This window comes from Tamandua tetradactyla, chromosome 7 (assembly GCF_023851605.1).
Source record: "Tamandua tetradactyla isolate mTamTet1 chromosome 7, mTamTet1.pri, whole genome shotgun sequence".
NCBI classification, from domain to species: domain Eukaryota; kingdom Metazoa; phylum Chordata; class Mammalia; order Pilosa; family Myrmecophagidae; genus Tamandua; species Tamandua tetradactyla.
In genome coordinates this window covers 144,419,100-144,563,278 of record NC_135333.1, presented here as the reverse complement: position 1 = coordinate 144,563,278, position 144,179 = coordinate 144,419,100, and the positions used below count along the sequence as shown (strand labels likewise).

Here is a 144,179-nt window from a genome sequence, read left to right as displayed (position 1 = left end):
TTAAGTTAATTATGGATGGCATTTATTTAACATTTAGGCAATTTGAAAGGATTTATTGAGTATTAGCAGCTTTAGTAGCAATGGTTTTTGTAAGCCCCTAGAGCTATCACTCAAGGTAAATAAAGGTCCCTTGATTGGAAAAGGGCACCAAAAGAGCCTTTGAAAAGCAGTTCAGGTTGACTTTGTAATATATCCTTGGGAACTTGCTCAGTTTCAAGGTGAATCTCTCGAGACAGGAAGCACAAATAACAGTACTAAAAACACATGGGGTTGCAGCTAAATCCTTATGTAGACTGGCTGAAATAGTAATGGGAGTTAATTATAAATCCCAAAGATAAAGCAAGCAAAAGTTAGAATTATGACTTGAAATTCTCTAGTTTTTGCTATTAGTCCTTTATAGAAAGTGAAATGGTCAAAGTTATAAATGTCTTTTCTCTGAACATTACCTAGCAAGTTGTCTTGCACGTACTGAAAAGCTCTGAGATAATTGATGTATTAATTCTGGAAAGTCTATTGCTATTAAATTAATTGCATGTTACCTGCCTAACTTCTGACATTTGTCTACCTGTAACAAAGAACATTTTGAGACACTGGTACATGGTCACACCACACAAAGAACTATGGTATGAAGAAGATAATTGCCACACATGGAATAAGGGCAAATGGGCAAATTATAAGATCCAACTTTCATTCCCCCTTTGTTTACAGGTTTATTTTTAAAAGCATTAACCTTAGCATCAATGTTAGGTTTTGTTGCCCAAGCAAAGGAAACTGGGGAGCTTGGTGGAAAAGTAGAGTGGATTAAGGACGGTGCTTGGAAACATAAGTAGGAAATTCTTGCCTCCAGCTAGTCCCACTCGGTTTTTCCTTCTCAGCAGAGCATACATCAGCCCATACGCCCTATTTCACTTTGAAGCGAAATTCTGATCATTTTGTTTTGCAAAGAATACATTTCTTATTCCCTAAGGGAATAAGTCTATGTCTGAAATACTATAGTGGATTCTTTTTTCTCCCTCTGTATGGCTAGAAGAGCAAGACATTTTATCAGCAGATAATTCAGCTCTAGTGGTTGATTTGATTCAATTAGTGATGGGGCTAACTTCAATTTCCACATTCCAGAAGGAGGGGTTGCCCTTTTCACACTGAGACAACAGATCATGATCCTGCCTAATTCCATCACTTCTTTGTAATTAAAGTGAGGGCCCAGAAACTGATCCTTGGGTAAGAAGTCAGTGCCATGATCCACAAATAAATTTGTCAAACAGACCTCTTGCCAGCAGAGAGCTTGTAAGCCATGAAATATTTAGCAGGTGTAGATGTGCCAAGCACTAAGGTAGGATGTGTTTCTTTAATAAGTAGGTGACTAATTCACTGGACTCAGTGTCTAATGTCTACCAAAACCTTTCCCATGTATTTTGGGACATTTGAGAGCATTACTAGACTAAACTATTAGCAGAACAGAGATTCATGGAGCCTTCTTTCCTTCATTCACACACTAACTCATTCTTGTAGTTGTATATGGAACCGATGAGCCTTTCCAGCATTACCAGATATTGTTGCTTGGACAGCAACTCAAGGTGGGAAGGGATACCATGCCACGGTGGCAGGTAGGCGAGAGTCAGAAAGTTAGGATGTACAGTCCCCATCAGCAACCAGAATATTTAGAGAGACAACCAAACTCTTTTGATAAAGTAGAGAACAACTCAAGGCTGTATATGTGCATATGCAAATATACATACTGAGGAAAAGCAGGAAGCAAGTCTAAAGGGCCTAAGAGCTAAAGCAACCCTGTCCAGAACAGGTAACTAATATTTTAAAAAACAGTTTAAGGACACTAGCTTCCCATTCTCTGGGTGTGAAGGAGTACCCAGGACTCTGATAGGTCTTCATGCCAGGAAATCTAATCAAAAGGGCCAGTCTCCCTAGGAGATCAGACATTTTAGGGTACAAGAATAAGACAATGTAATCACAATCACCTGGAAAGAACTGCAACCAGAGTTACCTTTTTTCTCCAAATGAAATCTTGCAAATAGGATGTATTACTTTCCTAGCTCCCTTCCCTTAAGGAAAACAATTTTGTATAATATTCACTGCCATGTTTTGTTATAATTTTCTGAGACATGTCACTTGTGATTTGTATAAACATAAAAATAAAGGCTAGTGGAAGACTCTTTGCTGAACCCTTCGTTCTATGAGGACACTCAGCTCTTGACCTCTTTTCTTTAAATAGTATGAGATATTTCTAATCTAATGAGCTTCTACTTGACTTAAAACCTTAGTCCTTTTTATTTTGAAAGTACTTTTCTGATGTAATCCACCTTGAAAAAATTTTGAAATCTTATGAAATTTGGTCTGAACTCTTTATATATTTTTGAAGCAAAGAATTGCTCACTTTAAATGCTGCTGTAAACATTACTGTCCACTGTTCCAGTTCTCCTGTTGTGTACCTCACACTAGGTCAAGTTCACATCACAGGGAGCCCAGTAATGGGAAGAGGACAGGAGGGGAAGCTAGTGGCTCCGGAGGGGTTGCACGGAGGAGTATCAGCTTCATAGGCTCTGACTGTTGTGGTATGTACTTTAGCAATTTTACATCCAAAAGAAATCCGAAAGAATCTGCAGATGAAGCTTGTGTCATTTGTTCTTCCGTTCTAAAAAAAAAGCTTTCTCTTGAATATAATGTGAAGCCAGCAAGTCTGACCCATCAGCCACAGGACATGTGCTAGCAGTTTGTTTTTCTGACAGTGGCAACAACTGTGCTGACGGGGCTCTCTTACCAGCTCCTTCTTGTGACCAGTAGGGTGAGTTTCTGAGCTGGCTGTCAAGGGGGAAGTAATAGTTTGGCTCTAGAACAGAGAAAAGTTGGGCACTCTGAAGCCTGACCCAGACCTCATTAGCACTGTGCTCCTGTCCTTTGAAATAACTAAGCAGTCATTTCAATTTTAATTTGATCCTAATCCTGGGAGGATGCCAACTTGATTACTCAAGACTGAAAAATACAGAATAAGGAATGTTTTGAAATCTGCTATTTTCTTAAACCTATCAGGCCCATTCTTGTCCACCCTCAAAACTCAGACCTGAGATTTTCCCCTTGCTTTCTATCTTTACTCCTGATTATAAAAGGATATATAGCTGTTCTGCCATATAATAGAAAGGTCATATGACTCCAAAGTCAGAAGACAGCTTGAATTTCAGTTTTGCCATATATTGGCTGTGTAATTCTAGGCAGACCTAAATTTCCGGGAGCCCTATCAACTCATTTATAAAGGTGGAATATGAAGTAGTGCATGGAGAAGAGACAATTTGCTTTTGAAACAGAGGAAATGAGTTTAAATCCTAGTTCTTTACCCGGTGAGAGCCTAAGAGCTGTTAGTAACAAGTGTACTTCACTTGGTGATAATGAGAATTCACTTCATATGGTGGTAGTGAGGATTAAGCACTATCTCTACTTTGTGAATTCATAGGGGTTAAATGGAGTAGATGAGTGAAAGTTCCCAGGAATATACATAGTGTATAGCAGGGGCTATAAGACTATTAATTACCTTGTTCATTCTCCCAGTAGTTTCGTAGAGGTAAAAAACGGGTTCATTTTTCAGAAGTTGAGGACCTCCTGCTCATATTAGCAATACGTTTTTTGAACTGGAGCAGACAAGCAGGTCAGGACATGTTTAAGGACATGTTTACCTGTTGTGCTCAATGAAAGAGAATTCTATATGGTGACTGTGAAATTTGGAAACATGGAACACTGCAGGTGATAAGCTCATGGATATTACATTTTAATCCATGATATGTTCACTGTGTTATCTTTCCTTCACAGTGTATATATTTCAATATGCTGTGCACAATTGCAGTGAGCGTGGTATGTGATACAGCTTTTCATGCAGTAAACATGGTACATGATACCTGAATAGGTATCCAAACTTCACCAATCTGACCTAGTGGGGCGATGTACCATCCTGATAGAATTACTCTGGATGCCTTCCCCTAGTCCATCAACTTTAGGCATTATTTAGTCACCTAAATATGGTGAAAGTTTGCCTATGTTTCCAGACTCCAGCCACTCTGTAGTGATGTTTCAGCATTTGAATAAGATAAAAGGCCTCCTGAGAGGCGTTTGCTCTGCTTTGCATCTTGCAGAAGGAATGAGATCCTGGTACCAGCCTACTTTCCTGGAGACTTGAGGGAACAGGGTCCACTCATGACATATTTCAGATGCAGCTGCTGAATAGATACCCCTTTTAAACATTCTCCCCAGGGCACCCAATTCACATACCATTAATAACAAATTACTGAGATTTCCTACAATGAATTAATGAAAGATCTTATAAATTCGCTTCAATTTTTAGAGTCTGCATTGTTGACGAATGTTCAGAGAAGACACAAAGAAAGGGCAGCCAGTGAAGCAGAAGGACCATGTAATGTTCTGAACTTCAAGAAAGAGGGAACGATCAACTATACCAAACATTTATCATGGGTCAAGCAAAATGAAGGTTGAGAAAAGAGTGGGGGTTTGGCTTCAAGGCCATCAAAGCTTGTGATAAAAGAGTTCTTAAAGCCTTGGGGCCAAAACATTTATTGGAAGAGGTTTAAGAGAGAATGCATTCAGCAATTGCAGACACTTTTTTTGGGGAATTTCACCATTCTTTGATTTATGCTATACTTAGTGTAAGATAGTTTGCTGAAATCATTACGACCGTTGGTATTCTATTTGTGAAATAGATTTAGTGTTATCTCTGATCTCTATGTTCTAATTATTACATTACAAAGAGCATATAAAACTCAGGCCTGCGTATGGAAAGCAAGGGCCTAAATGGCTTCCAAGTTGCCTCCCAACTGAATAATTCTGGAGAATTGTATTTCCATGGGTTTACTGCAAGTCTGTCTACTTTAATTTATTTTATGCTTGTGAATGTAAGGCATAGTTTTTCAATAATTATTTGGGTATATATTACAAGGATCCAAAGGAACAAACCAAGGGGCCAAGTGACTTGAACACAGTCCCAGCTAGAAGAGAAGATTTACCCAGAACAGCTACTTCTGGTTGCCACTAAATTCTACTCAACTGAGCCCCACTGTGTTAGGCCAGAGGGAGGTGGGTAATACTAGGGGCTTTAACAGCCTCACTTTCCACTTTAGAGAAATCTTTTAAGGTGTATCTATAGACATTTACCCAGGAGGTGACTCCACTTACATTATTTCCCTGCTAAGAAAATTCTTTCTTCAGTTCTCTGGAGAATGCTACTGAAGAAGCTATCATGCTATTGAAAATGAATAAATTTCCCCATCCATACTGTACCAGCTTAAGTATATTTCTTCAAACATTTCAATCTTTTTCCCCCACTGTATTTTTTTTTAGGTCAGCTTTTCTAAATCGAGCTCACAGTGTTCTGTTTTGTGTCATTGTAACCCTGACTGCTATGTGAAAATGAGTCCTGCCGCGTAGGAAGCCTGATGATAATTGACAGATAAATCTGTTTTCTGGAAACAGTACATTCCACGGCAACCCCAGCATATATGATTCTTAATCTCTTTGTTTAATCCTCAAACAGAAGACAGTCAAGTCAACCAGTTTATTATTTTTTCTAGCATTGCAAGAAGACCCCCATATATTTTCCAACTTTTATTATTATTTCATTAGCTGCTATTGTAAAGTTTAGTGCGCTTTGGGATGTGTCATCTCTTATTTCTTAAAGGGTCAACTATGCTAAGAGAGAGAAGGTCAACCTAAACAGTTCTCGGATTTCATTTCGGGAAATTCCAGGCCCCAGCTCAGCTTGTTCTATGCGTGTCCACCCATCAAGGCACAGTCTTATGTTGTTGCAGCTGTTGCTGAGTACAGAGCCCATTTATTCCCAATCAGCTGGAACTTCCTGTGAGTGTTACCCAGATGCTTTCCTATTGCTACCCAATTGAGATTCTTTTACAACATTTATCACAATAGCTCAAGCTTCCTAAGGCTTCGGAATACATAGCCCTTAAGTCTAAAGTCCATTGACTTTTCAAAACTGTGATACGTTTCCAGCAGCAAACTATCAGAAGATGTCAACTGCCGTACTTAGCTCAACTATCCACCATTTTGTAGGGCAGAATGGGGAAATGGAATGAGGAGTTAGAATGAACATGTCAAAAGTCTCTTCCATTGTATTTCTCACCCAACCGGCCAGCAGCAGAGACTGAGACAGTTTTGGACTAAAGGAGAACTCAGAGCCTTGATCTCAGCTCCCTTGTCTTAAGATAAGAATTTTAGTGCCTGCACAAGGTCATGTGGTTAATTACGCCATTATTCTCTTGCAATACTTTTACATTTGATCTTGGGAAAAAAAATTTCAAGGTGGTAAACAAAGAGTCCTTTTTAACAAAGAAATATTTATTGTTTTTCGTGTTTATCTTAGGGTCCTGGAACATTGGGTTTGATAGTGATAGTTTTAATATGGTATATTCATTCTGACCTTGTCAGAGTCTGTGTTTTGATAGAAGTATAGATTTATATCTATTTAATACTAGTGTAAAGGAATATGTGCTCTGCATCTATTTATAGTCCTTTTGTCTACAAGGACAGGAGGCAAATGTCTGAATTAGAAAAAAAAAATGAAAAGAACAAAGTAGAAAAGTGATCCGATCTCATTTCTACTACAAGAGACATTTAGATTCTGTTAATTCATGCCTGATACCAGCAGCAAGAATATGAAACGGTAACACATGAGTCTCTCTTTCTCATGAAAGCCGGGGCTGAGGGGGAATGATAATGTTCAACAACAAAGGAGAATGCAATTAAAAAAAATATGGACCTTACCTCTCACACTTTTTTCCTCCTTTGCCTGGAAAATGCCGAGCTAAGGTGAATTCTCTTGATTTTGAGTCCTGTGACTTAAAAAAAGTCCCCTCTCAGGACAATAATCATACCATTTTTGTTTTCAGAAATTTTTAGCATGTTGGATTGCTGGGAAGATTTGGTCCAAAATTCATCAGCTGTGTTTTTTCATTTGCTGGCTAAAACTAACTATAAAGTAGGGTACTTATACTTTGCTGACATTTTCCACCTGGCTCTTTACATCCTGTTAATCAATTTACTTGTCAGAGGTCAAGACTATGCACTCTGGAGTCAGATTACATGGGCTGGAATCCAGGCTCTACCTCCTGTTAGCTAGATAATTTTGGGCTAGTTATTCAAAGTATCTGAGCCTCATTTTTCTACTCTAAAATATTGAGATGGGCTGGCCACGGTGGCTTAGCAGGCAGAGTTCTCATCTGCCATGCTGGAGACCCGGGTTCAATTCCTGGTGCCTGCCCATACAAAAGAAAAAAAAATGTATATATAGGGATATAATAGGACCTCCTACACAGAGTTATTTGGAAAGTCAAATAAAATAATCCATGTAAAGTGATTACTCTCATTCCCTGGTGCAAATTAAGATTTCTATAAATAATTGCTATTATTATGTGTGAAGTTATGTATCCTTAACCTTGAGAGAGCTAGGGAGGATCAGATTACCTAGATTTTCCAAAAGTTGCACCTGAATGGGATTGTGGGCCTCAAGGCCAGCCAGCACAGGTGTTCAGAGATATTCTGTGGCCCTGTCAATCATGGAGTTGTTATTCTCTCCTGCTCTCTTGACTTTCAAAGGACTAAGAGGAAGGCCCATTGTTATCCACTGAAGGATATCCATTGGCCAGAGTGAATCTGACCATAGTCTCTTACAGAACAAAAAAAATCATTCTTTATTCATATTCCAGCTTCCCCTCCAGGAAGTAAAACAACGCAGTAGACAGCAATCTTTTGTCTAAGGTGAGTTCAGGCTGGATCAACAGATAAACAGAAAGGGCTATAGACAAGTTTTCTTTCTTCCTTTCCAGAATTTGTTTAAATGCGTAATAAAACTTTTGGTTGGAAGTCCCTATTTCCCAGGATTAATGTCCTTTGTGTAGGTTTGAAATTTGTTCATGCTCCTTCTCTGTGACTCCCCACCTCCAACCACCACAGTGACCATTCTTCTGATTTTTTTAAATTTTATATTAGTTTTCTAGAATGTCATATTAATTAATCATATAGTAGTACTTCTTTTGTATTTGGCATTCTTCAGACTGTTGGAAGAGGTAGTTACTTGCCAATGTATCAAGTTTTTTGTTGTATATTTGTATAATACATATTTCTTGTATGTATTTCTTTTCTTCTGATCTCAAATGTCACTCCTAGGTGAACTACTACCATTAAAATATGTGTAAGTAGGTACTCAAAATATATTCCCAATAGACAAAGTGCTGTACATTTTGGCTAGCTACAATTGATGTGTAACAGTATTATAATATTCAGGTAAATTATGAGTAAATAGACTTCCTTGAAAATGTCTAGGATTCTAATAGCATGGACATCAATCTATGTAGATTTTAGAGGGAATGGGGAGTGTCAACTCATCCAGCAAACCTGGGAAGTGGTTAGGAATATTCAGATGCACCCTAGCACCCTGCAACCAGTTGAGTTGTCATTTGCTTACCAAGGGTTGGTTGAGTTTGAGGTTGGTTTGAGTTTGTTTCCAAAACTATACATGCCAAGTATAATTTTATTTTAATCACATACTTAAAAATATATACAAATTGATAAAACATGAATATTTTTCATATTTCAAAAAAAAAAAGAGGCATATTGATTTAATGCCGACCACATTTAATGTTTTGGAAAGGGACAATAAAATTAGGTGGTAAAAAATCTGCTCAATTAGGAATCATAAGGTAACTGTTAAAAGAAAATCTCGAGCAGTGAAAATGCTGAGCCACGGTGGCTCAGCAGGCAGAGTTCTCTCACCTACCATGCTGGAGACAAGGGTTCGATTCCCGGTGCCTGCCCATGCAAAAAAGAAGTCTCTATGGGAAAAATCATAAAAATCTAGAATTCTGCATAATGATTGCTTTAATTTGTCTTTCTACTTTAAAGGCAAAAAACTAGAAATGGTTGGGTTGCTTCATGCATCAAAGAAAAAGTAACACTTCAATCAGAGGATTCATAATCAAATCAAAGACCATGGTCCTACATCAGGAAAATTGGTGAATCTATGCTCATCTATATATTTGCTATTGTTTACGCTTTTTATTGCAGAAAATTTTAAACCTCTATAAGATAAACAGGGTAATATAATGAAACTTCCTATACCCACCACCCAGCTTCAACAATTACCAACTTTCTGACTTTCCTGTGTTGTTACCTATACCTCCTTCCTCTTCCCCTAATTTGATCAATCCTGTTCATTTTCTACTTTTTTTTTTTTTAGGAAAAATTTATATACTTTGTGCACATTTTAGCTGTACAATTTGACAAATGACTATATCTGTGTATTCACACTTAGGGTAATTTAGACCATTTGCATCTCCCCAGAAAATTCATTCTTTCTCCCTTCCCAGTTAATTCTCCTCCATTCCCCAAAGGTAACCACTCTTGATTTTTTTCATTTTAGATTAGTTTTCCAGAACTTCATGTAAATGAAATCATATAGTATGTTTTGTTCAGCATGATGCCTGTGAGATTTACACAGTGGAATGCTGGAGCCAGCTCAAACCAGGTTGTAAGAGATAATTGTCTCATCTCTTCCTAACTCCCTGTTCAGTGACTTCAAGTTGGTAGTTTGAAATAGGCCATGTCTTTGGAAGATTTACACCATGGTGATTGCTAAATGCTACAAATCAGGATTTTCCTTACCCCAGAGATCCAGTTGCCAGCACACCACTGGATTCTTTCAGTGGTTAGGTGAATTAGTAGTTCAGTCATTTATGTCACTGAGTAGTATTCGTTATACAGATACACTACAAATTGTTTATCAGTGTATTGCATAGATACTCTGCAAATTGTATTACTGTACATTTGGGTTGTTTCCAGATTGGTCTGTTGTCAATATAGTGGCTCTGAATGTTCTTGCACAAGTCTTTCTGTGGACATAAGTTTCCATGTATTTTGCATAAATATCTTGGTGTGGAATTTATGTATTTTAACTGATAATTAAATGTTCAAGGTGTGTAAGCATGTCTACTTACATTATTTTCTTACTAATGAAATTTTGATTGACCAAACCACTGCCCAGTTGCAATCACATCAAGTAAGGCAACGACGTTCTCATATTATTGAAAAAATATTGAAAATGTACAACACGATGATTTATTACAAAACAATCATCTGTATAACCACCACCCAGGTCAAAAAATAGAATGCTTCAAAAGTCCCTTCATGCTTCTTTCCAGTTATCACGTCCCATAGCCCTCCCTTACAAAGACGACTGCCATCCTGACTTCACAGTATCATTTCATTGTTTTTCTTTAGAGTTTTGTTCTCCATGTGTGTACTTCTAAGCACTATAATTTAGTGATGACTCTTTTCCCAGTGAATCATGCATTCTTTTGGGTCTGATGTCTTCTGCTAAGAGTTATATTTGTAAGTTTTTTCATGTCGCATGTACATAATTTGTTCATTTTCATTGCTTTATACCTGTCTATTGTATGAATTTTCTCATTTTATTTGTTCCATTGTTCATAAAAATTTAGGAGTTCTCAGTTTTGGGAAACTATGAATGATGCTACCATGAATATTTTGGTGCATGTGTGCCTTTTACTGCATTCATGAGTGGACTTGTTGGGTCATCGGGTGTATGTTTGAGTTTGTCAGGGCTGCTGTTATGGAGTACTATAGGTTAATTGTGTTAAACAACAGGAATTTATTTTGAAGGCTAGAAGTCCACAGTCAAGGTGTCAGCAGATCATGCTTTCTCTGAAGTCTGCAGCATTCTGTCAGCGGCTTGGTGGCAAACCATAACTCATTCTGCACTTCCATTGGATGGCCATATTATTTCTCCCGTCTGTCTCCTATTGACTCTCCAAATTTCCTCACTCATAAGGACTCCAGTCATATTGGATTAAGGCCCACTCTAATTCAGTTTGACCTCACCTTACTAACAATACCATCAAAATCCTATTTACAAATGCGATCACACTTGCAGGACCAGGGTTTGGGGCTTAAACACGTCTTTGTGGGGTACATGAACCTATCCATTGCAATAGGTATATCTTTCTCTTTTGTAGATAACACCAAACTATCTTCTGAAGTGGTGCTTACTTATGCTTCAACTTGGAATGTGTTGAAAATGCTCATTGTGTCATATTCTCCCTTACTTTGCTCTTTCATTTTAGCCATCTAGTTGATGCTTAGCTATTGATCAACAAGTGAATTCCAGAAAGCAAATACTCTAGGTAGAGAAGCAGTAAAAACTGTGCAGTTCTCTATGCGCCTATTATAATTAGAGAAGCACATACAAACTAGAAGTTCCTACCATCAAACTCTGGATGAGTACCCTGGTATTTGGGGTATGGAGTTTTTCATGATCTATTGCTACATGAAAAATCACCCCAAAACTTAGGGATCTAGGTCAACAAACATTTTAATTTTTCTTATGCTTCTAAGGGTTGATTTGGCTCAGTTGAATGGTCCTTGTGCTGGTCTCACTATTATGATTTTGGTTTGGGGTTTTTCTCTTTTGTAGTTTTGCTTTACATAATTTTGTGGCTATGTTACTTGATGAATGAAAATTTTGAAATGTTATGACTTCCTGGCCAATTGCAACTTTGAAACTTCTATTGTTATGAAACAACCATTTTTTATCTTTTGTAATGCTTTTTGCTTTAAAATCTACTTAATGGAAAATTAATATAGCTAAATGATAAAGCATTGGTTAATGCTTTCAAACTCTATCATTTCTCATTCTCTTATTTTTTACCTTGCATGTAAAAAATTAGACATGTCTCTTGTAGATAGCATATTTTGGCTTTTGTTTTTTTAATCCAGTCTACCAATTCTTTTAATTGGAGCACTTTACATTTATACTTAATGCAATTACTGATATACTCAGCTTTAAGTGCACCATCTTATTATATTCTTTCTGTTTGTCCTGATGGTTTCATATTTCCTTTTTCCTCCATTTGGACTAATAAATTTAAATTTTATCATTTCCCTCTTCCATTAGCTTGGAACTTACAACTCTTTTAGTGTTTCCCTAGGGATTGCAACATACATCTTTGACTTGTCAAAGTCTAATGTTTATTGTTACTTTCAATCTCTTCCCAGACAATAATCTTGGAGCATTTTAATGCCATTTACCTCCCAAACTTAAATGCTATTTTTGTTGTGAATTTTAATTATTTTCATATAACACATATTCAAATAAATTTACCCTCCAAATTCATTATTTTATTTGCTATTTTTTCCCCTTTTACATCTTTAACCCTTCATTTGGTTTCATTTCCTTACATCTGAAGAAAACCCTTGGTCATTTCCTTTAGTATCAGTATACTGATGATACATTTTCTCAGTTTTTATTTATCCAAAGATATTTTACTTCACATTTATTAGAATTATAAATCAATATTTATTTTCTTTTGGCACTTTAAATTTATCATTATCTTCTGGTTTCCATTTGGTTTAACTGAGCGGTCAAAACTCAGTCTAATTATTGTTCCTTTTGAGGTAATCTTTCCACTTTCTCTGTTGTTTTCTAAATGATCTTTTTGTCCTTGACCATAAGCAGATGTGCCTAAGCATGGGTTTCTTTTTAATCTGACCTTTTTGAAGTTTGCAGGGATTCTTGCATTTGTGTGATAGATTACTCAGTTTTAGAATATTCTCAGACATTGTTCAAAGCTACTTCTGCCTTAATTCTTTCCTCTATTTTTCTGGAACTCCAATTTACATGTAGTTTAGACCTCATGACAGTCTCTGTACTTTTTATCCTCACTTCTGTATTTGTATATATTTTTTGTCTCTTTGTGCATCATTCAAGATTGCTGCTTCGGATTTATCTATCACTTTAATAGTTTTCTCTTTAGTTGTCGCTCAACTACTGTTAACCCCATCAAGTTTCTGTGTTTTTTTAAAATCTAATACGTCCTTGTTTTACAAATTCCAGCTCTGTTGAAATTATTCGTTGTGTCTTAATCATAATAAGCATAGTTATTTTAAGTCTGTGATTGATAACACCAACATTTGTAACCCCTTCATCTCTTTTGAGCACCACAGGCACAATCCCAGGTGTTTATTAGGTATTACCACTAGGTACTTTATATGCAAAGTATTTAAACTTATTATTCTAGGTCTTTTTTCCATTTAAAGGATAGTATTGTTTTTCTTATCTAAATTGCCCAACCCATGCTAATCTATTAAATGTAATTAGATTCAGTTTATTTTATAATTTTCTAAAGCCACGTTAAATGATCCTGACATCAAAGTGTTGAAAATTTTTGTAATCTTAGCTGAGATGGTATAAGAAATCCTTAAGGCATGCTTCTTATTAAGTTATTATTTGGGTTTTAACCATATACGAGGGCTTTGGATTAATATCTGTATTACACATGGTTGTTCTGTGTTCACAGAAGAAAAGATTTTAAAAGATGCATCAAATTGTTAACACTTGATTTTTCTCTAGGTGGTGGAAGTATATTTATCTTTGTTTCAAATTTCTAAAACTTAGTATATGTTAATTATTTAATATTTAAATAATAATAATAATACACTGTCTCCTGTAAAAGGAAAAATAAAGCATATATGTATAATGTAAAACTGAATGGTCCCTCATTCCCTTCCTTTTTTTTTTTTTTTTTTCCTTTCTCAGTCCTACGCTCTTGAGAATAATCGCTATTGTAAATTTGGGGTATCGTTCCAGATGTTTTTCTCTGCCCTAGCATATGTGTGTGTGTATGTATATATATGTGCATATATATCTTTCTGGGAGAATAAGCCCTCCACGCTCGAATTTACTTAAAGTGAAGATATATGCTTCCCTTTTACATTCAGAGATTAATTGAAGAGGTTATAAAACACTTTGCACAATTATTAAACTTGCAACTAAAAAGCGAAGAAAGAAAAAACTTTCTTTGGACCTGAGGACAGATAATTCTGCAATGAATTCCAAAGATAATGCATGATAGACTCTAGAGTCAATCTATTAATTGGATGCAGAGGAACATGGATTTTAAACTGCAGGAAGAAACCCATTATTAGATCAACTAATTTGTTTATCAAAATTACCATTAAAAATAGAAGAGAATATGTCAGAAAATTCCATATGTATTGGGATAATTGTGTGTCAAGCATTTGTTTGTTATGTTTATGCATGTGTATGTTTATATAATCAGGATATGAAATGTAATGTGCTGGCTGAAAATTAATTCTTGATCTTGGTATATGTGTGTCTGTAACCCACTGGAGTTCAATTTTTCCACTGGAAGATACAGAAGAAGTAATAGGGACCTGGAGCATAAATTAAGCTTACAGAAAATTGGTTTGAGGTTTGAAGAAAATGAAGACTGAAGCATACAGATCGTATGTGAATTACACTTCACTATATTTAGTTTAAAGAATATTGCTCTCAATAAAGGCTACAAAATGGCATCGTGAGGATGTTCCATGAGTATAGCTTCTCAGATTTCCTCTGGTTCTCTCAAGGAAGACAATCTTGGCCTTAGCTATTATCTTCAGCCTCTCGAAAGGTTATCTGGCTGGTGCAGGAAGTGCAATTGGGTCTTTCTGAGCTATTTGAACACCTGTCATGTCACTGAAAAGTACCAGGATAATTATTTAAATGCTTGAAAAAGAATGTTTTTGGTAAGAGCATCACTGAGATTTAACATTCACATTTTGCTTTCGATTTCTTTTTACACCACCAGTATAACATCGTTTCTTTGACCTCAAGTTATATAACAGTGACTAGGTGAAACAAAGGCACGTTCTGACCACATTATTTCAATCTGCCATGTCAGTTGTTCTAGGAGAATGACAAGTTCTGCCATGGCCTTTCTCAGAAGCTAAATCCTACTGTTCTAGTTTGCTAGCTGCCTGAATGCAATATACCAGAAATGGAATGGCTTTTAAAAAGGGGAATTGAATAAGTTGCTAGTTCACAGTTCTCAGGCCAAGGAAATGTCCAAATTAAAGCAAGTCTATACAAATATCCAAACCAAGGCACCATCAAGAAGTTACCTTTACTCAAAAAAGGCCGATGAATTTAGCATTTCTCTCTCAACTGGAAAGGGCATATGGTAAGCATGGCGGCATCTGCTAGCTTCCTCTCCAGGCCTCTTGCTTCATGAAGCTCCCCAGTGGCATTTTCCTTCTTCACCTCCAAACATCGCTGGCTGGTGGACTCTGTCATTCTGTCATTCTGTCATGGGTTCTACTGCTCTCCCCTCATTCTCAAAAGAAACTCTCTCCAAAATGTCTCCTCTTTTATTGGATTCCAGGAAACTAATCAAGACCCACCTAGAATGGGCGGAGACACATCTCCATCTAATCAAGTTTAATACCCACAATTGATTGAGTCATATCTTCATGGAGAGACCCTAAACAAGTTTCCAACCTATAGTAATGAATAAGGATTAGAAGAAACCATTGCTCCCACAAGATTGATTAGGATTAAAACATGGCTTTTCTAGGGTACATAAATCCTTTCAAACTGGCACACCCACCTTGGACTGTTTTGCTGAAGATGTACACCCTATTGTTCGTTATTCTAGACAGCATAGTTCAAACTTTGAAAGTGTATTGCTGAGGATATTGTGTCCTATGGATTTTCTGGAAGAAGAGATAAATAGATTCTAACACCCCTCTCACCATAAAGAATAAAGTTTCCTAAGGATGGTGAGGAATTATATTTATGGAAAATTAGGGAAATAACAGAATTTATACTGAATTCAAAATTTGACATAGACCCACATTCTCTCAGCCCTCTATTTTAAGATAACTGCTGAAATGTCATACCTTCTTGCACCAGATAAGGATCTTCTGAAAAGTATCTCTAATTACCCTGCCCTTCTCTGTCCTTTTCTCTTGCTCACGATTTCTCTTTGTTCCACTTCATTTTCTCCATCCAACATCTATACATGGACATAGGGTCTTGGTAAAGCAGGATTCACTGAGGTTAGCTTACAATGCTGACCACTTTTGCAAATTCAGGTATGTACAAACATGTATGGAGGACTGTCAAGTGGTTCAGCATTTGTAGTCAGCTAAGGGCGGTGTCTTCTGCAATGAGTGATGCTTAATCTAATCACTAGAAGGCTTTTAAGAAGGACTCATAAGAGACCATCACTATTCCTGCTTCAGCCAACCAACCTCTCCTGAGAGTTCATTGAGGAACTTCATTGGAGCTGCCAACTTGTGACCTGCCTTAGAAACCTTGGACTTTACATCCCCATGGTTATGAGATCCTTTTATAAATTTTATATTTACAGATACCTTCTGCTGATCCTGTTTCTCTAGAGAACCCTAGCTAATACATCCTAATAGACCAGAATTTTGGGAGTGTAAGTCTGGCCAAAAATCATATATATGTATCAGACATTAGGGGCTCCTGAAAGTTAAGCTCAGTACAATATCTATCACCCTGAGCATCCTCTCATAGGGTGTGTGTGACCCAAATACTTTTGTGAGGCCCCTGTCTATTAAAATAATTTGATTACTAATGTATTACAAAATTCCTGGGCTCATGTGAGGTGTAGTGATTTATGGATAAAGAGTTTAAAAAGTACTATTTGCATGTTGTTCAGTTACTACAAAGAATACTAAAGATTCTTTATAGTGTCCAGGCATTACCTCTTTCTGTTCAGATCCAGTATCTCACTTTTCACATTCTTTATTGTTGAGCATTCCATTCCTGATCAATTTCAATCTCCCATCGTGAGAGAACGGTAAAAATACTATTATTATTCTCAATGTCATGTCTCTCTAGAAATAGTTTATATGAAAATGATAGAGATCTTCTTGTCTCTTCAGTTGTCTAATACTACTTATATAATGTTATTTACACCAATACCATGGCAGTACATCATCATTTGTGCTGCTTATAAATTGTGGCAGCCAATGATTCTTTCAAAAGTTGATACTGTGCTTCATCATTGATGACCAAAAATACAGATCTCACCCAATACATTGAGGAAAATGTGAGCAATAATTTATTTTCTGATCATGTTAAATTTACCATTCAGGATTTTATAGCATAAACATGGAACAACGTATTTTTAAGTGATGTCTTCTCTTGACTTCTTTAGTCTATAATCACTGTACTACTAGAATGTGATCTCTTTCAATGTTGACTGTACCCATGTCTTCTACAAACCTCTACAAGTGGGGAGGATAGGCAAAGCATCTGAATATGGGGCAAGAAGAACAGTCCCATTTGAACAAAAAATATCTGTCCCTCTTCTGGCACATTCTATCTGGCGACTTAGGAGAGTGTGACATGAGTACATTGATTGTAGGCAACAGAGGACAGTGTCCAGAGGTGCCCTTTGGTGTTGAGGAGAAAATGTCTCAGAAGCATTTGGAGGAAATAGGTGGGGCCATTCTTGGAAGACCGCATAATGCATGGCATGGATTGTGGAGGGGTAGGTATCATCAGCATTGAGGCCAATGTTGGGGGCCACCTACTGCCACCTCCACCATCCTTTGGAATTGTGGACTAGAGGTAGCACCATGATTGGAACATGAACAGGCAACAGACAACATTTGGGCCCCAAAACAGCTCATCTTTTATCTGGTATGAATAAAAGTCACCAAAAATTAACATCCAAGCATCATTCTGGAGGCCCAATCTTATACAATCCTGTAAAAGAAATATTGTTCCAGCCAGCAGGAGCAATCCATTCGCTGGGGCTCTCTCATGGATATGGGGTCCAGCCAAAGGACCTGGAGTGAGTATGTAGGCCTGAGTGCCAGAAAAATTCCTCAAGTCATCTGGTTGACCCAATATTCATGTGTGTGTGTGTGTGTGTGTGTGCGTCAGAGACAAGGGTAGAGATGTTAGAGGGCACACTGAAAGAGAAAAATGGGGTGAAGGATTACATAAATCCTGTTTTGGGGTTGACTACTACACCTTACCAGTATTTCTGATCCTAGCCAGTCCCAAACACCAGAAGAGGACTTAGAAAATTTTAAGGAAGGCACTATAAAAGTTAGACCTCCCTGTGGTGCAGGACTTGGGAAAGTCCCCTCTTGCCTGAATGTAAGTTGTAAGGCTCTAACTCAGTCTTCATAAATTTCAAGCCTGGGTCCTAGGAGGGAACTTTGCAATTGATATCATGTCCAACAGTCTTAAAAAGGAACCTCTGGCTAAAGCACAGGGGCCATAGATAAACAATGATCCAAAACAAGGTGTGAAATCATGATGCAAAATTATCAAAAGCTATATTGAAAAACTAGCTTTGCGATATTGAATCCCTCACCATTTCAAGCTCATACCACAGCTGTCAAAATTTTCAGGTCAAAGGATGTATGAGTAGTTCCCTGAGCATGTGAGAGAGCTGGAGAAAGTAATATTAGGTCCTGTTCAAGAGGTCTCCTTTTGGGGTGTGGGGACCTCAATAGAAAGAAAATGGGCACAGAACACAATTGCTAAGGGACTGTGGAGGGAGTGGCTTATTGAAATATATACCCCAACTACACGTGGAAGATCCCCAGTGAGAGCAGAATGCTGAAGAAGCCCCAGAAAAGTGCAGACAAAAGAAAGAGTCAGCCCTGTACATTTGTCTAGTCAAAGATTCCTAACACTAAGACATCCAAACAGTTCAACCATATGGGAACTCTCTGGTTCCCCCTGCTCTATTCCTGTCTGCTCTAACTCTAGAGAGAACCATAGGAGCAAAGTGGAGGGGAGAGGTGCCCTACTTGAGGAGTAAAAAAAAGCCGACCACATCCCTTTTCCCTCAGCAAGTTCTCCCACCATACTTAAGCAATAGGAAGGAGAAAGACTCAACTTTAAACAATATTGAAGATTACATTATTATGAAGGGCAGGTTATGATCACAACTAAGGTGAGGCTGTGTTTATTTTTTAAGTGACCAGGGAATCATTTGTGGTGGTAAGCTGGTAGGTGTCTAACAGTTGGCTCTCCGGAAAGGTGGGAGAGCCTCTGCTTCATAGTGTTGGTCCGTCACTACTATTTTTTTTTTTTTTTACATGGGCAGGCACCGGGAATTGAACCCGGGTCCTCTGGCATGGCAGACAAGTGTTCTTGCCGCTGAGCCACTGTGGCCCGCCCCAGTCACTACTATTGCAAACCTCCAACAAGACATCACTGAACATGGAGTTGCAAAGAGGTACACACAATCCACTCTTGTGAGTCAGTATGAAGCAGCCAGCATACCACGGACTGTTAACCTAAGTCCTGTGTCCTGCCCACACTGTCACCAAGGCTCAGGGGAAGAACTAACCCCAAGAATAAATGTAAAAGCAGGAAGAACAAAACAAAATTGCCTTCTAATTTCTCACAAGCCATTGTCTTAAAAAGAAAGAGTTGTTAGTAACTTAAGATGTTTTGAACATGAAGGTTTAATAAGTGAGGGTGTATTTTTCTCTCCTGTATCTGACAGCACTTCTGGCCCTGTTGGAACACTGAGGTATGAGCTGAACCAGCATGGGTCTGACCTGGAGAAGTGGGGAGAACCTGATGCTCTAGAACTGTTAATGGCATTGGTTTGGCTAGTGCTCATTGATTCTCCCATTTTTCAGCACTATTACTTCGTTGTTGACATGAGGTAGAGGAAAGTGATAGACACTGAGTGGTATCTATGAGGCTAATATTAAACATATGTAAAATAAGCCCAGGGCACTTTTGGAATTTGTTCGTAGGATAAATGAGTTCATAGGAGTCATTTCTTAGATCTTCATTTGAAGAAATACTCTAGTTTTATAACTGCAGGTAAAATAAATACTAAGCTGATGATATTAGTGGTGATGCTGATAATGACAACGGTGACCCTGATGTGGACTGGGAAATTTGTTTTTCATTGTGTATTCTTTTATATTTAGACCTAAATTCCTACTTCAATAATCCACTTTGTTTTAGCATAGGGACAACTACCTGCACATTTTTATTCCTAGGCCTGATATATTCAATGAATGCCTGATAGCAATGCTGGTGATGATCAGACAAAAAATAGGAGAAGGGTAGGAATCTTTGCAGGTATGAAAAAATGGATGACTGTCCTTTTTAGAAGTTGGCATGATCAGATGTGAAATTTTTCCCTTGCACAGCTAATATAATTTTCATTATGAACTCCCTGCTACATACATTTCTAAAGTGTGAACCATCTTGAGCTTGTAATTATTAATACCTTTTTTCAAATTATAATTATATTCTTAATCCCTGCCCTTCTAACTGGCAATTTTCTGATAGATTGAATTTTCCTTCTTCCATATTTAATTAATTGTAACTTGAATACCATATAATAATAGAATCTTCAGAACAGTACTCTGCCAACTGCAAAGGTTAGCAAATGCTAATGAGCACTTCTAAATGACTGCTAACTCATTTCAAGACTTCTCAGGTCTCTGTATTTTCTTTTAATATTTCTCTATAAATTCCTTCCTAATATGTATTCCTCAAGATTATGCTAAAGATACTTGGAAATAAATGAACATACTTGATGACCTTCTATATGCCAAGCATGCTCAGAAAATCATCTTATTATATTCTTTTCAATAAGTCCTTTTTCTTTAGTAAAGAGAAACAAGCACAAAAACATAAGTTGATTTGGCCAAGGTCAATGGTGAACTGGAGTCAGGTCTTCTGTTTTCAAATCTTGTGCCCTTTCCTTTACAGAATTCAAAGGTTATTTAAAATGTTTCCTGTGAAAACAAAATAAATTAAAAAACTAATAGTAAATAACAATGGAAGGGCTATTCCCTTTGTGATCCCCTCATTCATTTCTCTTATTATTATTTTCTTATTTCACATTGTTTCATTGTTGAAACCACTTCTTGCCTTTATTCTTTTAATCAGGCATTAAATTAACATTTTTTTTCTTCTTTGCCTTTTCTAATGTGTCAGCTGATATATGGGAACAATGCAAGAAGCATTCATTTATCTAGATAAATGATCTGAAGTATTCACATTCATGAATTGTCATTTTTATCTCCACTGGATTCATACAACTTGAATTTAAGCATAATGAAATGACTACTTTAGAATGATTTCTGTGTAATGGCATAAACCATATCACCCACTTGGAGTACAAATATAATCAAGTTTCTTATTTTTCCTATTAATTGCTCAAGATGCCCCTCTGCTCTTCAGGCAGAAGCCCTATACCTTCTTATTAAGACTTCAATACACTCCTCTCCAAAATTCTCCAAGGGCTCTGGGATTTACTGAATTCTTAGGGGTTGGGTCTGTTTCCAAATGGGAAGTGGAGTGAAAACTGAAGTCTAATCTGGCCATTATCGTCATTGTATCAACCTCTCTCTCAGTGCTGTGGCTTTAAACTGTTCCCACAAATCAGATGGTCTTTTGTCCACTACTGTGAGTTAGCTGTCCTTACCTGCAGTTATCATGAACCCCAGCTGTCTACCTTTGGGGTCTGTGATTACAGTTCTTTGAGTACACTTTCTCACATTCATCTATTATTGCTTAAGTGTGCCTCATGTCAGAGAGACTGGATGGGGATGAGGTAGCAACCTTAGTCATCTGTTATGTTGAACTTGTCTTTTCTGCTGAGCTTTCTGGCAAGGAGCTACCTCGGTCACAGTCCAGACATTTCTTTCCTACCTCTGATGCCCTCAGTGAGCTTTCCTGCTTCTGGGATTGGTAGTAACACTTCTATGAATACTGTGGTGTAAAACCTTATATTATTGACAATAAGAATTATTTTTCTTGATTTTTATGAAAGGGCCTAACTATTTCACATTAGTTGTTAGAGTTTTAGGGAGAAATTTTTAAATTGTGTTTTTAATTTCTAGGTTCATTCTTAAAAGCAACAAAAGTGGACTTGCCTGGAATTGCAATCCATCCTCCAGAAAATGGGTATAATGTAAGGTCGTGAAAGTTGCCCCTAGCTTAGTGGTAATAGCTTGGTCATAGCTTTTTAACTTATTTAGGCTTCAAGACCCTTATTTGTAAAATGGAGAAATTAGATTAAAATAGCACAGCCCATCTTAGAGGGGGCTTTGGGCTCACAACCCCTTTTTACAGTAATATATCATCTCACTAACCTTGTTATATAATAAAATAATCATTTTATGTTGTATAATAAATAAGTGATTTTAAATATTTTAAAAATAAATCAATACATTATTACAGATTGTATTCTTAGCAGTATGAACAAAAGTCCTGATTTCCTAAGGATAGTCCTAGATTTTATATATTTTCTTGGGGTAGTTATGAATAGCCTCCTCTACTCTTACAGCTATTCCAGTTTGTATGACAAACTAGTTTTTTGAACTTTTCTCCCTTAACAAATGACATGTGTTTAATTTATTTTAAATTAATTATGTAACTGAAAACATTATTAAAGGACAAGAAATATACAGTGATAGCTATCATGTTTAGTTGGGGACTAAATATACGTTTAAATACAGATATAAATTCAACAACATGTGACGATATCATCAAAACTCCCTTTTAGAAGCTTAAACTTCTTGCATTTTGCTCGTTAAAACATGAAGAAGTGTTTTATTCATACAATTCTCATATTTTTCTGAAAGTTGAGCTCAGAAAAAAAAGTTTATGCTGTTATTTTCCAGCCTTAATTCTCAAGTAAAACATTTTGGTGTGGATAATCTCTATTTTCGTTAAACAATAGCAGCATAAACACAACTCCATTATTATTGGCAAAACATTTCCTTTTTATAGAACTCGAGACACCTTGATGGGCTATATAAATATTTTGGTCAGTTAAATGCAGTGTGGGAACTTGGTGAAGGAAATCCTAAGGGAAGCTGTAGAATTATCCTTTCTATGTCCCTTGTGAATTTGCATTTCAACATCAATGTTCTTTTGCTTCCTGTCTTTAACCAGCGACCCACCATGGATATAAAAATTAAGCAATGATTAAGAACAAAAACAATTTTAAACTGCGTAATGGTCCAAACCACCTGCAGCTGGTGTTCCGATGCAGATACAGCAAGTGGAGTCCAACTCATGCACTGCTGTACATGCTCTCTTGCATTCTCAAGAAATCATCGGGTCATCCTCACTTCTTGCTGGTGGGGCAGGAGCTAGCTGTGGGCTTTCATGGTGAAAGCCTCCACAATCACTGGCTCAGGGGCGAATGACTCCAGAATCTACCTATAGCTGGTCTGCCATAAATAAAACATACTGCCTGTGGGCACACTCTGTGGGCACAGTTTTCTCCAGCTATAATTGCTGCTTTCAACATCACCTTGGCATTGGGAAAGGGGAGACTACTTTCTCAGACCAGTATACTCTAACTGTGTGCCTTGTTTTTATCTCTTATTTCCCTTAGTAAAACAGAGATCAGGTGATACATTTCATTGAGAGTCTGAGGATGATTCAGGAATAAAAGAAGGGAAGTACAACCTACATAAAACATCTTAAAATTGTTCCTTGGTTCGAGATCCTTCTGGGGTTCTTTATTGGACAGATCTTTTTTTTTTTTCACTCCTGGTAGCCAGAGACAGCTCTACCCTACGCAGTCCCTAGAATAACCAGACTCCAGTGCTGTTCAAGATGAGCTCCTAATCAAGAGAAAAGAAAGACGCCCTTGTCATCAAAGTCTGTGATATATCCCCAAGCTCTCAGTTCCTGTCTCAGGATTGACCTCTTGGAGGGGTGACTGACAGTGGGAATATCAATCTTCTTCCAGAGAAATTTAACTCCTGTTCACAGTAGTATTTTATGGACCTTATTGCTATATTCAGTGCATTTATTTCCCAATGTCAACGTCAGATTAATTTAACCTTCACTACCACCACTTTGGGGGTGCTGCAAGCTCAGCCCCATGTTACTTGTTCAAACTCAGTTGAATTTCTTTTCCGTTTCTTTTCATCAAAGAATTAAACTGTATTGGAATCTAGTTTCCCATGCAAACTTTGATAAGATAGGTACCCAGAACATCAGCTAATCACCCCAAACTCTTCCATTTCCCCCCCCCACTGTCATATTGTCAAAAAACATTCTCATTATCAAGAACAAACAAGCCAGCAAGGCTATTTTCGTGTTCTTTAGTGGTAGAATGTGAATTTGGCTAAAATCAGGCAAAATCTGTTTTTGTAGTTGTATGTTGCCTTTTTGTGTGTGTGGAATGTGTTGTCTGAAGAATTTGGGAGAAACCACTTCATTAGTGAGCACAGAATCTTTGAGTCCATCCACTGCATTCCCTTTCTGATCCTTAGCTTCCTACTACAGTGTCCCTGCCTGGAGAGCTCTGGGGCTGTGCTGTTTCAGGTGGTTGCCATAAGGCTGCAGACACTGAGACCCTGTGGAGGACAGAGAGAGAAGTGTGAGTCCAAGGGAGGAGAACAAACTTCTGGACATATTGCAAGGAACTATTTAAAATGTATTGCACTAACTCATGATGAATCATTCCTTTGTAAATGAAGAGTATGCATATACACGACAAACTTCCTTTTCCAAAAGCAGAGGTCAAAATAATAAGAGTCTTAGGTTAAAAGGGCCCATGTTAAGAAAGTGTGCAGAAAACTTAGGGCAGAAGGAAAACAAATAAATTGGATTTAGTTTTAAAAACCTAAAAGAAGTGGCCTGCGCTGGGGCAGGGACAGGGACAGGGACAGAAGGAGTTCCAGAATGAGAGTAATGAGAGTCAGCCAAACCAGCTCCCACTGTGGCCCTATTCAGTGGTGGTAATGAGCTTCCAGGGAGTGTGATTGATCTTTTTTTTTTTTTTGGGGGGGGGGGGCTACATGGTCTGGAAATTGAACCTGGGTCTCCCACATGGAAGATGAGCATTCTACCACTGAACCACCCATGCACCTCAGGAATGTGTACTTCTAGGGTTGTCTGTCCTAAAATGCCCTGCATTTTTTTGCTTATGTTTTAAATTTTTCAACAGGGAATGAGTGTTCCATAACAGAAGATAAATAAGGTAAAATTGATGGGTAGAAAAGAGGCCATGAAGCTGTGTCCTGTTAGTCGATCAGTTTGTGTAACTATTTTTAGGCCACTATTATATGGATCACAGTCACAGTCTCCTAACTGGTCCTCTCACTGAACCCAGTGATTTTTCTGGAACTCAGATTTATTCATGCCGCTCCTTGAATTAAACCTTTAAACCATCCTCCATTTGAGTTTAGGATTGAGCTCAAACCTTGGCACAACAGTCCGGAGTGTGGCCCTGGCCTCCCAATCCAATCCTACCTTTTGCCACTATTTCTCCTGTCTTCACCCTCCCCATCTCTTTTCAGTTCTTTGAACAGGAAATCTTTTGTTTCCATCCCTTTACAGCTGTTGCTCCCTCTCCCTCAAATACTCCTCTCCCATAGCCCATCCCCATCCTGCTCTAATTTACATTTCAACTTAGATTAATTTTTCTCCTAGAACTTCTAAAACCTAGCTCCCCAAAAGCGGGGAGAGGTGGCCAAGGAATGCTGTTCTTCTCCATCGTGGCCCTGCCGTGATGTATTGTACAGGCCCCCTCTGGGTTGGGAGTTTCTTGGCCTGTCTTGTCTCCCATTCTCTCCCTTATACTTAGCATAATACGGGCATGGATTGGGTGCTCAATAAGTATCTGTGAATAGATAGATGACATAAATGAAAGGATAAATGAATGAATGAGGTATTTTTGGTTAAGAAGAAGTGATGACAAAAATAGTAAATGTCGTGGCTGAAGATGAAGGAAGCAAAGTTTCCCTTAGTTTGGTTGCCTAGTTTCCTTAAATAGGTAACACATCACTCTCCCATCCGTACCACACTGCCACTCCAGGAGAACTGAGTAAATTATTTCTTGGTTGGTTGGCTTTAAATCTTGCTACATGTGCAGACTTCTGCAATGTGCCTATTGCCTTTGTTTTACTGTTTTTGTTTTTCATCGTGGACTTCTTTACAAAGAGTTTGTTATAAAAGAACATTACTCTAAGATATCACTGTATAGAATCTGTCATAAAAAACATTTGTTATTAAAAACATTACTCCAAGGAATCACTGTTTAGAATCTGACATGACACGTGTTTGTTACTCAGTAATATTGAACGGGCACAGTCCTTTACTCTCTAGTGTGGTTCTCATATGTGTATTTTACCTGAAGTATTTCTGCTTACGTGGGACCTCTGAACCAGCAGAGGGAATGTAGCCCTAGGAAGCTGGAGGCCTAGAGTTTGGTCTTGTCTTATCATTACCTTGTGAGCTAACGTTATAACACTACACTTTCTCTATTTGCCTTTAAGTAAATGTATCCTCTCTAGAGTAAACTGATGCCTTTTTGAAATTTCACACTGTGCAGCTAGAATGAAATGATGCGTATGGCAATAATATAATCTACTTTACAAAATATAGATACTAAGAAGTATGATAGGAACAGTAATGGCCCATGAGTTAGGAGACCTGTAGCTCTCCTCTTTCTACCACCAAGGATTCAATGTCCTCTATTGCTCTCTTATCCAAAGTAATGATAATAATTTTAATAGTAATAATAATAAGGTTAGTCAAAATGCTGTTTTTGAGATTGGGTTAGCCATAATCTATCAGTCTAGGAAACTTGAAGAGTATCCAACACAAAAAAAGCATTAACTTTCTGAAGGATACCCATTGCCTGTTAATCTGTCCTTACATTTCACACTTCACAGGTTGCTGTAGTTGTGTCTGTAGTGGGTAATGTTGTCTTTCCTTCTTTTCCCAACCCATTTGTTTTCTGTTGCTCCAGGTGTGTAACTTTTACTTTGATATACTGCACATCGTCTTAGAATGGAATGTTTAAAACCTACCTTGGAACAAATGCTAGTTAAAAGCTTTTTGTGTCTCCCCACACAGCTATCCAAGATGGCTTCAGTAATTGGTTTCTGTAGAGCTCAGCAGTTGTTAAAGTACCCAAAATATTTTTTTCTTATTTCTTGGCTTTCAAGTTGATGTTCAGAACACCTATTCTCCCTGCTCTGCCTGAAGGAAAGACAGCTTTCTGTTCCTCTGCTAATGTTAAACAGAAGGCCAATTCCAGTTTAATAGTCCGGAAGATTCTAATAAAATGTTGAATATGAGTATCTTTTGAAGCTAGACCACATGCCTGCAGGAAATTTGGGGCTTTCTAATCTTGTGCAATACAAGGAATAAGTGCATCCCAAAATGAACAAGAATTCAGAAAGTAGGTATGACATACATTTTCAAGGGGTAAAAAAAATCACTTCATTTGAGTACCCACTTAGTTTCATTGCTTTATTTGACCCTGTAAGGAGAAAAATGTGAAATAGTTTATCCACAATCTAACCTTCCATTATTAGTTTATTAAATGGGCTCTTGTGTGTGTGTGTGTGTGTGTGTACACAATTTTCATTCTGGTTGTTAATCACAAGTTGGAATATTTGTTCTTAACTTCCTACAAGTTGATAAGCATAGCAATAAGAAAATCTGTGTGGAAGTTTTCTTTTCCAAAGGTTTGGCATCTTCTTTTTAATTGGTCCTTGAGGAACCTCAGATTTCACTGACTTGTCTTTAACTAGATGGGGAAAATTCTGGCAGCCAACAGGAGCCTTCTCCTGCTCCATATATCAGAGAAAGTCAACGCTTTGGGACTCAAGTAAACCTCTTCTAAATACTAATACACTCATTTCAGGACAGGGTATAAGCCACAAGTCATAATTCAAACAGGAGCAAATGTCACTATTAGAGGATAAAAGAAACACGTGAGGGGAATCCAGAGGAGAAGTTGGTGGTGCTACTCCTCTCCAAGCCGCTACTCCAGCACCTGGGGCTGACAGTCTTCACCACAGTGAAAGAGCTCGCAGACAACACATTCCTGCTGCTGGACAAAGGGGTCAGTGAATGTACTTTGAAGTAGGGTCAGGTTTGGTGTGGTAACTATTCCTAGCCTCAATGATAGGCCCTCAGTAATTGTAAATGCACATGATATCAACCCTAAAGCAACAGCTTGTACCATGAAGACAGGATGCTGTGAGAGAGTCTACATTCAACCAGTAATTACAGATTTGGTCAAAGACTTGCTACCAAGGTTGAAGGAAAAAGTTGACATTCTGATGTTTAATCACCCCTATGTAGTGACTCCACCTGAAGAGCAGAAATTTGAAAACAATGAAAATTATCTATCTACAAGGCACCACTGTACTTTCCGGGCAGGCAGGTCAAGAATTTCTTTCAGCCCTCAAGTTCACCAAGTTCTAATAAGCTGAATACATTAAGCATATTTAAAATTGAAGTCATTCTTTGGTTTGCATGGACATTTTTTTGAAATTTGTCATATAGAAAAAGGTGGAAGGGGCTGAGAGATTCCAAACAGAGTCAAGAGGTTATCCTGGAGGTTATTCTTATGCATTAAATAGCTATCAACTTGTTAGTCAAGATGTAATGGAGATGCTGGAGGGAAATGCCTGAAAATGTAGAGCTGTGTTCCAGGAGCCATGTTGCTTGAAGATGATTGTATAATGATATAGCTTTCACAATGTGACAGTGTGATTGTGAAAACCTTGTGTCTGATGCTCCTTTTATTTACTTTATCAACAACAGATGAGTAAAACATATGAATTAAAAATAAATAAATAATAGGGGGAACAAATGTTAAAATAAATTTAGTAGATTGAAATGCTAGTGATCAATGAAAGGGAGCGGTAATGGGTATGGTATGTATGAGTTTTTTTCTGAATTGATGCAAATGTTCTAAGAAATGATCATGATGATGAATATGCAGCTATGTGATGATATTGTGAATTACTGATTATATATGTAGAATAGAATGATCATTTGTTAAGAATGTTTGTTGTTATATATTTTTTAAATTAAAAATTAATAATATAAAAAAAGGTGGAAGGGTGGGGGCATTCCCTTTAATCTAGAAATTAAGCGTAGGGAAATTTTTGCGCAAGTATAAGAAAACATGTATATTATAAATACAATTTGCATTTTATATTAAATGAATTATGGTATATCCATGTTACTGAAAATGCAGCCATTTAAAAGCTATAAAGTCATGTTTGTATATACTGAACCAGAAGAGGTCTGTGAATGTACTATTGAGTGAAAAAAAGTAAGTTGCTGAACAGAATTATACTCCCTATAGTTTTGAAAAACTAACAGAAGGTATATTTGTGTGTATATATTAGAAGGTGTCAAAGGATAAAAGTAACAGGTAGGAATAGAAGAACTTTCACTTTTTGTATTTGTATTTGTGCAATGATAATGTATTACTTTTATAATGAAAAAGATTTTTATTTAATTTTTAAAAAATTTACTCTTGCTTTTTGTCTCCATTCTCTTTCTAATAGTTAGAATGTCTTCTGTTTCCAATCAACTTTTCCCTACCTTTTTCTTTTCTCATATATTTCTGTTTCCTTCTAGCATATGTATTGCAAACTGCTATACATTTTCTCTTCCATCATGGAGCATTCAATTCAAATAAACTCGTCATTCTTAAGTTAAACAAACTATACATGGATGTGTTTTTGCTTGCTGCTTTGATACTGCTCTTATAGGCAAGAAATAAGGGAAGAAATGACACCAATGAGCTGTTGAAAACAGAGGCCAGAAACAAATATGAACCAGTGGGGGTAGAGAAAGAGACTGAGAAAACTTTACAAAGTTTCCTGAAAGGCTTGTGCCTGCTGCATACAACCAGGGAACCACATAACATGCTACAGGAGGAATCAGTGAAAAATGTGACATTCCCAGATAGACTAAGGTATTTACAAAGGGCTACACAGTTGACAGATTCTGAACCCTTGAAGATGAACAGGTTGTCATGAGTGGCAGTATAGCTTCAGGGTTAAGAGCTTAGACCCCATTGTCAGATCTTGCTTCCACTGATCTCAGACAGGTTATTTGACTATTTTGTGACCCAACTTTCCTGTTTATAAAATGGGATAATAATAAGCCCCTTCTCATAGAGTTGTTTTGAGTATGGAAAAATAGATAATGCTTAAAGGCACTTAGCAAGTATTTAATAGTATGTATCAATAAATGGCGTCTATTTTTGCTGTTATTGTTAACAAGGTATGCTGCGAAATGGACTCTATCTAGTACCAGAGCATTTGGTCACAGACTGAGCATATGCAAATACTGTAGTCTGTTATAGACCAGCACTGGCTTAGAAATTGTTTTCCAAAGAATTCTTTAAATGTAGGTTGGACTTTTCAAAAGATGGTCACAATGAAATGTTCTATTCTGCATACTCTTTGATAATCCACCTCTCTCCGATCAAGAGGTGGGTTCTGTTTCCTCTCTTTGAATCTGAGTGGGTTTGTGACTACATTTGGTCAGTAAAGTACATTGAGAAGTCTGAGGTTAGATCAGAAAAGGCAATGTGACTTTCATCTGCTTGACTGAAATGCTCATGGTTGGAATCTTGTCCGACTTTCCTGGGGCTGCCATTCTGTAAAGAAACCAGGCCACATGGAGAAGCCATGTATAAGTGCTCCAGTTGGCAGTCTTAGATTTCAAGTCATTGCAAACACACCAGACATGGGAGTGGATAAGCATTCAGATGATTCCAGTCCCAACCATTGAGTTACTTCCAGCATTAGAGTCTTCCCATATGAGCCCTCAGACAGCCTGGAATAGAGAGGCCACCCCCCACTGTGTCCTGTACAAGTTCCTGATCAATAGAATCTTTGAGCATAATAGAATGGCTGTCATAAGCCACTAAGTTTCAGGATATTTGTTATATAGCAAAGATAACTGGGATAGAAATTCTTCCTAGTTTGTCTAGTTGCCTCATCTATGAACTTTCCAATATCTCACAGTCAATTTCATCAGGTTTACCACATGCCTATTAAAGCAAAAGACCATGCCAGCTAGATTGAAATAAGCCAACCTAGTCAAACAGAAAATACACACAAGGATAAAGAACATCATAGGAATCATATGGTAAGAGCAGCATAAAATAAAATAATTCAGGTATGACCATGGTGTAAACTTGAAAGAACAAGACTTCACCTTCAGCTGATGAAATATGGGAAGGCTTCATGGTAAAGAAGTTTTGCCTAGGACCTTAAAAGATAGTTGGGACCTGGATAAACAGAAAAAAGGAAAAGAGATAATTCCTGGCAAAACGTGAAAAAGTTTTCCTGGAAAAAAATCAGATCTGTGCATTTTACCTTAAAATTAATTGATTAGGGTCTTATTTATCTTACTTGCAAGATAATATTTATAAGGACTGCTCTTAAACATGTTCCTAATTCTTAGAGAATTTATTTAGCACTTTATATAGGTTGAATTAACCAGAAATATATCAGTGATTCTTAATTGGTGGGTTAACCCCAAGATTAATGAGCAAAATCTGCCTCCTACAAAAAACATAATTTACAACTTTATTAAAATATAATGTATTTTCTACAAATTTTAACAATCATACTGCCTTCTAACAAGCATTCATTGTCTCACTATTACACATCAATCGTCCTTAGAACTAAGTTGAATCATGTAATATAATAGGAAAGCTATTTGCCCTTTTTAGAAAACATTTAGAAAGAAATTCAAATTTTGATGCAAGATCCATAATAAAGACAGATATAACTTTAATTTCATGGTAACTAATATATAAATATTCACTAAATATCTTCACTTAAAAAATTAAAAAGGAAATGGCTTAATATTCTCAAGGCCCTATGACAACAAATTATTATAATATACTGTTGAAAGGTATGGCCTCTTATTTTAACTATAATTTTAAATTTTAGAATTGTAGGTTTTCTGTCATCTTCTTAAGCATGATTAGCGGCTGGAGTGCACCACTTTTTTTTTTTTCCAAAGCACAGTACAACAATTAGTTGTAGAACAGATTTCAGAGTTTGGTATGGGTTACAATTCCACAATTTTAGGTTTTTACTTCTAACTGCTCTAAGATACTTGAAACTAAAAGCAATACCAATTTAATGATTCAGCAATCATATTCGTTTGTTAAGCCCTACTGTCTCTGTATAACTCCACCATCACCTTTGATCTTTCTATCCCACTCTTTAGGGGAATTCGGGCTATGGCCAGTCTAACTTTTTCATATTGGAAGGAGCTACCAATAATATGGGGCAAAGAGATGGAACTAGCTGATGTTCTGGAGAGGCTGGGCCCTATAGGTTTCAGGTCTTATTGGGTCCAGGGAACCATCTGGAGGTTGTAGGTTTCTGGAAAGTTACCCTAGTGCATGGAACCTTAGTAGAATCTTATATATTGTCCTAGTTGTTCTTTAGGATTGGCTGGAATGGTTTTGGTTGGGGTTTGGTAAGTTATGATAGGTAGCAATGTCTAACTGAAGCTTGCATAAGAGTGACCTCCAGAGTAGCCTCTCAACTCTATTTGAACTCTCTCTGTACTACTTACACTTCTTTTCTCCCTTTTGTTCAGGATAGAATAGTCGATCCCATGGTGCCAGGGCCAGACTCATCCCTGGGAGTCCTCTCCCACACTGCCAGAAAGACTTTCACCCCTGGATGTCAGGTCCCACGTAGCGGGGAGGGCAAAGATTTTACTTATAGAGTTGGGCTTAGAGAGAGTGAGGCTATATCTGAACAACCAAAGAGGTCCTCCAGAAGTAACTTTTAGGCATACCTATAGTAGGCTAAACTTCTCTGCTACATGCATAAGCTTCACAAGAGTAAGCCTCTAGATCAAGGGCTTGGCCTATTGATTTGGGTGTCTCTAATGTTTGACACAGTATCAGGGGATTCCCTGATGGTAAAGTTTAATATTTCCATATTTTTTCTCCCATCCCTCAAGGGACTTTGCTAATACTTTTTGAATATCTGCTTAATATATTCTAAGATGTATCCAGGCATTACACTGAGTTATACAGGATTAAAGACCCTCATTCTTATTCTGGGCTCCCTGCATTTCAATTGTTCAAATGATCTATCCAGATAGGTTGAGTTAGAGTTATGTGCCACAGAAAATTTAGGTTCTGGACAAAATAAACCTTTCTTCCTTTGGTCTCAAAGAGTAGGTACAGTTCTAAAATACAGATAATGTCTTCCTTAGCCCTGTGTTCTGAATTAGCTTAACCCGGACCTGATCTGATAAGATCATTCTTATCTCTGAATACAAGGTCATATATATAAAAAACAGCCTCTCAAAATTACCACTCACACCGCTTTTTTTAAGTAGTTAATTATTTTGCTAAATAGCTCAATTCAGATTGGATCCACCTGATCTTCCTTAAATTCTGCCCTTTGATCTTAGTCTTACCCTTTGAATGGCACTGAATAAGTACCTCTTCCATATGGCAAATGTTGGTTGAAGACAGTATCCCTACAACCTCTGTGTCTTCTCTCATTTTAGCTAACAAATTTTCTCATTACGACCATCCCCCAGACTCTTCTTCACTCTGATTGTTCTCTTTCGGGTTGTTTTCAGAGTGTCAAATGTTGCCCAGGACAAATGTAATGTTTCAACTTAGAACTAAGTTGAATCATGTAATATAATATTGAATATTAGACAGCAAATTTTGAATTTGATCTGAGTCTAACCGTTGGGAATTAAGAGTTTATTGTGTTTTTATCATAATGTTGAAAAAGGTGCTTTATGACATTTAATTTGGTAGTGTCAAAAAATCCAACAGCTTGGGTGGGCCGCGGTGGCTCAGCGGGCAAGAGTGCTTGCCTGCTATGCCGGAGGACCCCGGTTCGATTCCCGGCCCCAGCCCATGTAAGAAACAAACAAACAAACAAAATATAATAAAACAAGAAAATGTTTAAAGATGTCTCCCTTTCTTCCTCCCTTCCTTCTCTCTGTCTTTCCTTCCCTTCCTCCCTCTCTCTTTAAAAAAAAAAAAAAAAATCCAACAGCTTAGATTCAATGAGAACATCCAAAAATATGTTGGAAATTCTTAATATTTGTATGCAGAGGAATCTTGAAATTTTGGCATCATCCCAGATTAGAAGTGAATTTTGTTGGGAGAGTTTTTGGCTGCAGTGAGCTTAGCTCCTCCTTGATTAAGGTTTTTTTTACTTCAGATAACCCAGAGTTTCTACTATGGATTCAAGATATAAGTTATACTGGCTCTGCCAATTGGTACACAAGCCAAGATTTGTCTGCAGTATTATCATTGGCTATTCCAATAATGTAGCCACTAGCCACATATAACAATTTATATTAATCAAAATTAAAGTAGATTAAAAATTCCATTGCTTAGTTGAACTAGTCACATTTAAGTATTCAACAGCTACATGTGGCTGGTGACAACTCATTGGAAGGCACGGATAGAGATCATTTCAGAAAACTCTATTGAACTCTATTGCCCTTAAAATTTTTCTTAGATAAAAATAGAAAAGCTGTGAGAATTTCTGAACATTTAAATTGGGAAAATGATGTAATGAAGTGAATATAAACATGGAGGCATTGGCTATTTCATCATTTCATATAATGCCTCGTCCAATGGTTGATGAGAAAAAGTCATAATTAAGAATTTAGGCTTTTGAGACAGACTGCCTGAGTTCAAGTTCACCATTTCCTAGCTATGTGACCTTAGGCAGGTTATTTAAGCCCTTGGACCTTAATATCCATAATTGTAAATTAGGTTTAATGAGTTTCTTAAGATGGTAGTTAAACTCAAATGAGATAATGCTCGTAAAAGCACTTAGCACAATGTCTGACACATAATGTCAACATAAAGCGTTGTTGCTTTTACATTATTTATAGAAATATAATTTTTAGCCCCAAAATACTAATTGCAGGATAGGTTCATAAAAATGATACGCCACTTCATTGAATATGTTAGGCTTGAAAGGGAGCAAGCAAAAAGCAACTTTATTCTTTTCTATTCCTATCTTTTAAACCCATTTTGCTGAATCATTCTTCCCTTCCATTTGGTGGAATTTCAGGCAGATCTCATATCTTTTTAAGGCATATTAAGTCTCATTTCCAGGTAATAAAACAGTCTAGTTCAGTTCAATATATAAACTTTAATCTCTCATCAGTCTCATTCAATATGCTTCCCTTCCCCATCTCAGGCTCGAGCTTAGGTAGCTTTTACTTTCTTCCCAGTGACTGCACTCCTTCCTCATTTATTAGCCTGCCTCTGGGAACTCTGGGAGAGGGAGTGGGAAGATGTATGGTAGAAATATAGACACTGCAAAGGTTTTACCTGGCTCTCTTGGCTCTCCACTATCTCTACAATGCAGATACGTCAATACTGGCTCATAGTAAGATGAAGAGTCATCACTTTGTGTTCAGTGCAGAGTTGTTGACTAATACTTCAATGTACTTAGACAAGGAACAGGAGCAAAAAATATGTTTCAAGGGGATCATCGACACTACATTGTGATAAATGAAAGGCTAGGAGTTTCTCAGTGAACTGAAGACCTTTCATGTTTGTAGCTTCTTCTGTGGCAACCTGTCTTTTAAAGGAGCTGCCCCCTGAGCTCCGGCTTTTCACTTCCAGGATTGTCTGGACATTCATCTCTGTTTTACTGATCACACACTCAGGTAGTGAAAGTAATGCTGATCCATTGACAAAGAAAAATGACCTATTCCATTCCTTGGGTAAAAATAGCCACTGAATTGAGTACTTCTGTTAGATTTTACTCTTTCCATGTCTGTGAGAGGGACCCAACGTCACACAGTCCACCCCCAATTGTATTTTCATTCCTCTCATTCCTCAGAGATTCAGCTGGAGAGTTAGGTGCCCTCCCAATTAATATCCTTTCTCTTCACCAATAAGATTGCCTCCTGATACTACTTCTGGTTTTCCACCCTCCTGACCAGCTGGAAATATTCAAAATTGGGCTTGAAGATGGAAGAATCTTAAATTCTACCTATAATTATTTGAAAACCATATAAAGAAAGATATTGTTCATGTTTTAGCCTGGAAGCCTGTTGGAAATGACAGTGTGAGCACACTGGTTATAAGAAAGCAAATCCAGAGCATTCCTGAAAACATGTCAGAGCAATTATTGGTATTTTTCCCAAAGTAAATATCTAGCTTTCCTTGAACCTATAGATCAGACTATCCTTTAGGTACAAGTTGAATTGAGGGACAGCTGTCTAGATGATTGATGTCAGTGATGTTGCCCCTCACTAAACTTCTCCATCTGTTGGTTCATACCAAAGCTGCCACCAATAAAGCCTTATTCCTTTGAGTCTTTGTTAAAACCCTGAAGTTTCCAGGGTTTCAATATTCTCACCACTGAAACAATCATATTGGAATAGACTATTTATAAAAGTTGTTTTAATTCTGAAATGTATGATTCTATTAAGCACCCTTGAGAGTGTTTTATGTTCCAATCAGTTAAAATCACTCAATTAATATGTCTGTAATTAAATGAGTACAATTACATCTTAATGCAAATATATTACCTGCTCTATCGATTTTGGACTTGCTAGCCCCCACAATTGCATGAGCCTATTCCTTAAAATCAATCTCACAACATCCTATTGGCTCTGTTTCTTTGCAGAAATATAACTGATGAACCTTCTTAAAATCAGACTTTTATTTTGGAGAAGAAAAAGAATCTGTAAATGCACTGGCACGATAACAGACTTGGAAACTAAGGACAATAAAGATGAGTTTTACTTGCGTAGTTTCACCTCTGGCAGTGCCTACTCAGGGGACTTTGGAAAAGTTTTATTCACTAATCAGCCACATGAAAGATGAAAGAATATATATGAGGAAAGTCACTGAATGTTTATTTGTGTGTTAATTGACCTTGATATATTAGCTTCATTTCTCCTTGGCTATATTCAATGCCTAGATCACATATATTTAGTAGCACAAATTCGGGCTTAATAGAAAAGAAACTGGAAATACGAAGAGAAATAAACAACTTCTATTAAGTGTTTATCATGTCCTAGGCACTTTGCTAAACACATCTTGTAGACTTTTTCATTAATCCTCACAACAGTCCTATCAGGTAGATACTATTATTGACCCTCTTTTACAGATAAGGAAACAAACTCAAAGAAGTAAAATGACCTGCCCAAAGCCACACACCTAGAGCCAGTATTTTGGATTAAGATGGTCTGACTCTAGAAACAATAGCATAAACAACCTCTAAAGGAATGAAAAATCATTGAATGCGTATCAGTTGATAAGCCTAAATTATCTCAGTTGCAACAGATAAACAGAAAAGAAATTCACTCCTCCAGAAATTGCAGGCAAAATTTATAGTTACAAGAACAGCTTAGATAAATTTTGAATTACCGAGCTCTATGTGGCTGGTGAGCAGAACTAAGCTTTTTTACTTGAAATATCCTATTGTGAAGCAGTTTTTGGAGATGGCCATGGATGCCAGGTCAATCTGGATTCAATCATGGCTCTCCCACTCAACATATGCAAATTCAGTCAGCTTTCTATGCTTTTATTCCTTCATCTAAAAAAATGGGACTGTATTAATCAGGGTCCTCCAGGGAAACAAAACTGAACAGGAGACATTTATGATATATTATATTATATTAAATATATCATGAGATTTAATATAGGAATTGACTGATCATGGAGGATTGGCAAGTCTGAATTCTGGAGGGCGGGCCTCAAGTTGGGAATGCTGATGAAGGTTTTGCTGAAATTCCCAGGAGAAGCTGTCTGGCTGAAGCAGAGATAGAAATTCTACTTTCTGACTGCTGAAATCATCAGTTCTTCCTTAAACTCATTCAGTCAGTTTAAGGTCTTCAACTGACTGAATGCAACTCCTCTCATTGCTGAGGGCAAACTCCTTTATTGATTCCATCTCCTTTATAGATCTAATTAGTCATAGATGCATTCAACTGACTAAAGATTTAAATCTCCAAAATACCCTCTCAGTAATAATCAAACCAGTGCTTGCTTGTCCAAACAACTGGACACCATGCTCTAGCTGAGTTGACACATGAACATGACCATCACAAGGACAAGTGCACAGGTGTGTGTAATAATTAGTAGAGTTGAATATACGTACTCAGTAGCCTATGAAAGCATTGTGCAAACATATAGATGGAGATAATCAAGTGAAGCAATTTTTATCTTTCCCCTTTTTATTCCAATGTCACATCTATATTATATATATGGACAACTTAAAAAGGGTTATCACATCTTTGGCCAAACTGGATGCTCAATAGATGTTTCCAAATTTGTCAAAAGATTAAACAAAGTCATGGTCAGGTTACTGTTGAAGAAAAGTAAGGACCTAATTCTACTCCAGCAATTTAAAGTATATTATTCTGGATAAGATACTATGTGTTTTAGTTAGTAAGCTGCTGGAATGTGATATACCATAAATGAAATGGCTTTTAAAAGGGGGAATTTATTAAGTTGCAAGTTTACAGGTCTAAGGCCATGAAAATGTCCAAAATTAAGGCACCAACAAGAAGTTAGCTTCAATCAAGACAGGCCGATGAAGTTTGGGGTTTCTCTCTCAGCTGGGAGGGCATATGGTGTTATCTGCTGGCTTCCTCTCCCTGCTTCCTGTTTCATGTAGCTCCCCCTGGGGCATTTTCCTTCTTCATCTCCAAAGGTATTTGACTGAGTGGACTCTGTTGTTTCTGGTTGCTTTCATGGCTCTAAAGCTTTTTCCAAAATGGTTCCCTCTTAAAGGGCTCCAGTAAGCAACCCCACCTTGAATGGGTAAAGACATCTCCATGGAAACTATCTAATCAAAAGTGATGACCTACTATCGGGTAGGTCACATATCCATGGAAGCAATAAAAACCATTCCACCCAGCAATATTGAATGAGGATTAAAGAACATGGCTTTTCTGGGGTACATAATAGCTTTAAACCAGAACACTATTGTAGGTATTAGGTTGCTTTAGAGTAGTATAGAAGTGACCTCTGTGTCTTTAGAATTTATACAGAGGAACTAGTACAGAAAGTCTCTTTCCACAGCTGAAATTTCTAGTTCTCAACCTCAAAGAGCTCTTAGTTTTAGGATTGTGTTCAGCCATCATTCTTTCCAGTTTATGCTCAGCATCAAGAGCTCACAGCAATGTTATTTTATAGTTTGCTTTCAGTTTAGTGCAGAGTCATCTTCACCTGGCTAAGAGCACTTCTCAGGACTTTTCAGAGTTCCAGTTATGCTGATCATATAAAAACGGGTCCAATTTTCCAAAGATCAAGATTTAGAAATCTTTTTAGCTCTTGGCTAATACAAAATCCATCCCTAGTTCAGGTAGCATGAGTAGCTAAAATTATTTTTTTAATTCTTTTTCCCAGATGAGGTTGGATCTTTGTTCTTATTTGGGGGTGGGGGGAGAGGGAAATCATCTATGCTCCATAGCTGTGCTATGGTTGTGAATTGGAGGCTATTGCCAGGGATCAGTGGTGAGATGCCACAACCTTCCACTTCTTTATGGTCGACCTTCAGTTGGGGGCACTCAGACCTCACGAAATCCTGAGCCAGAACCCTAGGACTTCATTATTCAAAAGTTCCAAATCTTAAGCTAAAGTTGCAGGAAATTGGATGATGCCTACTGAACTCCTGCATCAAAGCTGGTTGTTCTGCAGTGATTCCTGTCAGCTTTGTGTCTTCTCTGCAGTGATTCCTGTTGGCTTTGTGCATTGTTATCTTCTGGGCTTTGCTAACCAAACATATAACTTGTATGGAGCAGTGTCAAGACTTACCAGTCATGGACATCCAGCTGCAACCAACCAGTATTAGACGCTTGACCACCAGCACATAATGGAACATAATGCAATCTGCAACCCAACCCAAGGTGCAAAAGATAAATTTAAATGAACACTAACTACACAGGTTTTCTAGAGCAAAAAGTATTTAGGACCCAAATCACTGGCATCTCAGAAATGAATCCAACTGTTTGATAAGTGTTCTTATCTCCGTTGTCTCTCCTAGGCATTTGCCTTAAATGTTTCTTCTAAGGTGTAAAACAAGCAGTAATAACATAGTATTGATCTCAATCTTCTCTATACCCTTAGGAGAGAACTATTTCACATGCGTTTGCTGTTCTTGCAAACCTGCAATTTCAATGCTTTGACATTTCAGTGAAAGTAAATGCTACAGCTTAAAGTATATGCTAATGGTTTCCAAAATATAAATGTTTAATATTCGCACTGTTTTTCATGCCTGAATGAGATTGTGTGAGAATATAATATTCCTTTTTAAAAAATCTTCATGTAATGGTATAAATTTCCTTACTTTTTATTTTTGGTGAAGTTAATTAACTTCTTATAAATTTAACAGAGTCTAGTTCTAAGAGTGGATTTTTTTTATGGCTATCCTTTATTGCTGAGAGACAGTATTACCTGGTAATAAAGAATGTAATCAAGAACTCTGGGGTCACCCCACTTGGGTTTGGGTGATTTCATCATTTATTAATGATTTGACCCTATCAATAAGATGAGGAAATGATAGTACTTACCTCCCAGAGTTCATTCAACAAATAATACTTGAATGATTTTTATGTGCCAGACAATTTGCTAACCACCCAGAATACAAAAGTTAACAACATACCATGGTAACTGCCCTCCTGGAATTTACATTCTTTTATTGGAATGTTGTCTCTTGATTACCAGTCCCTTCTGCTTTATTCTAAATTTAGGAGTAAATTCAGATTTGTTGATTTATTTAGACTCTGTCTAATTGATAACAGATTAAAATGCTTGGGATTAATGGATATGAATATACTAATTTATTTCTTTATCATGCATCAGATTTAGTGGAATACTATATAAAAATTCAAATTAAAGAGGATAGAAAGTGAGATTATAGGCGAAAGTTGTAGGTAGGACACTAGATAAAATATAAAAAGAGAAGATTGCATTGAATATTATTATAAATGAGTTGAATTTTAAATTCAAAAAATTAATTAAGAGGGAACCATTCAAGAAATTTGTAGTCTATGCTGCTATGGCAAAAAATGATAAGCAAATATTCTTTTGACCTTGGCAGGCTAAAATTAAAAGAGAAGTGCAACAGTCAAGATCATAGCGATCCTAAAAGAAAGGCTTCTTTCTTCCTAAAACAGTGCCTTTGCAAATAAAGCAATAAAAATAAGTGTTTGAAGGAGGAAGAGATTTTTTAAAATAAGCTTTTCATGAAATCAGCTGCTTAATACTTGTAAAAAGTATAGAACGTTAATGATTTTTAAAAATTTTATAGCCCTTTGAGTTAGACTATTTCAAATGTTAAAATGTGTCTTCTGTCTGCTTCTTTCCTACACATGGTTTCTAGTATATAAAACTGAATGATAAAAAGCTGGTCTCTGAACCATTCAGATATTGTATAATTTTATTAAAATAATGCAAAATTTAAGATATAGGGCTATAAATCATATTTTAAAATCAAATTATAGTCCCTAAAGAAACATTAAAAATATCCAATGTTAACTGTATTGCAAAATTAAGTAATTTTAAGTGATTAAAGAACCTATTATTTAAAAATATCCCAAAATGGGTCCTATTGAAAAAATTAAAATAATTTTAAGTGAATACATTTATGCTTTACATGTCCAGACCTTAGAGAAATAAACACACTAAATTCTTTTGAGCATTAATTGGAGAATTCTGAATGTAAATTGCAAATACTAGGTTTGAAGAGTCTTTTTTTTGCCTAGAATCTGTATGCTTCTCTCTTACCCTTATGGAACTGTTCTGGCAGAAAAGATCCGAGCAATTTCAAATCTCAGGAGACCTCAGAGCTACTTCTCCTGCCTTGCAGACATCACTAATTAGACTGTCTCTGGAGCAGAGAAATGGCATGCAGCCCCCCAGATATCAATTACAAACCCTAGTTATGATAGTGGCCCCTGACAAATGCCATTAATTCCTTTGGATGTTAAAATATCATGAATCAAAAAAATACCCATCTAATTGTGACACTGAATTGTAAACAGATTGTAGCTGGGAAGGTGTGGGGGAGACATGATAGCTGGATAGTGGTATCATAGATTTATGACATAACAATTAAGTGTAATGAGATGGACCCAATACAAAACAGAGAGATAAGGTCAAAAGCACTATTTGTTGATACTCTGAATGCCTGATTTATATGTTTTTTGGGGGCATTTAAAGAATATTGTAGTATAGTTATAGCGCTCTCAACAAACTTTTAGAATTAGATGAGAATGGTGGTAAGCTTGTGGTTTTCTTTAAATTAACATGTGAAAGATTATGAAATGAGCCATATCCTGTTGAGTGAGCAGAAAGATTATGAAGTGCCATGAGAACCTCTGTAAGGAATTTTGTAACTAGCAGATATTACGTAGAGAGAACCTTCAGTGAAGACTAATTTCAAGATGTTCTTGATTGGATATTCCAAGTGATTTCATGCTGGGAAACGTACAAGTGAAAATTGTCTATTTGAGTGCCATTTCATCTACCTTTAATGAAATTACAAGCAAATGCTGTGTACAAATTAGACATAAATACATATTTTGCAGCCATGTGGCCTACATCCAAACCCTGATAAGTGAGAGTGCTTCAAGCAAATGATATTTTGAGGGGAAAAAATATTGGATGAATTCTTTCTATATTGGAAACAAACAAAGAGAATGGCCAATATTATTCTTATAGTAAATGTGCATAGAATCCTTTACAGATTGTGTTCATCTTTCCATTCCAATGATTCTCAGGTCTTACATTAAAATTATAAAATGCAATGTACCATTTCAGAGAGTCAATGGATTAGTGATCTTGAATAAATTAGGACAAGATAAAAGCACAGGAAATTTTTACCTTTGGCCCCATATTTCAAAGTATTAGCTATGGAATGAGGAAGGTTTCATAAAGGAAATGGACTTTATTGTTCTTGGCAATGGAGTTTGACCAATGTTTTTTAAAAGTACAAACTCTTGGCCCTTCACCAAGCTTTACAATATCATCCCAGCCCACTTCTCTAATTCTGTCTCCCTATATGTACACTATACCCCGAATTCATCTACCCTGTACCTAAATGAATTGTTTATTACTTTTCTTACAAAATTTACAATTCTCAGCTCCATGTATTTGCTTATATATAGTCCTTTGTCTATCTCTACGTGCCCAATCTACTATTCAAGACTTAGCTCAAGTACCTTTCTGCTATGAATCCTTGCTGGGTCATTTTTAGTGACTCCTGGTGGTTTAGGTAGCTGAAATAGCACTCAACTAGACAATTTTCACTTGTACATTTACCAGCATGCAATCACTTGTTTCGTAGTTATTTGTGGACAAACCTACCTACTTCCACTAGACTTCTTAAGAGTAGAGTCTTTTTCTGATTGATCTTGCCAACTTCATGGTAATTATAACAGTAGTGTTTACAGAAAGAAAACTCAATAAATATTGTTTAAATGAATGCTTGAGTTACAATCAAAAGATTTAGGGGAAATGCAAATGTTTCATAAATTTTTTCCTGTGTCAATTATTTATTGCCATATAACAAATTATCACAAAATTTAGCACTTTAAAACAACACACATTTATTATCTCACAGTTTCTGTGGGTCAGGAATCTAAGCACAGCTTAACTGGGTGCTCTGAGCTATGGTCCCTTACAAGGCTGCACTTGAAGTCTTGGCCAGAACTGAGGTCTCATCTGATGGCTCAACAGAGAAGGATCTGCTTCTGAGCTGTTGGACCGAGGTGCTCAGTTGCTCAATCTCTGTTGGCTGGAGGCTGCCCTCAGTTCCTTGCTACATGAGCTTCCTCAACATGGTAGCTTCTTTAATCAAGGTATACAGGCCTGGAAGGAAATAAGTCTGTCTGCAACACAGGAGTCACAATCTTATGTAACCTAATTATGGAAGACGTAGCCCATATGCCTTTGCTATATTCTATTGGATAGAAGCAACTCATAGATCCCACCCACATTTAACTGGAGGAGATTACACAAGGGTGTAAATACCAGGATGTGGGGATGATTGGTGGCCATTTTAGAAGCTGCTTACAACATTTATGCAAAGATATTTTACCCACCACTCACTTTAAGAGTTCTTTACAACCAGGGGGAAATATATATTATCCATATCAGGGGGCTTATTTTCTAAATCCTTTGTCCCTTTCAGGCAACTAATACTGTAGCTTGAGTGAAAAAAACAATAGATTATGAGAGGTAAGTTTCATAAACCCTACTAGAGCTGAGCCAATGTTATCATTTAGTTACAAAATTTGAGATTAAAAGAAATATCCCACAAGGGAAATCTAGTATAGTGCCTGACAGACAGTGGGAGCTCAATCAATAATCAATGCCTTCCTTTTCTGTTCTTTTCTCTCCTTCTCAATAATCCTCACCCCCCACCCCGCCACGCACACACACTGCCTGAAAATGCTGCTTGAAGTATATCAGGGTTTGCTAAATTATTGTCTTTATTATCCAATAAGTCTTCAAACAATTATTGAGCATTTCCAGTCTCAAGCATCGCTCTAGATATTAGGGATACAGCAGTGCACAAATCGAAAAGGATATTTGTTAGGCGAACCAGGAAGAACACTGCAACTGGAACTGCGGAGGCTGTGTCGCCCCTCCCAACATGGCTTCTGGAACCGCCCCTTCCGGACACCTGACTTCCGGAGAACCGCCCCTTCCAGACCTCACCTGACCCCCTTGCTTAAAAACTGCCCATGCCATCACCCAGGCGCTGACTCACCTCCCTCCATCTTGGATTTGGTGAGCTCAGTCCGGGAGTGCAGAAATAGACCCGCCCACTTTAAATTCCCCGGTCTACCTTCCTTCTTTCTCAACCTTTAGCCCCCTAAACCTTTCAATATCTTTTTATTCTAATGGAGCTTACATTTTAGTAAGGGGAATTTAGCACAGGGGAACCTGTGGCAGTGCTAATGAAGAAAAATAAAGGGGGAAGGGGATAGAACAATGGGATGGGTGCTCTTTTATATAAGATGATAAAGTGGCATTTGAACATAAACTCAAAGGAAGTGAGAGAGTGAGCCATTTGAATATCTGATAGAAGAGAGTTTCAGGAGGAAGGATGAGCAAATGCAAAAACCTTGCAGTGGGAGCATAATTGCTGTTGGAAAAACAGCAGGGAAGCCAGCCAAAGTGAAATAGAATAAACCAGGCATAGATGGTGGGAAATGAGATTAGAGAGGCAGCTCGGGAATAAGGAATTAGATGGTGGAGCAGATCATGTATGACCTTTAGCTCATAGTCGAGATGTTGGCTTTTTCTCTCAGTAAGATGGAAAGCCGTTTGAGGATTTTCAGCAGAATACTGTGTTCTGACAAATATTTCGAAAGGATCACTCTAGCTATTATATAAACAGCCAGCTACAGGAGGCAGGAATGGAAGAAGAGAGATAAACATGTAGGCAACTGCAATATTCCAAGTGAAAGGTGATGGAAGTTTAGATCAAAATCATGGCAATCAAGGAGACAATAAGTGTAAATATTTGGAACATTTTTGAAGTAGAACAAATAAGATTTTCCAGTGGATTAGATGCGGGCTGTAAGAGAAAGAAAGAAGTTAAAGAAGACCCTTAGGTTTCTGAAATAGGAAAGATTTCCAGAGGAGTTGGTTTGCATTGATAGGTGTGGGGTATTCACAGTTTAGTTTTGGACATGCTAAATTTCAGATGTTTGTTGGACATCTAAAGTGAAGTGTCAAGTGGGCAGTTAGATTTATGAAGTTCAAGAGAGAGACAAGGTTCTGCAGATATATAGTTGGGAGTCATCCACATGAGGATGATTTTAAGAGATCAGCCGAGGACTAAATGCAAACAGAGGAGATAAGAGGTCCTAGGCCCGACTCAGCAGTTCCCCAGTGGTGAGAAGGCCTGGTTCATTTGGACTGATACATCCTGTCTCACTGATTCTTTGTCAGAGCTACCAGCTTTTTGTTTACCAGAGGAACAGGGCTCACTGCTTATCAATCTGCTGAAGGGAGGCACTTCAGCTTGGGAGAGTGGAAACTAGGTAGAATCCTTAGTAGAGGAGACCTGTAGAGCAGCTGTAAGCTGCTGTAAGGGGGTACAGAAGATCCGCTCAGGAGTGGGGGCCCTCTACAAGATGGCTGAAGTGGAAACGGACATTCATCAGCCTTGTTGTGGGGGAAAAAGTCAATCTTCCAAGCTGAACCCCTATAACTAAATTTTTTACTAGCCATATCTCAGAAAACAAAAAACTGTAACCAAAAGTGGTTTAAAAGTAGCATTAAAAATTAGAATAAAAAAATAAGAACAAAAATAGAATAAAAATAAGATGAAGTAATAAAGGGAATTAGGTTAAATGAATGACCCCTTTCCTGAAAAAAGAAAAACAGAAAATAAGATAAAAGCAGAAGGCAGTAAGTAAACCATGGGCTAAGAAGAATTAAGATAAAATAAAATTTAAAACTAAAGGTCATAAGGAATGAAAGAGCAACCCAAACAAGCTAAAGTGATTTTAAAAAGAAAGCAAACAATGGTTTCAAAGCCCAGGAGTTTAACTAATCAACATGGACCAAATTAAATAAACAGTAGCACAAGTTCCAAAGATCAAGCATAGAGAGAGCAGAGTCCCTTGAGCTGAGGCCAAAAAGTCTGCAATATACTTCTCCTGGGTTGCATTGGTGCTGCCCTCTGAGCACTGGGGTCCTTGACTTTTCATGCCATCCCTTTTTATGATTCTTGGCATCATTTCCTTGAGTGCTATAGCAGATAGTCTCTCCATTCTACCAAAGCAACCTGGAAGCCATTTTTCTCTGTCTGTGATTGATAGAGTAGAGGTGAGCAACCTTATCCAAAGTTGGATAAATAAGGTTCTTTCTCCTAGAAATCTGGGTTTGTGACTAAGACTGACTCAGCCCAATAATGATTTATAGTAATAAATTATTTAATTTAATAATAATTAATAGTTAATATTTATTGAAAAATTGTGTGCTAGACATTGATCTTTATATGAGTTTTATTTAACCTTATGAAATACAATTATTGATGAGGAAGCTGAGATCAGAAAGGTTAAGTGACTTGCCCAATGTCACACAGCCAGTAAATGGCAGAAATAGCACTTAGACTTACGTCTGTCTGACTCTGGATCCCATATTCTAAGCCTCCATGAGACTCTGTCTTTCTTGAACAAAGGAGATATATCATTGGGAATTGTGGGATGCCCATCTTTTATCCATCATGTGAACAGAGAATGTCCCTGGAGGGAGAAGAATGAATTGATGCCAAAACACAGATAGGAGCCAAGATGAGAGAAGGAAATTCCTGTGTTTCTCTTTTAAGACTAGGCCATTTCCCTATTACTATCTGCCATAAGGAACACTGCTTCCCCATACAAGTTCCCTGCTTTTTGGAGTTAAGTTAATTCAATGGACTTTTTGAACTTGCAACCAGGAGTCCTAACTAATGCTAGTTTGGTTCCTTGATATGGCCAAGAAAGGACTTCGAAGAACCAAGCTTCCCTTGGATGCTAAGCTTCTCCTGGTTGCTGAAAAAAGGAGACCTACGTTTGACTGCCAATTCCCTTTCTCTGCCACCCACTCCCCAAAATGTAGCCCCTTTGAGTACAGAGACAATAGGTCTTTTATGTGTCCCTGGAGCACTTCTTGAGATGTTTTGCATATTCCGGGTCTTAATAAATGCTTACTTAATTAAATTGACATGATAAGTTTATATAGTTCGTTATAGAAGTACGGCTCCTTCTGAAGGAGTAAAGGACTATTTTCCCAGATACCAAAGGTCACATCGATTCCATTGATATGAAATATCGAGTGAAGGTAAATCAATAGAGACAGAAAGCAAATTGACAGTTGCTGGGAACTGGGGGAGAGCAGATGATGAGAACTTGCTTAATGGGTATGGGGTTTTATATTGGTATTGGGGTGAAGGAATGTTTTGGAATTAGATAGAGGTCGTGGTTGCACTGCATTGTGAATATACTAAACCCCACTGAATTGTTCACTTTTTTTTGAATTGTTCACTTTTATGTTATATGAATTTCACTTCAATTTTTAAAAACTACCAGTAAAAAATCTTAAACCTTGAAAAAGAAAAGGAAAAAAAAAAACTATCTTCCATTCAAGTTGTAATCATTTGGGCCCAAAGTCATTGTTTTGGGGAATCTAAGGCAATCCTGGACACAGGGGGCTGGGGGGTTCCTTGACCATTGTCATGATACAATGCTTCCTTGGTCTGAAACAGAGGCCAGAAAGCTCTCACCAGGAGTGCATGGCACAGCAAGGCTTACTTTGTTTCACTCCCACAAGATAATTTATGTGAATTATAAACAAAGGCTAACAGAGAGAGCGTGGAATGTTCTCCAGTCTTCTTTATAATGCATCTTACACGTCTTAAGAAATTCCAGTGGTCTTGTTACTTTGTAATATTTCCATTAAGAGGAATACTAGAGAATAGAGGAAGCAAGCCTGTTAGTTCCCTGAGTGGGAAAGGGAAAGTGCATTTTTAAGTTACTTTTATAAATCAGCTGAGGCACAAAATGGAAAGTAGACTGACCTCAACAGAGGATTAGATAGTGTCCTCAATGCTTGCATATAGCAATCATTTTCTTTTTGCTCTTCTAGGATGACGATAATCTGAAAGCTCTGCCTGGTCCTTTAAAAATAGTGAAGGAGAACACCTTTAGCATCAGTGACTAAGAAGCCAGTGTAGGTGATTGCTTAATGGCATCTTACATATAAAACAAAGAGACTTAACTGGAAAAACCATCTCACTGGTGTTTGCCTCTTAGCTGAACTTTTCACCCTCTGAATTATAAAAAGGAATAGTTTATTACTTTACAAGCCTGGAAGGAAAAAAAGGACCCTCCCTGATTTTTGGACCAAAATTCTCCTAAAGTTATTCCCTTGTTAGCATTCTTGGAAATTCCTGTCTTGCACAGTGCAGGTGGCTTCTAATTCCTGGCCAGACTCAGATTTGTCAAACAAATTAAGATGAATTAAAGACTTTTAGAACTAGAAGGCCTGTGACTTCGCCTTTTTTGGGGAAGGATCCAGATAATGAAGGTCAGAGAGGTTGTCAGGTTTTTCCTGAGGTAGGAGAGAAATAATGTCCAAAAACATACATCTGACGCCACAATGCCCCACCGGACCATAAAGCCCCACATTTTGGATCTCAAGATTAGATTTTTTTGTTTTTTTTTGCATGCTTCAATTGAGAGGAAAAAGACACATTTAAGGGATCCAATGTTCCCTTTACTTCTAAAAAAAAGTTCTCTTTTGTGTTACCACAATTCAGTGCTTTATTTAATAGGATCATAGACCCATGCAGCTTTCAAATCTTTTCAGGATCCTCCTTGCCTAGCCCTTCCCCTGAAACATCACTTCTTTGCATGTCATTCCTTCTAAGAGGTTATCTAATTTCTGACTCAACGTTTGGAACAGGAAACTCCGTACTTCATGAAGCAACACATTCATTTGTGTGTGATTGTGTTTGTGCTCTCCTTGATGTATGTTTTTTTTTTTTTCAAGGAGCTGGGATTACAACATAGATGCATACATTTTCTTTTCTGCTTTTTTTGCAATTGATGTGTCACACATATTTTTCATGTTGATACAAAGTCTTCATTATAGTAATTTTTAATGGTTTCATATATTATATCATTAATTTCCTTAATCAAGATTTATGTAAGTTTGTTTTGATTTTTCACTTTTTAAGTAGAATTCAATCTCATTTTGGTTTTGGACAGCTTGGACCATAAAGAATCCAAGCTTTGACTTTGACCCATTGGCTCTAATTGCATCTTCTAGAACAAAAATAAATAAACCTAATCCTTCTTCCATAAAGCAGTTCTTTTCAGTGTTTTTAAAAAAGCTATCATGTTCCCCTTAAAATTTGTCCACTTCCAAGGTAAACATCCTCAGCTCTCTGGAGCATTCCACACATGTTGTGATTTCCAGACCCTTCACAAGATTGTTTGTTCTCCTCTGGATAAGTTCCAATTTGTCAATGTTCTTTGTAAAGTATGGTGCCAGAATTAATTACCATAATGACAAGATCCATAATAATAATAACCACCATTTATTGAGTGTATGAAATGTTCCAGGAACTGGGCAAAGGGCTTAATCCTCACAAAACCCAACTGATGTATATCTTATTGTCCTTATGTTTTCACATGAGGAAACCAGTTTCAATATGTTAAATAACTTGTCCAAGGTCACACAGATAGGAAGTGCCAAAGCTAGAATTAAAATAGATTCTGTGTTCTGAACCACTGTTTAATGCTCCAGAATTGTCTGGTTATGCAGAATTTAGAACCTAGACATTAAATTTCTGTGAGAGCACCCTAAGATTATATCATCTTGCTTGGGAATTTCACATTCATGGAAAGAATGATAGAGCTCAGCTTTTCCAGGACAGGCTTAAAAATACCAGTTCATTCACTTGTCAGATATTTATTGAGTGCCTGCTTGATGTCAGGCACTGTGGCAGAAACTAGCAAAAATGAGATAAGCAAGATAGGCAAGAGTCCATCTTTCATGGGGTTGGCTTTCTTTTGAGAAAGACAAGTATTCTACAATTAAACAGAAATAAATATGAAAATTTCAGATGATAATAAATGGTATGAGGAAATCAGACAAAATAACATGCTAGAAAGTGACCATGTCAGGATGTGGGAGCAGATGTTCTGAGATATGTTGATCAGAGGAGGCCTCTTGGAGGAGGCCTTAAACCCAAATGATGAGAAGGAACCAGCCGCAAGATGCAGGAAGAACACTGATGCCTAAGGGCTTTACAAGGGCAAAGGTCCAGGGGTCAGAATAAGCTTAGTGAGTTCCAGAAACATAAAAGGCCTGTGTTGCTAAAAGCAGAATGATGGAAGAGTGGAGGATGTTCAAAGCTATGCACAAGATCATATAATGCTCCATAGTCCAGGTTAATAATCTGATTTTATTCTACATGTGACAGGAAACTTAGGCTGGATTTTATGCAAGGAAACAGACATCTCATCAATCTTTTAAAAAGACTGCATCACCACTGTGTAGAGAGAATGGATTACAAGGGACAAGAAAGAAAGCAAGGAGGCGAGTCACTATTGCAGTACTCCTGGTAAAGGTGAAGGTGGCTCAGGTTGGGTGGGAGCTGATCTGATTGTGGCTCAGTTTAGTGGAGAGATACAGATACATTTAGAAAAAAATGGAAGTATGATGGACAAAACCTCCTGGTAAACTGGATAGAATGGGGTAAGAGAAAGAAATTAGTTTAATTCTTAAAGACTTTTGGCTTTAGCAATCGAATTGGCTGGAGTGCTATAAAGATAACTATGTACTAGATACAGCAATGGGCCATTTACATATATTAACTAATTTAAGTCTCACAAGGATTCTTTGATATTAATAATAGTACCCCTATGCTATTTCTGATGAGGAAACTAAGATTTAGAGACACTAAATAACTTGCCTCAGGTCACGTAGGAGTAAATTAGGAAGTCAAGGTGAGAACCCAGGCATGCTGGCACTTTCCTCTCTGCTATAGTGCCACCCCCGGAGCGCTGATGAAGATTGCAGCTTACTCATAAGGTTAGAGGTAGTTCAAGAATCTCGTGGCAGAACCTTTATGATGTGACATATGGGCACATGTTCCATTATCAAGAGGCTCGATGTTGCCTGGCCTCCCTCTGCTTCTTTGAAGAGCCATTTCCATTTTTGGAACCTTGGGCCAAAGGAATGTGGGCACACTTGGTGGACTCAGAAGTAAATGAAATGATTAAGCAAATGGAGAAAGCAACTTCTGGGAAATGATGAAAAGATTTCAGCTTAGCTCAGGATGACTAAAGAGGCCATCAGCCTGTAAATATTTCAGGGGTGGAAACAGCAGGAAGAAGGGATTTTTTTTCTGCATAAAGTAGAGAGAAATTGCATGATGGGACAGGCAAAGAACAGGGTTCAGTTCCTGAATCTGCTCTTTACTCTATGATGCTAGTGGTTTATCATGACTTTGATGATTTTCTCATCTCAAAGGAATGAACTATGATTGAATTAAAAATATGCAGTATCTCAGGAGAAATGCATCACAATCCATAGAAAATTCATTTGTCTTTTCATTCATTCATTAGATATGAATTGGCCATCTGCTTTGCAGCTGACACAAGAAGGGGAAGCTGTGTGTCATTGTGTCCATTTTTTACCAAAATATGTGTCCATTTTTGACCTATTCTATTTTACAGCAGAATCTTTTTTCTATGGAACATGTTCTATAATGACTATTCTTCCACAATAGTTATCCAGCTTGGATCAGAATTACTCATACACTGAAATGTATCAGCTACTGTGATGCTCCGGAGTGGTGAAGAGATGGGGAGAGACAGGATTATGCTGGTACTGGTACCATGTCTCCCTATTGCTTTTCTAATGCTATACTTTAAAGAATGGGAGGTTTAAGTTTCAAACATAGGCTAGTGAGTTCCTTGCATTTGCCACAATGTATGCTTGTCTACACATTTGTTAGTGAAATGAGAGTACATGGTTGCTTGATAACACAGGGACAACTGTCCAATACATTGGCTCCATTATCCTCCCATATACAGTATGAAAATTCTCTCTCTCAGGCTGCAAAGTCACAGAGTCTCAGTTTATCAGCTACATCCGGGTTGCTAACAAAAGCTAAAGCCACTGAGGGAAGGGCTTCTTGAAAAGCACACCTGTCCTTTTCAGACATTTTTGAAGTATCATGTTCTTTTTCTGATGTTTTTGGCCTTCCGCCCTTGCTTTTTTAGCACAGTTGGGAGGCCGTCCTGCGGCCTGAAGGTTGAAGAGAAATCCAAGTGAGTCCGCGGTCTTAATGAGTTTTGAATGCACACCCAGATGACACATTTTTTTTTTCAGTCTTGGTTATAAAAGTTACACCTGCAAAAATGGGACTCAGTCCAGAGAGGAAAGATATAACATTTTGCCTGAATGTGCAAAAAACTGAGTGGGGCGTTGTCTGCATCGCCGCAGGCTCCCGGCAGCCCAGAGGGTAAATGAGCATTTGTTTCTCACACACCATCTTTGAGTTGAAAATGAGTCACACACTCATGGAAAGAATGGTACTGTCTTCTTTTGTCTAACCCTGGAAGCTTTTGTGCTTTCTGAATTTGTCATAATGGGAATCTTGATTGTTTCCATTTCTGAGGCAAGTTATTAGAATTTATTTTTAATACAGAATAGAATTACTTTAAATGCATTGTTCTTGATTCGTGATTTGAGTCACAGCCAGCATATACAATTATGGAATTTTGTGGGGGGAAATTAATCTATTTGGTTCATCGAATCATCTAGAAGGATAGTTTGGTTCTCGAGTGGTCAAACTAGTTTGCTGTGACTAGTAATAAGTACAATTCATTGAATGTTTATGGTGTGCCAGCCACTGTGCTATGTGTTTTTTATAGCTTGTTTCTAATTCATGCATCAACTGTGAAATGCAGGTATCAAAAGACCCTCTTGATAGTGAGGATCAGGGCACCTAAGAAGTCACAGAGCTGGTGTGCTGGCTTGAAGCTGTTATGTACCCCAGAAAAGGCCATGTCCTTTTAACCCATTCCTGTGACTGCAGACCTATTGTGTGGGACCTTTCGTTAGGTTGTTACAATTGAGATGTGACCCACCCCATTCAAGGTGGGTGTTAATCCTTTACTGGAGTCCTTTATGAGAGGATAAAAGACAGAAAATGCCCGGAGAACTTAGAGAGAAAAACACACAGGGGAGTTTGGGGAGAGCTGAGTAGAAAGCCCTGGAGGAGCTAAGGGAGGACCTACAGAGGAAGCCACTGGAAGCCGAGCAGGAGGCAATGAAACTGGGGCACGAAGGACCAGCAGATGCCATGAGCCTTCTCATGTGACAGAGGTGTCCCAGGTGCTGGCAGCCTTTCTTCAGAGTCCAGGCATCATCCTGTTGATGCCTTAATTTGAACGTTTTCATGGCTTAAGAACTGCAAATTCTGAGTTAATAAATCCCCATTCTAAAAACTGATCCATTTCTGGTATATTGCATTCTGGTAGCTTTAGCAAACCAAAACAGCTAGTCAGTGAATGAAACTGGATTTGTAACCGTTTCTATCTTACTTTGGTGTCTGAGTTCCTTCCATTTTATAATACCTTACTTTCTGAAAATGTCAGTCAGTACCAAATTTGCTTCAGATTCTTATTAGAAAAGGGATGGTCCTAAAGTAAAAATCTTAATAACATTTTCCCATTTTCATAAGAAAATTATTTTGTAGGTTAGAAAATATTTTCAGCCTCTCTTTGATGTTCAAAGATGGGCAGGTACCCTTGGGTACTGGTATAATCTCTGTTATTCTAGGGACTTTAATTCTAATCTCATTTCATCCAGCACTGCATGGTCTTGGCCATGAGACTACCAGGTCCTAGATATCTGAAAATATACTGTGGAATGCACATATCAATTCTTGTCCTATTACTGCCTTCTTGATTAGTGGAGGAATAGCTTATGAATCATGTTCTGATGTATGTTTGCACAATAATTTTCAGACTTCTGGCAGAAAAGGCACGAGGGCAGGTATATGTAATAAAATATTTTTTATTTTATTTATTTTCCTTATCAGAAGGAAAAACATGTGAAGAGTATTGGCAGAGGCTGCAGTGTCTAAAATTATTGTTTGATTGTCTGCGATTATACACCATTTTTTCTGAATAGCTGACTCATTGCTGGTGTGTTAGGGCCAGGACTTATTCAGTATAATAGAGTGTTGTTAACAAAAGTAGGGTTAGGTATATTAAGGGCAGTTTCACACCTTTTCTCTTATTTCCTCTGGAAAATTAGAGGAGAGCAGGCACCCTCCTGAGGAACTTAACACAGAAAAAGTTCCAGATTTCCACTGCTGATTATTTTTGCCTTTCTTTTCGTCTGTTGGCTCTTTTTCCATGTCCACTGATTCCACGAGGCCAAGTCTAAACCTGATGCATGGATTACCTGGTAAATTGGGCTTACTCAATTTGATCTCCCCTGTATTTCTCCAGGTGCAAACTGGAGAGAACTTCCCTTTACCTCTTTTCTATTTTTACAACTTGGCATTTACTTCCTCTAGCTACCATGTCTGATCAAGCAGCAAATACAAGGCCAGCACACCAGGTTGATGCAACAGGCCAAGCCTCTGCTCACCAGGAAATGAAAGAATTCCTTTCTGTAACTGTCAGATGAGGAAAAGGGAAGGGCTATGCACAGCTAACAGTCTCTCTATAGCTGGCCACACCCTCTTGGCAGATGACAAGGCCTAGCCTCTTTTGCATCTGCCACATAGACATTTCCTTCAAAGGAATTTGTGAACACACTTATGAAGTCATCATTGGCCACTCCAGCCATCTCTGACCTTTCATTTCCCCGGAATATTCGGCACATTTTCCTGGTTTCATTCTAAATGAACATCCTCTTAATCACTTTGACAGTTGCAGCAGTTACCATGAATTGAGTCTCAGATATCAGAAAGCCAATTCAAACTGGCATAAGTCTTTAAGAATACTTATTGGCCCACCTAACTGGAGGTCCAAAAGTATGTAGGTAGTAAGGGTTGATTTGAGACAGGGGCACAATTATATCACCAAGGACTTGGTTTCTGTCCTCATCTCTAACATTCATTGGAAACAGATTCATGCTACGGCTGCTGTGCTCTCAGGGCTTCAAGATAGCTTCTGACAGCTCCCAGGTCTACAAACTTCCAGTCCCTAAAATATTAATATATTCCCCCAAGGCCCTAGAAAACCCTCACTCCTGCCTTGCTGCCCTAAACATGTATCTGTAGCCAGGTGGTAGGCAGACTCTGATTTTCATAGGCCTAAGGAACATGCCCAATCTCAAGGTACATTTCATTGGTCAAGCACAATCATTTTCCTGCCTTGCCCTAAAGATTGAAAACCCTCCATCTGTGTGATTAATTGCAACCTTGTTTGTATATATAAGATCTGCCTTGCAGTAAGAGTGGGTTTACTTACGACTCCTAGGTGTGTAAATCTCCCTGGCAGAGTGCAACTTGACTCCTGGGGATGAGCTTGGTTCTGGCACTATGGGATCGAAAGACTTCTTTACCAAAAGGGGTAAAAAATGAGGCAAAAATAAAGTGTCAGTGGCTGAGAGATTTCAAATAGAGTCGAGAGGTCATTCTTGAGGTTATTCTTATGCATTATATAGATATCTCGTTTCAGTTTTTAGTGTATTAGAATAGTTAGAAGGGAATACCTGAAACTGTTGAACTGTAATCCGGTAGCTTTGATTCTTGGACATGATTGTATAACTATAAAGCTTTCATGGTGTAACTGTGATTGTGAAAATCTTGTGACTGGCATTCTCTTTATCCAGTGTATATGGACAGATGAGTAAGAAAATAAAGCACAAAAAATAAACAGGTGGAGATAAGGGGTATGGGATGTTTTGGGTATTCTTTTTATTTTTGTTTTTTGGGGGTAATGAAAATGTTCAAACATTGATTGTGGTGATGAATGTGCAACTGTGAACCACTGATTGTACACTTTGGATGATTGTATAGTATGTGAATCTATCTCAAAAAATTGCATTAAAAAAGATTGGGTTTACTTAAAAGTGGTTTGATTTCTATTACACTGTGCCTATTCTCAAGCTAATATCTGCTTCCTGGTGACCCTCCACCTTCATTTGCTGATCTGATTTCCTAGACATCTCTGGAATATGACCGAAAACTTCTTGTCCCTCTACCTGGTTCTCCTAGAGATCCTAAAATAATCTAAAATAAAAGATTCAGTCCCTGATTTAAAAGGGTGAGATTTTTTAAAAATCTGCTGTTTTCTGAGAATGGTTAGAAATGGAAGTGTTGGATCTGAGAATGCATTCCACATCACCAGGCTGACAGAGGTGTGCTGGTGCCAGCTCATACTGACTCACGAGAATTGATCGAGTTTTCAAGAACTTTACGACAGGTTGTTAAACACAGCCATTATTTAAAGATAAATTGCATAAATTCATAATTAAATAAATTATGTTTAAAAGAAAGTTAATAAATTCTTTAATTTCATCATTTCCTGCTTCTTTTACTGCATTTTATTCATATCTATGCTCTTGATGTTATTTTTGTCTGTTTTAGCTGTATGCTGGAAATACTGTATAATGGTGTGTTACGATTACTATGCCACTCTACCCAACCTGGCATTTCATGACTGGTCAAAGTGAGAGTATTTACACAATGGACATTGATAATCTATAAACAAGGGATTTTTTTGGTAATTAAGCATTTGCCAACATACTACCAGCTGGTTTTCCAAATTTAAAATGAGAATGATAACAGTATATACCTTATTAGCATGATATAAGTCATATAAAGACCTTGGCTCAAAACCACCTGATGAAACGTGGCAATGATTATATCCTTCTCTGCCTTGTTAATGAGTACATTTAACATCATATGATCTTTAAGTACTGACTCAGGGCCAGTATTAGGAGTGTGAAGTATAATCACACAGTGATGTTGGCACAGTTATACAAAGAGATAAAGGCCCATAGGGAATGGGATAGAAAGACTTTCTCACTTGACCCCTGTGTATGGTAAGTGGGCCTCATCCTCCAGCCCTCAGGCTCTGGAGTGGGCTTGGAACCTACACTCATTCTCTTGGGGGCTTCTGCTGAGCTGTTTCCTGTTTCCACCTTCTGCTCCTCTTTTCTGTTTCCACCTTCCACCTCCAACACTTGCTAGAGGTGGCCTATGCTTTGGTCTTCAAAAGCCATCAAGGTACCACCCTGGCTGCCCCTTTTGCCTCTTATCTTCATGAGAGTCACCTGCCATCTCCCTGTCCCCAGTGTAGTTGCTGCTTTTATACCATGCCACCATGGGTGATCTCTACTACTCCTAACACCATTCTTACTTTTAATATCTGTAACCTCCTTTTCTCTGTTTCTTTTATTTTGCCTTTTCTGTCCCTTATTGCCTTATAGTCACCTCTGACTTTGACACAAAATGGAAACCATTTTGAGAAGCTGACAGCCATTCAAAATAATCCTCTCCTGTTTGGCAATTGTTTCATTTGAAAACTATTTATTAACTCCTTACTCCATGCAGTACACACGTGCTTGATATGTGTGTGGATTGAAAAAGCAATTCGTGCAAAGTTTTAGAGAAAGGTTCACATCTAGATATGTAGAAGCTATAGAAGAAAGAGAAAATAGGTCACATCTTACAAGGGGTGGGAAGGGGAAGGCATGAAAGGTCAGAAATAACTCCTTATAATTGGTTTTGGAAACTTTCCTGTATCATGGCAGTACTGACAGAGAGATAATTGGAATTTTAGTACCTTTATTGCCTGGCGTGTCTGTAATTATTTCTTGAAAATTTGCTCTTCCTAACTATATTTTATTGTAATTTCACTAAAGGCTGAGTTTTTTTTATCAGCCCCACCTTCCTTCACTCCTAATGGAATACAGATACTTAAAGGCAGCTTCATGCCTAAAGGTTAAAAAGTTTGCAATAGATATATTGAACAAAAGAATGAGTAATCAACCCACATGTTCTGATTTGATTTGAAGATTAGATAGCCTCTATCAAGGAAAATGTTTTCAGAGATTCATAGAAATTCAGGGGGTTAAAATGCCTTAAGATCATTTGGCCTAGTGATCCCCAAATATGGTTATATAACTCAGTTAAATGGGGGTGGGTTGAGATGGAATATCTCTAAAACATACTCTCAAGCTCACTCTAGGCCAACTGTTTCAGAATCCGTGTGTTATGTAAAAGTTACCTAGGTGATTGTGCAGGACTGACACATTTAGGATCCACAAGTAAAATCTGTCTTCACTTAGAGTCTGACAAACCCTGTGATGTTTAATTTTATGTTTCAACTTGGCTAGGTTATGATGTCCAGTTGTTTGGACAAGGATGGCCTGCTTGTTTCTGTGAAGGGACACTTCTAGGTGAATTTTGCATCTACATCCAGTCTATTACATCTACAATAAGCAAAGGAGATTGCCCTCAGCAATGTGGGTCTTCAACCAGTTGGACATCTTAAGAGTCAGAACTAAGGGTTTCAGAAGTCAGAATAAAAACATCTGCCTCAACTTCAAAATTGGCTCTTGCCAGACTTTCCAACCAGCCAGCTTCTTCTGTGAAAAAAATTCAAATTAAGGACTTCAACATCACCTTTATTGGAGTTTCCAGTTTGCAGTCTACCCTATAGAATTTGGACATGCTAGCCCCTATGGCTGTGTGAACCAATTCCTTGTAATAAATCCTTGTTATATATATATATGTGTGTGTGTGTGTGTGTGTGTGTATCCTGTTGGTTCTTTTTCTCTGTAGAATTCTGACTAATACAACTCCATTCTTCCTCCTTACTTCATTATTATAATAATGATATGTATGCTCATGAGATTTTTGTTGTCTGGGAATCCTCAGGTGTCCAACATTCTGGGGTCATCCTTGCTCTCCGTGGCAAAGTGAAATGACTTGGTGAATGTCTGAAGGGAGACCTATGCTTGCCTAACTCCTTGCCTACTTCAGTCTTTTTTATCTATACTCTCCAACTCTTAACTGTCCCTTAAACTCTTGCAGTGACTTTCTCCATTCTTCACACCCACTGAATGACCCCCTTTCTCCTTCATTCCCTGAAAAGCACCACTAACAACAATAACAAAAAAACATAGAACGCTTGTTTATTAATGAGCTGGACATTTATTTAGCATAAATGTATTGAGAAATCATCCTGTGCCAGGCAATGTACTGATAATAAAATGTAAGCTCCCTACAATCAAAACCAAAACAAAGATAAATATGATCCCTACCCTCATAAAGCTTACAGTCAATTGGGTGAGACAGATATCCTTAATCCAATAGCCACAAATATGTATAAAATTACAGCTGAGATACATAAAGAAGAAATACTCAGAAGTTTTAAGGAGAAGAAGTACTTGATGTACTTGATAAGAGAAATTGACTTATTTGGGGACTTAAAAGATGGCTTCCACAAAGATATGATAATGAAGCAGAAACCTATTTAAGGAAACAACATATGCAAAGGCCCTGTGGTGGTGGTGTGGTACTGAAAAAATGCTTATGTGCTAAAATTCTTAGTGAAAATGGGAATGTGGAACACAATGAACCCGACCAAAGAAGTTGAGACTGCAGAGGAGATAGAGAAAGAAGGCAGGGGAAGCCTCTTGCAGGGTAGCTGCACAGGAGCCAAGAGGAGATTTTGAAATGGAGGAGCATTCAAATATGTTGAGCACTTCTGAGAATCAAATAAGATGAGGCCTGCTTAGAGGAACAGGAAAGGCTTTTTTCCAAATCAGCACATTGCCTGCAAAAGCTGTTGCTGCAGTGCTTGCATGTGTTTGCATTCTTCAAAAGGATAAGCCTCTCTTTTCAATACTAGTAATATCAGCCAATACTAATAATCTCTTTGGGACAGCTAAAATTCAGCTTCTTCATTCCATTCATTAACTCAAGAAATATTTATGAGAACCTTTTATGTGTTTTTGGTAATGGGGATTCAGCATTGAACAAAAAAGAAAAGACTATCCCTTCTGTCATGGAGCTTTGAGAAACAGACTATAAACAATTAAATAGTTAAAATATATAGTATGTCAGCATGAGATGAAATATATATATATATTGAGAGGGAGAAGAATGAGGGATGGTAGGTGGGTAGGGGAGAGAGTTGCAATCTTCAATATGGTACAAATTAGGTGGTCAGGAGACTTTCTTGAGAAAGTATTTGAGGAAAGGTCTTGTTTTAGTCTTCTGACTGCTAAAACAAACACCGTGCAATGGGTTGGCTTAAACAATGGGAATTTATTGGTTTATGGTTTTTAGGCTAGGAGAAGTCCAAAATCAAGGCATCAACAAGGCAATGTGTCCTCTCAGAAGACTGTGGCATTCTGGAGCTTGCTGCCAGCTAGCCTTGATCCTTGGCTTTTCTGTCATGTGGCAGCTTCTCCCGGCTTCTTCCTCTTCCAGGTTTTGGTGACTTCTGGCTTCTGGCCACTCCCTGTGGCTTTCTCTCTATGTGTCTGAACTTCATTTCTGCTTATAAAGGACTCCAGCAACAGGATTAAGACTCATCCTGATTCAACTGGGCCACACCTTAACTGAAGTAACCTCAACGAAAGTTTCTATTTTACAATGTGTTCATACCCACAGGAATGGGTTATGATTAAGAACATGTTATTCTGGGGTACACAGCTCCAAGCCACTATAGACCTGAAGGTGGTTGAAAGCAAACCATATAGATATCTGGGAGAAGAGTATTCCAAGCCAAGGGAACAGTCAGGGCAAAGACCCTGAGGCAGGAACACGTAGGAAAGTACCAGAAGCTGCAAGAAAACTCATGTAGCTGGAGTGGATGAATAAGGGAGAGAGTAGCAAGAGATGAGATAAGAGAGAAAATGGAGTATGGGGTATCCAGATTGTGTCAGGCCCTCTAGGTGATTTTAAAGATTCCATTGGTGTGTTGGACAAGGGTGGTAAAGGTGTAAGCAGTAAGAAGTAGAGTTTATGAAAGTTAAGGTGAAAATTAGCTTTAATCAAAATCTCCAGCCATTGTGCAATCCCTAGCATGTTAAGGTAATTCCCCAAATAATAACCTCCTTAATAGTAGGTGGTGAGAAGAATTGCCCTCGATGCCTGAAATTGCAGATCTCACTCCAGTCAAAATGGTTAGCCAAATATTTTAAAACTTCAACTTCTGTGTGGGACTAAAGGGAGAGATTTTTATTGGGTGCCAAATTTATATTTTGGATAGCACATTACACAATTTAACTTGTATAGTCAGTTTAGTTGAACACCATATGTCCATGGACTCTTGAATAGGGTTTGAGTTTTGTTGGCTTGTCCAGATTAGTGTGATGCCCCAATAAATCCCAGAGTAATTTTGGGCAGTAAATAAAGAAGGATTTGAAAGTCCCTTTGGGGGACTTGGGAGAAAGAGGGCAATATTCAACTTCCCCATTTGGAGAATTTCTGATATTCTCACAAGCAGTGGGGACAACCAAATCAATAGGCTGAGCCCTTGATCTTGGGGTTTCCCCCTATGAAACTTATTCCTGCAAAGGATAGGCTAAACCCACTTAAAATTAGACCTAAGAATCATCCCCAGAAAACCTCCTTTATTGCTCAGATGTGGACTCTCTCTCTAAGCTAATTCAGCAGGTGAACTCACTGCCCTCCCTCCTATGTGGGTCATGACTCCCACGGGTGTAAATCTCCCAGGCAATATGGAACAGAAATCCTTGGATGAGCTGGGACCTAGCATTAAGGGATTGAGAAAACCTTCTTGACCAAAAGGGGGAAGAGAGAAATGAAACAAAATAACGTTTCAGTGGCTGAAAGATTTCAAACAGTTGAGAGGTTCTCCTGGAGGTTATTCTTATGCATTATATAGATATCCCTTTCTAGTTTATGTTATATCAGTGTGAGTGGAGGAAAGTACCTAAAACACTTGAACTGTGTTCCAGTAGCCTTGATTCTTGAAGATAATTGTATAAAGATAGAACCTTTACAATGTGACTATGTGATTGTGACAACCTTGTGTCTGATGTTTCTTTTATCCAGAGTATGGGCAGTTGAGTTTAAAAATATGCATAAAAAATTAAAAAATAATGGGGGGGGGGGTCAAAGGGTTAAATAAATTAGGTAGGTTGAAATTAGTGGTCAATGAGAGGGAGGGGTAAGTTGTATGGTATGTATGAGTTTTTCTTCTTATTTTCTTTTTTCTGAAGTGATGCAAATGTTCTAAAAAATGATCATGGTGATGGGCACACAACTATGTGATGACATTTGAGCCATTAATTGTATACCATGTATGGAATGTGTGTGTGTGAAGAGTTCACAATAAAAATATTTTTTAAAAAAGGACCACATATCATAAAGCCCCCTTTACATGAAATATCCAGAATAAGCAAATCCATAGAGACAGAAGTTAAAATAGTGGTTGCTTATTGTTGGGTTAATTGAGGGAAATGAAGAGTGAAAGCTAATGGTTGTGGGGTTTCGTTTTGCAGTAATGAAAATGTTTTAAAATTGATTGGGTGAGAGTTGCACAATTTTGTGAATATGCTAAAAAAGCACTGAGTTGTATGCTTTAAATGGGTGAATTACGTCTCAATAAATCTATTATAATACAAAAAAATAGCAGGTCAAAGTAACCTACATTAATTAAGAATGCAATTGTCTCCCCAAAGAGAAGCATCATTTAACTACGGTCTATTTAGAATTAAAAATAAAAATGTTCAAAAGATTCAGAACTATTAATATTGTTGTGTTAGGAATATTTGCAAAAATCAGTATTTTATAAATTTGAAATGTTTGAGTAACTATGGTATATTAGAGTGATAGTCTTATAATTCCAACTTCAAGTATGTAATTGAATAATTGACTTAGGAATAATTACTAATGTTGGATTCAGTATTAGGATATTAAGAGGGCTCAAATTTCATCATATTAGTAAAGTTAATTTATCTAAATTATTAAGTATTTGGAAGGGCTTATAATCTGACATTTTATCTTTAAAAGAAATAAAATATATTAAATTTGTAAATGATGCTTGCAACATTTGCAGGTGTTTAGGGTACCAAATTATAAATGGGAACCAACTTGTATTATTCAAATCCTCCTTATCAAGTGCTTGTAAATATTTGCTAGATTTACGAATAGGGTAATAATCAGAACATAAAATCTTAAGGAAGAATTCAGTTTCAGCATCTGTAACTTTAATAAACGGATAATAATAAAATATCCTGAATAATCTTTTTTGCACGATAAATTGATAATTACATTTATCAACAGTTGTTTTCTGTGTGGTTTCTAGAACTCTGTTTCTTTGCTACATTTTGTTCACTGCTTCTTTTTCCTCTCACACTTATTTGCAGTATATATTTTAATGAAAATTACCATTCAGAAAGAAAAAAAAATAGACGTGTGGGGTCCTGACAAATTCCCAGATGTGCCTGGTGGGGTTGTACAGCATTACGTGTGCTCTTTTTCCTGTAGTTTGGTAGACTTTCTTTTGGTAATAATCATTCTTCTGAAATACTGGAGCGCAGCCCAGGCAGAATTAATTCACAAGATTACACGTTATTCTCATCTCCTCTGGAACAATTATTCTTCCATTATGCACCCTATCTCCTAAATTTTATCATTTTAGAGCAAGAAATATACCTTGAATAACAAAGAACAGTGTTCTCCAGCTTGTGTCAGGCTAATGAGATATTAATTATCAATTAAAGGATAATATTTATTCATCTGAATTAATTGGATAGCTATATTGTTCCATTTGTGGGGGAGAGTTTTAAATAGTCTTGAAAATTACATTATAATCTACAGCTTAAAGATTTTTTGGTTTTTTGGTGATACATTTTAAAATAAAGCTACTACTAGGGATGAATCACTTATTCTGTATCTTTCTAGCTCCATAGCCATGTCTGGGTCAATTTCAGAGCATTTAGGACCAGACTTTAAAAATAGTAACATTCTGAAGGAATACAGACTGCTGCTGAAGGAGTTCAGACTGTGCAACAGGACCAATTGTAAAAATTTAGAAATGGATAGCACAACATTACCTGATGGTAGCACAGTAATAAAAGTCCACTGAACGTGAGTATGGTTGAGGGAGAAAGGCAGGGGGCACATATGACACCAGAAGGAAAGATAGAAGATAAAGACTGAGATGGTATGGCTTAGGAATGCCTAGAGTGGACAATGATGGTGATTAAATGTACAAATATAGAAGTATTTTTGCATGAGGGGGAACAAATAAATGTCAACAGTGCAAGGGGTTGAAAATGGATGGTATACAAGAAAAGGTACAATCAATGCAAGCTGGGGTTTACAGTCAATACTGACATTGTAATATGCTTCCACTGAATGTGGTAAAGGCATTATGCCAAAACTAAATCTCAACAAGCAGGGAGAATGGGGGTGTGGCATGGAGTCTATGCAGAAGAAAAGGAAATATCTTCAAAACATTATGGTGGGAAAAGCATGTCTATTTATTCAGGTTGGATTGTATATGTATGAATAAGATTGTTTAGAAATGAACAGAGGGTGGGCCATGGTGGCTCAGCAGGCAGAGTTTTCACCTGCCATCCCGGAGACCCAGATTCGATTCCTGGTGCCTGCCCATGCAAAAAAAAAAAAAAAAAAAAAAGAACAGAGAGACACAAGTGCTAGAGAAAATATGGAGGAAGAGATGTGCCTACTCACGGCTGGTAGGGAAGCTGAGAGGTGCCGTGCTTCCAGAGGGCAGTGTGGTGGTTCCACAGGAGGCTAGAGGTGGGGTTACCATATGACCTTGCAAACCTGTTGCTCAGTATATACCTGGAGGAACTGAGAGTGGAGACACAAATGGACATTTGAACACTGGTGTTTTGGGCAGCAGTGTTGAGATTCGCAATGGATGGAGGTGGCCTATGGGTACAAGGACTGATGAATGGAAGAAGGAATTGTGGTATTTATATAGAATGGACTACTGAGCAGCTGCAAGAAGGAATGAAGTTGTGAGGCATACAACTAGGTAAATGAACCTTAAAGACAGTCTAATAAAATGTCAGAAACAAAAAGACAAATATTATCATGCCTCACTCACATGGATTAACTATAATATACAGACTCCAAGAATTGAAGTCTCGAGCATGGGTTATCCGGTTGGGACCTATTATAAAGGTTCTTAGATTATAAGCTCATATAGCAGTCACATATATTTAAGAGGTGTAACTGATATTTCTAAATTCTGAGATACTGAGCTATTTGCATATAACCTGGCCATTCTCTGAAACTTCGGGTATTTATGTGACGTCTAAGACTCAGAGTCAGAGTTCTGAAGCTATGGAAGTCAGCAGTACCCCATTTAGGAACTGTTTAAAACACTGAAAAAGTGATCAGACTTCCTCTAGAGATATGAACGAAGCTGATCTGAATAGGACTAAGGTAAATCAGAATACTAGGTAAAGGATGATATGGCCCATATTTTCAAACTTCAACCTCTGTGCATGACCAAAGGGAAAGATGTTTATTCGGTGCAAAATTTCTATTTTGGGTAGCACATTATCTAATTTAACTTGTATGGTCAGTTTACGTGAATACCACACTTACATTGAATCTTGAATAGGGCGTGAGATCTTGTTGATTTGTACAGGTTAGTGTGATGCCCAGATATATGCCAGAGTAATTTGATCAGAGGATAAAAAGTATTTTCGAAGTCCCCTTGGGGGACTGGGAAGAAGGGAGATAATATTAAACTTCCCTATCCGGAGAATTCCTGATATTCTCACAAGCAGTGGGGACAACCAGATCTATAGGCTGAGCCCTCAATGTTAGGTTTTGCCCGTTTAAAGCTTAGTCCTGCAAAGAAGCAGCTAAGCCTACTGATAATTATGTCAAGAGTCATTCCCAAAGAACTTCTTTTGTTGCTCACACATAGCTTCTCTCTCTAAACCGATGTGGCAGGTACACTCATTGCCCTTCCCTCTGCGTGGGACATGATTCCAAGGGATGTAAATTTCCCTTGCAATGTGGGACCTGACTCCCTGGGATGAGACAGGACCAGGCATTTAGGAATGAGAAAGCCTCTGAATCAAAAGGGGAAAGAGAGAAATGAGACAAAGTAAAGTTTCAGTGGCTGAGAGATTTCCAACAGAGTCAAGAGGTTATCCTAGAGGTCATTCTTATGCATTATATAGATAGCTCTTTTAGTTTATGGTGTATTCGAGTGGCTAGTTAGAAGTACCTGAAGCTATTGAACTGTGTTTCAGTAGTAGCCTTGATTCTTGAGGAAGACTGTATAATCATATAGTTATATATATATATGACTGTATAACCATATTGTCACATTTACAATGTGACTTTTGTGAAAACCTTGTGTCTGATGCTTCTTTTATCCAGGGTATGGACAGATGAGTAAAAAGGAAGGTTAAAAAATTAAATAGGGGGAGATAAAGGGTAAAAGTGGGTAGACTGAAATACTGTGGGTCAATGAGAGGGAGGGGCAGGGGGTACAGGATGTATGAGTTCTTTTTTCTTCATTTTATTTCTTTTTCTGAAGTGATGCAATGTTCTAAAAATGATCATAGTGAAGAATACACAACTATGTGATGATACTGTGAGCCATTGATTGTATAATATGGTTGGACTGCATGTGTATGTGTGTGGCTATTGCTCAATAAAAATATTTTTTAAAGATGGTAACAGACCCCTAGAGTCTTTTATTTATTTATTTTTTAGATGCACATTTATGTCTCCCCAAATATATTAAGCAAGAGAAGAATTGTGAAACTCTAGAAAGATGAGCTTAAACCTTGCTTGAAGGTTTATAAATTTAAGCCTAAGTTAAGAAAAGTATATTCATCATTTTATATTTTCTTGTAATCCCTTTTACAAATGATTTTCGACATTATGGGTTGGATGGTTTTCATTTTGTTTATTTGCTTGCTAATAGGAGCTCAGGTTTTTGCTACTATTTGGGGGTAAAGTAGAAGAGGTGGCAGCAAATGGAGAAAAAAGGACACTTTAAAATATACCAGTGAAATAAAATTCAGGGGAACAATGGGTGTGATGCCATCTGCTCCCATTTCCACACATACCATAACTCCCATTATACCTGTTTTCATATGTTAGGATTTCATATATATTTATTTGAATAAAGCATTTTATGGCTTAAAAAGTTAAATAGCCCCTGATAGACAATTGGATTTTCTTTAATAATAATGTGCTGAATCTATTTATCTGGGGTGTTCTCTCATCTGTTGTCATGTATAAGCATTCCAGTAGTTATAGGAACAAAATTAGAGCCTTTTTACTTCTTAGGTTAGATTTTATTCTAAATACATGGGGCATGTGTTTCTCAAAATGTTTATACAATTTGCACATATAGGTTGACAATAGCAACATTTAATAGAGCTTTTCTTTCTAGATCCTTTAGCAATGATTTGAATAAAAAGGTCTCTATAGATGTCTTAATAATTGTATCAATAGGGAAATTTTCTATCACTTGTAACTGAAAAAGTCATATACTTTTCTTTATATAGCTGAGAAAGACACAATTCCACAGGTGGTAACAAATCTTTAAAGAAAAATTTGGAATTATCACATGTTACAGAATAGTGTTTTGTCCTATAGAAATAAAATATGTAAAAGGTTAATTTTTCTAGACTCCACATGAAAAAAAAGTAAAAAAGAAACAGTCGAAATGAATTTTATTAAAATATATGTCATTTAACTGATATACCAAAAATATTAAAATTCCAACATGTAATCAACATAAACATTATTGAGACTTTTTTCTGTGCCAAATTTCAAAATCCTGGTGCATATTTATACTTATAGCACATAGCAATTTGGTCTAGTCGAGTTTCAAGTTCTCAATAACCATGCGTTGCCAGTGGTCCCCATATTGGATAGCCTAATTATACATTCCTGAGAGCAAGTACACAGATATTTTACACCTCAAGATACAGTTATTGTTCACATGATCTGCTTAGTAACAGTGGCCATCAATTATTATTCTATTCTCAAAAGAAGTCATAAAATAGCAAGTTGATAGGAAGTTCAGGCCCACGAGGTGACATAGAGGTTCCTCGTAGCTTTCCCATAAAATCTTTCTTGATTCTGTTTATATGTTTTGCTGTTATTATTAATTTATTTGTTTCATCTTAGGCTTTAAGCCAGATAGATATCAAAACCATTTACCTATTTCCTTGTTTAAATTGATACAGACCGACCTAACTGATTACAACCAATAAAAAGAAAAGGCTTTTATTATCTTCTCTAGACTTGCACTCTTCTTTTCTTAGATGTCATTGAAGAGACTGCCAACAGAGAAGAGAAGGAGCATTTCTACTCCTGTTCTAGGATTAATTTTCTTTTTAACCTCCTGGTTGATAATAGTATAATCAATTAGCCTTGTTTCTAGTTTGCTCATTTTCCCTTTTTTACACCCTTCCCTCCTGATAAATATTTTCAGTGTGGTTTTTATAAAATCAAACATATTAAATCTCAACAGAATAATAAGCTCCTAGATAATTCACTTTGGTAATACATTGTAGTACAAAAAGACATTGCTAAATAACTGTTTTCTCTTTTATTTCTAAGTCTCCATTTCTGCTTGATGGTAACTATTTCACAACATCTAGGCAGAATTTAATAAATGTTTTAAGTGAATATATAGATCAACTTTACTACAATTATCTTGTTTTATGTATCTACTCAACAAGATTATTTATCATGTGACCATCCCAAAGTTGGTGTATGGTATCAGTGGGAAGTGTGTGTCTGTCATTTGTAGTTTCCTATTGATGCACAACAAATTACCACCAACTTAGTCACTTAAAACCTTACCCATTCATTATTTCACAGTTCTGTAGGCCAGAAGTCTACACAAGACAAAACTACTCAGGGTCTCATGATGCTGCTAGTTAGGGTGTCACCTAGGACTGGAGTCTCATCTAAAGCTTAGGGTCCCCTTCAAAGCTCATGTGGTCTTTGGCAAAAATCACTTCCTTCCAGCTCTCTGACTCGTGGCATCTGGGTCTTCAAAGCTATCAGGAAAATCTCTCCTAGGCTTCATATCTCTTCTCAGAAAGAGTCTAAGCCTGGTTAGGTCAAGTCCATCAAAGGACAATCGAGGTAAAGTATTTAGTGGTCTTAAAACATCTGCAAAATCCCTTTTGCCATATAACTAATCATGGATATAACACCAGAGACTAAACATCATAGGGACCATCTTGGAAGCCACACTGCCCCCATGCTTTACTCTAAACTCTCTCTCCACTATCCAAGAATTTTATAATTTTATAATTCTCCACTATCCAAGTTGTGAGGTCCACTTTCCCAGGGTAGTTTGCAAAAAAAAACTGGATTTTCAGAATCTCTTGGTAAACTATAGGAATGCAACCTATTTTTGTGAATCAGATGCATCTAAGTAGGAGTCAACTTTGGAGATAAACTGTAAGAGGAAGAAGGTTGGGGGGTGCTCATTCATTTTCTGAAATGGGTAGTGGCTGTGGTAGCGTCTTACTTAGGCCAGTTCTATTGCATATGTGATAATCAGGTTCATGTGTCAACTTGGCCAGGTGATGGTACCTGGTTGTCTGGTCAAATAAATACTGGCCTATCTGTTGCTGTGAGAATATTTCATGGACTTAAATCATGAGCACATTGGTTGCATCCATGGCTGATTTCATCTGCAGTTGGCTAAGGGGAGTGTCTTCCACAATGAGTGGTACGTAATCTAATCTAATCTAATCACCTGAAGGCTTTCAAGGAAAATTCAGAAGAGAATCTCTTTCTGCCTTAGCCAGCCAGCCTCTCCTGGGGAGTCCCTTTAGGACCTTCATTGGAGCTGCCAGCTTGCTGCCTACCCTACATAGTTTGGACACTTGTGTCCCCATAGTTGCATGAAACATTTGTAAATCTCATATTTACAGATATCTCCTGTTGATTCCATTTCTCTAGAGAATGCTGACTAAGACAGCATAATTACAAGAACTGTTTCTGGAGGCTGATCTTGAGCCTGTTTCAATTCTCTGATCTAATCTCTCTCAATAAATTCAATTGCTACTGAAAACTAGCTATAGTAGATTCTGTTACTTACAATTAATACCCCCAACTGAATCAGTTCCTAATATTCCCTGTGTATACCTTATGACCCCAAGGAAACCATGTCTTTCCAATAAAGTGAAATTATATTTTCCCTTGCAAAAAAAAAAGTCTGTGGTTTACTAGAGGAGCATCTTATGTCTGTTATTTTTTTTAACTATTACTTTATTTGCATTTTCTGGAGCATAATTATTATGTACCCATAAGTTTATTATGTACCCATAAATAAAACGAACAAAAAAAGTATTATGCTTGGGACTTCCAGGAAGATGGCTGAATAGAGTTGCTTGAGACTTAAGATTAGCCCTGCTCCACAGAAAAGTTAGAGAAGGGACAGGAAGGTGGTGATTTGGGAGTACAACTGACCTGAGAGAGCTTTCTGCACCTCATAGAGCACCCTGGTTGCAGAGGCCGAGGAACTGAGAGGCAGAAAGCTGGAGCCTGGTGCAGAGGTGTGGAGCCTGTGGCAGTGCACAGATGGGAGCCAGGGACTAGGAGTTAAGCCAGGCCACATTCTTTGGGCACGCTACCCTCACCAGCACAGCCCTGTGACCTACTACTCAATCCAGATCCCATGTACCTGAACCCCTTCACCTGCTCCTATTCCCTGCACTAAAGGTGCCCCCACCCCACCAGCCCCCAGTGCACGTACCTGTTTCATGCCCCCACCACAAGTGCAGCCCAACCAACCTCTCCTCCACCCCTCCTGAGCACTACCTCCCCCTCTCTGGTCCCTGCAGGTTGTTGCCAGTACATAAAGCCTGCAGGCACTAACCTCCATACCCAGGCTACCCCTGCCTCCTGCCCATAGTGTTGCGCAGCCTCACCCCACCCCACTCCTGAGATCAGTGCATCAGTTTACAGCACTCCTAGGCCCACACATGTTCACAACCGAATCACATCATTCAACTCTGGGAACCACACTTTATAGCAGTCCCAAAACTGCACATGTGCATGGCCCTCAGCCACATTTCCCAACTCTGAGAAAGTGCTGACCTGCACAACCAGGTCACATCTATGCCCAATCCACAGCTCTACACATGCGCACAAAGAGCCCTGTGCCTTAGACCAATGCACACCAGGGTTACGTACTCCTCCCAGACTGGTGCACCCACACAGCAACATCCTCCCAGGCCACTGGGTGTTCACATTCACAAGCATCAGCATAACATCCCCAACCTCTGCTTATGCCTGCCCTGAAACAAATCACTGCACTGAGGGCCCCACCCCATACCCTGGTCCCTTCTGTACAACCATCCCACAAACATAGGGGCTTAGACTACTGAAAGAAATCAACTCCCAAAGTAAATCAATCAAGATATTTATATGCCTTAAAGACAGCAGAAGATCACTATATATATCACAATGCAAACAGATATAGCCCTGCTTAATGACCAAATGAAAACACCAGAGGAGACACAGGTGTTGGAACAACTAATCAAAGATGCTCATACAACTCTACTTAATAAAATAAGTATGATAGCAAATGACATAAAGGAGATTAAGAAGACAGTAGAAGAGCATGAAGAGGAATTTGAAAGAATAAATAGAAAAGTAGTGGATATCACAGAGATTAAAGATTCTGTGGACCAAATGAAAAACATACTAGAAGCACACAACACAAGATTTGAAGAGACAGAAGCAAGAATAAGTAATATGGATGACAAGATAACTGACTTCAAAGACTCGAAACAGCAAATGGCAAAAAAAGATGGAAAAAAATTTAATTGGATCTCAGGGAAAAGATAGACAAAACAAAGTGCACAAATGTAAGAATCATTGGTGCCCCAGAAGGAGAACACAGGAGTAAAGGGCTAGGAAGAGTAATTGAGAATATAATGTGGGGAAACTTCCCAACCATCATAAAGGACATAAATAAACAAGTCAAAGAAGCCCAATGATCTCCAAACAGAATATATCCAAATATGCCTTCCCCAAGATACATACTAATCAGTCTGTCAGATGTTGAAGAGAAGCAGAAAATCCTGAAAGCAGCAAGAGGAAAACAATCTACTACATACAAGGGAAACCAAATACGACTGAGTTCAGAAAACTCAACTAGCACCCTGGAGGTGAGAAGGCAGTGGTATGATATATTCAAGACCCTCAAGGAGAAAGACTTCCAGTCAAGAGCTCTGTACCCAGCCAAATTGTCCTTCAAAACTGAGGGAGAGATTAAAATTTTCACAGACAAAGAAGTCCTGAAAGAATTTGTCAACAAGAGACTGGCCCTATAAGAAATACTGAAAGTAGTGTTGCCAGCTGACAAAAAAAATAAAGGCAGCAGAAGGAGGTCTGGAGGAGGGACAGAATTGAAGAGTACCACTAAGAGTAATTTAAAGAATGCAAAGAGAAAGAGAGAAAAGAATATATAGATCTGACAAATAAAACTTAAAGGATAAGAATGGTTGATCCCAGAAATGCCTTTTCCATAATAACTTTGAATGTTAATGGACTAAACTTGCCAATTAAAAGATGCAGATTGGCAGAATGGATTAAGAAACACAGTCCAGCTATATGCTGCTTACAAGAGACTCATTTTAGACACAAGGGTGCAAAAGATTGAAAGTGAAAGGATGGAAAAAGATCTTCCATGCAAGTTGTAACCAAAAGAAAGCAGGATTAGCTATACTAATATCAGACAAAATAGACTTTAAATGTAAAGGTGTCATAAGAGACAAAGAAGGCCACTATATACTAATTAAAAGGTCAATTCACTGAGAAGATATAACAATCATAAATGTTTATGTTCCCTATCAAGGAGCTCCAAAATGCATGAGACAGACATTGGCAAAACTGAAGGGAGAGAGATATTTCAACAATAATAGCAGGAGGCTTCAATACACCACACTCCTCTATAGATAGAATGACCAGACAGAAGATCAACAAGAAAACAGACAAGTTAAATAACTTGATAAATGAGTTAGACCTAACAGACATATATACATCATTGCACCCCAAAGCACAAGGATATACATTCTTCTCTAGTGCTCTTGGAACACTATCCAGGATAGATCCTATGTGGGGCACAAAACAGGTCTTTATAAATTTTAAAACATTTAAATTATTCAAAGCACTTTTTCTGATCACAGTAGGATAAAACTGGATCTCAATAACCACTATAGAATGAGAAAATTCACAAATATATGGATATTAAATAACACATTCTTAAACAACCAGTGGGTCAAAGAAGAAATCGTGAGAAAAATCAGTAGCCATCTGGAGATGAATAAAAATGAGAATACAACTTATCAGAACTTATGGGATGTGGCAAAGGCTGTGCTGAGAGGGAAATTTATTGCCTTAAATGCTTATATTAAAAAACAAGAAAAAGCAAAAATTGAGGACTTAACAGCACACCTGGAGGAAATTGAGAAAGAACAGCAAATTAACTCCAAACAAATAGATGAAGAGAAATAACAAAGATTAAAGCAGAGATAAATGAATGGGAGAACAAAAGAATAATAGAAAGAATCAATAAAACCAAAAGTTGGTTCTTTGAGAAAATCAGTAAAACTGATGGGCTGCTAGCAAGACTGACAAAGAAAAAAGGAGAGAGGATGCAAATAGACAAAATCAGAAATGAGAAGGGGTATATTACCACAGATCCTGAAGAAATAAAAGAAATCATAAGAGGATACTATGAACTGCTATATGGCAATGAACTAGAAAACTTAGAAGAAATGGACAAATTACTGGAGATACACAAACAAGCTACACAGACTCAGGATGAAATAGAAGAGTTCAACAAGTCAATCACAAGTGTATTAGTTAGGGTTCTCTAGATAAACGGAATCAACAGGGAACACTTGCAAATATAAAATTTATAAAAGTGTCTCATGTGACCACAGGAACGCAGAGTCCAAATCCACAGGACAGTCTGTGAAGCCAACGACTCCGATGGAGGGTCTGGATGAACTCCACAGGAGAGGCTCACCATCCGAAGCAGGAATGGGGCCTGTCTCCTCTGAGTCCTCCTTAAAAGGCTTCCCATGATTAGATTTAGCATCACTAATTGTAGAAGACATTTCCCTTTGGCTGATTACAAATGGAATCAGCTGTGGATGCAGCTGACGTGCTCATGACCTAATCCTATGAAATGTCCTCATTGCAACAGACAGGCCAGTGCTTGCCCAATCAGATAAACAGCTACCACAACTTGGCTGAGTTGACACATGTCCCTAACCATGACAACAACTAAAGTGATTCAATTATGCATCAAAAATCTTCCTACAAAGAAAAGCCCAGGTCCAGATGGCTTCACAGGGCAACTTTATCAAACATTCCAAAAAGAACTAATACCAATCCTGCTCAAACTTTTCCAAAACTTGAGGAAAAAGGAACTCTATCTAATTCATTTTATGAAGCTACTATCATTTTAATACCAAAACTGGGTAAAGATGTTATAAGAAAGGAAAACCACAGGCCAGCCTCCCTAATGAACATAGATGCAAAATTCTCAATAAAATATTAGCAAATCGAATCCAACAACACGTTAAAAGAATTATACAACATGACCAAGTGGGGTTTATAACAGGAATGCAAGGATGGTTTAACACAAGAAAATCAATTTTGTCAAATGCTTTTTCAGCATCAATTGAGATGATCTTGTAATTTTTCCCTTTTGATTTGTTAATATGCATTACATTAATTGATTTTCTTGTGTTGAACCATCCCTGCATTCCTGGTATAAAACCCACTTGGTCATGATGTACAAAGATCCTGAGAATTCTACAGCAAGTTACTTGAGCTAATAAACAAATTCAACAAGGTGGGAGGATATAAAATTAATGTGCAAAAATCAGTAATATTTCTATACACAAGCAATGACCTAGCTGAGGAGTCAGTTAAGGAAAAAATTCCATTCAAAATAGCAACTAAAAAAATCAAGTACTTAGGAATGAACTTAACTATGGACATAAAGGACTTGTACATAGAAATCTACATAACATTGCTAAAAGAAATTAAAAGAGATGTCTGTGGAAAGACAGTCCCTGCTTATGGATAGGAAGGCTAAATATAGTTAAGATGTCAGTTCTCCCCCAAATTGATCTACAGATTCAACACAGTGCCAATAAAAATTCTAACAACCTACTTTGAAGATTTGGAAAAGCTAATTATGAAATTTATCTGGAAGGGAAAGAGTCCCAGAATAGCTAAAAGCATCCTAAAAAAGAGGAACAAAGTGGAAGGATTAACACTTCCTGACTTTAAAACATATTATAAAGCCACAGTACCATCAAAACAGCATGGTACTGGTGCAAAGATAGAAGCATTGATCAATGGAATTTAACTGAGAACAGAAATAGACCAACATATCTATGGTCAAATGATTTTTAACAAGGCCCCCAAATCCTCTGAACTGGGACAAAATGATCTTTTCAATAATTGGGCATGGAAGAACTGAATATCAATAGCCAAAGGAATGAAAGAGGACCCCTATTTAACACCCTACACAAAAATTAACTCAACGTGGATCAAACACCTAAATATAAGAACTAGCACCATGAGGCTTCTAGAAGAAAATGTAGGGAAACATCTTCAAGACCTAATAATAGGAGGTAGCTTCCTAAACTTTATACCCAAAGCACAAGCAACAAAAGAGAAAATTAGATAAGTGGGGACTCCTCAAAATCAAATGCTTCTGCACCTCAAAAGACTTAAAAAGATTAGGAGACAACCAATTCAATGGGAGAAAAGTAGCCAGACACAAAAGGATAGATACTGTATGATTCCACTTTTATGACCAGCATAAAGATATATTCAGAGGCTTATAATGTGGGATATAGAGGACTTAGAGATATATAAAAGCTAGAGATGGGTGAACTGTTAGTTAATGAGGTTGAACTCCAATGTAAGGGAATAGATAGGAGTGAAGGTGATAAACAAGATTGAAAGGGGTTGTATAGACTTATGTGTCCCACTGATTAAAGCTAGAAATATGGGTTCATTCTCACAAGAATTACTTCAAAGATAAGATTCTTGTACAAAGAGTGTTTAAATTCAGAGTAAACTTAACTTTACTCTGGGAAAACTGTTATTGCATGCTATTAGCTATGCTCAAAAGGAAACCATCAGCACTACCACAACAGCCAATCTCAGGATCTTTGTATATCATGACCAAGTGGGTTTTATACCAGGAATGCAAAGATGGTTCAACACAAGAAAATCAATTAATGTAATGCACATTAACAAATCAAAAGGTAAGTAATGGGAGGAGGTTCAAGAGCTAAGAGGAGGTTTAGATTTCCTATTTGGTGAGGGTGTGTTTGTTGGTTTTCTTTCTCTTGGGAACAATGAAATTATCTAAAATTGAGAATGTTGATGGACTGTGGACTTTGGGCTCACTACATGATGCCCAATGAATGCAGGTGGTTGAAGGATGCACTGACAGGAAAGTAGATTGGTGAATGATGGTGTATGCTTATGAACAAAGGTTTGCCCCTACAAAAAGGAACACTGTCGTGAGGCATGCAATGATGTGAATGAACACGTGGGATGTTTGGTGAGACAAAATAAGCCAGAAACAAAAAACAATGGTATGGTCACCTTTAGAAAATGCTTATAAGAAAACAGGGGCCTAGATTGTAAGCTTTGAGAGCAGACATATTAAGTCTGGAGTGATGGTTATTATTTCTCAATTTTGAGAGGCTGTTTTATATACATAACCTGATATTTAGAGATAAGAATGAAACCGAACATGTTGGGGTCAAAGTAATTCAGAAAATAGGGGTAAGGAAGACAATATCTATATTTTAGAACTACACATACTCTTTGAGATCAATGGAAGAAAGGTTTATTTAATCTGGAATTGAAATTTTCTGTAGTGCATAATCTAATTCAACCTATCTGTATAGCTCATTTGAACAACTGAAACAAAGGACGCACAGAATAAGAAAAGGTCCCTTAACCCTGTACAGATTATTGTAATACCTGGAAACATCCTAGAGTATATTAAGCAGATAATCAAAAAGTATTGGTAAATTCCCCTGAAGGAGGGGAGAAAGACTATGGAACTATTAAACCTTACTATCAGAGAATCCGCTGATACTGTGTCAAACTTTAAGGATACCCAAATCAATCAGCTATGCCCTTGATCATGAGGCTTACTCTTGTGAAGCTTATGTAGGTAGCCGAAAAGCTTAGTCTATCTATAAGCATAAGAGTTACTTCTGGAGGACCTCTGTTGTTGCTCAGATGTGGCCTCTGTCTCTCTAAGCCCAACTCTGCAAGTGAAACCATTGCCCTTCCCCCTACATGGGACATGACATCCAGGGGTGAAAATCTCCCTGGTGACATGGGAGAGGACTCCCAGGGATGAATGCAGACCTGGCACCATGGCATCAACAATTCCATCCTGACCAAAAGGAGGAAAAGAAGTGTAATTGATAAAGTATCAGTGACAGAGAGAGTTCAAATAGAGTCAAGATGCTACTCTGGAGGTTGCTCTTACTCAAACTTCAGGTAGACTTTGTCACCTGTCATAATCTGTCAACCCCCAACCAGGACCATTCCAGTCAATCCTAAAGAACACCTAGGGCAGTATATAAGATTCCACAAGGGTTCCAGGCACTAGAGTTACTTGCCATAAACCTGCAACCTGCAGATGGGTCCCTGGTCCAGATAAGTCCTGAAACCTAGCACAGCCTCTCCAGAACATCAGATAGTTCCATCTCCCTGCCCTATATTAGTGACAGATCCTTCCAATATAAAAAATTTAGAATTGCCATAGACAAAACAACCCCAAAAAGAGGGATGGAAAGATCAAAGGTGATGGTGGAATTATACATATAAAATAGGACTTAAACAAGTGAATATGAAGGTTGAATCATTAAATTGCTATCTCTTTTAGTTTCCAGTATTTTAGAGAAGCTGGAAGTAAATACCTAAAATTGTGAAATTGTAACCCATGTCAAAGTTGCAAACACACACTAAAGATGGGAGTGCAGGAAAACAGAAGGAACTTTGGCTCACTGATAAAGTCAGTGATCTGGCATATCTGCCCTAGCCTGCTATCACCAAACTTCTTACTGGGTTAACTAAAATCCTTTACTCAATTTAGCTGCTGAATTTTGTTTTCTGTTACATGTAATTGAAAATAATATTAATTGAGAGTAATTTGAAAGTTATTTTTCTGATGGCCTACTTAGGTTGTGTACAAACTCCTTGGCCAGAGGATTGCTAGGCACATTTGTTTAACAGTCCTATCATGGCAGAAAATGATTTTCTAGCCTGTTTTCCTCTTCTTCCTGAGAATGGCTGGACCGCATTTCGATCTCTTTTCTCATTAGGTATAGTCATGGAACTGACTTTTAGTGCTTATAATGTGAGCAAAAGTGATGTTGGTTGCTTCCTGGTGTGGCCTACAAAAACCTCAGCTGTATGCTCGAGCTCTTTTCTGCTTCCAACTGTACGGATTGACGAGGAGTCCCAGGGAATATTTGCAATTAGGTGTCCAGATGAGGGAGCCACAAGATGGAAGGAACCTGGATCTCTGAGTCCTTTGAACCACTTGGAGAAGAGTAGTCAAATCAGAAATAGTCATTGGGCCACTATATAAATAAGAAATAAATTTTTAGAGGCAGTTGAAATTGGAACATCATATGTTATAAAACTAGGGTTACCTTAACTTGTACACTCACCAAGACAGTGTGCAGTGTAGGGAAGAAGGACCCCCCTGGAATATGAATATGCCATAGTCAGAGAAGGAAATTAATTTAGGGCAAGCAACAAAGTCATCCACTACAGTAGCTGCTCTAATTTTCCACAGGTGACCTTATTCATGTGTCCATTTATGAATAAATTATTTGGGGCTATGGTGGCCTGACTAAAGCCCTCCCATCTTAATTCCATGTCTTAATCCCTGAAATCTATGAATATGTTACCCTAAAGGGTAAAAGAAAATCAAAGTTGCAAATAGAATTAAGGTTGCTAATCAGTTGACCTAAAAATAGGGAGATTATTTTGGATTATCTGGGTGGGCCCAACATAAGAACAAGGGTACTGAAAAGTAGATGCGGGAAATAGGAGAGGACATCAGAGTGATACAATGTGAGAAAGACTTAGCTTGACTTTGCTATCTTTGAAGAGGTAGGGAAGGGGGCCACAAGCCAAGGAATGCTGGCAGGCTCTAGTAGCTGGGAAAGGAAAGGAAATAGATCCTCCCTCAGCCTACAGAAAAGAATTCAGCTCTGCTAATGCCCTGATGTTAGCTAATGCTTTGGTTTTAGCCTGATGAAAATTTTTTCAACTTCTAACCTACAGAACTATAAGATAATAAATTTGTATTTTAAGTCACCATGTGTGGTAGATTGAATTATGTATTCCAATTTAGACATGTTCTTAAGTTTAATTCCTGTAGGTGTGAACCCATTGTAAACTAAGATCCTTGAAGATGTTGTTTTTAAAGTGTGGTCCAACTGAATGAGGCCCAGTCTTAATTCAGATTTGTTGAGGCCTTATAAGGAGAAAGAAACTGGAAGCCAGAGTTAGAGGAAGCTACGGAAAGAAGCCTGAAGTCGAAAGTCAGTGGAACCTGAAAGGGAAAGGAGAGGACATTGCTATATGGTGCAAGGTAAAGATATAAACCAAAGAACACAAAGGATGGCCAGCAGCCAGTATCAGAATGTTACAGACTTTAAGGGAGGAAGTGTTGCCTTGCTTACATCTCAGTTTTGGGCTTGTCCTCAAAACTGTGAGCCAATAAATACCTACTGTGTAAGTTAACCCATTGTGTGATATTGGTTACAGCAACCTGAAAAACTAAGACACTATGTTTGTGATAACTTGTTTCAGCAGCTGTGGGAAACTAATACAGGGGTTTACTATTTGCTAAGCATTGTATTTTAGTTACAGGAAATACAACAATAAATAAAGACATATTCCTTTTCTTCAAAGGGAGAGAGTCAAGTAAATAAACAATTTCAATATACACCCAACCAAAGCAGGGAAGTTTGGAGAAAAATGTGAGAAGTGAGGAAAGTAGGGCTAATGAAAGACTCTAGTAGGAAGAGTGGCCTATGTAAATGGCCAGAAATGACAGTGCTGAAACTTTCAGAAACTGCAAGTAGACCTGATTGATAGGAAGACAGAATTGGAGAACAGATGACGCTAGAGAGATGAGCAGGGATAAGATCTAGAAGGGTCTAATGCCTTCTTGACCAAAAAAGGGGAGGAGAGAAATGAGACAAAATAACGTGTCAGTGGCTGAGAGATTTCAAGCAAATTCAAGAGATTATTCTGGAGGTTATTCTTATGCATTATATAGATATTCCTTTTTAGTTTTTGGTGTATTGGAACAGCTGGAGGGAAGTATCTGAAATACTAGCCTTGATTCCTGCAGATGATTATATAAAGATATAACGTTTACAATGTGATTGTGTGATTGTGAAAACCTTGTGTCTGATACTCCTTTTATCCAGGGTATGGACAGATGAGTGAAAAAATAAGGATAAAAATTTAAAAATAATAGGGGGGATACAGGGTAAAATAAATTGGTAGATGGAAATACTAGTGGTCAATGGAAAGAAGGGGTAAGGGGTATGAAATGTATAAGTTTTTTTTATATCTTTTTCTGGAGTGATGCAAATGTTCTAAAAAATGATCATGGCAATGAGTATACAACTATGTGATGATATTGTAAGTCATTGATTGTACACCATGGATGGAATATTTGTATGATAAGATTTATCAATAAAAATTTTTAAAAGATCTAGAAGGGCCTAGGAAATCCTGCTCAGAGCTTGGACTACTACAGACAATAAATAAAAGGTTGAAATGAAGGTACCTGAACGGATCGTATTATAGAAGAAGTCTATGGTTTCAGTATTAATGATGTATTAAAAGAGGGTGGAGCTAGAGGCAATAAGACCAAGCAGGAGATTGCAAGTGATGATAGAGTCTGACTTAACACTCTGGCAGTGAGGATGGAGAGAGGATGGATTTCAGAAATATACAGACAATGGGATCTATAGGATTTAATCGGATGCCTTTCAGCTTTCTGGGTACCAGTGCTTGGGCACTGGTGTAAATAGTGGTGCCATTTATTGAGCTAGGGACACAGGAAGAGAAGGCACTAAGTGTAAGGAGGGAAGGGAAGTGAAATAATGATGGACTCATTATTGTATTTCATCACCCTCATCATTATCATCATCATAATTATAGTAGCAATACTCAGAATAACATGGCACCAGTTGAAATGGTATTATGCATATTTCTGTTTTGTATTCACTGTAAGCAAACTTCACAAGGGGAAAGGATATCATCTCATTCACCAGAGGTTGGGAACCACCACATCCAAGTTCATTAACATAACAAAATCACAGGTTTCTTTTTTTTTTTTTTTTTTTTTTTTTTTTTTTTTTGAGAGAGAGGAAGGGAAGGAAAGACAGAGAGAAGGAAGGAAGGATGGAAGGAAGGAAGGGAGGAAGAAAGGGAAACATCTTTAAACATTTTCTTGTTTTATTATATTTTGTTTGTTTGTTTGTTTTTTTACATGGGCTGGGGCCGGGAATCGAACCGGGGTCCTCCGGCATGGCAGGCAAGCACTCTTGCCCGCTGAGCCACCGCGGCCCGCCCACAGGTTTCTTTTATATGGAAGTACAACTAGGGACCCTGTGAAAATTGCCTCGTGGTCAGCTGGAGACAGGGAAGGGATCACTCCGCAGGGAAGAGAAGTCATCCGTAAGGTTCATAAATTAGTCAACTTCAAGAGATTTTCTGAAAAGGGTTCTGATAAAATATATTCAAAAAATGATTCCTGTGTGTTTCCAGTAAAAGATTAAGGAGATGTTTTGTTGATTGTAGCTTCCTTTCCTGAACTGCTGAAAAACAGCACTACCTTATTGTGGAGGAACTTTCTCATCAATCTCTAGTAACTAGAACAATGAATGCCTGGAACATGGATGATGTGCAAGTAATATTTGTTTACTTTGTTATTGTGCCAAGCACTGTTCTAAGGATGAATCCTTACAACAACCCTATTCAGAGGGTCCAGTTATCCCAATTTTAAGGATGAGGAAGTAGGCTGTGAAATCCCAAGATTCAAACTCAAATCTCTCTTTATTTCAATCATTCTATAATACTACATCTGTGGGACCTGTGGAGCATCCAAGTGGTAATATTCAGCAGATAATTGAAAATAAGGGTCTGGAGTTCAAGAAAAAAAATCTAGCCTACAGATGTACATTTCACAATCATTGGCATTTAAAGGGCAATTGAAGGCAAGCAAGTGGAAAAGGTCACCTGGGCAGAGACCTTCAAACCTTTGAGCACAGTCAGGAATACAGTTTTTTTTATTGTGATCCACTACACACACAAACACATGACTGAACCAAAACTCTTGTATCATAATACTTACCTTTATTATATGTGATACACTTTATTGTTTAATTCTTTTCTCTCGTATGCAATTCTATTTCATTTTAAATGTTGCTTGCCACCCTTTAGATTGATTTCACAATCCAATAATGGGTGGTGATATGCAGTTTGGAAAATCACTGCCTTTAGAAATCTGTAGTGAAGTAGCTGCCAACTGGCAAACCACTGACCATATCTGACATGGAGATGTGTCCTCTTTGGCAGGCTATTTCTGGTATGCAGATGTGTTTGTTCAAGCAAAGTTTTAAATGTTAGAGATTTTCAATAAAAATCTGCATTTCCAGATTCTTTCGAGGAATGGAAAACTTTTGCTAATAGTCATACTACCTCTTGGCAGTCATTGGCTGGTGCCGAGAAGCAGTTGATTTCTGCTTCACCCCAGACCCAGCCACCTCTTAGTATCTCCCTCACACTGAATATTGGGTTCCGCTTTAAGACTGTGCATTGCGTTTTGTTTCCTTATGAAATAAGTATCAAGTATTCTTTACTGTAGCAAAGATGGAAAAACCAAAGATAAACCAAAAGCCACATTATTTTTCTCATATGCAAGTTGTTTCCTTATTCCTGTTTCCTTCCGATAGGTCCCTGTAAAGCATTTCGGTTTGTGACCCTTAGTATATAGTGCTAAAATCAGGAAGCCAAGGTTGAGAGACTGGGAAATAAAAGAAACAGGGAAAAGAACCCTAGTAAAAAGGAAAATTAGAAGATTAGAAGAAAACCCATAAGAATATAATGTAAGGACACGGGGGCCAAGAGCTCCTATTTAGCCTCTGTGGTTTAAGTCAAAAGTTCTTGGGGATTTAATTGGCAAAACTGTCAAAGAAACAGATTCTTCCCCCTTCAGATGATTCATCTAAGTGTCTGACCCTCACTGGAAGAAACACAAATAAAGGATTTCGGAGAGGGGAGCCTGTAGTTCAAACAGGTAGTTTGAATTTTCCACAGAAGTCCTGGGATTTAGAGGATGAGGAGACTGGAGGGCAGTAGCCAGACATTAGTTTGGTAGTGGTGTTTTATGGATTGAACCAAAACTTAGTTCCCACATACACCCTGGTATTTGGAATAGTGGTAACGGAAACCCCTGCTTCAGTGTGGAATGAGACTGAGCACTACAGCACAATTTTAGCCATCTATTGGAATGTCTCATATCACCTCTTGATAGCTCCAGAAACCTGGCACTATTACCTAGGTTAGGAGTTTGGCACGATAATAGAAGCTTGGCATGATAATATTGTTACTACACTTTGGATTCCTAGTGGACATATCACATCTCTTTGAGAGAAGGAATTAGATCATTTAAGGACATCATTTAAAATCAGCATTAACTAAGAGTACCCCCCAAAATACTCAGAATAATATAACATTTGAAAACACTTGGAGATCTTCAGTCTCAGATTATACCATAAAAGAATCAAAAGTTTCCCAAGATTAACAATTGAATTTTATTGCATTAGAAACTTTGAAGGGGGAGGACAAAATAATCTCACATGCAACTTGCTTCATTTATTTATGGTATAATACTATCGATCCTTGTAAGCATATAATTTTTTAAAAAGCAGAGCGGTTAGCTAAAAGCATAGTAAAATACAAGGATTTCCACCTTAACATGAATCTCTTTTGTTTAATACTAAAGGAAGAAAAAGAAATGAAAAGAAAAGATAGGCTATTCTTGTCTAAATGTCATTCTTGGAAGCGAAGGAGTGTTTACTTTTCTTTTGTTCTTTCAAATTCCAGGGGAGAAAAAAAGCTGGAGCTTCTCTTTGCCTTTTTATCTGCTGGGAAATAGCACACAAAGGCAAGGCGTCTGGGAGACATTTGTGTTTCCTTTTTTGCTATTCCCTATTAGGCTGAGCCTTTAAAAAATCTGCCCACTCTTCTTCTTTTGTGTTGCAAGCCCCAAGACTTGTGTGCATTTTTATATACCACATTTCCCATGCCAGCAAATGAAAATGAATACATATTTTAATGCATTCCCAACTGAAAAGTCTATACCTTTGATTATGAATAAAGATAGAGCTGCTGAAATACTGGAAGGTCAAATTTACCTAGAATTAATATACATAAAATACTCCATGTGTTATATACCAGCCATAGCATAAACTGATCAAATCTTCAAGAACTAAAATTTTATCGTTCCTAAAATACTCATGTAGATTATATACATCATAATGAGAGTTTATTTCCCTACAAAAGTATTGTCAAGTAATAGGACAAACAGGCCACTTGGATATTTAGGGAAAAAATGCCTTATTCATACTCAGTCTAAAGGTCACTTTATTATTTTCCCAAACCACTAATCAGATAAGCCCCCCTTCCCCTATGGAGAGAAACCAGGAGTACTACTTTAGACAGAATCTCTTCTTATGAAACATAAGGCCAGAGGAAAGGCAGTGGCTCTTGAGGGTATCCAGCAGTTGGACAGATACTTGTTTTTAAGCAAGTTAGTAGATGGTAGAATAGGAGAATGGAGAATGAGAGATCGTGCATGTTTTGAGCACATAGTAAGAGCTCTAGCCTACAAAGAGCTAAGTAAATGCTAGTTCTTGTGACTGAGTTAGATATGGTATCCAATTGCAATAGAGTCTAATTACTTACATAACAACAATATTGACACTTTACAAGTACTTGACATGACTTTTATTCTTTGAGGCAAATTTTTATGCATTGTCCTATACAATCCTTGGAAAAACATGGCGAGGCAGTAATAGAAGGCACTCGTTATAATTTTATTATTCTTCTTATTTTAAAGATAAAGTAACTGAGGCTTAGAGACCTGCCTGTGGGCACTCAATGAGGGAGTGCAACTTTAGATCTGGTCTAGATTCCAGATCTTCAGCCTACACTGAGACTAGGTACTTTAGGTATTCACAAAGGAAAACAAAATGACTATGAACTCTTGGCCTTGGAGTGGAAGTCTGTCTTTTCAACAGCCTTTCAAAGCTACCTATAAATGCCTGAGATCATTATGACTTTGTAGGGCTGTTTATATATATGTATTCTTTTTCCCTTTTTTTTTTTTTTTTGCATGGGCAGGCACTAGGAATCGAACCTGCATCTCCGGCAAGGCAGGCGAGAATTCTACCACGAGCCACTATTGCACTGACAGCTGTTTATATTTTAAGGAGCTAGTTATGGTCAATCTTGAGACGGTGGTCAGGTATCTATAACCATTCAATGACAGCAAATATTTATCATAAAAGATATTCAATACATGATTGTTGAATAAATGGAAATACCTGCCATGGGCATAGTCAGCTCACATTTTATGATTTCATGGTGAAAGGACCCACCTACTTCGTACAAAAGCCCCAAAGACCAGAAACTGTTTTTTCATAACTTACTCTCAACTAGGAGCATGGACACATGGCCAGAATTGTTGCTGAAAGGAAATCTAAGCATAGAGGAAAGGAAGTAAAGAAGCAGGGACAGTGAGAGCTCAGTATACAGTAGCAGTGATGGTGCTGGCATCAGTATTTATCCAGCAGCCATGTCTAGCAGGGCTGGAGGCAACACCAGCCTGGCCAGACTGTTACTTGGTGTCATTTTGTGTGGCTAGTTGTGGTTCTGGCATTCTAGCCTTTATTCTTACCTGTTTTCTAAGCCATCCTGGCTATCATGTGAGCCACTTGATAACTCACGAGAGCTAAAAAAAATAATAATAAATAATTTTTTTGCTTAAATTGGCCAGTTTCTGTCGTATGAAAATTTTTTTAATTTTAAAAACACTGATTGATGAATTACACAGGTTAAATGTATTTTTTCATGTAATAAATATATATAGATTGAGTATTATGTGCTAGTCACTGTCCTAGATTAAGAACACAGCAGTAAATACAATTGGTGTGATACTCTTATGGAGATTATATTTTAGTGGGAAGTAGAAAGATATTAACTAAGAAAATAAGTAAGTGAATAAAATAATGTCAGCTAGTGATGAGAGGTATGGAAAAAAAGTAGAATGTATCTAGGAAGCAACATTTCCACTTTGCATTAGGTTAGATGATCTCTCTGAAGACAAGATATTTGAGCTGAGACCTGAATACAAAAAGAAGTCAGCAGTGAGGTTTAGAGGCCAGGCCTGTCAGGAAGAGCAGACAGAGGCAAGGCCCTAAGGCAGGAATGGAAGGGGAGTATTTAAGCAAGAGTGAAAAGGTGGGAGCAGCAGAGGATGAATTTTGATAAGAGCAGATCTTGTAGGGTCTTGTAGGCCATGGTAAGAGGTTAAGGTTTTATTCTCAGCAAAATGCCAGACAATGGAGGGAACTGAAATACATTTTTAAAAGATGGTTCTGGTGCTCTGTGGAGAATGAATCATGAAACCCAATAGTGGAAGCCAGAAAGTCTGCCTGTTGCAGAAGTCCAGGTGAGATATGACAGATGCAGAGGATGTTTCCTTCAAGCCTTCTACATTGTGGTAGATGGAGAAGCTTAGCAAAGACAAAGTAAAGAAAACACATGCCTTGCAGTGCTTATCTTACACCTCTGAAAAACAGGGCCACCATGTAAATGCTTGAATAAACACTTCTATTTCCAAGCAATTGATAAGGTCAAGGGAGTTTCTTTGTTCGGTTTTGTGTAATTTTCCATTCCATTCAGCTGAAAAGAACAGGCACGCAAGCACCAATGCTCAAGTCTTCAGCTTTGTGATACATGAAATAGAGCGTAATGTCTGAAAACACAAAGTTAATTCTCCTCACACTGAGATATTTTCTTGCTTAATTCAAAGTTTCATGACAAAGAGTGTTTGCTTGAAAATATGAAAATATAAGCCTGTGCAAACTCAATGTACAAACAGTTATCTTAATCTAGTTTATTTATGTACAAGTGTATAGGACTCTTTTGTGTATATTTAAACAAGCTAGATATTTTGTAAACATGGAACCGTCAGTTCTTTGTAATCAACTCCGTCAAATCATTAAAGAAATTATCAACAGCAAATATTGATTACATATCACTATTTATTGATTCTCTTAATGCTTCTGTGAAACTATTACTAATCTTAAATAAAGTAAGAACAAATAAGAAACAGCTTATGAAACAGTTCAAAGAAAGATATTTTCCTATTTTGCCTCGTACAGCATTATGGAATGCTTAGTCCCTTTTTTAAATTCCTAAGACAGGAAAAAAAATGGATATTTATTGTATCATCTAGTTAATAAATCAACTAATTTTAATTGTCTCTGTGTACAATTGGTTTGACATGAAATAAAATGATGAATTAGCTAGGTCAAATAATTATCAATTCAGTCAACCTTTTTTCAGTGCTCTTTCAATGAACTATTTCTTCCCTTTAATTAATTATTCTTGAAGAAGAGGTATTTTGTATTCAGCTGTCCCAAACGTCAACATACCCCTAGGACCAGGTACTCATTGGTCATAGTGGAAATGCTGGGAGTGTCAACCTGATCTTAGCCCAAAATCCAAAACTCATTATCAAAAAATAAGGTTCAGCTATTATTAAGGGAACAGAATCTTACTTTCATGAAAAACCTACTTATATTAGATATTAGATATCCAATATCTAATATTTATATTATATAGTAAGTGTATAAGCTCATCTATTTTAGGCAAGAATCCTCCCAGGAAGGGGTTTTAACCTCATAGACGAAACTGCAAAAATGACATATCTAATAGGTAGCAAAATCAAGATTAAAACTATATCTATAGAACTCCAAATATTTCACGATTTCTTATTCATGTTAATTCCCCTGCAATATTTTTGAAGTGATTACTCCAAATTTTTCAATTAGATCTACTTCTTCCCTACTATAATTGGAACCCTCCCCATCATAGATAAATTCATCTGATACTTTAAAAATAATATTGTTTTTCTTTGATTATAAGAGTAATACATACTTGCAGAAAACTTGGAGAAACACAGAAGAATGAAAATATAAATATCCTATATATTCTTAGCAATAGCTTCTAGAAATGTTTTGACGTCTTTAATGTCATTCTCTTCAGTGTGTTTCATACAAAGTTGGGGCCATGTTCCATCTCCAGTTTCGTATTCTGATGTGTTTACTATTGTATCGTTACCTTATCCTATGTCACTAAATACTCTGAAGATGGGTTCATTTATATGGTGCAAGCCATTCTTTTGAATGGATGTGTAAGAGTATATTTAATCATTCTCCCATATGTGGATATTATAATTTTTAATCAACTTTCCTCTTTTCAGTCATATGGTAATAAACATCCTTATTGTCCGCACTTCTGGTTATTTGCTGGAAATACATTTCTATGAGTTGAATCACTACATTAAAAACATACATTTTGAAAAGACTATTGATATATCTTATCAAATTTCTCTGGTTGTTCTCTATAAAAGTTCTAACAATTTGTTCCCATACCAGTCTTCAACTCACTACCCACCGCCCTCCCCCCCCCCAAAAAAAAACACTGCAAATTTGAGAAGCAAAGATAGCATTTAATTATAGGTTTTAATCTTTTTGCTTGTTGGTTTTTTTTTTTTAAAGCAACGTAAGTGTATTACCTGACAGGACTGAAGTTCAGAAGCCCAAAATGGTCCAAACGAAAGCAGAAGTCCAAAGAAGGTGCTAACCAGGTTGTGCTCCCTCCAGAGATTATAGGAAAGAATTTCTTTCCTTGCATTTTCCAGCTTCTAGAGCTACATTCCTTAGCTCATGGCCCCTTCCTCCATCTTCAAAGTCAGCAGCATAGCATCTTTAAATCTCTTTGTGCTTCCACTTTCACATCACCTTCTCTCCTGCCTAATCTCTGGACTCCCTTTGATAAGCACACGTGATTATATTTAGGGCTCACAGAAATAATCCAGAAAAATATCCACATATTTGAAAAATCACTTTTGCCATATATGGTGATATTCACTAGAGATTGCAATGTGGACATTCTTAGGATGGGGGGGCTTGTATGTGTGCATTATTCAGTTTACCACACATACCATAACATTCACCCACTTAACGTGTACAATTCAACATTTTATACTATATCCACAGAGTTGTGCAACCATCGCTATCTAATTTTAGAAACTTTTATCACCCCAAAAAGAAACTGTATATCCATTAGAAGTCATTCCCCATCCTGCACTGCTCAACCCCAACTTTCCAGTCCTCGGCAGCCACTAACTTACTTTTTGTCTTTTTGTCTGGAAATTTCATATGAATGGAATCATACACTATGTGGTCCTTTGAGACCGATTTCTTTCACTTAGCACAAAGTTTGAATGATTTATCCATTTTGAAGCATATATCATCACTCCATTCATTTTTACTGCTGAATGATATTCCATTGAATGAATATACCACATTTTATTTATCCATTCATTTGTTGATAGATATTTGAGCTTTTTTTCACTTTATGGTAACTATGAATAATGCTATTGTGAACATTTGTGTATAAGTTTTTTTAAACCACTTCATATTGCCATGACCTCAACCTTTTTAGCTTACTAGTTCAGTTGAATACTTTTTTTAAAATGTTCATTTGTCCTTTGCATTATTTCTGTAGTTTGGCTCATACATCCTTGGTAATTTCTTACTAATTGAGTTAGAGAACATTTTTTCCCTCTTTACTTATTTCTTAAAGGGTTTTTTATAAGATTGGGGTGATCTGTTTTTTAAAGTTGATAGAGCTTACTTGTTAAGCTGATTTGGTCTTTGTGGGTAGGTCTAAAAAAATTGATTCAACTTGTTTGATAGTTATGATACAAGTTGGATGGCTTTTTGAGTCAGTTTTGGTAAATTATATTTTTTGAGAAATTTATTTATTTTATCTAAGTTTTATATTTTAGGAGCATAAGGTTGATTTTCAAGAGTTCTTTAAATATGAAATATTTTCCAGTTTTTTAGTTGGCCTTTAATTTTGCTTAGAATTTGAAAGTAATACACAGTGTTTGATGGTTGTTTTGTTTTAGATAGGTAAGTGTGTCGATTTTGGTTTGGTTTTGTTGACTATAAAAAAATGTTCTAATCAGGTTTAAGTTTTGTTTATGTTTTGATGTAACATATACTTTCCAAATCAACTGAGGGAAAAGTTGGCCATATACTGTGATAGAGTACACAGAGGCAGGCAACCTGCTATCTTTGAGAAATCTGGTCCTGAGCACTTCTGGGACTTTCTCAGAAAGCACTAGGAATCTTCTAAGTGAGTTAGAAGCTTGGACTTTAAATGTAAATACAAACATATTTTCAACATTATGAATTGCATTATTCAAAACTCTAGATCATTAGTTTTTTTATTTTTTTATTTTTTCATGGGCAGACACTGAGAATCGAACCTGGGTCCTCTGGCATGGCAAGCAAGAACTCTCACTGAGCCACCAGGGCCCTAGAGCATTCGTTTTTACCACTTGTAAAATAGACTGATGATGGAATGAGAGACAATTGTCTGTCAATTTGTTTGAATTTCTAATAATTTCTCCTAATTTCAAATAAGTTGCTACGTTGATAAAAGCTTGTGATGGCAAAATTTCAGTTTATATGTAAGCCAAATGTGTGGTGAAGTTCGAGAACTTACCTTCTGATCCATTCCCAATATTAAAACAATTAAAAGAAACTCTATCTGAACTTTGACTTATGGTCCTATATTCTCTTTACATTTCATTGCTTTTACTGGTGTCTTTTCACAGGAATTTTAATGGAGAATTTGTGAGCATTGTTAACATGCTTGCCCTACTTCTTTGCTTAGCTACAAATACTCTCTATCAAAGCCATATGGATATGTATATATCCCTATGTTGCCACTTATGTTAGTTTGAAGCTGTTTTGTACCCCAGAAAAGACCATGTTCTTTTAATCCATTCCTGTGAGTGCAGATCTATTGTAGGTGGATCTTTTAATCAGGTTATTTCAATTGAGATGTGACCCACCTCACTCAAGGTGGGTCCTAAATCTTTTATTGGAGTTCTTTATAAGAGGATAAAACTCATAAAGAAACTAAGAGAGGAAATCAAGAGAAGCCCTCGGAAAAACCCACAGAGCTTAGAGAAGCCCCAGAGAAGCTGAGAGAAAAGGAGACACCCGGAGCTGAGAGAGGAAGCCCCTGAAGTCAGAAGCTGGAAGCCATGAGACCCAGGAGAGAAGGACCAGCAGACATTGTCATGTGCTTTGCCATGTGACAGAGGAGACCAGATGCCAGCAGCCTGTCTTCACAGTCCAGGTGTCATCCTAATGATGCCTAGAATCAGACATTTTTTGCAGACTAAAAACTGTTTAATCTGTAAGCTAATAAATCCCTATTATAAAAGCCAACCCATTTCTGGTATATTGCATTTCAGCAGCTTTAGCAAATCAAAACACCACCCGTAACAATATCACCCCCAAGTCTTTTTTTAACTATTATCTCTCTTTAACTTGACTCAGAGTGTTACTTAGTCTACACCCTCTGTCTACATTCTTTCTGCTATTCCTTCCCACCTCCTGGGGCACCAATCTTGGATGTAGGGTTTGGACTCCCCAGGAGGTGCCAGAACATTCTTTGGGGAGCAGAATCAAATGCTGGAGCTATCAATTATATTCAATTTTTTTATCTCATCCTAAAATTATTTTTAGCTTATGTTCTATAATGTACATCATATAATTACAGTAGTACAGGTATAATTTACCAATAAATAAATGTGTAAATGGTACATTGAATGGACAAACTCATTGGGGTGTGTCACAGGTCCACCGATTTGCACGCAAGTATTTTGTTGGGGAGTGCTCTCAGAATCAACAGTTGTAGAGGATTAAGGGGAAGGGTTGGGGCATGGTTCTCAACTGGGCAAGATTTTTCTCCCCAGGGGATATTTGGCAATATCTGGAGACATTTTTGATTATTACAACTTGGAAGGGGTGTCTTACTCACTTCTAAGGAGTAGAGGCCAAGGATGTTGCTAAATAGCTTAACATGCACAACAAAAAAACTATCTAATTTAAGATGTCAATGGTGCCAATTTTGAGACACTCTGAGGTAGAGGAAGCTGAGTGGTGGTCACGGTGAAGGCCTCATTCACTCCTGTGGGGAGTTTTGGAATTGGAAGGTCCTTTGCAGTGTCCGACATGGACTAGTCACTGTACCCATGCTGCCCTCAGGAAGGCGGCATGACCTCAGGTAAGGTGGCTCCCTTCAGCTGCAGGCAACCCTGAGAGAGACTCAGCTAAGAGCACTCAGCCACCAACATTTCCAGGACAGGCAGAAATGGGGCTTCAGTCCTGACACAGTTAAGGGGAGGGGGAGACTGTGGGTGGTAAATACAGCATCCACGATAGAGGAAACCCCTAACTAGCTTTATTTCTCTCTCATCATTGTCTTTAACTTTTGTTGAATCTCTTTCTCATGCTCTGTGCCCTCTTTACCACCAATGGATCCCATTTTTTTCTAGGGCAATTTCAGATATAACCAAACATTCCATTTCTAGGCCTTCTGAACTCTAGTACAATTTATTTTTAAAATGTTAATCTCTCATTCAAGGTAAAGGTAAAGTTGCTTCCTTTCCACTCCACTCCATTTCTATTCTCAGCTGGGCAACCTGTGGTGGAAAATAGAAAATGTGCCTTATCATTGTAAGGGGTATTGATTATCACCCCTCACAGTCATATTTATTTTACAATTTTCTTGTCTACTTGTTCCTTTCCTTTTGTCCACAAATGTACTCTTGACTACTCTCACCCCAAACAGACACACACCAAGAAATAAAATAAGAAACAACAGCATCATCCTTGCCTGCTATCATCTTTTTTTTTTTTTTTCTTTCTTTCCCTCCAAAGTGGAGGAGGTGGGACTTACTGGCTCTGCTTCCTGTTTTCCACTTACCTTTCACTCCTAACTCCTGGCAGCTGGACTCTTTTCCCCATCACTCCTCTGAAACCATTCTCCCAAAGGCCATACATGATATGCAACTATGAAATGTTATAGCTTTTCCTTCTCTTTCCATTTGATCTTTTTGTGCACTTTCTTTTTAAATGTCTTGTAACCTTCTTTCTCTTTGTGTTCCTATTGTTGTAGTTGTCCCAGTAATCACCTCATGACTAAGGCAATAGCACTAAGGCAATTGTCTTGTAACTAATCACCTTTCCTTCAGGCCCTCTGCTCTCAAATCTCATCTCCGAAACTCTACGAGGAGCAGGGTGGCACTGAGAAGAGCTCAGGAACTTTGAACTTGAGAACGAGAGCCAACAAGCCTAACCTACCTTGGTGCACTGCTTGAAAGTCAAGCATCTCTTGGATAATTTTATATTCTTGAAATGCCTTCTTCTGGGCCTTGCACAAAAAAAAGGCACTCAATGAATATTTATTAGGTTCCCAGATAAACAAAGAGGCTCTCTCTTTTTTTTTTAACTCATGATAGAGAGAGAACCTGTGTTTCTGAGACTAAGTTTTCACTCTGAAAATCAATAATGACAACTTACAAGAGATATAATTAACGACACATTACTGTTTCTCAGAGAAAATAAACAAACAGATATTAACAAACAAATTTATTTCATTTTATAAATAAAATAAAGCCCAATTATAGCCAGGTAAAAGAATCCTTTTGGAAAGGGGATGATAAATTATGAATCTTCTAGAAATGTATCAATCATATCAACCAATCAATCACAAGGCAATGGGATTTCAGAATGAAGAAATCCTAGGTAGAGCTAAAGTTAAACTTTATTTAGGACATTAAATCCATTACATATTATTGTTGCCACAAATATGAAGTCAATTTGTGAATGTCTGCAGGCAGGCATTTTCTAGAACATACAAACTGAAATTTCAAACGGTCTTCTTTTCTTTTTCTTTTTGGAAACAGTTACATTTTATGCATATTCAGCTAAATAAACTGTTGGATTTATAACCTGACAAGAGAGTCCTTGAAATAACAGATAGGAGTAAGCCTCAGATTATCCAAGTAGCTAGAGTTCCACAATAGCTATGACTGTTAAGAAAAATGAGCCACAAGGAGCTAAGAAATAAAGGAGCACAGTTTAATTAAACTGGCTCAGTCCCAGAACGGGGCTGATCTCAAGACCCCAAAGTCCTAAGGGAACTGTCAATAGTAAAGATGCAATTATCTAAATCAACTGCTCATGAGACTCAACTTGTTTTTGATAGTACTACGTGGTTATTTCCCAGGGCATAATGATTTTGGCAGAGAAATAACCTGGCAGGGTGTGCTGAAAATAGCTGCTTTATAATTATATTGCTATGTTCTGTAAATCTGATAATGAAGTAACATCTGATACACAAAAATTAATCATGCATTCAGAGAATTCTCTATTAATGTCATATGAGGGAAAGTTCCATCCAGTGGATACAACCTAGTCACAAAAACCTTTGAGAAACTGAGCTCAAAAAGCCAATTATAGTTTTTAAAAAATCAGATTTGCTTTCACATCTGCATTTTCATACTTCAATCAGAGGGAAAAATTGCAATCTACTGAAAGTACTCAGTCTCATGCTGCCCCTGTAGTGTCTTGGGTAGGTTTGAAGGATGCCTGGAGGCTGAGTAATTCTTTGGGAATTCTTGAAAGAAGCCACTTCTGGTGACACTATTGCTAAGTAAGCCCCTTGCATAAGATACCTATTGCTGCTGTAACAAATTACTACAAACTAAGTGGCATAACAGCACAAGTTTATCATCTTACCATTCTGGAAGTCAAAAGCTTAAAATGGGTTCACAGGATGACATTCCTTTATGACCCTCCCTGGGACAATCCATTTCCTTGTCTTTTTTCCAATTTTTAGAGGCCACCTGCATTCCTTGGTTCAGGGCCCCTGTACCTCATCTTCAAAGTCAACAGTGTAGCATCTTCTATGACACCAACCTCAACTCTCCCTTATAACTGTGCTTTTGTGATTACATTGGGTCCATTTAGATAATCTCACATTATCTTCCCATCTCAAGATCCTTAATTAAATCACCTGTGCAAAGTCCCTCTTAACCTGTAAAGTAGCATATCCAGTAACTGGGGATTAGGACATGGCTATCTGTGAAAGGGGACATTATTCAGCCTGCCATGCCTCCCAAAAGGAAAAAAAAAGATTTGCAGTGAAAATTGACAAACTTTAGGTACCAAAAAACAGATTTATAGATATTTGTCACTGGCTTGATGGTATGGTAGTTACAGCCATTGGGTTGTGTTCAGTTGCAGGTTCCAGCAAACTCCACCCCTGCTCCAGAGAGGCTTCAATAAGTTATGGAGTTTGTCTCACACAACAGGAAATTCAGCACAGACAGTCCATGCTTCTCATTTTCTCCTCATTTCTTGTTCTGCCATCCTTAGGTATAGGTGATGTATTTCAAGCATCTCAAGTCTCCAGGCAAGAAGAAGGAGAAAGAAAGGACAGCACAAGTAGACTTCCACTTATATCCTGTTCACCAGAATTGTGTAACTGGGTCACCATGGCTTCAAGAGAGTCGGGGAAGTTAAGTTTCAACTTTCTGATCTCTGCAGTGAAGGAAAGCAAATATAAAATCTCAGCAACCCAAGATTCTTCCACAATTGTCAAGAATTGTAAGTCTTAAACTTTCCCCCTTAATCGATCAGTGATTTTAAAAATATGTTTAAAATATGTCACCCTGCTCATCTAATTTTCCATTAAAGTCCCCCAGTAGGTAACTAAAATTAACAACAGTGTGTCTGCATGTCACCAAAATAACAACATTAAAAAAAATTATTTCAATAAACCCAAATGATAGTCATGGGTATAGTTTTCTTCTAAGCAAATTAAGTGATTATTATTATTTTTTTAATTATTACTTTTTTTTTTTTACAGGGGCAGGCACGGGGAATCAAACCTGGGTCCTCTGGCATGGCAGGTGAGCGTTCTTGCTTGCTGAGCCACCGTGGCCCAGTGATTATTTTTTAAGTGACTGAATCAATAAGTTATCTCATCACATTTTGCTTATGGTCTCTCATACCACACACCACTTTTCTAGACACTGTCCTTTCCTAATCCTGTAGATCATGCCTGTTGATTCAAGGTAGCATTTCATCCAACATGTCCAGGGCCCCTGTCTAAAGTTGATAGGTTGGGTCAAAAATCTCAGCCTTGGCGGGCCGCGGTGGCTCAGCGGGCAAGAGTGCTTGCCTGCCATGCCGGAGGACCCCGGTTCGATTCCTGGCCCCAGCCCATGTAAAAAAAACAAACAAACAAACAAAATATAATAAAATAAGAAAATGTTAAAAAAAATTAAAAAAAAAAAATCTCAGCCTCCTCCAGGGATCCCATTCCATGACCAGAGTTGATTCTTCTAAGAATGGATAGCTGATGAAACTGATTCAGTCTTTTGCCTAGAAATTAAAATACTGGAACTGAAAGAACAATCAGTCTCTACTTGGATGTCTGAACTATGCCACATAAAATCAAAGAGCTTTAAGCTTGCATGTTGCACACAGTGACTCAGGAGTAGAGGAGGCTGGTCCTCAGAGAAGGAGAATTATGAATTAGAAATTAGCACAGCAAAACTCTTGTTCTAGATTGATCTGGAGCCCAGACACATTCCTGTGTTTGATTTGGTTATTATCCTTTAGTAATTGAGAAGTAACTGGAGTTACTTCAAAGTAGGGTTCTGTTATTTACAATCAGATATAAACTTTTACGTGTAAGATTACTATTTATGCATTAAAAATAGTCTGTAAAAAGACTATTTCTGTTATAACAGAAGAAATTACCTTGATTAATCCAAAGGAAGCAATTATGACCTCTGGACTCTAATTAATCAAACAATAGCCTTATCTTGTCACAGTTTCCTGATGTGTCATGCAATATGGCAAACATGATAATGTATCTAAAATAACAATAATACAATTCAGGATATATACATAAAATCTGGATGAATGCCATCCAACAAGAAAGGAATTTGAAGTATTTTACAGAAATGAAATAAAAGTTAATTTCAAACTGTATTTCAAACCTGTGGGATAGATTGGAGAGGACTTACGTGTAATACAAAGAGATTTCTTTTCTTGAAAATGTTTGGTATTTGCTAAAATAAATTCCATATTTTCATTTCTACAGGAAACCACTTTTTAATATTTGAGGTGAAAATGATTTTATCAATCTTTTTTTAATAGCTACTTTAAATATGCTTAAATCTGATGATTTAGATACCAATGATATCTCATTTAAAATATAGCTATAATAGAAAGCGCTAAAAACTGGGTCTGTGGTGGTAACAGAGTATGCTACATTACATATTACATTGAAAAATCAATGTTTCTTCATAAAACTGTAAGAAGGGCCATCCCAAACATCTTGTTAATGAGCTTTACTCTGCCTCCCCTGAGAATGCAGATGGGGCTTGTTTCCAGCCGTTGTGGAGGCAAATAATGGAAACAGTTCCATTTCCTGTCTGGATTATAAATCCAGATGAAACCTTCATATGAAGAGATGCTCATTTGTGCCATCTGTTCAGTCTGAGCTGGAGATGAAATAAAACGTCTCACTGCACAATCCCTGGAGGATTGCCACCAAACCATCTTGCCTTCAACTTACTACAAGCTGCTTTAATTTCTTCCCAGTGTGTTCATCATTCTAATGGAATCTGCCTTAGAATTCTCCTTGCCTTCAACAACGTCACTGACACAGCTGCCCCTGCCGTTCCTTCAAATGTGTTTCTCTGACATGGAATTTTCTCGAGACACTTTCAGAATTTTGTCTGTCTTTCCAAATTACAGTTTTCCCTCCCTGATCTGTTGGGCATGAATATTTTTGCAACTTTTTAGCTTAGCCATCTGTTTCTTATTCTCTATAGTTTCTACCTTAAAACACACACATTTAACCTCTAATTTCCACTGACATCTTTTTGATATAAATTCCCAAATTGTCTATTGAGTTGTATTTCTATTTCTCCAAGAGCCAACTGGACACTTCCGACTTGATTTGGTGCTTTGACTTTAATAAATCTCAGACCAAACACCTCTCTCTCTAAGCCTCAACATATTTACTCTCCTGACTTCCCTATTGCTGTTAATGGCACTGATACATTCACAGTCTTCCACTTCTTAAAGGGAAGTGGTTTTTATTTTGTCATTTCTTTTCCTTCTCATTAAAAAATTGATGAGTCCTTGCTCTTCTTTATCTGCAATTTTGTTCCATTTGTTCATTTCTTTCTATTCCAGTTTCTACCACCACATGTTGGCCCTCATGACCTTACATTTGGACTGTGGCTGTGACTTGGGAATTCTTCTGTGCTCTGAGACCTTCCATCACTGCTGCCAATGGGCTTGGGGCTGCAGTTGTACCCTGATTCTCCACGGTGCTCTGCTCCACCATTCGACCGCCTAAGATGCACCACAAGGCTTTCAAGTCCCAGAAGCAAATCCCAGGAACCTTTTAACTTCTTGAAAGCCCATGCTTACTGTGTTATAGCATTCCTGAGGCCAAATTCAATGGGGGAAACTGCAGAGGGGACTTTAGCATTCTGCAGGCAGAGGTTCTATCACCTTTTTGTAACTTCATGGTAAATCAGAATAATTTTTTTCAATGTAAAGGAGGAGCTTCTTATGAAGCTAAAATACCAGCTAATTTGATAGTCTTTAGAGATCTTCTGTTTGTGTCCTTTTAGTCCCAAGTGTTACTTTCAGCTTTCCGTCTGCCTCTGCTTTCTAATAACACTTATCAGAAAGCCTTGGTGCATAGATAATGATAGTTATAAGAGGAACAGTGCGAAGTAAGGAAACTGCTGCAGTTTGTTCTGCCTTAACAATATGTACTCTGTATAAAGTAAGAACTTGTCAGGTGATCCTTAACCTACCGAATAAAATAGACACTGACATGCGTAAGGGTAGAAACAGTCAATTTCAGATTATATTCTAGGGCTCTTGCTTTGGAATGCACCCTTCTGAAATCAAACAGAGCCAATTTTATGGTATTTAACTTTGTTTACTGACTTAATCCTATAGTTTTCTGTCTAATAAACTCGCTTCTATATCTCCTAATTCTACGGTTCATGTGGGAAAAGAAGGTTAAGCCTTAATTATTAAATTAGATTATGCTTTTTTTTAATTAGGAAAAAAGCACATTTACTAAGAATCTGCTGGTTATTTAGATATTCTAGTAGTGTGATGTAAATAGAAGCTCCATTAATTCAGTAATTTTACTTTCATTCATGCAATACTAAAATTCCTTGTTTTGAAATTTTTAAATTTATGACACAGTATCCCTGTTCAGATGAATCTGCCTGGGCATTTTAATATTCTTGAAAATTATACTGATCAGCAACATACAATTTGGACTTAGGGTCATAATTGAAAGAAATTATTTTCTTTAGTTATGAGGTAGCTTTTATCAGATTGTATTGTTTCTAAAATCTGATGTATTTTATAGTCAATGTCAAATGAAATTTGCCAGTAACTAGGGAGAAGGTAAATTGAGAAGAAATTATCACTGACTAAACACTGACAAATTTAGCATGTACCAAGCTATTGATCATCTCATTGACACCTCAATTAAGAGTTCTGCATTAGTAACATCACACTCTGGTGACTTTTAATTTAAACTCATACCCTTATTTATGCCACATAAACTTTAAAATTCGTATTATGACACAGCCTTAAGATTAAGAAGTTATGTCCAGAAGATTCTCTGTTTTACCCTAGGTGGTATATTGAAAGGCAGTAGGAAGTGCTAAATTGAAGGGGATAGGTAGAGAATTTTCCAGGGTTGGTGTAGCCAAGGTAAAATCCTGAAAATCTGCCAGCACAGCATCACACATCCATCTGTTGAAAACTCCCAGCTGGCTTATAAAATAAGCTATTCGCTCTCAGAGGCACTTCATTTAATTACCAGAAGCAAAGCTACACATTCAACTGAATTGAAAGTTCAGGTGGACCTGTGGTACTCTTTAGGTTGCTTCAAGCCTACGATGGTGCTGTGAAAGCTATCTGTTTAGAAATAGCTATCTGTTTAGGTTTAGGAAAGTCTTTTATTCTCAATGTGAAGATGGCTTTGATCAATCTTTCTCAATGTGTGTTAGTGGACCACTGGTTTACTGACTTAATCCTATAGTTTTCTGAATTAAGAAATATCCAGATTAACAGGGACTTTGTCTAGAATCAACAGCATCTCTGGGTCCTACTTTGAAGCCATGATACTGAGAGTAGGGGCAGAAATATGCATTTTAACAAGTTCCAAGATGATCCTGATGTACTTTAACACTTGAAAGTGCTCCTTGGACTCACAGTTTGTGTATTCTTAAAGTATAAAGTAGAATGCAAATATATACACTATTTATGGTTAATTAAGCCAAAAACAAAATTTGTGGATATTTAACATGATGAGTTTTTTTAAGTCAAAATAATAGCTCTTGTGGTGCATCCAATAATTATCGGTATTTTACAATTAAAGACTGATGATATTTTAACAAAAGTGAACTTACAAGTCATCTATAAAAAAGGATGCATCTAAATTGCTTTATCAAGAATAGAACTATACATCCATGATGCATATATATGCTCTAATCTTAAGCCACCCTTTAACAACAGCATGAATTCTAAGAAGCAGCCATGGCTAAGACCTAGAAAAATTTAGTTCATTTCTTTTGGTCAAAGTCACCCTCGATAAGAGAAAATATTTTAAAATGGTCAGAAAAAAACTCCATAGTAAGGGCAAAAGTAGAAGGAGAGATGTGAATCACTTAGCAAAGTTGTGGCATAGTAAGCATAGATGAAATATTCTCACCCAGAGATGAGTTTGTCTCATGAGACATTTAAGACTATCTGGAGGGCAGGCCATGGTGGCTCAGCAGGCAAGGAAGGAAAAAAAAAAAAAGAATATATGGAGACATTTTTGGAGGGCACACTGGATGGGGGATACTAGAATCTGATGAGGAGAGGCCAGGATGCTGTTTGACATCTTATATTGCACAAGGCAGTCCCCACCACAGTCACCTGGTCCAAAATGTCAACAGTGTGAAGCCAAAAACCATGTCCTAGAGAATAACCATCTGGAATTTCCAGTTTTTCAGGGTAATTTTAGACCTAGAAATAAAAGGAAAAACAAGAATAAAACAGTTGCTTATCTCCAACAACAAAAAGCCATCAATTTAAAAAAGGATTGACCAGAGTGATGGCCTGATAAATCCCAGAGTGATTTGAACAGTGAATAAAAAAGTATACACAAGGTCCCCTTGGGGTAACGGTGAGAAAGGAGAAAGGGGGAAAATTCAACTTTCCCATTTGGAGAATTCCTGATATTCTCACAAGCAGTGGGAACAACCAAAACAATAGGCTGAGCCCTCAATTTTGGGGCTTGTTCATATGAACTTAACCCCACAAAGGATAGGCTAAGCCTACTTAAAATTAGGCCTAAGTGTCACCCCCAGAGAACCTCTTTTGTGGCTCAGATGTGGCCTCTCCCTCTCAGCCAACATGACACGTAAACTCACTAACCTACCCCTCTCTATATGGGGCATGATTCCCAGGGGTGTGGACTTCCTGGCAACCTGGAACAGAAATCCTAGAATGAGCTGAGACTCAGCATCAAGGGATTGAGAAAAACTTCTAAACCAGAAGGGGGGAGAACGAAATGAGTCAAAATAAAGTCAATGACTGAGAGATTCCAAACAGAGTCGAGAGGTTATCCTGGTGGTTATTCTTATGTTTTATATAGATATCCCCTTTTTAGTTAAGGTGTCATGGAGAGACTGGAGGGAACTGCCTGAAAATGTAGAGCTGTGTTCCAGTAGCTATATAATAATCTAGTTTTCATACTGTGACCGTGTGATTGTGAAAACCTTGTGTCTGATGCTCCTTTTATCTACTTTATCAACAGGTGAGTAAAATATATGGATTAAAAATAAATAAATAATACGGGGAACAAATGTTAAAATAAATTTAGTAGACTGAAATGCTATTGATGAATGAAAGGGAGGGATAAGGGGTATGGCATGTATGAATTTTTTTCTGTTTTCTTTCTATTTCTTTTTCTGAATTGATGCAAATGTTCTAAGAAATGATCATGATGATGAATATACAACTATGTGATGATATTGTGTTACTGATTATATAACAAGAATGGAACGATCACATGGTAAGAATGTCTGTGTTTGTATGTTTTATGTTTAATAAATAAATAGATAATAAAAATTTAACTGAGAAGAACCAAAGTCCTGACAATTATGCCTAAGCATTTTTTTTTTTTTTTGCCTTATAAAATGCGAGTGATTCTCAGATGGGTCAATTATATATATATATATATATATATATATATATATATATATATATATATATGATATATTTTTTTTTTTTCACATGGGCAGGCACTGAGAATCAAACCCGGGTCTCTGGCATGGCAAACAAGAACTCTGCCTGCTGAGTCACTGTAGCCTGCCCTGGGCCAGTGATATTTATAAAAGGCCAACACGTAAATCTGAAAATAGAGCTTGGCACAAGAAAATGAGACAGGTGGCAGAAAAGATAATAAAGAAAAACAGTGATGAGAGGACAAGAAGAGAGGGGATGGAAACCCATGAAGTTTCCATTAGCAACATTAGAATCAGCTGTGTAAAGGTGTAAGTGGGACTCTATTTATCCAGAAGAACTTGTGCTTTGAGGGATCAAAATGGAAGTGAAGCCTTTTCCTGAAGGTAGTGTGAAAAGCCAAGAAGGAAGTCCCTGCCCTTTCCAAAACCTAAACCAAAGCAAAGGTTTTGAAACCCAAGAAGGCAGTACTGAAAGACATCCACAGCCACAAAAAAAGATCTCCTTCACCCACATTCTGCTGGCCCAAGATGCTGCATCTCAGAAGACAACCCAAATGTCCTTGGATAAATGCCCTGAAGAGAAACAAGCTTGACCATTATGCCATCATCAAGTTCCCCTGACCACTGAATCAGTCATGAAGAAGATCGAAGACTTCCACTTGTGTTCATTGTGGATGTCAAGGCTAACAAGCATCAGATCAAACAGGTGTAAAGAAGCTCTATGACGTTGACATGGCCAAGGCCAACATCCTGGTGAGGCCTAAAAGAGAGAAGAAGACGCATGTTCGACTGACTCCTGACTATGATGCTTTGGATGTTGCCAACAAAATTGGGATAATCTAAACGGACCCCAGCTGGCAAATTCTAAAAAAGGGTTTTTTGACCAAAAAAAAAAACCACAAAAAGTAGGATTGAAAACCATGACAGTTACTAACATATTCTATCTTATGTAATCGGATCCTACTAGTACTGTGAACTGGGTAACAGTGCGCCCATGTTAGAGATGAGAAAAACAAGGTATAGGCATGTATCTTAGACTTGGCCAATGGGATTTCTTGGTTTCTGCCAAGAAATCTCAATGTGGAGGGAGGGGCACAAAGACAAGGGTGCATTGAGAGATTATTCTTGGCAGAAGTAGTGGCTGAGTGAGGAATCCAGGCCTGGTGGCCAGGGGCCCTGGCAGTGGTGCCCACCATGTGTACTGAGTAGTAGCAGTGCCCAGCGCTGGGTCCTGACCAGATGCCCCTATGCCAGGTCCCTGGTTGTGTTCTCTGCTGCCAAGATCCCCTTATCTCCCACCAGTCTTTTTAAGTTTAATTCTCCAGCAATTTCATTGGGGTAATAAAATCCTCATCTCCTTCCCATAATTTATTTTCATCTTAAATTAGCCAAGGCTGGTTTGAATGATTTGCAAGGAAGGAGACTGACTGGTTCAGGGCTGGAAGGTGAAGATAGGAGAGATCTTTAGAGTTATTAAAATCAGAAATGGAAAATGGAACTTGAAATAAAAACTAAATATCTCTGTCTCACTTCTCCCGTTTCAGAAAATTGTCCTTCTTTAAGTTTTAAAGTGCTAGTTTTAAACCAGACAAGAAAAGGTTCACATGGTGGCAGGTGGGTGGTATAGCAGGAGGGGGAGGGGTCACTGCAGAATCATAGATAATACTTGTCACTGCCGTTCAATGGGATTTACATCTCCTTGAAGTAAAATATTTGAATTTTTTCCTTTAAAATTTTGTATTATTGGCCCTCTGATACTTCTTTCCCCAAATTCTTCTTGCTCCTGCTTGCTTCTTCTCATCCTTGTCTCATCCTAAATGCACATTCTTCAGAGAAACCTTCTCCTACCACCTGATTTAAAGTAGGTTCTCTCATGTTCCCATCTGTTACCTCAACCTCCATTTTATTTTCTTAATAGCACTTACAATCCTCGATTTTTTAATTATCTGTTTCTTTGCTTATCAGCCCCCCAATCCCATGAAATCTTGGGGTTTTTCCCTATGTTGTTTTCCACTCTACCTATATGCCTGGAACAGAACTGGCATGAAGTGAATATATTTTGGATGGATGGGTGGATTGGGTGAAGTTCCGATTCTTTGGCTTGTCATATATTGTATACACTTTCAAAATAATTGAAACTCAGGCATATCTAATATTTCTGCCATGTGGAGATTTAATGGAGGGTTGTGGCTTATTTATTTAGTCAGAAAATTCCAAATATCCTAAGCAGAATTTTAAAAATTAAAGAGACATGCAATCTCTTTAGCTATAATTTAGTTGTCTTTAGTTATGATCAAGGCACTTTAGAAAGAAGTTAAATTGTGCAGAAAACCTAGTATATGACACGGGTCCCTCTCTCTTGCAAACATATTCTAATTTGAGGTAACAAAATACCTTCCTGTAAGCAATACAAGAATTGTTTAGAGAGTACATACTTGGTGTCCTGCACTAAGTTAGGTGTTAAAGAATTAAACTGTGAACAAGGGAAGCCCAGTTTTGCCCTCAGGGAGCTTTCAGTTTTGTGGGGATCCAGATAAGAAAATGATTCCAAACATGTGAGTGTATAAGTGCTATGATAGATAAGTCCAGTGTGCCACAGGAACGTATAGGAGTGGGTCTTAACAAGGCTGGGATGGAGGGTGGATGGTGAGAAAGGGAGTGTGTGGGTAAAGGGAGCATGTAACAGGCAAGGAAATGAGCAGGGATAAAAAGGACTGGAGGAAACAGGAAAACATCAGCAGTGCCACAGCAACACCAAGGGTAAATAATGGGGGGAGGGATAGGAGTTAAGGGGAGGTTTGGATTTTCTATTTGGTGAGGGTGTGTTTATTGGTTATCTTTCTCTGGGGAACAATGAAAATTATCTGAAATTGAGAATGTTGATGGGCTGTCCAATGACTTTGGACATTGACATCATGCTTAATGAACGGAGGTGGCTGAAGGATGCACTGACTGAGAAGTAGACTGGTGAACAAGGGTATGTACATATGATCGAATATTGTGTTGCTACAGAAAGAAACAAAGTTGTGAGGTATACAATGATGTGAATGAATCTGTGAGCAAAAGAGGAAACAAAAGAGAAAATAGTGTATGGTCTCATTTAGAAAATACTTAAAAGAAAACAGGGGCCTAAGTTGTAAGTTCTTATAGCCGTCATATTAAGTCCAGAGTGGTAGTTGTTATTTCTGGATTTTGAGAGGCTGTTTTATATATGTATAACCTTGTATTTAGAGATAAAAAATGAAGCTGCTTAGGTTGGAATTAAGGTAGTTAGAAGATTGGAGTAAGGAAGACATTGTCTATATTTTAGAACCCCATCTACTCTTTGAGATCAAAGGAAGAAAGGTTTAATTTCTAAACATTTCTGTAGCACATAATCTAACTCATGAAAACAATCCAAACATAGGGAGTCCAGAATAAGAACGAGGGCCTTTAATACTGTATAGTTTAATTTAATGCTTGGATATGTCCCAGAGTATATGAAGCAGATAATCAAGAAGTATTAGCAAAGTCTCTTGAGGGATGGGAGAAAAAATATGAAACTATTAAACTTTACCACTGGGGAAACCTCTGATACTGTGCAAAACATTAGGGACACCCAAATCAATAGGCCAAGCCCTTGGTCTTGAGGCTTGCTCTTGTGAAACCTATGTATATAGCAGAGAAGCTTAGCCTACCTACATGTATGCCTAAGAGTTACTTCCAGAGGACCTCTTTTGTTGCTCAGTTGTAGCCTCTCTCTCTCTCTAAGCCCTACTCTGCAAGTGAAACCAATGCCCTCTGCCCTATGTGGACATGACATCCAGGGGTGAAAGTTTCCCTTGAGGTGTGGGAGATGAGTCTGAGGGATGACCCTGGCCCTGGCACTATGGGATCAACAATGCCATCCTCATCAAAAGGAGGAAAAAAAGTGTAACAAGTAAGGTATCAGTAGCTGAAAGAGTTCAAATAGAGTCAAGAGACTACTCTGGAGGTTACCTTTACACATGCTTCAGTTAGACACTGCTACCTACCATCACTTGCCAAACCCCAAACAAAACCATTCCAGCCAATCCTAAAGAGCACTTACGGCAATATATGAGTCTACAAAGGTTCTGTGCACTAGGGTAACATTCCAGAAACATACAACCTCCAGGTGGCTCCCCGGACCAGATAAGACTTGAAATGCAGAAGGGCCAGCCTTTCCAGAACCATCAACAAGTCCCATCCCCCATCCCGTATTCTGAAAGCCTCTTCCAACATGAAAAAGTTAGAATGGGCATAGCCCAAATACCCCCTAAAGAGTGTGAGAAAGATCACAGATGATGGTGGAATTATACAAAGAAGGAAGCATTTAACAAATAAGTATGATTGCTGAATCGTTATATTGATATTTCTTTTAGTCTCCAGTGTCTTGGAGCAGCCAGAAGGAAAAACCTAAAATTGTGGAACTGTAACACATACCAAATTCTGAAATCTGCTTTGTAACTAATTGTTGTGGTGTGCTTTGAAATTTATTGCTTTTTTTGTATATATGTTATTTTTCACAATAGAAAGAATCTCCTAAAAAAAAAAAAAAAAAAAAAGGTCTGGAGGAGTTCCAAAAAAGATCAAGACAGAAAGTTACAGCACAACCATATCAGAAAGAACTGAGATCAATTAGTGAACCCTGGACCCCTGATATCTGATATAGACTGTTCCCTGCAACTGAAATTCCTCCCACCACAATTTTTGTGTAAATCCCACCTTGCAACAAGGCACAGCTTAAACAGTATCTCTTCCAGGAAGCCTCCCCTGATATTTCACATGGAAGAAATTTCTCTCTCCTTTGAACTCTTACTATTCATCACTTTTTTACAGCTTGATCTAGATAGCTTTAAAGGCTACACACTGTACAATTTACCCAACCATTTGTGGCAGTTCTGTCTATATGTTTACATATATGAACGGACCACAGCTTTCCCGTTAGTCTCTAAGCAACTCAAAAGCACAATTTCTGTTGGCCTTATTTTTATATTTCCTTTTGTGTCAAAAAATTTCATCAGATTAGCAGTCCAATAGTCTTATATCAGTACGAATTCAAAATGTCAATTATCCATTATTCAGTAGGAAACATTAAGAAACGTATATATATACGTTGGAAAATAGATAAGGACCTGGTAAAGGTACAGTGTTTGATTGCGGTGGGAGTGAGAGACTAAACCTGTCATGTGACGTGGAACTCAGTTTATTTAGCTGTTTTCTTTTTAAACGTTAAAAGAAATTTTGTCTTGAGACTATTTCATGACTTCAAAGCATTCACGAGAACCCAATCTGTTGATGCTTCCATGGAGTTTATTATTTTTGGTAATTCTGAGCGGTATCTTCCCATTAAGAAGTTGTTCCAGTAATATATATTTGAAACACTTACTTATCAATCCTATTTACATTGAAAGATCCTATATCACAAGAGTGATCTCATCGTTGTTATTGTCTTTCAACAAGGTAACATTTACTGCAGCTGTACATCTGTTAGCCAGAAGGCCAACCTGACTTCAACTCTTAATTGCTTTCCTGATGGCTGTATTGAAAAATTCCCCCATCCCATGGCCATCTGGTGTCATTAACCTCCGAAATCTTTTTTATGCTAAATGTTGCATGTGAGCTTGTGTGGAAAAGATATGGTCAAGGACTTTTTTTCTTAAAATTACTTTTATAAGCTCAGGAATCTTTAATTCATATCCTCTATGCTTATTCTATTACATTTCAATTAGAGTTTCTGGGTTGTAATTGTTTTGGAGGCTGTCTTTATTCCAAGAATTCTACTTTTCTCTCATGGTTTTTACAAGCACACACAGTTTGGTCTTTCAAAATCAAACCTCTTCTAACTCCAGACATCTATCTTGGGGAATTTGAGAAACTCCAGGAAATACTCCCCCAAATGAAATCATTGTAGTATTGGAAATTCCCACTCCTTGTTAATCTTTGAGACTGTTCACTGAAGGCAAATGTTAAAATACAAATATATTCTGGAAGTGGTATCACATTAAGCTCCAAAAGCTTAAATTAGTTCGTTAAAGGAGTTCATGGCTGAGGAAATGGGAAGCAGTATAATTTAGTACTGATGGTAAAAAGGGAAAGGAAATGAGTGTTGCCAGATGGTTTCAATGAAAGCTCTGGACAGCTAATAAAAATGTGTAGAAAACATACACACAAAATATTGGAATCTTGACAAAAATCTACATTATATTACAGTTTATAGAAGATTGTATAACATTTATCAATTAAAAAATTCTTTTGTCCAAGCAAGTAAATTGTTTAAAATTACCACATTTCCCTTCTTACTGACTCAAAACTAAATCTGCTACATTCATAGATGGACTACTTAGGATTACCGAGGACATAATTGCCTCAAAATTGAACCCAAACCTATAATCAAATGTATCAAATTTGTAGTAGCAGTATCTTTGTTGGGAAAAAAAAAGTATGATGAATTATCAAGGTAAGCTGTTACCTCAAGGGTAGTCAATCTCACAGCCAAGGAAACAAATATCTAATAAATTATTAAGAAATATTTAGAGCTAGTTCTTTCCCAATAGTGAAAAAAATCACCCAGTTGAGACCTGAGTTCCTTTAGGGCTTATTCCCAGGACCCTCATAATTTATATAGACAATGCTGGATTAAATTTGAAATGAGACTTCACGGCTAAAAAACCTACAGTATTCTCTGTGTTTGACCAAGAGTAGTGGTTCATCAGATTTCTCAGAATATGCCTAAATCAGAACATTACAAGTGCATTTTCCATAGGAAATTACTCTGGGTACTCAAAGGCCCTATATATTCAGCACTTTAGAGGCAAAAGTTTTAGATTTTTGAACTGCTAAGTGGTCCTTCCTTGGTGCTAATATAATTTTTATAGTGACAACCTTACTATCAATTTTTTTTGTCAAATATTTTTTAAAGAAAATTTTTTTATTCAACAATTCTTTTTTTTTTTTATTAAAAAAAGAATTAACAAAACAATTAGAAATCATTCCAATCTACATGTACAATCAGTAATTCTTAATAACATCACATAGTTGCATATTCATCATTTCTTAGTACATTTGCATCGATTTAGAAAAAGAAATAAAAAGACAACAGAATAAGAATTAAAACAATAATAGAAAGAAAAAAAAACAAAAAAAACAAAAACAAAAAACCTATACCTCACATGCAGCTTCATTCAGTGTTTTAACATAATTGCATTACAATTGGGTAGTACTGTGCTGTCCATTTCTGAGTTTTTATATCCAGTCCCGTTGTACAGTCTGTATCCCTTCATCTCCAATTATCCCTTCTCTTTTTTTTTTTTTTTAATTAACGGAAAAAAAGAAATTAACCCAACATTTAGAGATCATACCATTCTACACATGCAATCATTAATTCTTAACATCATCACATAGATGCATGATCATCATTTCTTAGTACATTTGCATTGGTTTAGAAGAACTAGCAACATAACCGAAAAAGATATAGAATGTTAATATAGAGAAAAAAATAAAAGTAATAATAGTAAAATCAAAACAAAACAAAACAAAACAAAACAAAAACCTATAGCTCAGATGCAGCTTCATTCAGTGTTTTAACATGATTACTTTACAATTAGGTATTATTGTGCTGTCCATTTTTGAGTTTTTGTATCTAGTCCTGTTGCACAGTCTGTATCCCTTCAGCTTCAATTACCCATTGTCTTACCCTGTTTCTAACTCCTGCTGAACTCTGTTACCAATGACATATTTCAAGTTTATTCTCGAATGTCCATTCACATCAGTGGGACCATACAGTATTTGTCCTTTAGTTTTTGGCTGGATTCACTCAGCATAATATTCTCTAGGTCCATCCATGTTATTACATGGTTCATAAGTTTATCTTGTCTTAAAGCTGCATAATATTCCATCGTATGTATATACCACAGTTTGTTTAGCCACTCTTCTGTTGATGGAGATTTTGGCTGTTTCCATCTCTTTGCAATTGTAAATAACGCTGCTATAAACATTGGTGTGCAAATGTCCGTTTGTGTCTTTGCCCTTAAGTCCTTTGAGTAGATACCTAGCAATGGTATTGCTGGGTCGTATGGCAATTCTATATTCAGCTTTTTGAGGAACCGCCAAACTGCCTTCCACAGTGGTTGCACCCTTTGACATTCCCACCAACAGTGGATAAGTGTGCCTCTTTCTCCGCATCCTCTCCAGCACTTGTCATTTTCTGTTTTGTTGATAATGGCCATTCTGGTGGGTGTGAGATGATATCTCATTGTGGTTTTGATTTGCATTTCTCTAATGGCCAGGGACATTGAGCATCTCTTCATGTGCCTCTTGGCCATCCGTATTTCCTCTTCTGAGAGGTGTCTGTTCAAGTCTTTTTCCCATTTTGTAATTGGGTTGGCTGTCTTTTTGTTGTTGAGATGAACAATCTCTTTATAAATTCTGGATACTAGACCTTTATCTGATATATCATTTCCAAATATTGTCTCCCATTGTGTAGGCTGTCTTTCTACTTTCTTGATGAAGTTCTTTGATGCACAAAAGTGTTTAATTTTGAGGAGTTCCCATTTATTTATTTCCTTCTTCAGTGCTCTTGCTTTAGGTTTAAGGTCCATAAAACCGCCTCCAGTTGTAAGATCCATAAGATATCTCCCAACATTTTCCTCTAACTGTTTTATGGTCTTAGACCTAATGTTTAGATCTTTGATCCATTTTGAGTTAACTTTTGTATAGGGTGTGAGAGATGGGTCTTCTTTCATTCTTTTGCATATGGATATCCAGTTCTCTAGGCACCATTTATTGAAGAGACTGCTCTGTCCCAGGTGAGTTGGCTTGACTGCCTTATCAAAGATCAAATGTCCATAGATGAGAGGGTCTATATCTGAGCACTCTATTCGATTCCATTGGTCGATATATCTATCTTTATGCCAATACCATGCTGTTTTGACCACTGTGGCTTCATAATATGCCTTAAAGTCAGGCAGCGCGAGACCTCCAGCTTCGTTTTTTTTCCTCAAGATGTTTTTAGCAATTCGGGGCACCCTGCCCTTCCAGATAAATTTGCTTATTGGTTTTTCTATTTCTGAAAAATAAGTTGTTGGGATTTTGATTGGTATTGCATTGAATCTGTAAATCAATTTAGGTAGGATTGACATCTTAACTATATTTAGTCTTCCAATCCATGAACACGGTATGCCCTTCCATCTATTTAGGTCTTCTGTGATTTCTTTTAGCAGTTTTTTGTAGTTTTCTTTATATAGGTTTTTTGTCTCTTTAGTTAAATTTATTCCTAGGTATTTTATTCTTTTAGTTGCAATTGTAAATGGGATTCGTTTCTTGATTTCCCCCTCAGCTTGTTCATTACTAGTGTATAGAAATGCTACAGATTTTTGAATGTTGATCTTGTAACCTGCTACTTTGCTGTACTCATTTATTAGCTCTAGTAGTTTTGTTGTGGATTTTTCCGGGTTTTCGACGTATAGTATCATATCGTCTGCAAACAGAGATAGTTTTACTTCTTCCTTTCCAATTTTGATGCCTTGTATTTCTTTTTCTTGTCTAATTGCTCTGGCTAGAACCTCCAACACAATGTTGAATAATAGTGGTGATAGTGGACATCCTTGTCTTGTTCCTGATCTTAGGGGGAAAGTTTTCAATTTTTCCCCATTGAGGATGATATTAGCTGTGGGTTTTTCATATATTCCCTCTATCATTTTAAGGAAGTTCCCTTGTATTCCTATCTTTTGAAGTGTTTTCAACAGGAAAGGATGTTGAATCTTGTCGAATGCCTTCTCTGCATCAATTGAGATGATCATGTGATTTTTCTGCTTTGATTTGTTGATATGGTGTATTACATTAATTGATTTTCTTATGTTGAACCATCCTTGCATACCTGGGATGAATCCTACTTGGTCATGATGTATAATTCTTTTAATGTGTTGTTGGATACGATTTGCTAGAATTTTATTGAGGATTTTTGCATCTATATTCATTAGAGAGATTGGTCTGTAGTTTTCTTTTTTTGTAATATCTTTGCCTGGTTTTGGTATGAGGGTGATGTTGGCTTCATAGAATGAATTAGGTAGTTTTCCCTCCACTTCGATTTTTTTGAAGAGTTTGAAGAGAATTGGTACTAATTCTTTCTGGAACGTTTGGTAGAATTCACATGTGAAGCCATCTGGTCCTGGACTTTTCTTTTTAGGAAGCTTTTGAATGACTAATTCAATTTCTTTACTTGTGATTGGTTTGTTGAGGTCATCTATGTCTTCTTGAGTCAAAGTTGGTTGTTCATGTCTTTCCAGGAACCCGTCCATTTCCTCTAAATTGTTGTATTTATTAGCGTAAAGTTGTTCATAGTATCCTGTTATTACCTCCTTTATTTCTGTGAGGTCAGTAGTTATGTCTCCTCTTCCATTTCTGATCTTATTTATTTGCATCCTCTCTCTTCTTCTTTTTGTCAATCTTGCTAAGGGCCCATCAATCTTATTGATTTTCTCATAGAACCAACTTCTGGCCTTATTGATTTTCTCTATTGTTTTCAATTTCATTTATTTGTGCTCTAATCTTTGTTATTTCTTTCCTTTTGCTTGCTTTGGGGTTAGCTTGCTGTTCTTTCTCCAGTTCTTCCAAATGGATAGTTAATTCCTGAATTTTTGCCTTTTCTTCTTTTCTGATATAGGCATTTAGAGCAATAAATTTCCCTCTTAGCACTGCCTTTGCTGCGTCCCATAAGTTTTGATATGTTGTGTTTTCATTTTCATTCGCCTCGAGGTATTTGCTAATTTCTCTTGCAATTTCTTCTTTGACCCAGTCGTTGTTTAGGAGTGTGTTGTTGAGCCTCCACGTATTTGTGAATTTTCTGGCACTCTGCCTATTATTGATTTCCAACATCATTCCTTTATGGTCCGAGAAAGTGTTGTGTAAGATTTCAATCTTTTTAAATTTGTTGAGACTTGCTTTGTGACCCAGCATATGGTCTATCTTTGAGAATGATCCATGAGCACTTGAGAAAAAGGTGTATCCTGCTGTTGTGGGATGTAATGTCCTATAAATGTCTATTAAGTCTAGTTCATTTATAGTAATATTCAGATTCTCTATTTCTTTGTTGATCCTCTGTCTAGATGTTCTGTCCCTTGATGAGAGTGGTGAGTTGAAGTCTCCAACTATTATGGTATATGAGTCTATTTCCCTTTTCAGTGTTTGCAGTATATTCCTCACGTATTTTGGGGCATTCTGATTCGGTGCGTAAATATTTATGATTGTTATGTCTTCTTGTTTAATTGTTCCTTTTATTAGTATATAGTGTCCTTCTTTGTCTCTTTTAACTGTTTTACATTTGAAGTCTAATTTGTTGGATATTAGTATAGCCACTCCTGCTCTTTTCTGGTTGTTATTTGCATGAAATATCTTTTCCCAACCTTTCACTTTCAACCTATGTTTATCTTTGGGTCTAAGATGTGTTTCCTGTAGACAGCATATAGAAGGATCCTGTTTTTTAATCCATTCTGCCAATCTATGTCTTTTGATTGGGGAATTCAGTCCATTGACATTTAGTGTTATTACTGTTTGGATAATATTTTCCTCCAACATTTTGCCTTTTGTATTATATATATCATATCTGATTTTCCTTCTTTCTACACTCTTTTCCATATCTCTCTCTTCTGTCTTTTTGTATCTGACTCTAGTGCTCCCTTTAGTATTTCTTGCAGAGCTGGTCTCTTGGTCACAAATTCTTTCAGTGACTTTTTGTCTGAGAATGTTTTAATTTCTCCCTCATTTTTGAAGGATAATTTTGCTGGATATAGGAGTCTTGGTTGGCAGTTTTTCTCTTTTAGTATTTTAAATATATCATCCCACTGTCTTCTAGCTTCCATGGTTTCTGCTGAGAAATCTACACAAAGTCTTATTGGGTTTCCCTTGTATGTAATGGATTGTTTTTCTCTTGCTGCTTTCAAGATCTTCTCTTTCTCTTTGACCTCTGACATTCTAACTAGTAAGTGTCTTGGAGAACGCCTATTTGGGTCTAATCTCTTTGGGGTGCGCTGCACTTCTTGGATCTGTAATTTTAGGTCTTTCATAAGAGTTGGGAAATTTTCAGTGATAATTTCTTCCATTAGTTTTTCTCCTCCTTTTCCCTTCTCTTCTCCTTCTGGGACACCCACAACACGTATATTTGTGCGGTTCATATTGTCCTTGAGTTCCCTGATACCCTGTTCAAATTTTTCCATTCTTTTCCCTATAGTTTCTGTTTCTTTTTGGAATTCAGATGTTCCATCCTCCAAATCACTAATTCTATCTTCTGTCTCTTTAAATCTATCATTGTAGCTATCCATTATTTTTTCTATGTTTGCTACTTTATCCTTCACTTCCATAAGTTCTGCGATTTGTTTTTTCAGTTTTTCTATTTCTTCTTTATGTTCAGCCCATGTCCTCTTCATGTCCTCCCTCAATTTATCGATTTCATTTTTGAAGAGGTTTTCCATTTCTGTTCGTATATTCAGGATTAGTTGTCTCAGCTCTTGTGTCTCATTTGAGCTATTGGTTTGTTCCTTTGACTGAGCCATATTCTCAATCTTTTGAGCGTGGACAGTTGTCTTCTGCTGCTGGCGTCTGGGCATTTATTCAGATTTCTCTTGGTGTTGGACCCAGCAAGGTTGTAATATTTTTCTGTGAAATCTCTGGGTTCTGTTTTTCTTATCCTGCCCAGTAGGTGGCGCTCGTGGCACACGTTTGTCTGCGGGTCCCACCAGTAAAAGGTGCTGTGGGACCTTAAACTTTGGAAAACTCTCGCCGTCCTGGGGGTTCGCTAGCCGAAGCGGCTTGAGCCGGCCCGGGGTCCGAACGCAGGGAGGGTTGCTGGTCGCCGCAGCCAGGGAAAGAGCCCGTCCGAATTTCCTAGTCGGCCCTGGGCAACAAGCGTGGCGGGAGGGCGCCAGCGGCAGTGGCCCGCCCGAGAGAGTGCACGTTCCCCGGGAGTCACGGGGTCACCGTTCTCCGCGGCCTGGGGGTTTCCGATCCAATTCTCTCAGTTGGTCCGGGGGCTGCACGTGGTGTGGGCGCCAGTCACCTTGGTTTCAGGGGACCACCTCTCCAATTCTCCCAGCCGGCCCGGGAAGGGGGAAGGGAGTAACTCCGGCCACTTGCCACCCCGCCCGGTAAGGCCCGCGCGCCTCGGCGATCTCACCCGAGCTGCTTCTCTCAGCCAGCCAGCCGTTCCAGGATGGGGTATGCTGTCTTTTTTTTTATCTCTGTTGTGGCTTTGGGCGCTTTCTGTATCGTTTCTACTCCCCTAGTAGGTGTCCTGGAGAAGAAACTAAGATCCGCGCGTCTTACTAAGCCGCCATCTTCCAGGAAGAGCCCCAATTCTTTTTTGATTGTCCATAACATGCCAGACATGTTGTTCTGGTGCTGGAAATGTTCCAGAAATGATCTACAGAAGTCTTTATGTGTGTGTGTGTGTGTGTGTGTGTGTGTGTGTGTAGACATAGTTTGTATATATAAATATATATATAAATATTATGTAAATACATAAAACATATATTAGAATATTGCCAGAAAAAATGAGGCAAAGGGAAAGCAAAAGTAATGAACTAAATGAGGATTTAAAATTGTGAAGACTTTACATTCAAGGCAGACTGGCTTTTTTTTGATAAAGCTACCAAGCTGCCTTATGTTTGATGAGGATAAAGAAAAAATGAGATCACACCACTCTGAACTATGATGAAACAGAAATACTTAGGCCCAAAGTGCAGTTTTGCCTTCCTGGGAGAACCAGTAGACAGCACTAATGTGAGTGAGGAGCCGTGTCTTGTCAGGCTGACTGCACATGATGCCTGTACTGAGATACCAGTAAGACTCAGAAGCAAACAATAAATTAGCCTAGGAACAAGTCAGGCAGGCCTAGAGAGTAAGAGAGAAAAACTTCCGCTGTGAAAATGCCTGTCCTCCAGGCTTGTCTGGTAAGGATAACAATACGACCATGGAAATTTCATTTTTTTTAAAGTTTTATTTTACGAACATAAATCTGTGATACCAAACGTGCCGATTTGAGTCTGTTGTATATCCCAGACAAGCCAAGTTCTTTAATCTTGTTTCAATATTGCTGGGTAGGAGCTTTTTGAGTGCTTGCATGGAGATGTGACCCACCCAATTGTGGGTGGTAACTTTTGATTAGACAGTTTCCATGGAGATGTGTCTCCACCCAATCAAGGTGCAGTTGGTTACTGGAGCCCTTTAAGAGGGAACCATTTTGGAAAAAGTTTCAGAACCAATAGAACCAAAAGAACAGACAGAGCACCAGGAACGCTGTTGAAAGGAAAGCTAGCAGATCTTGCCATGTGCCTTCCCAGCTGAGATAGCAACCCTGAACGTCATCAGCCTTATTGAGCCAAGGTATCTTTCTCCAGATTCCTTAGACTGAACATTTTTATAGCCTTGTTTTAATTTGGACATATTCGTGGCCTTGGAACTGCAAGGCCCTTTTAAATTCCCCTTTTAAAAAGCCATTCCGTTTCTGGTATATTGTATTGCAGCAGTTTGCAAAGTAGAACACCATGCTATCCAGATTAGTACTAGGCACTTGTCCATCCTAAGTGAAATGTAGATAAAATTATGTACAAGTCACCTGGTTGTTTAGCCCCATGCATCTAGGGAATGAATACATTTACAGGGTCCCAAAAAAGGGGGTGACACCTTGTAGTGGCCACGGAGGGAGAAGAGAAATTTAAACAAAGGGATGAAGAATCTAAAGACAACTCTGACCTACTTTACATATTTAGCTGGGGTTGGCCCTGAATTCATTCTGAATACCCTTTAATTATTTAACAGTTCTGGGAAGTACTGTACTGAGAGTGTAGAGGGAACAAACTTGAGTCTGGCAAGAAGCACAGGGTTGTGAGAGGGGAGTTGAGGCGGAAAGAATAAGCTTGTGTCGACATTCAGACAAGGGCTCTATATATCTGGTTAAGGAATTTGGACCTCATTCATGTATCCACTCAATGGGTATTTATTGAGTATCCACTGTATGTCAGGAGCTTTTTTGGGCATGGAGAATTCAGGAATAAACAAGACAAGAGAAGAGCCTCACTCTTTTGGAGTTTGTGTACTATGGGGGATGGTTAAGGAGATAAAATCAACAGGAAAGTATCAGGTGGGGTGGTAGATTGAATTATGTACAGTGCTCTTGTGGTTGTGAATTTATTTGTCAATAGGACCTTTAGAAAGCATTATAAGAAGGTGTGACAAACTGATGAGGATGGGGCTGAATCTGTATTACTGGAAGCCTTATGAAGACAAGGTCACAGGAAATGAGGAGAGAGGCGTTGGAAGTCAGCAGACACCAGAAAAGCAGATGCAAGAAGAGATCATCATGTAATGGGAAGCAGAGATGCAAGCGAAGGAATCCCAAGGATCACAGCAGGCTATGACCAGAATGCTACAGACTTTGAGGAGAAAACGTGGTCTTGCTGATGCCTTGATTTTGGACTTTTGGCACCTGAAACTGTGAGACAATAAATTCCTGTTGTTGAGCAAACCAGTATATTTCATAGCAGCCTGGCAAACTAAAACAGATGGTGATAAGTGCTGTGAAGAAAACTCAATGGACAGTGACACAGTTGATGGCATGGAAGGGGCTACTATTGGATTAAGTTGCAAAGAAAGACCTGTCTTAGGGGGTGACATTTAGACTGAGACTGGAATGACAAGAAAGACACAGTCATGAGTAAGTCTTGGAGGCAAAGTTTCCAGAGGCAGGAAACAGGTTGCAAGATGGGAATTGGTTGTATGGCTGGAAAATAGTGATGAAGGGGGAAAAGCAGGGGCATGATGAGATTGAGTAAGGTGAGTAGGGGACCAGCTCATATGGGGCACCCTAGGTTATGGTAAGGAGTTTGCCTATTTCCCTAAAAACAGTGGAAAGTAATGGAAGATTTTAATCAGAGATGTAATGTGGTATGATTGACAGTTTTTTAAAGTACAATCTGTTGCTGTCTGTGAAAAACTAATCACAGATGGGCAAGGTTAGAAGCTAAGAGACCAGTTTTGGTAGTCAACAAGAAGGCTATTTTGGTAGTTGAGTGAGGTTTGATGGCAGCTTAGACTAAGAAAGTGATAGACGAAGTGAGTGAAGTAGACAGATTTGGGATATATTTTGAGAGCAGACCTGGCACGACTTGATCATGAGGGCTAGGAAGGAATGAAAGGATTCAAGAATGGCTCCTAGGTTTGGGGCTCATACAATGGGGTAGAGATGGAAAAGATGGACGATGAGCAGATTTGAGGGGGATTCCACGGCTCTTTTGGTGGTGAGGAGCCATTTAGGTTCTGTTGGGTTTGGTTTTTTGAGCAAGAGAATGGCATGATTAGAGTTACATTTTAGGGAGACAATTGCTACCTGTAAGTCTGCATGCAGAGTGATCAGGGACGTGGGTTCTAGTTTGGTTCTAATGTTAGCCCTATAACAGCAAAAGTTGTTTAAGCTCTTCTTAGTTTATTTGTTTGTTCATTCATAATTGTTTACTATATAGAGCTTTCCAAGTACCAGAAACAAGGCTAGGAGCTGTGAATACCGACAGGAATGAGGCATATTCCTTAGTGGGAGAGCTTGCACTCATCTTGGAGTCGTTAGCAATTGAACCTCTAAACGGTGTCACATTAATGCAAAGTGTTAAAAATAGGGAAATTGGGTAGGGGGACATTATATGGGATCTCTCTATTTTCTGCATGATTTTTCTGTAAACATACAATTTCTCTAATAAAAACAAAAAAGACACCTAACTCGGATCTGCTCACAGCTATGTTACTGGTGCAAGACCAAAGTGATTTGTGAGTTCCAAGTTTGGGGTGATTATATCTGTCCGAGGTGGTGGCAGGTGGGCTGGGGAAGCTGTTTGGTGAAGTTCTTAAGAAAGATGTTATTTAAGCAGGTCTTAAAGAAATGGTAGGATAGGAGGGATTTGGTCATTCTACAAAGCTGCCAAGAAGTCCCTCTTCCAGCTAATTAGATGTGGTCTGCTTGCCTCTGCCATTCTCAACATGTGTTTTAATTTTCCCTATATTCTTCTCCCACAGTAAGTGATAGCTTTTTTAAAGGCCTTAAACTGTTATCAGAGGGAGATGTTTTAAGAAGATTATCAATAATCATGCATTAGGGTGCTGAACCACCTTGAGGGGTAAGAGAATATTTTGAATAAAGGCCACAGGACATGATGGGAAACTGAAAGCATCAGCTTCTGATTTGGAAACTGCTTCTGGCAAAGCCAACCTCTTTCCCTTTTGTGAATCACCAGTTTGCATTTTAAAAGACCTGAAGGTTTGCCACAAAATTAGCAAAGAAGGAGCACCCCAGACCGGTTTACTCCTTGTTTCTTTGGGTTGGCAAATCCTGATTGTTGTTTGTTTTTGTTGTTGCTGTTGTTTTTTAAATCACGCCACTTAAACTGAGACAATTTAAGGGAAAGCAAAATTGGGGGGGCAGGGTGAAAAACCAATCTGCTTTACTTTCTACTAAGAACAACTGTTCCGGAGTTTACTTTTTTTAATATAACTTTTTTATTGTAAAGTATGACATATATTCAAAGCAAAAAAATAAAAAAGTTTCAAAGCACTATTCAACAAGTAGTTACAGGCCAGATCCCAGAGTTTGTCATGGGCCACCATATAGTCTCTCATATTTTTCCTTCTAGCTGCTCCATAATATAGGAGGCTAGAGGGCTTAAATATTTTTTTATTATCACAATCATGTTTTTCCTTCTTTTTTTGTGAAAAATAACATATATACAAAAAAGCTATAAATTTCAAAGCACAGCACCACAATTAGTTGTAGAACATATTTTAGAGTTTGATGTGGGTTACGATTCCACAACTTTAGGTTTTTACTTCTAGCTGGTCTAAAATACTGGAGACTAAAAGAGATATCAATTTAATGATTCAGCGTTCATATTCATTTGTTAAATCCTATCTTCTCTGTATAACTCCACCATCACCTTTGATCTTTCCATCCCTCTCCTTAGGGTTGTCTGGGCTATGGCAATTCTAAATTTTTTATATTTGAAGGGTCTGTCACTAATATGGGGTAGGGAGTTGGAACAATCTGATGTTTTGGATAGGCTGGGCAAGGTTTCAGGACTTATCTGGACCAGGGACCCATCTGGAGGTTGTAGGTTTCTGGAAAGTTACTCTAGTGCATGGAATCCTTCTGGAATCTTATATATTGCCCTAGGTGTTCTTCTTTTTTTTCTCCCCCATATTATTTTTTTATGTTTAATCCGTATGTTTTACTCATCTGCAGATCAGGTAGATAAAAGAAGCATCAGACACATGGTTTTCACACTCACAGAGGCACATCTTGAAAACTGTACCATTATACAATCTTCAAGAAACATGGCTCCTAGAACACAGTTCTACATTTTCAGGCAGTTCCCTCCAGCCTCTCTGTTATGCCTTAACTAAAAAGGTGGCATCTATTTAATGTGTAAGGATAACCTCCAGGATAACCTCTCAACTCTGTTTGGAATCTCTCAGCCATTGGCACTTTGTTTTGTCCCATTTTTCTCTTCCCCCTTTCCATGGAGAAGGTTTTCTCAATCCCTTGGTGCTGAGTCCCAGCTCATTCTAGGATTTCTGCCCCACGTTGCCAGGAAGGTCCACACCCCTGGGAGTCATGCCCCATATAGAGAGGTGGAGGGCAGTGAGTTTGCTTGTCATGTTGGCTGAGAGAGAGAAGCCACATCTGGGCAACAAAAGAGGTTCTCTTGGGGGTGACTCTTAGGCCTAATTTTAAGTAGGCTTAGCCTATCTTTTGTGGGGTTAAGTTTCATATGAACAAACCCCAAGATTGGGGGCTCAGCCTATTGCTTTTGTTGTCCCCCCTGCTTATGAGAATATCAAGAATTCTCCACTTGGGGAAGTTGAATTTTCCCTCTTTCTCACCATTCCCCCAAGGGGACTTTGCAAATACTTTTTTATTCACTGTTCAAATCCTTCTGGGATTTATCGAGGCATCACTCTGGACAAACCTACAAAATCTCATGCCCTACTCAAGGTTCCATGTACTTATGGTGTTCAATTAAACTGTCCACATAAGTTATATTAGGAAATGCACCAGTCAAAATATAAATTTTGTACCATATATAAATTTTGTACCAAATAAACATTCTTTGCTTTATACTCACACATAAGTTAAAATTTTAAAATATGAATTACCATCTATTTTCAACACCATGCATTATTGACATTCTTTTGTTCCTCCTCATGCAACATTTTTAAGTTTGTACATTTAGTCACATCATTATATACTCTAGGCATTCCTAGATTATACCATCTCAGTCCTTATCATATATCTTTCCTTCTGATTTCATTTGTGCCCCCAGGCCTCCTCCCTCTATCATTCTCACATTCAGCTTCATTCAGTGTTCTAACATTATTGTATTACAGTTAGGTAGTATTGTGCTATCCATTTCTGAATTTTTGCAATGAGTCCTGTTGCACAGTCTGTATCCCTTAAGTTCTAATTACCTAATATCTACCCTATTTCTATCTCCTGATGACCTCTGTTCTTAACTGAAATTCTCCAAGTTCATTCGTTAATATTAATTCATACCAGTGAGACCATACAGTATTTGTCCTTTTGTTTCTGGCTAATTTCACTGAGGATAATGTCCTTAAGGTCCATTCATGTTGTTACATACTTCATAACTTTATTCTGTCTTACAGCTGCATAATATTCCATCGTATGTATATACCACAGCTTGTTTAGCCACTCATTTGTTGATGGATATGTGACTGTTTTCATCTCTTTGCAACTGTAAATAATGCTGCTATAAACATTGGTGTGCAAATGTCCATTTGTGTCTTTGCCCTCATGTCTTCTGAGTAGATATCTAGCAATGGTAATGCCAAGTCATATGGCAATTCTATATTTAGTTTCCTGATGACTGCCAAACTGCCTTCCATCATGGTTGTACCATTTGCCTTCCACCATGGTTGTACCATTTGACATTCCCACCAACAGTGAATAAGTGTGCCTCTTTCTCCACATCCTCTCCAGCACTTGTTGTTTTCTGTTTTATTGATAATGGCTTTTCTGGTGGGTGTGAGATGACATTGTGTTTTTTATTTGTATTTCCCTTATAGCCAGGGAAGTTGAGCATCTTTTCATGTGCCTTTTGGCCATTTGTATTTCCTCTTCTGAGAAGTGTCTATTCAAGTCTTTTGCCCATTTTGTAATTGGGTTGTCTGTCTTTTGTTGTTGAGTTGAACAATCTATATATTCTGGATACTAGACCTTTATCTGATTTGTCCTTTCCAAATATTGTCTCCCATTGTGTACACTGTCTTTTTACTTTCTTGAAGAAGTTCTTCGATACACGAAAGTGTTTAATTTTGAGGAATTCCCATTTCTTTCTTTCTTTCTTTCTTCAATGCTTGTGCTTTGGGTGTAAGGTCTAGGAAACCACCTCCTACTGTAAGATTTATAAGATATTTCCCTGTTTTCTTCTAACAGTTTTATGGTCTTAGATCCGACGTTTAGGTCTTAGATCTATTTTGAGTTAATTTTTGTATAAGATGTGAGATATGCATCCTCTTTCATTCTTTTGTATGTGGATATCCAGTTCTCTAGGCACCATTTATTGAAGAGACTGTTCTTTCCCAGTTGAGTTGGTTTGACTGCCTTATCAAAGATCAATTGTCCATAGATGAGAGGGTCTGTATCGGAATACTCTATTCGATTCCATTGGTCAGTATATCTATCTTTATGCCAGTACCGTGCTGTTTTGACCACTGTAGCTTCATAATAAAGTCAGGCAGCATGAGACCTCCAGCCTCTTTTTTCCTCAGGATACTTTTAGCAATTTGGGGCACCCTACCCTTCCAGATAAATTTGCTTATTGGTTTTTCTATTTCTGAAAAGTAAGTTGTTGGGATTTTGATTGGTATTGCATTGAATCTGAAAAGCAATTTAGGTAGAATTGACATCTTAACTATATTTAGTCTTCCAATCCATGAACACAGTATGCCCTTTCATTTATTTAGGTCTTCTGTGATTTCTTTTAACAATTTCTTATAGTTTTCTCTGTATAGGTCTTTTGTCTCTTTAGTTAAATTTATTCGTAAATATTTTATTCTTTTGGTTGCAATTGTAAATGGAATTTTTTTCATGATTTCCCCCTCAAATTGTTCATTACTAGTGTATAAAACACTACAGATTTTTGAGTGTTGATCTTGTAATCTGCCACTTTGCTGTACTCATTTATTAGCTCTAGTAGTTTTGCTGTGGATTTTTCAGGGTTTTTGACATATAGTATCATATCATCTGCAAACAATGAGAGTTTTACTTTTTCCTTACCAATTTTGATGCCTTGTATTTCCTTTTCTTGTCTAATTGCTCTGGCTAGAACTTCCAAAACAACGTTGACTAACAATGGTGATAGTGGACATCCTTTCTTAGGGAGATCTTAGGGAGAAAGTTTTCAGTTTTTCCCCATTGAGAATGATGTTAGCTGTGGGTTTTCATATATTCCTTTTATCATATTGAGGAAGTTCCCTTCTCTTCCTATCCTTTGAAGTGTTTTCAACAGGAAAGAATGTTGAATTTTGTCAAATGCCTTTTCTGCATCAATCGAGATAATCATGTGGTTTTTCTCCTTTGATTTATTGATATGGTGTATTACATTAATTGATTTTCTTATGTTGAACCATCCTTGCATACTTGGGATGAATCCTACTTGGTTATGGTGTATAATTCTTTTAAAATGCTGCTGAATTCGATTTGCAAGAATTTTGTTGAGGATTTTTGCATCTGTATTCATAAGAGAGATTGGTCTGCAGTTTTCTTTATTTTTTTTGGAATATCTTTGTCTGGCTTTGGTATGAGAGTGATGTTGGCTTCATAGAATGAGTTAGGTAGCTTTCCCTCCTTTTCAACTTTTTTGAAGAATTTGAGCAGGATTGGTACTAATTTTTTCTTGAGTGTTTGGTAGAATTCACGTGTGAAGCCATCTGGTCCTGGACTTTTCTTTTTGGGGAGCTTCTTAATGACTAATTCAGTTTCTTTACTTGTGTTTGGTTTGTTGAGGTCATCTATTTCTTCTCAAGTCAATGGTGGTTGTTCAAGCCTTTCTAGGAAGTTGCCCATTTCATCTACATTGTTGAGTTTATGAGCATAAAGTTGTTCATAGTATCCTGTCATTACTTCCTTTATTTCTGTGGGGTCAGTGGTTACATCTCCTATTCAATTTCTGATTTTATTTATTTGTATCCTCTCTCTTCTTCTTTTTGTCAATTTACTAAGGGTCCATCAATCTTATTGATTTTCTCAGAGAACCAACTTCTGGTCTTGTTAATATTCTTGATTATTTTCATGTTCTCAGTTTCATTTATTTCTGCTCTAATCTTCATTATTTCTTTGATTTTGCTTGGTTTGGGGTTAATTTGCTGTTCTTTCTCTAGTTCTTCCAAGTGGACAGTTAATTTCTCAATTTTCGCCCTTTCTTCTTTTTTGATATAGGCATTTAGGGCAATAAATTTCCCTCTTAGCACTGCTTTTGCTGCATCCCATAAAATTTGATATGTCATGTTTTCATTTTCATTTGCCTCAAGATATTTACTGATTTCCCTTGTAATTTCTTCCTTGACCCACTGGTTGTTTAAGAGTGTGTTGTTGAGTCTCCATATATTTGTGAATTTCCTGGCCCTGTGCCTATTATTGATTTCCAACTTCATTCCTTTATAATCTGAGAAAGTGGTTTGTTTGATTTCAGTCTTTTTAAATTTATTGAGCCTTGCTTTGTGACCCATCATATGATCTATCCTTGAGAATGATCCATGAACACTTGAGAAAAAGGTGTATCCTGCTGTTGTGGGGTGTGATGTTCTATAAATGTCTGTTAAGTCTAACTCATTTATTATATTATTCAAATTCTCTGTTTTTTTATTAATCCTCTGTCTAGATGTTCTGTCCATTGATGAGAGTGGGGAATTGAAGTCTCCAACTATTATGGTAGATTTGTCTATTTCTCTTTTCAGTGTTTACCTCATGTATTTTGGAGCATCTTGGCTCAGTTCATAAATATTTATGATTGCTATGTCTTCTTGTTGAACTGTTCCTTTTATTAAAACATAGTGTTCTTCTTTGTCTCTTTTAACTGTTTTACATTTGAAGGCTAATTTGTTGGATATTAGTATAGCTAGTCCTGCTCTTTTCTGATTGTTATTTGGATGAAATGTTTTTTCCCAACCTTTCACTTTCAACCTATGTTTATCCTTGGGTCTAAGATGTTATCCTGTAGACAGCATATGGGTGGTCCTGTTTTTAATCCATTCTGCCAGTCTATGCCTTTTGACTGGGGAGTTTAATACATTAACATTCAGTGTTATTACAGTGAGGGCAGTACTTTCTTCTATCATTTTGCCTTTTGGATTTTATATGTCATATCTAATTTTCCTTCTTTTTGCCTTTACTGATGGTCTTCATTTCTACACCCTTCTTCACACGTCTCTCTCCTGTCTTTTTATATCTGTCACTAGTGTTCCCTTTATTTCTTGCAGAGCCAGTCTCTTGGTCACAAATCCTCTCAGTGAATTTTTTTGAAAATGTTTTAGTTTCTCCCTTATTTTTGAAGGACAGTTTTTCCAGGTATAGAATTTTTGGTTGGCAGTTTTTCTCTTTTAGTAATTTAAATATATCAGCCTACTGTCTTCTCACCTCCATGGTTTCTGCTGAGAAATCTATGCATAGTCTTATCGGGCTTCCTTTGTATGTGATGGATTGCATTTCTCTTGTTGCTTTCAAGATTCTCTCTTTCTCTTTGACGTCTGACATTCTGATTAGTAAGTGTCTTTGAGTACATCCATTTGGATCAATTCTGTTTGGGGTATGCTGCTCTTCTTGGATTTGTAATTTTAAGTCTTTCATAAGAGTTGGGAAATTTTTAGTGATAATTTTCTCCATTAGTTTTTCTCCTCCTTTTTCCTTCTCTTCTCCTTCTGGGACATCCACAACATGTATATTTGTGCACTTCATTTTATCATTCAGTTCCCTGGGCCCCTGCTTATATTTTTCCATTCTTTTCCCTATATTTTCTTTTGTTTGTTGGATTTCAGATGTCCTGTCCTCCAATCACTAATCTTATCTTCTGCCTCTTGAAATCTGACAATGTAGGTTTCCATTGTTTTTTACATCTCTTCTACTGTGACTTACATTCCCCTAAGTTCTGTGATTAGTGTTTTCAGACTTTCAGTTTCTTCTTTTTTTAACATGGGCAGGCACTGGGAATCGAATCCGGGTCCTCTGGCATCGCAGGCAAGCATTCCTGCCTGCTGAGCCACCGTGGCCTACCCTCAGTTTCTTCTTTTTGTTCATTCCTTGTCTTCTTTATCCTCCCTCAATTCACTGATTTGATTTTTGATGAGATTTTCCATGTCTGTTTGAACATTCTGTATTGTTTCAACTTCTGTATCTCATTTGAATTGTTGGTTTGCTCCTTTGACTGGGCCATATCTTCAGTTTCCCTAGTATGATTCATTATTTTTTGCTGGTGTCTAGGCATTTAATTACCTTAATTAGTTTACTCTGTTTTCACTTTTTTTTACCTAGAATTTTCTTCCTGGATGACTTTGTTGTCTATCTGTTCTTTAACATTCAGTTCAGCTTATTCTGGATCTCTAGCTTAAAGTTTTGTTTAACAGATCAGATTTTTTCAGTTATTGTTTTCTTGTGTCTTGCCCTGCCTATATGGTGCCTTCCCCCCCCTTTAGAAGTGTCTACTTAGGTATTAAAGACCCCAGCCAGATTTTCCCAGACCAAACTGGCCTCCTGTCAGGAGGAAAGAGTCACCTGCATCAGTTTTCCCTAAGGGTGAAACCCAGCAGATTGAAAGGCCTTCCTATGAAGCCACTGGGCTCTCCATTTTTCCTATCCTGCCCAGTATGTGGCACCTGTCTGCCTTCAGGTCCTACCAGCATAGGGTGATGCAATACCCTTAATTTCAGCAGACTCTCTATTCTGGGGGCATGGTGGAGACAGAGGAGAGGTTGTAGTCTGGTTTTAATCACTTCACTTTTCCAGGCCCTGGGGTCTGAACTCCTTGATGGAGGGATTCCACCCTTCTCTCCTAGGGAAGGCACAGGCTCCAGCAAACTCTCAAACATCTCAATTCTGCCTATGCTTGAGGCAGTGGAGCCCAAAAAGCATTGCAGCTGTATCCAAAGAGCAGTCAAGTCATAGAAACACAGCCACCAATACAAAAGAGAAAAATCCTTTTCAGAGCAGGACTCCCATTCCTCGGGTTTGCCAATCAAGAGCTTAAGTTGATATGCTGCTCTGTATATCTCCAGGTCCTATGTGCCCCCTCTTTTCCTTCAGGGCCCAGACCTTTTCAAATCCAAAAAAAACCTGTTTTGTTTTTTTTTTCCATCAGCCCTGCCCCTCTATGCTGGGGCAAAAACCACTGACCTCTGCTTTTACTCGAGGTTCAGCTGAGCTGGGGGCCTATTTTTAGTCGTCAGAATTTGTTAATTAATTTTGCAATTGGAGTTTGGTTGTGCTCAGCCCCTGCTGCTGGTAAAATCCATTTCCTTTCTCCTTGGGGAAGCAGCCTGTGGGGAAAGGGTGCTGGCCACCATGGCTTGGGGAACTCATGGTTCTGGGTGGGCTTGCAGCTGGCCCAGCTTGTCCAGACTGGGGTATGTTGTGTGTCTGGTCACTGACATGGCCCCAGCAGTTGTTCTGTACTGTTCCTGGCTATTTATTAGATGCTTTGGAGGATGGACTAATTCCACACCTCACTAAGCCGCCATCTTGGCCCTGATGACTAGTTTACTTTTAACCCCTAAGATGACTGCCCTTTTTGATGTCAATGGATTACTCAGGACATAATCAAGAACATATAATGCAGATTTCTGCTTCTCTTTGGATAGATGAGAAAGAGTCAACTTCAGGGAGCATATTCCAGGTGCAGTGGCTGCTCTAAGCAAAAGTGAAGAAGTGTTTGCAGCTTATGTCCCATACTGCCCAGTGGGAGACAGTGTTTTTAATGGGAAAATGCCTACCTAACCTAGATAGAGAGCTGCATATTATTATCTATTACCCAATTCCATTCTCCATTTACCATATGGACTCTTTTGTTCCCAGAAAATCTTTACTTTTGCTTAAATGCAATCACTAAAGAGGAAGGCAGTCAGCCAAGAAAGACAAAATAGTATGATAAGGGTGAATGACAAAGTACCACACATCGGTTTTCTTCCTGACATTTTTAAACAATGTTTCTTTTAAACAAAACACCATTTTGTTTGTGATTTTCCTTTTAAATGTTTTTAAAGTTTTCGGTGCATATAAATCAGACTCTTCTATTAAACCTTCAGAAAAATTTGTACTGAGAGAGCGTCTCATGGCACACTACTGAGGATTCTATTTGCCTGGGAGCCCAGTACCTCTCAAATTTGACATTCAATTATGTCAGTGGGAGAAAAGCAGTCTAGGGAGAATGGAAACATAAAAGTCTAAGGTGATGGTTCCTCACAGCATTATCAATATTTCCATTTCATCCAGCTGTCAGTCAGGGCAGAGATCATCGCATTAGTCAGAAAACTCCATTTTACACTGACCTCAAAGAAGGGCTGAGAGCGGACTTGCTCACCTGCAGGACAGGAAATGGGAACTGCAGTATCTGGTTCTCTTGCTTGGTCATCCTGTCCCTGCTTTGATAAGAGACTTTTCACTTTTCCCTTCCTTCCTCAGGTTGGCATCCTGAAATAAGCACAAATCGGTTCCCCTTTTTTAATAGCTTTCAAAAGAACATATCTTTAAAGCCCTTAAAATGTTTATAATCCTAATGAACTTTGATTTTTTCCTTTCAATTTTGCATGAGTTGTGGAGGAAGACAGAGGGAGACCCAGGGGGAGAGGAAAGGAATGAAGATGAGGGAGGGAGAAAAAGAGAGAGAAAACTAAATGGTTGTAGTATTTTAAGTACTAAAGTTCTTCGTTCACCTCAGCTTTCCTTGGCTTAATGACCTAATGTGAATGAGATACACACTCTACTACCTTAAATTTATAGAATTAGGCAAGGGTCTCTTGCTCCATCTTTCTTAGCATTTTCATTTTTCTTTAATGACATTTCTCTGTTCTCTCCTTCTTTATGCACAGACTGGGTGACGGGGACTGATAATGGATAATGGGTTGTTTCATAATAGAAATGTATGATAACCTTAACCTCATAAAGGCTTCCCATGCAAAGGAGCCAGTTATGAAAATATATGAAGAATTTATAGATATGCTGTGACTTAGGCAGCTGGAAGCCTGGCATTTTAAAATAGCTTGTGAGCTTCTGAGCATGACTTCTGGGTGGAAATGAAAAAAACATACATACCCAGCTCAGTGAACTGCCAATGGCATGTTGTGAATTACAGCAGAACTCAGGAGGATCACTAAAATTAGTGGCCACTTCTCTATTCATCACTAAATCTGGGAATGTTTTTTAACTTGGCACTTTACAACCTACCCACAAAAACACATCTTGTAAAAATATACTTTTTTCTCAAGCTGCCTAGATTATAATTCCCTGTATTTAACGAAACATTTTTATTTTTAAGTTGCCTGCAAAGTCACCTTGTTGCATCACTGAATTGCCCTGCATTGTTGAATTTTTCATGTGTTTTACCAGATTTGATTCTGCTGTGATCAACGGAGTGAAAAGCCAGGAAAAGCTGATGTAAATGCAAATGCCAGCCTTGAGACAGCCCTCCCAACTCCAGATGCTGTAAGATGGACATGCTATCAGGATTCACATCCCTTCAACTGGGCAAGATGTTAGAGATTCTGTTGCTTCAAGAACACTCCCATATCATGCAAAAGCATTTTATTCTCCTTTCTGATACTCTGAAAAGTATAACTATCTACACAACAATTTTGTGGATTGTCAGTCTTTCAGCAAGAAGAGAGACGGTGTTGAAGCTCATTGTGTTGATATCATTATCCCACGGTTTGCAAAACCTTGGTAAAAAGATTCTTTACTGCCTTTCATTAAAAAATTCCTCTGATTGTTCAATCAGTTTGTATTGTGGAAACCTGAAACCTCTTTATGAAATGCAGTATGCCTAAATGGACTTACAATGTACCATTTCACTGATATAATTGCAAGTATATTTCATCAGAAATAATAATCGCTATGTATTGGTCATTTATTTTCCACTTGACACTATGCTAAGTGCATTCTGTACAATCTTACTTAATTCTTGCAATGAGCTTTTAAATAAGGAAGCTGTTAGTATTTTCATTTCATAGATGGAGAAGCTCAGATTTAAAGAGGTGAGATAATGCGGGTCAGTCTCCTAGAGCCAAAAAGTGGTAAATCCAGAACACGAATGCTGCTGATCACAAAGCCCTAATTACAGGATTAATATTAAATGAAAGAGTTGGGAAGGTGATTTCACTGTCTTTGAAAGGAAGAAGTTTGTCAAGTTAGAAATCTGTAGAATTTTCTTTTTGAGGTATTAAGGGAAAGTATTCATGTTCATTCATTTTTGGCTGATATGCATATTCTATTAACAGCTAAATATAATAGATAGTTCATATTTTTTATCAGTTTTTTTTTTTTTTTTTTTTAGCAAGAATATATTGCCGAATTCTCAAACCGGAAAAATGAACTGCCTTGGAATGAGCAAGAATCGAGGTCACTTTTAGAGTGCCTTGGTGCTTTTTCATTATTTTTAAGTCAAAGATATTTCGTGATATAATGAAGTACGTAGAATGTACTAGATATGAGCTGAAAGATGTCACAATCTTTCTTTGGAGAAAGCTATCACTGTTATTACCATTTTGTTGACCAAAGGATAGACATATTGAAATATTTCAGTACTGAATGTAAGACAACAGCAAATATTTATTAAGTACTTAATATGTGCCAGGTAGTCATATAATTCTCCCTATAACTCAGTGAAATAAATACTCCCATATAACAGATAAAGTTGAGAGAAAGAGAGTTGCAAAACTTTCCCAGGGTCATAGACATTGCCAGAGTCAGTATGAGAAGATCCGTCCGTCTCTAGAACCCGTGTTTCACATAACTGAGTAGCATGGCCTCTCTTGCAACATGTGCTACTCTATTTACATGTTAAATATATTAAATAATTTAAAAAAATTATTATTTTTAAATAGTACATTACCATTTATTTTCTGGGATTGCTTTGTATGTTGACCACACTTCATAACCCTGGTTTAAATTTCTTTAATCATCCAGTTATTTCAGTAGCAGTTTTGTTTTTATTTCTTGCAGCACAGAATTATGATGTTATACTTTTTCAGTCAATTTATTGGTTTACTCAGTCAATAAATATTTACAAAGCTTGAACTATCCATAGCAGACCTTATGAGGGATTCGGGAGTTAAAAGACTCTATGACTACACTCCAAAGCCCACAACTTAATCGGGGATGGTATAAGAGACTAGGGTAGTTACACAGCTAACATGATACAGCACTGGATATTACTATAAGAATATTTTTCAGAGAATTAAGCACTATAGGAGTTGAAAGAAGGAATTCATTTTATTGGGTAGGGGTCAGGATAAACTTCCAGAGGAGATGGCATTAGGGCTATTCTAAAGGATGAATTTTTGCTATCATAAGTGTTACTTTGGCAGGGACTTTTAAGTCCCTAATTCTCTCATCTTAAAGGAGAGAAAACTGAGAGCCAGAAAGGTTAAGTGATTTCCCAAGGTCACATCCTTCCATCTGTAACTTCTGCTTCTATCCAACCTTGACTGCTTGCTTAGTACTTTTTTCACAAGGTTTCCACAGATTGTTCTCATTTCAGTATTGGTTAACCTTGCCCACATCTTAAAGATAGTCTCAGGAGGCAAATAAAACAAAATAAAATAGAACTTTAGTAATTAGTAAAAATCATGAAGGAAAACTAATGCTGACTAGGTAAATGTGATTTTGAGTCTGACAGATTTAGAGCCAAGTCTGGCTTGGAAGAGAAGAGGAAGTAGCAGATGGAATTTTACACTAGTGTTCACAGCAGGTGGGAAACAGGTAATAGCAAACAGATGGGCCTCATAATATAGAGACCACCAGCATCATGCTTTCCAGTACTTTCTTCCCCCAAACTATTAAGATTCACTTCAGTTCAATGCAAAAATCCTATTGAGCACAAACTGCATAAAAAGTATAATAATGCTTGTCAGGTATAATGCTGGGAATCACAGAGGGCAAATGTAAACATAAGACTGTTTCTGTACTCAAGCTCTGTACTGAAGCTCAAGAAAAATAGGAAAGAGTAGACAAGTATACAAATAATGCAAAAGAGTACAAGTAAATGCTACCAGAGAAACACAAACAAAGCATTCCTGGAGGTGGCATTTAGGATGAATCTGGTCTAATATAAAGAGGCCAGAAAAGTAAAAGGCAATGTTCATGATAAACAAAGACTCAGAGCCAGGTAAATATGGGAAAGGTTTTGTGTAATTGTGAATGGACAATACAGCTGGAGTCAAGCACGCACATGTCATGGAGAAGCATAGATAAGGTTGGAGAGGCCCCTAAATAACACTCTGTGACCCAAGTCTCTTAAACCTCTCAATTTCCATCTCTTCACTTCTAAAATGAGCTACTGGTTTAGGTGCTGTAAATGCTAATGTTTGGAGCACATTAAGTATGAAATAGTAAGGGGCCATCTCATGGTGATACCAACAAGGGGCTGGAAATGTGGGTCTACAGTTTGAAAGTGAATTTGGGTTTGGAGAAGTAGATTTTGAAGACTTTTTTTTATAACTATATTTCAAACTGTGGCATAACATTTCAAACTAAGAAGAAAGAGGTGAACTGAACCTTAGCAGCCTCCTGCTTCTGTAAGGGATAGGGGGTGCAGAGACTAAGAGAACCTACGTGTATCGAGTGTTATTATGTGTCAGGCCCCAACCAAGCAAGGTAGACAGCACCCATTATACAGTGATTGCACAGGAGTTATGCAGTGGATATGTAGTCAATATGTAGTGGCAGCCAATATTCATATTCCAGGGAGTTTTCCCTAGAGGCAATAGAGCACGGTGGTTGAAGGTGTGTTCCCTAAAGATAGAGAGGCCTGGGTTTAAAGTCCTCTTATAAGGCCTTAGGGAGCCCAGCCTCTGAGCCAGCTGTCGCTTCTGGAACACAAGATCAGTGGCAGTCACCATCTACAGCACCTGGTTGTTAAAAGGCATCAAGGAGACAATGTACCTAAAGATGCTACATTGGGCCTTAGTACATGTTCGCCATTGTTATTTAAAGAAAAAGAAAGGGATAATACAGTGGCTTAAAGTAAAAATGAAAGAACAGATTTTATGGCTATTTTGCTTAACAATGGGGGAGATTTGAGCATTTTTATAGAGAATGGCTAGAAAAGTGAGGCTAAATTCAGTTTAAAATGAGCTTCCAGGATTAAGCAGGTTTTGCTTACTTTTGCAATTATTGCACAATTTGAGTATTTTACTCTTCTAGCTCATGGTGCTTACTCTCTCTTTTTATTAATCACAAATCTGCTTTATGTAGACTTTCAAAAGCAGCGACTATTCTCTACAAAAAAAAAAAAACTATAGACACACTAAACAAATCTATCAAAAGTTTGGAAGTAAAGCAAAAGGAGAACTGTGCCATTTCAAAGTTTTGCTGGTTCAGTGTCTTAAAGGCCTAGGTTGTATCTGACACTTGGGGGTATAAATTTGTCTGACCTTTTATTTACTCCTGATTAGCACCTAGGCTTTATAAAGTAACATCTTAACTTGTAGAAAACTGAAAAGATGCAAGTGATTTTTGTCTATAGCAGGGGCAATTGGTTTCTGCCTAAAAGAGACAGACAACCCCGGAGATGATGCTTTGATTGTCATGTAGCACACTAATCAGTCTTCTTTTAATTGAGATATGTTCGCACACCATACAACTCGTCCGCAGTGTACAGTCAATGGCTTGCAGTCCATTCATCCCCAAGATCAAGTTTAGAACATTTTAATTACTCCAGGAAAAGAAATAAAAAGAAGAAAGAAAACCCCAAACATCCCAAACCCCATATCCCTCCTCCCCACCCCATTTATGAACCCCGAGTATTGGTGTGGTACATTTGTTACTGCTGATGAAAAAATATTAACATATTACTGTTAACTGTATCCATATAGTTTGCAATAGGTATATTTTTCTTCACATACTCCTCTATTAAGTCCTTGTAATAGTATTGTTCATTTGTTCTATAGTTCATGAAAGAACCTTTTTATATTTGTATAGTTAAGCACAGTTACCATCCACCACAAGATTCACTGCGTTGTACATCCCTATGTGTCATCATTTCTGAATCTAACCAAGCTATCATATTCCAGCGTGCTCTCTTTTACTGACACGGGTCCCTTTTGTGTTGCTTTGTATCACCTCTGCCACCTTACTGGCTTCCTCATTAATAAATTAACTCTTTCTCATATGCTCACCACATACTTGTATGAGTTACATTTGCAAAACTTTTACAAAAAATTTACTTTGACATACATAAATAGCTAGCTAGATGATGATATATTTTTAATGATAGGAATTTGACCTTACAGTACTGAAGGAAGTGGTTAAAAGGTAAGGGGCCTGGGGGTGCGAGGGTAGTTCAGTGGTAGCATTCTCACCTGCCATGTGGGAGACCTGGGTTTGATTCTTGGTCCATGCACTTCCCCCCCAAAAAAACATACAAAAGCAAGCAAACAAAAAATTCAACAAATGGTGCTGCAATGACAGGTATTCACGTGGAAAAATAATGTAATGTGACTCTGCCATACAGTATAAAAAAAAAGATAAGGGGTCTGTGTAAGGATATAAAGTCGTTGCTTGCGTGTCTGATGCTGGTTCCTGAATCTCACAGGCAACTGGGAAAAGAAGATGGATGTGAAGCAGAAGGTATAAAGACAAGCTGAATGAAGGAGAAGCTGGTGCCTTCCATCATGGAGCTAAATATGCCTCTGGACAGGAGTCAGGGAAGCTGATCCAGCAGGAGGGTCTGGCAGGAGCCCAGCTACTGTTCCTGGCCAACAAGGAGAACTCTGATAAGTAACAACATGTGTGAGTTCCAACAGTGCCTGATGCCCTACACCCACCTTCCAAGCACACAAAAAAGCACAAGATGGCTACAGCTTCACTTCCCCTTCTAAATCTTGGGCAAAATGTCTCTTTAGGTCTACTCTAACCCAGAAATCTGAAGAGAAGTGAATTCTGAAAATGAGTCTCAACTTTGCTAAGCTGACACAATACAAATCCGTCACACCTTATTCAACATAAGGTTTGGTGGGGGAGGGGGAGTCACAGATTCCCCCAAATCTCCTTGATGGAAACCCTAAGGGTTTATGAACCCTTGATTATTTAAAATCTCTTTTCTACTTGGATAAGAGATCTCACATCTTCCATGCGGTAGACCTGGGTTCGATTCCCAGACCGTGCATCACCACCACCCCCAAAAAATGATCTCAGTAACTCAATTATGAAAACATGCTTTGTAAATTTAGGCTTTTTAGCGTCAATGAGTTATTCTTGCATTATAATGCAAGAAGAACTTGTAGGCATTTTCGGTGAAATTCTAATTTTCTCTTTACCCCAAGGAGAAAGTTCTGAGAAGTTTGCCAGTCTACTCTAGGGTACTAAGGAGTCACATGTTTACCAATTTTTTTTTTAAATGTACGTTTTGTCTTTCCAAATGTTTCAAGTAAATGCACATATTATTAGAAATTTATTTTTGCCATCTACTACCGAGAGTCACTATTAATGACATAAAATAAATCAGTATTTTGCTTTGAAATCAATGCTTCTGATGTTTCTAGGCCATAGAATTGTGTGAAGAGATTGCTATCATTTTGTATTTTTATATATATTGAGCACTGAGTCCCCCTTCATTCCTACCCTTGCTTTTTGGTTTTGCCCTGATGAATCTTCTGAGCAAGAGGACACCTATTAATTAAATCTCCTCTTGATCTTTCGACAAATCTTTAACTCCATAAAAAGGAGGCAGCTCCTGCCCATCTGCTCACTGCCACAGTGGAGATGCCTTCTATTATACAGTTAGGTAATGACAGCGAGATGTTGTGGATTTTTACTCAGTGCAGCTTTATTGCCATGGGAACTTCGGCAACTCTCCTTTCCAAGACCTACTTTCCTAGAAAAGTTGCTTCATGGAATTTCACTGACATTTTTTTTTTCCATTTTCAGACTGCTGTAAAACTCTTACGTCTTATAATAGAAGATGATGATACGAAATTTCATGTACATAAATACAAACCAAAAAAATCTATCTTTTCCTCCATTTTCAAATTTTCACCTGGGCTTTCCAAACTTCCTGGTATTATAAGGAAAGATTATCATGGAGACACACAAAAAATAGCATTTGATGGAAATATGACATGAGGAAAGAAAGTTATTGTAGATTTTTTTTTAAAAATCCGTTCATTCAAAGACTATTTCCACTGGGAAAATAATTCTTATAACTTAGATAATTTAGTTACAAAGTAGACAAGGTGCTTAGCTTCTGGCTTCAGGCTGCGTGCATCTTATCTGTAAAATTGTACTCATAATGTCTTAGCTTTTATGTAAGAAGACATAATTTTAGTTATTAGTCTTGCGGCCTTAGGCATAGCATAGTGCCTGACATTAGGCAAGACTCAATAAGCGCCTGCCAAATGGGAACCAAAGGAATAAATTAATGAATACATAAATTAACAGTGCTGCATTTGTCTTTTTGGCAGCCCTCTAATTTCTAACATCAGTTAGCATGCAGACTCTTCAAACATTTTCCGTAGTTTGAGACATGCACTCTAACACAGCATGCTCTTGGTGTTGAGATGTTTTGCCACCAGGTATCTGAGGCCAGAAAGTCTATAGAAGTTCATCAATGATCCAGGAGTTCTGGACAGTCATCAAAAAGACATCACTATCTATAGAAAGCCAAAGTCACATTGATGTCATCATTGATGATTCTAACCTCACCTAGCCCTGCTCTTTGTTGCTTCACCCTGAGAAACTACCAAGTTCTGTATTGAGGACCAACCATCCCACACATCTTAAAAACTCTTTAAGTATCTACTCATCCACTTTTCCACTTTCTCACATTAAAATGATTTACTCTAATACATCCAAGCACCTAGAGTTACTTTCAGCATTGGTTTCTGCTTTACCTACTCCAAAATATTCTCCAGTACTCTGTTAATCTCATGACTTCTATACAGGCCTAACTAGAGAGTCAGGCTAAATGAACCCTACCAAAATTGGGAAGGCACAAGATTTGTCCAATGTCCTGTCATTGCCCTTCCTCTGCACTCCCATCCCTCTGTGCTTTCTGATTCCTAACAAGCAATAAAAACTATTAATTGGATATATAGTTATCATTTAAAAATATTTATCTGATAATGTCCCTTCCCTCCTGTATTAGAGTTCTCTAGAGAACCAGAGCCAAGAAGAGATATTTGTGAATACAAGATTTATAAAAGTGTCTCACATGACTATGGGGATATAAGAGTCCAAAATCTGTAGGGCAGGCCATGAGCTGGCAGCTCCAATGAAGATCCTCAAGGAACTCCCCAGGAAAGGCTGGCTGAAGTAGAGAGAGATTCTCTCTTCTGAATTCTCCTTTAAAGTCTTGAGGTGATGGGCAGGCCATGGTGGCTCAGCAGGCAGAGTTCTCACCTGCCATGCCAGAGACCCAGGTTTGATTCCTGGTGCCTGCCCAGGCCCCCCACAAGAAAAGTCTTGGGAGTGATTAGATTAAGTGTCACTCATTGCAAAAGACCCTCCCCTTAGCCAACTGCAGATGTAATAAGCCATGGATGTAACCAATGTGCTCATGGTTAAGTCCATGAAATATCCTCACAGCAATAGATAGGCCAGTGCTTGCTTGACCAGACAACTGGATACTGTCACCTGGCCAAGTTGATACATGAACCTGACCATCACACCTCCCATTCCCACTTAACTTTCAAGAGCTTCCCATTCATCTCTCAAAATAAAGGCCAAACTCTTAACATAGCCTCCTCTATGCCTCATGCATAGCTCTCCTACCTCATGCCTCCTCGTTTCTGCCATCCATCCTCAATGGCCATCTTTCAGTTCCTGGAATGGACCATATCCACTTCTGCCACAAGGAGGGTCTTTGAATATACTGTTCTTTAGGCCATAATGTTTTTTTATCTTTCTCTTGAACTAATTGACTCCTGTTCATCCTTCAGCAGACAACTCAGTGATCACTTCCTCAAAGGACTTTCCAAAGACCTGAGCCTAGATGAGGTCATGTACATTTTTAATTTTTTAAAAATTATTTATTTATTTTCATGCATATTATCTCCTCTTCACAGCTCTATAATCAAACACTCATTTAAGGGTACTTGATCAATAACTGTCTCCTCCGCTAGAATCTAAGCTGTATGAGATAGGGAACCATGTTTATATTTTTAGTGTAACCCTAGTGCCTATGACAGTGCCTGGTACATAAATAAACTTTTGTCAAATAAATGTTGCTGAAATTTTTCATGCAAAGAAGTAAATAATTGCCATCTGCTTGATGTCTTTCATTCCCAGTGGTATTTCGAATTTGAATAGAAATTGTGCTTTCATGGAGGAATGCTCCTGGCTGGGAGTGGTGGGACTTCTCCCTGTTCCTGGAATTGTGCCCCACATGGCTTCTCTTCCTGTCAGTCCAGGCCTCAGAATCACCATTCTGTTCACTCTATGTCCTGCTTCCATTTTATCGGAACTGAAAAACATATTTGGTGTCATTAACATCCTTTGTAGAAGTAATTATCTCTCATCCAACTTTCCTCTGCAATATTTATAACATAAGCCTGATTGCAATGCTTCTGTGATGTCTGCCACTGAAGGACACTTTTCTCTGTAAATGAGGTTGTAATTATATGTTAGAATGTAATCTTCGTTAATTCAATTGTTCTTTTTGTAATCTTTTCCTGATATTTCTAATGGGTTTAAGAGTAGTATGTTTTCTTCTGTGTCCTTACTTTGCCTTATACATATAAACCGTATTCTTTGTGCAAGTGTTTGCAGTCTACACAATGCTGTCCTGTCTTTGAGTAATTATATCTGGAAAACTGCCAGTAATTATCTTCTTAAAGTAATGGCAAATTCTTCCCTAGTATTTACAGACAGATGACAATTAAATTGAGGCCCTGATACAGTAAGAGCACAATTTAACAAATTTACTTGGTGGCAGCATTTTTATTTAAATTTTCTATAATTACCCATGTAGAAAATTTTCTTCAGAATGATAGATTTATGCTACAAATGAGCTGTTTGAAATTTTTTTCAATGAGGCATCCGATTAAGGGACAGTTGTGCCAAATAAATCATACCATTTGCTTGTAGAATCAGCATTATTTTAAATTTCGTTGTTTGATTTAATATGTCAACCCAATGAAAACTGGATTTTTGGCGTCCCAGGTACAGCTAAGTCCCTCAGCTCACTCTTTTCTGGTAGGGTGAAGGACTAGATTTGGATAAATATGACCACCATCAGCAGGTGAGCTGTGAGCCCGTAATGGATCAACACAAAGTTACTTTAAGAAACCCCCAAAATCAAAATGTGTCCCTGGGCTCAAAGATTGTCATTAGCCTAATTAATGGACTCAATATAATATATAAGAAAGGGGTTATTTAGCTATGAAGGCATTAGAAAAAGGAGAAACCCAGGCAAGCACTGGCAATTTACATCTAAGCATTAATCTAACAAGAGAATGTCAGGACAACTCAGATCTTGGCCCTGTCTGTTTGGTGAGCAAATCTCAAATGTGGGGATGTCTACTAGATTTTTGTGTTTCAAGAATACGTAAAATTTTGGCATCCCCTAATGCTTATGCCTGGGAAAAGAATGTGCTGGTCAGGCTAAGGTGAGTGTCCATTCAAACTGGGTGTTCAAATTTTCATTTTTAAAGATTGCTTTGGTGTGTGTGTGTATATATATATATATATATATATATACCATATATATATAACTTATATATATATATATATATAAGTTTTTGTGAGGTTTGCTAGAGTAAGAAGGAGATACTACGACTGGTTTAACTTTGGAATATAGACAAGATTAAATTTGTCACATGTAAGATTGCTAGCCAGGCCCTAAGCAGGGGTGAATTTACCAAGGCAAAACTCCACCTTATGGGCACATCTCTGCTCCCAAAGGAGCCAGATCACCCTTCCAAGATAGCATACATCTCTCTTACTCATTTAAGACAGCACCCATATCTCTTATTTATTTATTTTCTTCTTTCTCTGGTTTCTCTAAGGAGATAGAGATCTACTAGAAGAAAATAATGGTCTTTGGAATCAAAGAATATTTGATTCCATGTTGGAATACTCTTCCTTTCATGTTAAGTGATATTCAGGAAGTAAAAATTTTTCCTAATTTTAATTTCCTCATATTATAAAACTGGAAATATTACTCATCTTGTGCTTTGTTTTTAAAATTAGGTTAAACACTATTTTAAAATGTCATCCTAACCTGGGGCTGACATATGGTGACTTCAATAATTTGTCTGATTGGGTTTCAGCTTCCTCTTAAGAATAAAGTTGATAGTTACAACAAATTTTTTTTTTTTTGATTTTTCAAGGTGTGATTACCTACTTGGAGTCATAAAGTCCAACTGATTCGATTTTTCTGGAAAAAAAATGAAATGAGCATGCATATTTGATCATTGGATATCTCCTCATGTCTAGACTTAGAAAATTAGGTCTTTTTGGTGTCTGTGACATCACAGTATAGACAAGTATCTAAAGAGCTTCAGAGTTGGGGCATGTGCTGGGAATCTCCTGACACTCTGTACATATGAAAAACATGAAGAAAAACAGGGATGATTACATGCCTACATTCAATTCCAGAATATGGTTTTTGAATAAACTTTTGTCACCTATTTCACATACTAATCTCTTAGATCTGGTCTTTTTCTAGCTCTGTTCTCTGAGTAACCATTTATCAGATCAATAGCCTCATAGATATCTGCCTTTCAGGCTTTTAAGTCCCCTCTTAACATATAACCCCACGACTGGTAAAGACTCACTCATTTCCATTTAGTGTAATAGGCGAAGCCATAAAAAAGAACAATTCAAAGCTGCACATCAGAAAAGAAGCTCTGATGAACTCAAAGTGTCCTTTCATGTGGGCACATATTTTTTAAGGTGGGGTGTTCAGTGTTGATGTTGGGAGACTCCACAAGTGAGGTCTGTGGCTTCTATAATTATGAAAGATTTCATTATAAACCAATGGGTGCTTTCCTAGCTAAATCTGTCACAGAAAACTGTCTCCAGCTAAATGACCAATTTAGAGGTCACTGGAAATGCTAACATTATTAAGCAATCGTAGTTGAAGAAAGGCATTCAGGCACGGTGGAACAACCATTGGAGGCGGAAAACAATGTTTACGGACAGTTCCTCTACTTCTTCCCCAAGAGTTTCTTGGGCTTCTTCCTTCTTCAGAATAGCGTTTTATGGCTTCACACATCTGCAAGGAAGGAATTTGGGTTTTTCAGTGTCAAAACATCTTTGAAACTTAGGGTTTAAAATTTCCTAATTGGGGCTCTAGGGAACTTGCAAGGGAGAATGGCAGATTCCTCATTATCTTAATGGTTTCCCTGAGCTACTGGACATAGTCCTTATTATAACTTGTAATCTCTGGGGACTGTGCAGGTGCCTTTGTGAAGCTCAGGAGGACTGGGAGGAAGTGATGTCTGGGACACACCCAGAAGCAGAACACCAGCTGTCCACTGCGCTCCCTATGCACATACTTACAGTTCTTAACATTAATTAAAGCAGAGTAGTGTATCAAACCATCAAGCCATTGAGTGTGTCTACTGAACATGAGGGGGCCTGGTTTTCAAAATGTATGTGGTGATGATCCTTAGCTAATAAAGAACAAATGATCTTTCATTCAAACTCTCACACCTGCTCATGCTGTCTCTAGGATCTCGCTCTCACTTCACAATGTTGCTACTCTGTTCTTTAGTTTTACTACTTCCCCATCTCCGTGTAGAGTGACTCCATGTGTTATCTTTGTATGAGTATATGTTTATGAATTTACACACACACACATTTATATAGAAACATAATTATTCATATTTGCAGTATGGATGCCAGGGCAATTCTCTTCTGAGTATAATTTCATAAATCTCCCAAACTTAACTCAACATTTGTTCCCTATCAAATCTTTTCCTCCTGTGTTTCAGTTCTCAATGTAGGACAGAATCATTCACCCATCATGTTTCCCTTCCGTGCCCATTCACTCCCCAAATTTCTTTCCTGACCACCTTACTGCTCCCCAAGGCGTTTTCTATACCCAGTTCATTCCTTTCTGAGCATTTATCATTGATTTATATGGGTGAGTCCATTTCTTTTTATGCTTTTTATTTTTAATTTTTTTTGCCTCTTTTCCTAGAACATAATCCCCATGAAGGTAGAGATCTTTTCTCTTTGCTGTAGACCTAGAACAGTGCCTGGAACATAGTAGGTGCTCAATAAATGTTTATTAAATAAATAAGTCAGTCAATGACTATCCTATTGATTCTATTTCCCCAATATCTTGCAAATCACTATTTTTATTCCTGATGCTACTACCCTACTTAGAAACAGCATGATTTCTCATCTGGGTGGCTACAATAGGCTCCCAGTTGCTCTCCCTGCTGTCACTGTCACCCACCTCCAAACCATTTTCTACCTAGTATCCCGGGGTTTTTCTAAGCTGCAAATTGGCTCCTGTCATTGACCTGCTTGAAATGCTTCAGTAGATCCCATCACAGTCATTTTTTTTTTTTTTTTTTTTACTTTTTGAAGGCTATTATGTATTCAGATTATATCAATGCTAACATTTAATTATCACACTTTTCTGTACTAATATGCCACATTGAACACAAAAATTCATTTTATGGGTTAAGGTACACAGTACCTATATATATATGTATGTATTTTTTACAATGAATGGCTTTTAGTATAATCACATATTTGTACATTCATCACCACAGTCAATTTAGAACATTTTCACTACTCCAAAAAGAAAAAAAAAACATACCCCATAGCAGTCACTTCTCCTCCATCCATTCTTATATTTGTACTATTAACCACAGTCCATCATCTACAAGGTCCATTATGTTATACAACCCCATATTTTATTTTCTAACCCTCCTTCTAATAACATACACAACCTCAAACTTCCACTTTCAACCCCAAACACAAACATAATTCAGTGCCATTAGTTATACTCACAATAACACGCTACCATCAGCACTATCCATTTCCAAACATATACAATCAACCTAAATAGAAATTTTGCACACATTAAACATCAGCTCCACATTCTCTACCACCATTCTATCCCCTGGTAACCCATATTCTAGATTCTAACTTCATAAATTTGCTTATTATAATTAATTC

The 144,179-nt window shown here is 37.6% G+C and overlaps 1 long non-coding RNA gene across 2 annotated transcripts; it reads left to right on the top strand.

The window, feature by feature from the left end:
• The first annotated feature begins 44,320 nt into the window (after positions 1 to 44,320).
• Positions 44,321 to 130,912, top strand: LOC143690209 (uncharacterized). 2 transcript variants are annotated; one of them, XR_013179033.1, is made up of 4 exons: positions 44,321 to 44,432; positions 50,629 to 50,744; positions 95,865 to 96,095; positions 130,434 to 130,912. It is a non-coding gene; the product is annotated as an uncharacterized LOC143690209 (long non-coding RNA). The 2 variants fall into 2 exon arrangements; XR_013179034.1 differs by lacking the exon at positions 130,434 to 130,912 and adding an exon at positions 98,706 to 99,453.
• The last annotated feature ends 13,267 nt before the right edge of the window (positions 130,913 to 144,179 follow it).